At 41.2% G+C, this 140,074-nt stretch overlaps 6 protein-coding genes across 8 annotated transcripts; 3 read left to right on the top strand and 3 right to left on the bottom strand.

Moving 5' to 3' along the window:
- Positions 1-4,730: 4,730 nt before the first annotated feature.
- LOC144714330 (metallopeptidase M24 family protein) lies at positions 4,731-9,281 on the bottom strand. Of its 2 annotated transcripts, none has more exons than XM_078589053.1 (10): positions 9,148-9,281; positions 8,952-9,068; positions 8,771-8,855; positions 8,538-8,687; positions 8,296-8,449; positions 7,539-7,754; positions 7,319-7,455; positions 6,782-6,873; positions 5,331-5,513; positions 4,731-5,087 (listed from the first exon to the last, which is right to left on the bottom strand). In XM_078589053.1, the coding sequence occupies exons 2-10, from the start codon at positions 9,043-9,045 to the stop codon at positions 5,020-5,022; spliced, it is 1,179 nt and encodes a 392-aa protein (XP_078445179.1). In that variant the 5' UTR covers positions 9,046-9,068; positions 9,148-9,281; the 3' UTR covers positions 4,731-5,019. The 2 variants fall into 2 exon arrangements, with proteins under 2 accessions (XP_078445179.1, XP_078445178.1); XM_078589052.1 differs by having other exon boundaries at positions 8,952-9,063.
- A 24,286-nt stretch (positions 9,282-33,567) lies between these two features.
- Positions 33,568-36,093, top strand: LOC144714418 (protein EMB-1-like). The gene is made up of 2 exons (XM_078589154.1): positions 33,568-33,750; positions 35,734-36,093. Exons 1-2 carry the CDS (start codon positions 33,636-33,638, stop codon positions 35,889-35,891), a joined length of 273 nt encoding a protein of 90 aa, XP_078445280.1. The 5' UTR covers positions 33,568-33,635; the 3' UTR covers positions 35,892-36,093.
- Positions 36,094-37,404: 1,311 nt separating this feature from the next.
- LOC144714180 (AMP deaminase-like) lies at positions 37,405-47,927 on the top strand. The gene is made up of 19 exons (XM_078588875.1): positions 37,405-37,944; positions 38,513-38,682; positions 43,220-43,400; positions 43,505-43,683; positions 44,083-44,134; positions 44,207-44,334; positions 44,580-44,759; positions 44,848-44,915; positions 44,995-45,137; positions 45,245-45,306; positions 45,568-45,681; positions 45,783-45,923; positions 46,013-46,165; positions 46,522-46,575; positions 46,652-46,762; positions 46,862-47,035; positions 47,111-47,191; positions 47,273-47,371; positions 47,428-47,927. The coding sequence occupies exons 1-19, from the start codon at positions 37,473-37,475 to the stop codon at positions 47,494-47,496; spliced, it is 2,631 nt and encodes an 876-aa protein (XP_078445001.1). The 5' UTR covers positions 37,405-37,472; the 3' UTR covers positions 47,497-47,927.
- On the bottom strand, positions 47,232-50,950 carry PMR5 (Pmr5/Cas1p GDSL/SGNH-like acyl-esterase family protein (DUF828)). Its single transcript, XM_078588876.1, has 5 exons — positions 50,539-50,950; positions 48,862-49,036; positions 48,265-48,443; positions 47,947-48,105; positions 47,232-47,870 (listed from the first exon to the last, which is right to left on the bottom strand). Exons 1-5 carry the CDS (start codon positions 50,856-50,858, stop codon positions 47,549-47,551), a joined length of 1,155 nt encoding a protein of 384 aa, XP_078445002.1. The 5' UTR covers positions 50,859-50,950; the 3' UTR covers positions 47,232-47,548.
- Positions 50,951-56,053: 5,103 nt separating this feature from the next.
- LOC144714138 (ARM repeat superfamily protein) lies at positions 56,054-112,769 on the bottom strand. 2 transcript variants are annotated; one of them, XM_078588828.1, is made up of 25 exons: positions 112,498-112,769; positions 112,244-112,353; positions 112,027-112,099; positions 110,350-110,411; positions 109,751-109,892; positions 107,775-107,969; positions 107,623-107,689; positions 87,222-87,621; positions 86,310-86,457; positions 86,071-86,231; positions 84,200-84,299; positions 69,704-69,778; positions 69,467-69,601; positions 66,000-66,092; positions 64,232-64,414; positions 64,053-64,157; positions 63,213-63,371; positions 62,276-62,320; positions 61,942-62,163; positions 57,615-57,721; positions 57,040-57,096; positions 56,856-56,937; positions 56,579-56,761; positions 56,376-56,479; positions 56,054-56,281 (listed from the first exon to the last, which is right to left on the bottom strand). In XM_078588828.1, exons 1-23 carry the CDS (start codon positions 112,636-112,638, stop codon positions 56,597-56,599), a joined length of 3,027 nt encoding a protein of 1,008 aa, XP_078444954.1. In that variant the 5' UTR covers positions 112,639-112,769; the 3' UTR covers positions 56,054-56,281; positions 56,376-56,479; positions 56,579-56,596. The 2 variants fall into 2 exon arrangements, with proteins under 2 accessions (XP_078444954.1, XP_078444953.1); XM_078588827.1 differs by having other exon boundaries at positions 56,382-56,479.
- An 18,890-nt stretch (positions 112,770-131,659) lies between these two features.
- Positions 131,660-135,547, top strand: ATERDJ3A (DNAJ heat shock N-terminal domain-containing protein). The gene is made up of 7 exons (XM_078589128.1): positions 131,660-131,800; positions 132,697-132,752; positions 132,869-132,942; positions 133,104-133,627; positions 133,715-134,056; positions 134,144-134,503; positions 134,933-135,547. The coding sequence occupies exons 1-7, from the start codon at positions 131,720-131,722 to the stop codon at positions 135,224-135,226; spliced, it is 1,731 nt and encodes a 576-aa protein (XP_078445254.1). The 5' UTR covers positions 131,660-131,719; the 3' UTR covers positions 135,227-135,547.
- Positions 135,548-140,074: the final 4,527 nt, after the last annotated feature.

Here is a 140,074-nt window from a genome sequence, read left to right as displayed (position 1 = left end):
TGAAGAGTTTATTTTTATTGGTTTAATTATTTGTGGGCTTATTGTATATGTGTCTCAAGTTCTAAAATGAGCCAACTAAAGGTGATATTGATTAGTGTGATGTAGGGTGGAAATAGAGCTGATCACAATTTAGAAGTGGGCGAGAAACAACTTTGTGGGCTGGCCAGAAAGGATCGAATGAGTTAGAAAACTAGGCTTCCAAGAGTGGAATAAATTAAGTTGAATCCCCCCAGTCTGATTCAACCTGGCTTTCATGATCAAGAGGGTGTGTGCTGCATAGTAGGTATGTAGCTCATTTTATTCTAATTGGATGACCATATTATTTCAAATTATGAGAAAACTGGTGTACCATGTAATGATTGCTTTTATTCATTAGAAAACTCATATCCATTCCTTTCTTCTGAATGTAGTTTTACTTTAGTTAATGCTTTGATAAAGGATAAAATTACTCTTAAATAGGGATGCACCACTATAAAAGAGTTAGAGGGGGGTTGAGATGCAAAGTTCTCTATTAGATTTTATCTTCAGTAACAAAATTATTTTTTGGTTCTTATCTTGCTTAACATCAAATTAATTTTTCAGTTCATTCTTCTTCCCACTTTCCTCTGGATCATTTCTCAAAAAACACATCAAAACGATTTTCTGAAGCCAGAAGTATAATTGAAAGATCTTGGACATAGAATTGCAGAAGAATTTAACCTTTCATTTTTTAGTTAAAAATTATTAAAATATCATTTAATCTAATAGATAATTATAAAGAGGACATTAAAATCATCAGTATAAGATAACACTATATCCTGATGTTAGGCCCCTAACTAGGTGGCATTCCTTCCTAGAGACCTGCACACTTATTGGGAGGGCATGTTCGCTTGTGGACTCACGATATTTAATGAATGAGTTCTATTTAGTGTGATTCTGCACCGCACTAAGGGTGGTGACACTCAACCCTAATCTTTCATGCCATTGCCCTCGTGGTGGTAACACACTACGGATGGTGTGCATGCCCATCACCGCTCTGCGCAGCGGATTAGGGTGACCCGCGCACGCTGTGGCGTGCAGGCTGTCGAGAGCGCTCGTGCGTGGGCGCCGCTCATGATCGGTAGTTCTCCCGCTCGTAAACTCGCCCCTTTGGAACCTTCGTTAAGCTTCGTCAGAAGCGACTAGTCGCTTCCAACTCTTGTACTTTATTTATGGTCTAGTCTTTCTTCGTTTCTTCATTCGCTGTTCATTGACTTCGTAACGTGACCTCAGAACCTTGCCGTCAACGCACGCTACTAGGAGGTTCTGAAAGAAAGTCAGCAACCTACCTTGCTTGCATTCTTATCTTTACTTCGTTTCTTTCAGAACGTGTTTATTTCTTGAATCACGTTCTTTCTTTTTCATCTTTGACTTCTTATCCACGCTCCTAAGCGCCATGGAACCTGAAGCCACGCGCGTGCACAGGACACGCAGGTTGGGTGGCAGTGCCATGGTATGGCGGGGGAAGCTACGCAGGGAGCTGCGCGGCTGCGTGCGGGCATCGTGCGCATTGCGTGTGCGGGGTGCGGGGTGGGAGATAACTCGCCAAGAGACTAAGACATTGGCGCACAATGAGCCCCGAGAGGGCTGGGGTGCGTGGTGCTCCCACAGGTAGTGTTGGGCATGTGTGATCGCCTAGGATAGAGTGGAGTGTGATCGCCAGGCCCACAAGTGCGTGAAGCCCAGCCCGGGCGCATTCGTGTAGCGGCAAAGGTGGCGGGCGAGCGCCCGCAGAGTGACGGGCCTCAAGGCATAGATGCGAAACTACCCAGGCGTGCAGCGCCTCGTCTCATTTCTTCAGTCTCAATCCTCGTCTCCCCCCTTGTAATGCTCGACAACTACGATGTAATCTCTTGATAATATTAATACACTGGCCATATTCCCCAACGGGGCTGCTCAGCGTTCAGCTCCAACCACTGAGGCCAGTTGTGTGTAAGATTCGAGCATTGTTCCTAGCCCAGGATTCGACCGTGTGACACCTAAGTGTGGAGCACCCATGAAATCTTTTACTCGAGCTCTCACCCCTTCTTCAAAAGATGCTTATTTCTATTATCAATTAATTTGATTTTGGCTCATAAAATGCAATAATTCCTTTAAATTTATTTATTACAGCTTTACCAAGTTCTTTCAATTGTATCGGTATCTTTGTGAATGATATGGAGCATTTATCACTAAGATGTCAATGAAGGCCATAAATAATATAGTATGTTTTATTATATCCAGTTAGCCAACTGGTTATTTCTATGACATGCACAGAATAAATTGTACTTTGATGGAGAAAATTAAAATTTTCCAATTATTGGGGAACAATTTCATTCTCTATGTCATTAAAAATTTACATTTCACAAGTCTTGCAAATCAATAATTAATCAATGATATGGGAGAACCTTTTAAAGTAGGTACTGACAAAATATTATGATATCTATGATTAAATATTACGTGGGACTTTCCATTTACAAGTTAAAAACCTGGGAAATATAATATCTACACATTTACAAATGATCTGAGGAGGTGATTTTTTTGCATCAGTAATAATGTCACTTCCACAAAAAATGACCTCATACCTTTTTAATTGATTTCAAATATTCTAATATTACAATTTTACACTAAGAAGAGATATTAGAATGAATTTATTTCACTATATTTTCAATACATATAAATGGATGATGTTTTGGTTATGAAGGTGAATAGAACAAATAGAGTATGGATCCCTCCTCGATGCCTAGATATTTTAAGTTTTCAAAGGAGAGAGGGAGATTGAAATGAGCCATCATCAGGTACCCCTCTTACTGATGGACCTTAATTAAAATACTTCGATTGTTAGGAGACAAATCTTAAATAGCATTTTAACCTGATAATTGAACATTAATACGTAATAAGATTTGGAAAATCCTGTCATGATAAAGAATGTCCATGTAACTATGAACATTTATATTTCTATTTTCAACTGAACTTTGAGATTTCTATCTCAAGTAAAATTAATATACGAGAATAATCGTATATCAAGTAACATTAACCTAAGAACCTCAAGTCACAGCTCTTTGACTTCCATTATCAACCATCCCATCAACACGAATATTTTCATGAACTACAAATTGTGATTGGCAATGTTGGAAGTGAATCTGATCCACCTGTTTTGGTCTATTGAACCCACCATAGATATACATCTTTTTAACCAATGATCTATGCACAATATCTCTAATGATTAGGGAGTGCCATAAAATACCATATTGCAAAAAAAAAGAGAAGTATATTGACTAATCAAATGATTTGAATTGTGATTAAATCATTCAAGTCCACTCGATCTGATCAGAAAGGTCTTCATCTGACTAAGGCCCAAAAGATCAAAATACTAATTCAATGATCAATTGGCTGATCCAACGGGATAAATAGATTTAATATGTTCGACATGCCCATGAAAATTTTAGAGCAATCACCTCTTTCATGATTAGTCTCCAAATAACAGATTGATTAGTCATGGTCATTCTAACAAATCAATCACTGTCAATCCAGTTGACATCACAATCCTCATTGACCAGGGACATTGTCTGGCTATAGCCGCGGCAAAATCCAATGTTGTTATTTCAAAGGATGTCATATGGTAGAGCAATTCTACAGTATGGTAAGTTTGATCAATCAAAATTTTAAACTGATGTATCAGATATTCTCATTCCTTGATGAAAAATAAATAAACCGCCATTTGCCACCTTTCTAAATGTCAGATAGAAAAGTTCAACTGTTGAATGGGTATCTTTCTCTTTTTCTCTTCTCTCTCTAATTGCCTACTTCAGGCTCACTCCCACGCACTTCATGTAATTAAGTCTAAAAAAATTTATGATAGTTGATCCTCCAATTCTATTTTTCTTTATCTGAATTCTTACATTTTTATTGGGTTGCACTAAGCTGCATGTGAAATAACCATAGGTTAAAACTAATTAAGTTATGACGATCACTTGGAAACAAAATCAGTTTCTGCCCCAAGGATAATTTCAGCTAAATTATAGAGCTCAGCTTCATAATGGATCTATGATGAGGAAGCACAGCATACATTATCTCTCCATCGTCTAAATGTCTAATCCCAAGGAAGTCAGCAGTCAATTAGATATTTTCACTCATAATTGTCCGATGTTTTACTTTATTAAACAACATGCCCAACTGTTGGCCTTAATTAGACGAAACTTCAGTTTTAAAAGTAAGTTAATGATCAAATAGAAGCCAATGAAAGACAGGTCTACAGTTTGATGACACAGCTGCTAAAGATTATTCCTTTTGTTTAAGAAAATTCTCAACCTAGCCCAGAATTAAAATGTACATCCGGCAAAGTTCATGATTTTAAATAACACCCGAATATAAAATCATCACACCCTTAAACATTTCCGTTAATTCAAATTAAGGAACGCCAACAGAAAATTTCATTAAATAAGCAGAATGAAGAATCAAAACAGAGAAAAGCCTAGTTGACTCAATGAAGTTTAACAAACTGGTGAATTCTCGTTTGGGCTGTTAACTCAGATCTTGGTCCAAACTAGCATTTATCATTAAAAGCCCAGATCTAACCAAGATATCAACTGCGTAGATTGTAATTATTTTAGTGGACAAAGATTCACCGACGACACAATTTAGAACTAATAAGCAAAGAGGGCAGAAAACAATTCTGATTTTCCTGATGCGAAGAAAAGTTCAACAGAGCAAACAGAGAGGGCAAAAAACCATGGCGTCGAAACACAAATAAAAATAAAGAAACCTCTCAAGTAGGTCAGCCGTCTCAAATAAACGGGTTTCGACTCAAGGTAAAAACTGGTACATGAGCTAATATAAGAGCAGAAAGTACCACGTAAAGAAGAAACCCTTTTAAAAACGACCTACGACGTACCTACGACACCGCCTCTTTCAAAGGAGATGACTTCAAACGCTGTTGAATCCACAAGCAGGGCCCCTCTCTCCTTGTAATCAACCCTTTTTGGCTGTGGATTACTGAATTTGCAGCTTGTTTTTGCATTATCATTCATGGGCAGGCGCGGCATCTGTATCCATAGCCTCGGTTTCTTCTTTGGCATCACCCTTCTTGCCTGTGAGTTTTAAACAGAAATATTCAATAATCATGCCTAACACTCTCAGGCCAGTGGACAGACGACGGAGACCGGTTCGGAACCGGCTGGCTTTGGATGGAACTGACGGCAAAGAGATTAAAAATTAGACTAATTGGGTGTCGTTGAATGACGGATCGAATACCCACAAGCCTTACTAAAAAAGGAAAGGCATATTTATCTTCTATAATTTTAGGGTGATTTTTTGGATTGTGAAGTGCTCACCCTTCTTCTTCTTGCCGCCGCCTTTCTTCTTTGACTTAGTGCCGAGGGCAAGCCATGACTTAATCTCAGGGTCTTCGTCAACAGATTTGTTGGGTTTGAGCTGTTGCAGGGAGTGGGAGGTGATCCTGTCTGATCCGTTTGGCATTAACAGAACGGTGAACTTGACGTGGGCGACCAGATCCCCTGCACCAATGAGGAAATTATTCATCAACGTCTATTCACAATACGGAACAGAGTTAGAAGAGATAATAAGAATTTATTTTTTAGTGATTGAAATTGAAATCGGCTAGATTTTGTGATTTTCATAGGCATGATGCACTTATGAGTAGTGTTCGCCCGTCCCGATACCAGTACCGGATGCCGGTATCGGGACGGATACTGTATCGGATACTGGAAAGGGAATTTCCGGTATCAGTTTTTTTTTATTTCCGGATACCAGATATCAGTATCGGATATCGGTTGCTACAGTGTCAATATCGGATATCGATATCCGTTTCAATATCATCATCCGCCTCCGTCTCAGGGGGAGTATGACGACATCGGATATCGGGTGTGGATATCGGATTTCGATATCCACATCGAAAGGATACTTCAAAACAATAATAACTGATTAATTTTCAGAGAGTAGAATGGATTACCGTGGGCAAGATAGTTATAGGAGAACTTCCTGATTGATTACACATCTCGTTTAATATATACAGCCAAATATTTTCAATTTCTTCCATATGGGATAACAGGATACGGGTTTGGGTTAAAATCCGTATCCCTTTATCCCATATGGAAGAAAATAGAACTTTTTATTTCTATTTATTGGACAATGTGATATTATTGTAAATAATGAATAAATATAAGGGCCTTTAATTATAGCGAGTATAGAATAAAATATTATTTAACCATTTAATGTATAGTCAGACTCATTTAATATATACAAAGAAAATTTTCTAATTTCTTCCATGTGGGATAACGGGATTCTGAGTTTACATTAAACTTCAAATCCTGTTATCCCATATGGAAGAAAATAAAACTTTGGCACTCTATATATTAATTGAAATTGACAATACATTAAAACCATTAGACGCTGATGTACATAAGTCTTAGAATGTGATAAAAAAGCTTATTTTTTACTGTCCATACCAGATATCAATATCCGGATACTGGTTCTGATATCCAGATATCGAAATCCGATATCCTGATATCCGATGGCCGTTTCGTCCTCACCCCCCCCCGATATCCAGTATCGATATCCGTCTACACCTAAAGGAAAGATATCGACCGATATCCGATATCCGATGTCAGACACCATCCCGGTTTTCTTCCGGATATCGGATATCGGTTGTCCGAAATCGGATATCTGACGGATATTGGTTGGGCGAACCCTACTTACGAGTGATTCAGTATACTGAATGCAAATAGGAGTGAAATTCATTGAGTTTGAAAATATTAAACATTACCTGGTTTTTCGTGTAGAACGGGGTAAGGCTGTAAGAGATCGTGGTTCATACACTCGACCAATCCAAGTCTAGCTCGCTTCTCTTCAAGAGCCCTGATGGGAGAAGAAAATTTAAAAGTGTTAACCCCAAATCCTTAAACTTAAAATCCCTCAACCCTCTGCCAGAAAACCGTAACCCCAAAACTCCACACCATAAACCCATAACCAGAAAATACAAAAACCTAAACTCACAATTGGAAAACACAAACACCGCAACGCTAATCTTTAAATCATAAATCTTAAAATCCTCAACAGTAAAACCTAAACCTCGACATCCAACAGAATCCATAACCAGAAAACCCCAAAACTCCACACCATAAACCCATAACCAGAAAATCCTAAAACCTAAAACCTAACTCACAATTGGAAAACACAAACACCGCAACCCTAATCGTTAAATCATAAATCTTAAAATCCTCAACAGTAAACCCTAAACCTCAACATTCAACAGAATCCAGAACAGAAGTTGGGAGAGAGAAAAGTTGGGAGAAAGAGATACCTCGCACTGAAGGGCATAATGGGGAATTTCTGACTAATTTCACTGAAGATAAACCTCGAGGATTTCATCTTCAGATGGTAATTTTTGTCCACAGCCCTCTTGTAAATGGTCGTCTGCCTTTCATCCAGCATCTTGGGCTACATTTATAAGAAATAAAATCAGTTTCCGACGGATAAAGAGTAAAGCTTAACTTTAACATGTTCAAATACGAAATAACTACCTTGCCTTCACCGGTGCTAGTGACAATATCGATTGAATAGACCTCATTTTCTTCAAATTCAGCATCATCCACTCTCACATCCGGGCTGGCAACGCTCAAGACGACTTTGTTTCCGTCAATCACAAACTGTTTAAGCTGGTGGCTAAGCACACCTTCCAGAATCTTGCAATCATACGCTGCCGCAACTTTCTGGATGGCATCCGTTACATCCTTGTTCTGAAACAGAAGGAGAACCCTTTGTCGTGAAATAGAAAGAAAGTTACTAGCAAGACACAATCGGTTTTACTCTTTAACAAGGAGGTAATACGAAAGGGATGTCATTTCATCTTCCGTGGATTCTCGCAAACGAAAGGAGGTAAGACGACTTTGTAGAGGATTTCTTGTTCCATTCCTCCCAAAGTATATCACAACTTAAGACTTAATTTCAAACCTAATTTTTTCAATTCTTCACAAGATGACTAAAGAAAAGTAGAAATACTTGTGTTTCTCAACTAAAACGGGAATTCTGGAAGTCTGGACGAAGAAATTGACGCATCATACGTCAATGTAAGGGGCCACGAAACAAGTCTCAATCCTCTCATCATATCCTAATTACGGCAAGAAAAACTATCTCTCAATTTTCGTAGAAAAAACAGTGCTATAACGTAAATAAATGTTAAAATAGTCTTCCCATGATAATTTCTCATTTTTTTCCTTAGGAGGCAATTCTGCAAATCGAATAAAAACTGTTTCGTATCATGGAGGCTCAGGATTATACCTTTTTACCCGGTCTAACAAGCCTTAAAGCGACTTCAGCAGCAGTATTTGCGGCAGCAATCACATCGGCGGCTCTACCGGTTACTGGTCCCTCTTGTACAACGTGGGTATGAGCTACCACAGCAATAAAGCCGTCGATATGACAACCCAGATCACTACATAGAGATGGAAAATTTATAACCCTCCAGCAGATAAAGAAAAAACAAGCAAATCGGATTTCTGAACTAGAAACAGAAGACTAACATCTTCACGACGTCGTTTTCTTCCAGCACACTTTCATCACTGGCCAAAGGGGAAAAATGGCAGACAGTGTTGTTGACAGACACACAGGTCGGAAACGCAATACCCCTCTCAATCTTCTTCTTCACGTTCTTGTACATGTTCCCAGCTTGCCTACAGTTCAGCAAAGGAGAATCCCACTCAAGAAGCAGAGAAACCAGAAAAATCGAAGTCCCAAATGAATTAGAAAAGCTTACTCTCTGATGAAGGAATCGCCTTTTTCACATAAGTCGACAATTCTGACCTTTGGCTTGCATTCCGAAACAACAAGTTGAAGAGCCCCTACATTGAGATGAACAAAAATACATACACTACAATTATTCAAGCAAAAAAATGAAATCTTCAAGGAAAATACTGAAAATGGAACAAAATATTTACTGTTAACAATCTCCGCAGCGCTCTTGTACTTGGTGACGACGTCGGGAGAGGAAAGGTCCAGCTCCTTCTCCTCCTGGAGCTCGTCGTCCGACATCTTGCAATCCGTAAAACCCTATACTACGACAAAATATTGAAAAAATAACCAAAAAAATCGCAAATAATTAGAAATCCAGCGCATCAAAGAGAAGATGCTCACCTCCTCGAGCTCGAGGTCGCGAGCCTTCAAATCTTTGGGCTGAGCAGCAACTGAGAAAGACGGCTGCAGCAGCGAGATGGAAGGCTACAAAGAACGCAGCAAGAACTTATTAGGGCACCTCACCGATCTGAGGAATATTTATTCCGGGCTTTATATAGCTAGTGAAGAGACAAGTCCTTACAATGATAAATTATATGAAAATATAGCGGTTCCAAGTTACACCTATAAGAAAAATGACCAAGAAATATGAAGAAATATATACATAATGGATAGTAGAAAACCCTAATGATTTTGATTTCAACCTTTAAAATCAAAGTACAAAATGGGATAGAAAGTAGTCTTAGAATCATTTGTTAAATTTATGGTGTGATAGAGTTTCATCTTCCCGAAGAATTTAACATATGTTTAATTCCGATGGCATACTTGGTGATGCCACTGGTTAGATATGTCTACGATGATTTCTACTAGTAAATGATAAGCTACAAAAATGATTTTTTTATTGGATGTGTCATAGCAGATTATCCTTTTATTACAAAATTTCAAATTTTCTATTTTCAATACCCCTATTTACTATAGCTATAACTATAGCTATATATTTTATTTTCCTACTTTTTCCATAGTGCAGTATAACTCCAATAAGTGGAGGTCTTTTTCTACCAATTGGTGCAGTCCCTTCGCCCCCATGGGGATGGTCCTCAGGGTTCATTACTACCCCTCATAAAATTAACATATTTCAAAAAAGACAAAATTGTAGGCTAATTCAGGTCACATTTAGAAGTATATAAAAATAGAGATTAAGTAACAAGAAAGAAAATATAATTTTAATTATCTCCTATAGGAATTGGAATAAAGAATAACAAGCAGCCAGATTTCAGAAGATGAGTACCTAAAAGGTGTCAGAGAAAACTCAATGAATTTTGAGGATTCCAATTGGAATTTTTTCAAACCTACCCTACTTGAGTTAGGAGGACAAATGAAAGAAGTTTTTTGTATTTTTGTAAAAGATAAGACGATTTAAATCGTAGTCTAGTTCATTTCATTTTTTAATGTTTATATTATTTGGATAATTGTGTTTATTTTTATATTATAGGTAAAAACCAATTGGTTTTCTACACCTTAGCCTACAATTGGTCATGGCTTAATTGCTAATGGGTAACATGAGACTTCTGTGGGAGTAAGGTGAACCCTCCTTAGAACCTTACATGAGGCTATGGCTGGGCCATTGATCTTGGTTTCCTATACGGACACTTACTATTGTTGTTCCTCTGGGGATCGCCTTTGAGAGAAATTCCCTCCGAAAGCTTGGGGTGTACACACATGACACCCAACAATTTTATCTCCTGTCTCTTTCTTTCTTTGGATATTTATGCAGTATGGACTCCCTTATGATGATCAAGTGACACCAATGGATCGCCATATCAACTCGCGATGCTATTGTTGCCCAGACTCCCCACATATTCAAAACATGGAACACCTCTATTTCATAATGATGCCGCCAATTTATTGCACATTGGCATATAGTACTCCCTACCACTAGAGTTGATCGTACCAACATAAACTTGCATCAGTACTGATACTATGGGCATTAATTTTACCATCTTGGACTAATTTTGGTTATCATATTAATTCAATATATAAACAAGATTTTTCTATAACCATGAATATTATACAAACATTACACAGTAAAAGAGGTAACCAGAATCATCAAAATTTGCATCACCACTGTAATATAAGCTTTTATTTCTAATTTTTAAATATTTAAAAAAGAATAATTATTAAAATATATTTCAATTGAACATCATCGGAATATAGTGAATGGAGTACACATGTAACAATTTATAAAATCTCGCTTGTACAGTTAATAGAAATTAAAATCCATATTAGAAAAAGTAATGTCAAAACTTATGACAATAATATTTTGCCATGATCTATTTTTAAAATAAATAGAATAAATATTTCATCATATAAAATAAACCAAATATCAGAAGAAAATAATATTATCAAACTTAATCAAATGTATTTTTAAAACATTGATTCAAATTTTTAATTGAGATAATTTCCATAATTTATGCATCCATTTTTTTAACACATCATTCTCACTAAATTTTATGATATTCTTGATTGAAATTAATTAACATCAATAATTCCACATGAAATTTTAAAAAAGATGTTGATGAAACTTAATTGTAATAATCCATAAATTATATGACTCATCATTAGTGGGTATGCATATATTCAACACCACAAGATAAAATAAACATAGATGTGTGATGAACCTAGATTATAATTTTTTTGCTAAATTCTATGTAACTGTAAGTCATGTGAATTTTGAAAAGTCATCTATATCATTTATCATCGTGAGAGTATTTTAATAGTTTTATCTAGATGTCCAATGAAGAAACTCAATCAACTGAGTTTCATTCACCAAGATGATTGTTTTTTATCTAAATTGAGTATAAAATTAATTTATATCTGTCAATGCATACATTAAAACAAAATTAATTTTGTGAATATAACATAATTGTTTTTATATTAATAGGATTGTTGATAAAAAAATAACCAAGTTACTTTGTATTTGTTCATTTTAATTGAATTACAGTTTTTTAAATAAGCATTCCTGTAAAAATACAATACAAAATTATTTTAATGAAATTTAGAAATAAGAATTGATATTCTAATCATTTTATTTCATCTTGAACTTTTGTTTTAGAAAATTTGGAACTTTTGGCATGATGTTACAACAGGGAACTAAAATGATAGTTGTAATTATATTTAAAATGAGATGATCATGTGGTTCCACTATCATATGCAAGTATCGTGGGACAAAACACGTGCCCCATATGAGAGCATTTGATGGTTATAATTGTATGGGAGCGCTAATGGATTCTTACTCGAAGTTTGCAATATTATGATCTAAAAGAAACAATTTAATATTTTTCTTATTTTGCAGTATAAATGAAATGGTTCTTGAGTTTTAACAAATTCTCAAAATAATATGGTCAGCAAGTACAAGTCAAATGATGTGTCAACTTTCCATGTTGGGAAGCGAGTCATATTTCAGTAGATTTTCTATATAATTTTATAATATATATATCATGTAAATACATTAAGTTAATATGCATTATCTTAATTACATATTCAAGTTATAAATATCCAAGTCAAAAGTATCTAATATGTTTCATACATTTAGTAGAAAAGGTATAAATTATCTAGGGTATTTAAATTTTTATGTTGGTATGGGCTATTCCCTACTCAAATCGGGAAGGTTATCATCCTTTCCTTTGTTTTCATTAACTTTTATACTCAAACAAACTTATTTCATTTTTAGTAATACTTGGAAATTACAAGGGTTGCACCCAGACATAGCTAGTAAATTTTTTTTAACTATACATACAAAGCAATAACACAGAAGCCAAATCATGCAATTTCGAAATAAAATATATAAAAATAAGATGCTTCTATCATAGTTATTGTAACTACTTTAGTTCGCGCGCTAATGATCCAGTAAATAAATTATCTGATATTCATCTCCAAATCTGAGTCTCAAGGGGTACATTTTCAACTTGTCTTTAACAATTTTACAAGTTAAAATATTTTATTTTTATAAAGTTTATATAAAAAACGATGGATAAAATAAATATTGAAAAAAATTGGATGTAGAATTTTTTAAAGAAATTAGACAATCAACTATCAGAAGGGAATTACTTTATCTCTCTGCCTAAAGTCTAGTTACTATTGAAATGTACTCATTTGTTGGCAACAATGTGACCCAAAGGATTTAACAATGTGATTTTATATTCCCTGAGGGGTTACATTCATAGTCGCTTTAAAGATATCTTATTATGTAACATTTATTAATTTTGTTATGTATCCTTGATGATAGAAATTTATGTGAGAATTTGTTATTATCATGTTTAATTGGTTTAGAAAATATTAACGGGGAAAAGCCGTGGACATTGATTTGTAGTTTAGATCAGAAATAAATGACCCTCAAGTATTTATGATCACATGGAGTATTGAAAAAAAGTTACATGTGGATGATTTAAACTCAATATTCAACAATAATTTAAATCACTAGTCACTACTTTGAATGATTGTGAATATTTTGATGATTTTAAAATGAATTTCGTATTCAGGACGTTAGATCTACTGGTGACATAGTATATTCAAGTTCGGTAATCATTAAACCTATTCATTTCATGTCTAAGATAATTTATTTCCAAATTATAGTTTTCAGATTTATCTTTTACGTGCTTGAGGTAATCATTTCACTCATTTCCTTATTCACGAGTTGTCCTTAGCTTTGACACTATTAAAGAAGATAGGCTAAGATTTTCCATATTCGTATTTTATAAAATCCGCAGTTGAAGTATGAGTGGGTAAATCATTAATTGAAAAACCCAGAAATAAATTTAGGTTTCCTTTTTTCTTCTGTTTCTTCTAAGTTGGGTGGAATAAAACCTACATATAATGGATTTCACGTCTTCTTTATACATTCCCTTGCTTATAAGTCGAGTGAGTGATACACTTGATGTATCCACCGTGAATACATTTATGCTTGAGTGACACACTCACTGAGACAAAATTTTGGACAAATTATTTACCTAATTTATTAAAAAATTTAGAGTTAATTTGGGTCAAGAAAGTAGGCAATATTATTGGTAAGTTTTGATTGTAGATTTCTGTTTGCAGTGATTAAGAATTACAACATTCAATTCACTGTGCTTGTTATTTAATTTCCTCATTTAATATTTTTATTTATAAGAGTTTCAATTTATGAAGATAATGTCAATAAGCCATATAAATACACACAAACTTATATTCCAAATAGGCCTCAACCTTAAGCCCAACTATAGCATTGACTATGTTTCTATCACTTCTCAGTTTTGATTGAATTAATCTCTAGAAAAGATCCACTCCGATGTAAAATCAAAATCCATAAAATGTGTTTCCAAAAATTTAACTCTAATAGTCATTCCTGAGAAGAGGACATGAATTGGCATGTAAATGATCCCAAATGAAAAAGAAACGATGTTGAATTCTCAAACTATAATATTCACATTTTTCAATGACATAATTAGGAAATCAAACGTCTATTTTTTGTCATAAAATTTTGACAATGAACATGTTAAATACATTACTTCTTCTTAAGGCTTTACATATTAGTAGTGTGTAAATTCTTATGGTAATATCATCAAATTTACGTTTCTTTGCATTGACTAATTATACATATTATTTATAAATCTTAAAATGATGAAATCTATTTTTGGAGCGATACTCTGCTTTTTTTTATTTTATGACACCATATTTGTATAGAAAGTGTTTTGATAAGTTGAAATATATTTTACTAGAATTTTCTGACATTAGTAATGTGCCATTTTTTGGTGTTATTTATTGGAATAATTGAATAACTTTTGGTGTTATTTTCTTCCCTGCGACATGTCATCATTCAATTTGATCTAATGCTGACCAATATCATATTTTGAAAATTCCATTATGGCATGAAAAATTGTGATTCCATATTGGCCAATCATTGGCTGAATTTATTTTACTTATTTTAATATGCAGGGTGATGTGGACCAATTTAAAAAAAGACTGGATTAAAATTACAATAAATCCAATTACTAAAGAACGAGATGGAGTGACATGTGCTCGTGCTCAAAACTCACTTGATTTAATATGCATTCAATTTTCCAAAAAATAAAAAATGAGGCACACTTACATGCCATGACACTATTGGCCAAACAAGGGAAATCACATGGCATGGCATGCTGTGACATATTGCTACATCGAAGATTTAACTTTGTGTTGTTTTGTCTTATTCTGTGTGGGGACACAAGCCATTTTTTGAACTGTAGATAAGTCACAGTCAATCATTACTATTAATATTTGGATAATTTAATGAAGCAGAACCTTGGAAATGATGTGACGGTGGGGGCCATGAGGAGAGAAAATATTTTAATCAGACGAACAACCAAGAAGGCCAATCAAACTAAAATTTTTTGGGGCAAATTTGTCTTTCTTCCATCACCCTCGTATTTATAAGGTGAGGTGACGATTATTATAAACATATAATAAAGTTGCCTCCTACATTGGTAGGCCTTTTCAAAGAAGTGAGTCTAGATATATGTCAAGTGATTCTTGTCACCTTAGGTGATTGAGATGAAGCAATATAAAAGTGGATAAGCTGGCTTGCATCTGCAAATCTCTATGATTCTGGCAGAATGTAAGAATCTTTGGTGAGTCTTTGCGCCTTACATTGTTTCATGTTCACCATTGTTAGTGGGTTAGATCCATAGCATCCTCTCATCACATCTCATCACATTACATTACATCATCATTGTAGCCTCTAGAGCCTATCGTTATCACTCTATTTCATAATTTCATGGTCAGCATACTTTCATAAATATTTTCATCCATTTCTACACATACATTGAGTAGTTTATGTCTATTCACCTTGTCATCCCACCATAATTCTTCACTTCATCGTTTGTTTCTCTCTCTCTCCACTAGCTCCTACCTGATATCCCTTATATTAATCATCTGAATCATATTAAATATTAGCTAATAGATTCTTACCTCATCCTTTCACTAATCTCACTACCTCAAATAGTATATGTACCCCCTCTCATCTCTTGAATCACCATTTGAAGGATATTGAATTCATAATCATCATTCCCTTTTGAGGTGATCCCTACTTAGCATTAATTAGCCATATTTCTATTGAGTAAAAGATTATTATACATTTTATCAATTAAAATCAAAGCCAAAATGTCATAAATTAAAACCGTACTCTTTAGTAAATTTGATTTTATTGTACATTTAAAACATCAATCAAAATAATCATCCTAGCCCTCACTGATATTGATATTACATGTTTGCAGTACCCCGACATCATCTTTTTTGTAAATGTAAATGGCCCTCATTGATGTTGATGGTTGTGTAATCATTCACATTTACCAAACCCTCACAATAGTTTTTTTAATTTTATATTATATTATTTTTAACCAACTGCGCCAATAAATTTTACATACGTGCATATGACGTATCTGAAAGTTTTGGATATTTTCTTTTTCCCATGACTATTCAAGAATTGTCTATAAAATTGTGTAATATTCCCAAATTGTTTCTTAAAATTAAGTTCGATAAGTCATGCCTTAAAATTAATTTTTGCATTATTGAATACTTATTTCACGAGGTATATTGATTTATTTAATTTTATCAAAAAATATTCATTTAATTTTTTTATTTTGTCTTTTACACATCAGGTAATATAAAAGAATTTCAATTATAGTATTACAAAATAAATTTGACTTTGACTATTATATCTCTGCGACATGGCATTCTTCCACTCCATATAAATCTATAAAAGAGGATCACTATTTTTTGGAATAACTGTGTATGTATATATACATTGTTATTACTTATATATATTCGAGTATTCTAAGGCTCTTCTCCATTTTAGTTGCCAAAAAGGGTCATTGAAATTCACATGTGATTCATATTTATATTCAGGAATAACTTATACCTCTCCTTTTTCCTTAAACGATTATTTTAGCAGGCTTATTGATAGAAATTAATTTTTTATTTATGTATGTTTCTTATTATTTAATTCTAAATCGAATTTTTTACATCATAATAAATAAATGCAATTATAGATACAAACAGGTCTCCGTGACTCATTTATATCGCTGGCCTTTCTTTCATTTATTTAGAATAGTAAGAAAATATAATGACTAAAAGGATATGCATCTGATAGGTTGTCTAAGATAGAATTTTATCAGTAAGATTGAAATATAAATATGGGCATAAGAGAAAGAGATGTTCCTCCAAAAAAAATCAAAATAATATGAAGACATAAATCAAGTCATATTGATTAGACTACAAAAAATCTATGCATAGTTAGAAAAAGTTGTATCAGTTAATAATTATATTACGTCATAATTAAAACTTTAGAAATGAAATTTGAGTAATTTCTATTATTTTTTTCCTTTCTTATTCTTCAGTTTGGGTTGAAGAGAAAAGAGCTGAGTCAGTCCAAAATCTAAATCAAAGGAGGTATATGACCCAAGGTAAAGATGTCGGAGTTCAAGTAATTTTAAAATGCAACATGTGCGGTAGAAATGAGAATGGTTTCACTAAGGAAGTTCCGGGTGTATTTAGATATGGTATGTAAAATAATTGATATAATACACCCGATCAACTAGAATTTATAAAAACATTGTCTTTATTGTAACAATCACACAATTCATGTGGAAGTGGAGAAATAGATAGATAGAATAGATCATGTTATCTTTTTCATTCAATTCAAGACACATTCAAGAAGCCATTTATTATATATACTATAGCATAACATATTAACATAGAGTAGAACATTAAAAATAAGATATATATATCTATAGAAAAACAAATAATATAACATATATAAATATATCACGGAAACCTATTTCAATTGTATATAAAAAGTAATTATGAGGAAATAGGATTTTAAAGATAAGGACTAAACTATGGATTAAGCCAAGCAACTATTTCTTAAACTAAGCAATCTTTTTTGTAGGCATTTGGTCCCCAATTGAATTGGGCGATTGAATTGATTATAAACACATGAGTTTACTGATAACTTGCAAATTAAGATGATTAATTGATGAAATTTACATTATATTTATGTGTTTTAATGACCATATTTGCATGTTATCATATAAAATGAAGGTAAATGACTTACACTTTGATTTTACTATGATTTCTAATTTTTATCATTTTTTTTTACATGGAATTTAACCTCATTTCGGTGAATAAATATTTTTTACAGGGCCTTAAATACTTGGCTAAAGTTGTTAACGGCATTCCTAATTTCTCTGGAATTTTTTCATATTTTTATATAATTTTCTGACCAATATTTAGTGAAGAAATGAATTTTTGTATTTAAATAATATATATATGCTATTTATTTGGTATTTTTATAATAATTATAATATATATATATAAATCAAGAGGCATCCACGTCATTCGCCCAAAATTCGGGCAAATACGTGGGTGCATTATATATATATATTAAAAAGAAGAGCATTATTAGCTCATTATGGTATTGTAATCGCTATGCCATAATGAGGAAATTATTACGTGAAAAGAAAAAAAATCGGCATCGTCAGCAAAAATTCATGTATTGATTTTTTTTTATAAATACCGCGTCAGTCAGCCGCGCGCATTTACCGACACAAGTGTTTTTTCTTTGCACGCGAATCAGTTAGCTACGTGCATTTAATGCACGCGCTAACCGACACATGTGATTAAAAATGATGCGACGTCGATTAGCCGTGTGCATTAAATGCATTCGGGATCGACGATAAATAATCAAATATTGCGGCTTATTTTGTCCTTTTCTGTTTTCTTTTAGAAAAAAATAAGAGAAGGGCGACATGGCATCATCCTGGCCGTTTAAAAAGAACGAATATTCTCCAACGATTGCGGCCGACAGACGCGGACAAATACGTGTCAGAACGTGGTCTGAGAAGGGGGAAAATGAGGAAAATTTCCGCAATAAATTAGAAAGCGCCATTTCCAAGCATCTTGGAGGAGAGATAAATTATCCAACGGTGGAGATTAAGCGCCAATAAAATGACGATATCTAGAGATCTAGATGTTTGATTGGGCTGAAATTTTGAGGGTAGGTTCATCTTTTCTCCCTCTACAATACAAACGGTTGGAGCTTTAAATAGACATCTGGAAAAGGGCGAAATTCACTTTTTGAAGCTCTCTCCAAGGATTTGGCCACGAAGGACACAAGCGTTGCTTTGGAAGTCGACAGTTCTTGATTCTGCACTCAAATTTGTAAGTTTCTGATTTGTATTTCAAACTTCTTTTTGAACGATTATAAAAACGCCAAGGCATGGGCGAAATGTACATGCCCTAGAAGTGGTTTTGAATGAAATTTGCACTGCATTTTGATTCTGATTCAAGATCTGGTTTTTAATCTTTAATTCTACATCAATTTTCAACATTTCTGCATTATTAGATTTTTAATTTACGGTCAGATTTCACCTTTTCCCCAATTTCTTCACTTTCTCTCTCTAGGTTCATTTGTCTAGTTTCTCTCTCTATATTTCATTTTTTATTGTTTTGATATTTATTTTAATATATAAAAAACCTAAAAACAAAATTTGATTCAAAAATTCATTCATCTTGAAGTCCAATTTAAAAATCCCTTTCTTGATTATTAAATTCCCAATTTAATTCATAAAAATTGTCTTAAAATTTTATAATAATTGGGAAATAAATAATCCGAATTAATATGATCTTATAATTCAAATAATTCTATCTTGAGATTTTTGACCAAAATAATTAAAATCAAATTTAAGTTTTTTACTTGATTTTGATTAATTAAAAACATTATTAAGCATAATTAAGGTTTATTAATTGCAAAATTAATTCATCTTTGAATTAATTCATTAAAATTGGATAAAAATTCTTTTTTTCTGCCTCCTTGTTGTTAGACCCCTTTCTTGTTCTATATTCTATACTTAGTGATTAAGGGTATTTATAAATGTTATTGTATAAGTCTAAACGTTAAATCAATGACATTTTACACTCATTTTTAGGCTTATCATTCACTTATTCCATTTATTAGCGAACAAGGAAAAATATTATCTATATGAGTGAATAGATCAACCTCTAAACAACAATGACTTATTAGTATTTCTATAAAATTTAATATTTTATCTTTGTTACATTTTTTTTAATAATGAGAAACAATTAAAGATAACCAAGTCAATCCCTAGAGCTACTGGTCCTAGGACCGGAAATCAATAGACATGATATACTCTTCAATTGGCCAAAAAAATTTCAATATTGTTTCAACATTGGAGTTTTTGAAAAATACTATAATTAGAATCTATATTTAATTATTGTGTTGTAATAAAAAGGGAGAAGTCGAAGAATAAGTCATATCTTTTTTTTACTATTGTAGCATGTTCATTCATTTACTCTACTTATCTTAATTTTTTAAGTCTGTGTTGTGGGAGTTTATCCTCCGGGGATATTTTTTCAACCATTCCTATATATGATTTAAAAATCTACTTTATTTAATGATTTTTTCCGAAAGGATGGAAAGACAATTCTTATTCATAGTAGCTATTTGTGGAAATATTTTTTGGTTAAGAATCAATTTCCTCTTGTACAGATTATGTATCAGTCAACCATAACTGGAGGAAACCTCGTTATCCAGAGTTACCACATTTGTTCGAGTGATTCACAAATGACAAAAATCTCTATTTTGTCTACATCTATCTCTATAGGAAGAAACTAAACCTCTCATTTTCTATTGATAAATAGTGTGAGTAAGTCTTGAATAAGCCCCTCGAAAGCTTGATACAAATAAACAATTTTTTGGGCATCTATGAGCTATATATCCTTGTTTAATTCTATTCATTTAATAAAGTTAAACCTTTATGAACAACTAATTGACTTCTGTTCATTCCTCATTTTCCCCTCCTGTTCTATTAACAACAAAACAAATTATTGTGATACATAAAATCTAAATTCGAATGGATTTTATTAGTATAACTTTCCCAAACACAATTTATTAGTTCTTCCAGTGGGGTCTTTTGGTTGTGTGTGTAAAGAATAAATTTGAATGGTAAAAAAATGTAAAAGCGATCATAATTTTTTAGAAGAAAAAATTGGATTCCATCGTTTGTATTGTCACTTCTTAAACGATGAGGGCTTTTCTATACATCAGGGCATTTTCTTCCATCCCATTTGATCATATTTTTGATAACTTGTACACTTTGCACTTTTGGCTCTACCCAAAAAATTATATAAGAATAGGTCATTTCACAATGAGAGCTATACATACTGTGGTGACATTTAATTATGAAATTTGGTTATCTAGGTGACCATGTTAGTCTATTCTTTGAAGAATATGAGGATAATACTTCGATTTTCACCTCAACTTAAGGTGATTGGATTTTGACCAACAGAAACCAAAAAAATTATACACAATTATTAGAGGGATATAAGAATGCTTTTATTTTCATTTTAAATAGTAAGCATTATTGTTTCATTTTTTTCCATCCTCTTTATTCTCTCTTTTTATTCATTCTGGTCCTTGATAGTGGAACAATTGTTCCGTTTGTTTGAGCTCATGATCTATATGAGTCACACATACACCTTAATACATGTTACTTGATGCGGAGGGCATCCTTGAAGAGTGGGAGATTTCATTATAATTCATATTGGATGTGTTGCATTTCTGATAAGTTGTTTCATATTTGGTTTCTTGTTTCATATATTCATATGATCGGATAATAATGGCCGATTTGGATAGATCCTAACCTAATAATTCTTAATTATTGCCTTAAATTGAATAAATATTTTAATTGGATTAAAATAGCGAATATTAATTTACAGAAATTTAAAATTATGCTTTGTTTGTTGTTTGAATATAATCTACTATTGACTAGAAATCCCCTCTATTTACGACTGCTACAAGATGAATGAGACCATAAGCATGGGATTTTGTTGCTTACATAAAAACATCCCTTCCCATATCATTAGATACAACCGATACAGTGTTATTGGTACTTAGTACATTATTCCTTGGAAAGGTTTCACGAAGTTTCAGTATTTTGTCTGCTTCCAGGATGAATTCTCTTGCTATTGCCTCATAAAGAACTAGCAAGTTGGCGAATCATAACCCTAATTCTTTACTATCCATTATGAATGAATGACTTCTACGTATTAAATGATTGGTTCAAGCTAAGAAAAAAAAAAGATTTAAATAAACATACAAACATCTTTTGTACATTGCATATGGCTCTCCAATGGAATTGACTTTTCTCTCATGTAGACAAAAGGACAATACAAAGTGACTAGGTAAAAAAACAACTGATCCAACACATATCAGATCGCTGAATTATCCATTTACGACCCTTTTTTCATTGAGGTTAAATAAAACTATGATGGTTATGTTGATTTATATCTTTCTTACTTATCTCATCTTTAATTAAGGAATAAAAATGTTTTTTTACTGGATCCTAGGGTAAGTAAAAAGATCTTATTTTAAAAAACATAAATATCATAGAGGCCCTTCTGATGTGTAAGAAAAATCATTTGTGATGCTGAAGCATAACTCCACTCAAAAATAAAACATAAATTATCTCCAATTTGAAATTACCTCTGTTTCATACTCCTATAGAAAAACAAATGTTTTGTTCATATCAAACTTAAAATGATGTGCTATTTTTACTCGTTATCAAATAGCTCATTGGCCCCAAGCGTGAGGCATACTTTTGTTTCTCAAATCAAACAAATAAAAAACTCATTGGCGCTACGTATCAGGGAATGCTAGAAATTTGATAATTTTCTTCTAACTAGAATGAAAGATTCCATTGAGGTGGCTAATCCCTTGCATAGTATATGTGTTGGGTTCTAAAGGCCTTGATCTGGATGAATAGAAGGATTTCATGCAGCGGAAGACTTAAAACGGAATCGCACCAACATCAATAAAACATGAAAACAAAAACATATGATTGAACCTCATCCGCAATTTCTTAGATCCTCGAGCGAGACGAGTCGAGCTACTCATGTGTGCAGCCTCTAGACATATCCACGTGATCCTCACCACGTCGAATCTCCTCCTTCACCTTGGTGAGCTTCATTCAACCTCCATCATCATCGTTGTGCCATCCTGATCACACCGCAAAATGGATAGGAGCCAAGGGGAGAAGACCATTTTAAATATATGATAACAACACCATTTTAAGCTATTTAAATGCATAAAATTGAGCTAATAGCATGAAAAAAAGACCAAATTTAAGGTGTTATCACTTATTGAGACCATTTATCTGGTGGTATGCAGTTTTAAAGTTTTTTAAATATGGTATCATTTAAAATAGCTGAAGTGACTCTAGCATTTTTTAATGTAGTAACTTGCGTTTGAAATGTAATTATGGAACTTAAAGAAAGCATAGTATTTGATGGAAGGATATCAAAATACATGCCATAATTAGCCATCAAACAATACAGAATGAACCCAATGATTGAATAAGTAACAAACTGTTAATCAACATCATATTTTCCACTAGCACGGGATGTAGATATTTTTTCAAAAGATATGTGTGTATGAACTGATAAATAACTTGGCTTATGTTTGACACATGATATTCTCTCTCTTTGAAATCTGTTAGAAATTAAGATCTAATAAAAATATTGACAACCACAGCTGGATGAAAAGTCACCAATACATAAGAATACTTTAATCCAGGAAATATTTAGAAGGTTTGTATTTTTTAATGAATACCAAGATATTGTTATGACAATATTAATATGTTGGAAATATTAATTTATTTTACATTTTATTTTGTGATACATTTTATTCTCTTGGTGAGTTTTATAGGAAATATCTAAATATTAGATAGAACAGTTGGATTGGTTTGAAAGAGAGTGACACAAGTTTAAGGAAGATGACATAAATTGGTTTTCAGTAAGTTACTATATATTTTATCAGATTGAGGGAATAAAACTTTCAGGATTTGGATAATGAATTACTGAAATTGTATTTGAGGAAATATTATCTTCAATTGAGATATTTTCATACATTTCAATAGAAATTGAGTATTACTCAAAATTTAATGACAATGATATTGTGATTGATGTAGCTGTCATATTAACATTGACATGTTGAAATTTTTGATACTGTTATCTGGAATTATTTGAAATGTTTTGGAATGTATTCTACACAAAAATCTTGAAAAAATTGTTCCTGAAAAGTGAAATATTTGTGTTGAAGTGAATCTACTAGGAAGGAAATTAATAATTTAGGATTTAATGATAACATAATCTGGGATGTGGTTTCTCCTGTGGTGAATAACAAATCACTTTTGATTTCCACTTATGATGCACTATCAGCCTTCATAATGCTCAAGTCTTTGGTGATCTAGACTGTCATTGGGGCATTGATATAGATTATGGCTCTTGAAAATATATGATACCTAATGGATATTATGTGGCTGTCAAGCTAATGATACTGCCATGTTTATTTAAGTTCATTGAAAAAAAGATTTGTGTTCATTATTATTCCGTGTGATGTTTATAATGAAGTCCATGAATACGTGCAATGACTTCGTGAATTATGATGAGATCATAATACAGTGATGACTAGTCTTTAAACATGTATTCAAAATATTCCTATTCGATGGATATTCGAGATAGACATCGAATTATCCTAATAGAATAGCACTAGCTGATCCTACTTAGATAATAAGTAACTATTAGTGTGGCCATTAGTGTAGCGACACTAAGGACAGATAGTGGATGCTCTTTCGAGAAAGAGTTCACTGAATTGATTCCGTATGAATCCCTGAATGGTACTATACTTAAACGTCAATCAGGTTGATTCAAGTCACGGTTGTATAAGTGATCCACTGACCTGAGACACCAAGGGCATCTCATGCGTAGATGATTACGTTTTGACTATGACTTACAAGCCTCTAATCATGGGATTCAAATAAGTTATAGATCAGATGTAGTAAGAAGCTTACGGAGATGATTGAGTGGTCAAGATGGGATCATCCACCCTCGGTGTAAGAAGAGATTGACTCAAGGAAGACGATGCAGAAAAATCCCTGGCTAGGGTTGTGAGAATATTGGAGAAGGCATTCTCCAGTGGTCCCCGTTACGCATCAGTACTAATCGAATGACATATTAGGGTTTGACGATAAATCATACACTTAGTCATTCAAGAGTCTCGCACGGATGATGGATTATACATATAAGGTTACCGATGACGGTAAATGTTCCATGAGAGAGTTCGAGACTACTCGGTATCTTCTAGAGCATGAGGTGTAGCTTGGCACCCCATGAGTTGGAAACTTAACCTATCGATTGGGTTAAATCGATCCTTATTTAATTAATCTATATGTTGATATAGTTAATTAATAAGGTTGACCAATAAATGTTATTGGGCCACTAAAGTTATTAACTAGAATGTTACATGGGCCTAGAGGGTCACACACACAAGGTAATAAGGGCATTGGTGGATATATTTTACTTTGTTGAGTTTTTGAGAAAAACCTTGAGTGAAATATAAAGAGGGAAAGGGGTCTCATTTTAAGCACCCATGAAAGCCTGATTTGAGAGCCTCTCCGTTTATTCATTCTCTACATTAACCAAGGAGAGACTCTCCAAGAAGAGTTAAAGAGGAAGAGGTGGAGATCCAAGTGCCGAGTGATCGTGTGGATACTTCTAGAGGCTGGATGCGTGAAAAGCTTTGGAACGCTCTCATAGTGAGCATGTCAAGGGTGGAATAAGCTCCCCATTAAGGTACATTCAATGTTATTTTTAAAGATCGATTGTGAACCAATCGACACGATTTTCGCATCCATGGAATGTGTTTTCCACGGTCGAACCAAGGCACAGAACCCAACAATACCTACGACAGGATTAGAGAATAACCCGAAGGTCTATAAAAATGTCAGATATATTTCTTCCTTTCTTAGATATAATCATCAAAATTTGAGAAATAGACATACATCCTATAATGTTAATTTTTTTTTGAAAAAATAGTTCACTGCCTTATTATGCTTTTTTGCTATTATAAACCAAAATGATAAGGTCCTGACAAATATTATTTCAACTTGAATAATGTTAATGTCTTGTTGGATGATAGTACTTATAGGGATACAACAAGAGTGAGAATATGGGTAGAGGAAAAACCTATTAAATGATTGGTTAATAAATATACCCTTCATAAGATATTGTTTAATTCCATATCTCCTAACCATTTACTTATAGAATTAAACATATCAATTTTATACCTGTTGAAGGAGTAGATAATAAGATGCTTAGACCTTGCACTACTATTACCATCTAAATATTATTAGAATACTTTTTGCATCATTTTATATTCTAAAAATATGTCCAAATATTTGACTAAGGCATTATTCAATGAAAATTTATATGTGGTGCAATGTCTTATATCTTCAAGTATAGAGGAATTATTTTGGATATTTATAAGAAACAGTGCCTTCTATGGATTAATAAGATTTCCCAGAGCTAGGAGTATATGTCACTAAATAATTTGACAAGAGTACCAAAACTTAATTTTTGATAGTAACCTTTTAAGTAGTTGGATATAAAAGTATCAGTAATATTTTTTACCTTAAAAGATTGAGTATAATTTCTTGATTTGTTGAAACAATAACTTGAATTGAGTGAGAACATAAATAATTTCATTATTATCATTGATATTACATGCTTATATGCATTTAAAACATTTTTTAAAAGAGTATTATGATTTTTATTGATGTTGGAGTATTTTTTGGAACTTTTCAAAATCAGATTCACACAGATATTAATGTTCAACGTCAAAACGCGTTTTCTGGATTTATCCAAAGGCTTTACATGATTTGAATTGGTTTTCCCCTATTTATTTCATTCTAGCATGAGGCACAATCTGATTCATTTGGATCTCAGCCAATGATTGGATGACCCAATCATTATGTAATGTTAATTTCTGAAGCCATAATTCACCAGTCATGGATTAACTTTCTATCTCTTTGAAATTTTCTACTAAAAAAGTGTCATGATAAAAATACAAATCGAAATGAAAATATATTCAATGTGACTTGTGGGACATGTGTTGATTGAGGGAAATATTGTGCTTAATGTCACAGCAAATGTGCCATTAAAGTACTTCCACACCAATGCACATGATGATATTGGATTTTCTAATACTGAATTGGGAGGTGTCAAACACAAATAACGAGTTAAACATTTTGGAGACTCTGAAGATCCAATTTTGACATGCATCAGTTCAGGACTATTGACAATGGAAATTGAGGCAAGCTAATTGGCAAATCCAAGAATTTTATTGACATGATTTTGATCCACGTAGAGGAGAGAGAATAATCAGCGGCCAGAATTGATCCAAGTTGAAGGTATGATCTTTGAAGATCCTGAGATAATTTTGGTCTGAAATTTTTAGAGTTAGATTATCTTCATCTCCTCTACCCATCCATATGGATATCCCAAAAATGTATAAAACATCATAAATTTTCTCCTGTTCTGGTAGGCATTGTCAACAAAAGTGAGTTTAAGATCCATCAAGTTTCATAGTGAAAATATTCACTGAAGTTAGAAGTCAAAAGAGAAGTGGAGGTTCTAATTTTTCACCAAAGAATAACTTTGATTATGGTGTAATATAATGATTTTGGGTGTCGCAATTGCATTTACATTGCCATCTTTTCCTCCACACATCCATTTAGTTAGGTCCAACAATCTCACCCATCTAAACCCATTTTATTTAACTTATCCAAATCTAATTCCCCTCATGACAATATCTATCATCCATCCAACATGGCATAACCCACATACTTTATATACCTTAATACACTTACTATATAAAGATATCCTTATTTATTCATTTATTCTTCATCTCACCTCTCCATCATTCCTACACTCTATTCCTCATATCTCTCATAATATGTCTCTACTTGTATCTAATTACTAGCCAAAAAAATATCCCTTCGAATCCCCTAATCACCATTTAAATGCAAATTAATTCCCTTGTCTCTGTTCCATGGGAAGAGGACCCTTGATCATCACAATCTAAGCACATTTTTAATATTCAGTGTGATTTATAAATTTATTAATTAATTAGATTATGAAAAACACTTGAGCACCCTAAAACTGAGTTCATAAATGAATCTCATGGGAGATATAATTATTTTTATTTTATTTGAAATCCACTGAAATAACTATCTGACTATTAAACATCAAGACAATAAAGATGCTCAAATTGAAAGATTACCAATATATTGGCCCTTTAACGAGTATTAACATAAAATTAATGTCACAAACAATAAAAAGTGGATTAACAATCAGATCAATGTTATGACTGGATGATTACTATTAAAAAAAATAATTATATCCAATATGTTTTGATAGTAAGTCAATTTTACTCATTTGAAGTTCATTGGTTGACACATTAAAATATAAAAATACAGTGGAAAGTGATAACATATTTCCTAACTACTGAATTTGAAATCATTTAGGATTATTAAATAATTTCATACATCATGGATTTTTAATCATTAATAACATTGTGTTTCATGAATGTGTATTTTCAATGACCAATTCCATAATTTATAATATTTATATCTTTTGTGTTCTTAAATAATTCATATTCCTATGAATATAGATACCAACTATTAGTAAAAGATATCTTAGCATTTTTTTATGATCAAAGGATTTAGAAAATTTAGGAAAAAATGGACCTGTCTTAATTGATCTTAGTAGTATAAGAAACATGGGCTAGAACTATTGTGACAAATATAGGACTTTAGGCTTGGTTAATTAGGTCAATGTCGCAAATATATTTTAATGTTCGATAAAGCATCTAATGGGTTAAAATTCTTATGCCATGATTTATCTAGGTTACCATCTACACATCAAGATGTTGATTTGCTAACCTAATATGAATGGTAAAATAGAGAAAGGACACGTCGCTTAAGATTAAGGATCATCATTATTTGAATACACATATATGTAATATGCCTCGACTGTATTAAATTTATTTCAATAAATCTAAGACATCTAAACGTATCTATTGACATATCACACTGAGAGGGTATTTGATTATTTTCACAGAGCTCAATGGAGTCAACCACAAGACAATTCCTCTCAAATTTTCAACTAGGTTTAACATCACACACAAGATGGTCAAGTGAGCCAGCTTACCCCATCGGAGATGTCATTGGAGCTGTCATCATCGCCATCAATGGCCTGCCGGTTCACTTCCCGTCCGACTGGCACGCCAAGGCCACGATGGAAACATCCGGGTTTAACACCCCGGGGGAAATAAAAGCACGACCGCACCATCGACGGATTGGAATTTCTCGCGGGCTCGTGCTCGTTTATTTCCCCATTTTATCATGCTTGTGTTTTTGTTTTCATCGTGTCGGTTCATCATGTTTTGTTATGTTCCTCGTGCGTCATGTGGCTTTCTTTATGTTTCTTAGTGTATTATCTTTTTTGTAAAGGGAACCCATGTATGAGGGCCCCTTAATGGACCCCATAATGGACCCTCTTGTAAGGGCCCATCATGGCCCTATATAAGGCCATGATGGGCACCAAACCATTTCAGATCTGAATTTTCATTTGGCAGTTACCAGCGTCCAGGTCTCACCAAGAAGAAGAAGAAAAGGAGGGAGGAGGAGGAAGGAAGAGAGGAGGAGGGAGAAGAAAAGAAGGAAGGAGTTGGAAGGAGAAGGAAGGAGTTGCATCCCTTGGCATTTGCCCATCTGTCCGTCGAAGCCGCCACTCTCCTGATTGATGATGCTAGGTCATCCAAAAATTTATCCGCGGGATGAGGACAATCGACTCTCGATGGTGCTATGCACAACGGGCCCACCCCTCGGGCATCCGAGAGGTCTTCCCCGATGACCACCATTGTTTGTGTATGAGGTTCCAACGCGTCCGATCAACCTTCATAGTTGTCTCCCACGATGACCAACACTACGACAGGCTTGCCACGTCGCAATGCTGTCTAACGTCTGCACAGCCAGACCGACTACGCTAATAGCAGCTGGTGTCAATGACGTCAACGCATCGTCTTTGGACGTGCCTCCAGCGTCATCAAAGACATCCCGCATCATGACTCGTCGTCAACACCAACTGCAGAACTGCCCTGATGGCGACTACGTCAATGTATTGACATCAGACGCACCTCCACTTACGCACGAGATGTCCCGCGTCATGACACGTCGTCAATGCAAACTACAGAACTACCCTTTGACATGACAAGTCAACACGTCGCCTAGGTCGACTTGATGGTTATTTTTATTCTTATTTCCTCTTTCCCCAAGGCCTATACATAGGCCAATGTTGCAAGAAGTACTCGGTGAATTTTATTTCAAGAATATAAGTTTTCTTCTTGAGAGATTTTCCCTACCCATCTTCCCTTCTGAACCGCCGCCGCCTCCGCTGCCGCTGCCGCTGCCGCTGCCGCTGCCGCTGCCGCTGCCGCTGCCTCCGCCGCCAATGGAAGAACCTAGGTTCGTCGCTCTTTGATTGTCTGTGCCGCCTGCGCCCGCCCACGGGTATGGTCTTCCGTCAATGCCGCTGGTCGCCCGCACACGCAGGCTGCCCACCCGCACAGGCCGCTGCCGCGCAAGCCGACCGTCTTTACAGGCCGCCGGCCGTGGCGCAGATCGCCCCCCACCCACACTCCCGCCACGCAGACCGCCCACTCGTGCGCAGGCTGCCCGCCCTCGCAGGCTGCCACCCGCACATGTGGTCTGCCCGCACAGGCCGCCGCCCACACGCCGCCCGCCCGCCCACGCAGGCCGCCTGCCAGCACAGACCACCGCCGCACAGGCCGCCCGCCCGCACGCAGGCCGTCGCCCGCGTAGGTGGTCTGCCTGCACAAGCCGCCCACCCGCATGCAGGCCGTCGTCTTCGCAGGCCGCCCGCTCGCACAGGCCACCAGCCACGCGCACGCCATCCTTACGGCTGCTCGCACCCAACCTCACGTCCGCCCACTCCTGCATTCACACCGCTCACCCGCGCCCTCGCGCTCCTCTCAGTGTCCAACTTCGTGCTCGTCATCGATGCTTCGAGAATTCCCCGCAACCTCATCACGCACTATATAATGCTGAGGTACTCCTACACTCTTTGATGTCCAGTGTTCATCATCCAGTATTCTTCGAGTGTTCATCCACCGCCGTCGGATTAGTTTTTGAATTTTGAATCTTCAAGCGTTTAGACTGAGTAGGCCTTTGAATCTTCTAGCGATCGTCCGTTCGACTTTATTGACTTTGGTGCTTTGCATCACTGATGTGGTTGGAAGACAATACCCTCGCCCTTGATGAGGAAAGGGGCTGCACAATCATTATTTTCATCGGATTTAGATCTTCGAATTCGATCGTGTGATTTGTGGTCTGTTTTATCCTACTCCTACACTAGATTGTCCTAAATCCAGTTGCACCTCGTCACCCTGCATCTGTTCCCCACTCATCCTACATCAGTAGCCGCGTGGTCCGCGCAGTCGATTCGTCAGCCACATGGACGATCCGCGCGACCGTTAAGCCGAGCGCCTAGCCATGCAGCTAGACCAACCACGTTAACTGCGACCGCGCGGTCTGTGCAACCAATCCATCAACCACGTGGCCGAGCTGTGCGGCCGTGCAGCCAAGCATTCAGCCACATAGTCGGGCCTGCCAGTGCCACCATCAGCCGCGTGGTCCACGTTGCCGAGTAGTCAACCATTCGACCGAACTGCACAACCTTGTAGCTGAGCGCCCAGTTGCGCCAGCAAACTGCGTAATCGTGCCGGCCAAGGGCCGCCCGACCATGCAGCAAAGTCCTGCTAGCCGTGCCCGCCTCAGATCTCGCCGGCCACACCGTTGCATTGCCCCGCGGCATTGCTATAGGCCACGCCGCTGTGTCGGCGTCTGCCTCATTACCTTTTCCCCTCGCCTCCGATCTCCGACCTACCACTCCAGCACTGTACTCCCGCCTATTGTCGAGCTACACTGTGCCCACTTCTCAGCACGCCTCCACCGACTCACCCACACCGACCCCTATTGCATCAACGAAAACACTGACGACGAATGACATTGCCGCCGAGGTACATCGTTCCCCTCTGCTCATCAGTTATATTATGTCTTCCAGTATATTCTCGGCTGCACTCCCCCCGCTCGGGTTAGAATTAGGTGAGAGAAATATTTATTGAGAAAAACTACGAGTTGAGTGTCTTTCCCAGGTATGGGTCGAGCCCGTTCGTTACGTGTGAGTGCCAACATAATTATTCCGTTCGATTTCGTAGTCGATGTCGTTGCTTCAACGAGGGTCAGAAGGTCACTGTCCCCATCACTTGTCGCCCATCCCGGAGCTCGGAGCTCAGCGAATTCCCACGAGTCGAGCCTACACGTACATTCACCTAGGTCACATCATCACGTAGTTACATATCTCCTTAGGGAATTACCTGTTGACGAGGTCCTTGACGACGTCCGACATCATTTTGGTATCAGAACATCGTCTCGGTAACCATCGGACGATGTCTTTGATGATGTCCGACATCATTTTGGTATCAGAGCATCGTCTCGGTAATCTGGGGACGACGTCTCTGATGATGTCCATCATCACAAGATGTTGAATTCTACAATATCAAAGAACAAGGTTGATTACAATGATAATGCATATCCTTAGAAGAATCAAGAATGGCAAGGGTTCCCAATTTAAGTGGGAACTACTTAAGGACTTGGTCAGAATCTTACATACATTCCAAGGGGTAACACAACATGTCATGCAGTAAAAAAAAATTACCATAACAGGAGACATCATCTTGGTGAGAAGATTGACAAAATACAAAAACTGCATGTTGTTGCTATTGAATGTGCGTACCATTTTCTAAGGGGTAAGAAAGTTTACATCTGCACAAATGTTATCAATTAAGGATGCATGTTGTAGTATAAAGGTGAAACTCAAGAAGTACACATACCTCATCTTGGAGAACAGGGTGATAACCATTGATGCTCTTTTGGACTCCTTCATGGGGGAGATCTCTTAATACGAGCATAAAAAGTGATGCTATAGCTTTTCTCTAAGGGCTGCTCCACATTCTTGTAAATGACTAAGCTGATTATGATGAAGAGACATTGGCCGACAATACCCATGATTCACCTAGTCAACTGCTTGAGGAAGGCAGATAGAGGTTTTTACCTTTATTTTCTCTATTTTTACTCTCTCTTTATAATGGAACTAAGGGGAAACAATGGGACAGATGCATGGAATTCTAATAAAATTCAGGCTATGTCTCCAGCCAAAAGGAGTTGGAAGCATGCTTTGCTGCCACATAAATCCCCATCTCTTGCACCTATAGCATGATATCTTCGGCAAGACGTGCAATTGTCACATTCAAATGGTTGCAAATCAATGCATGCCGCATCAAAATTTTGGTCATTGTGAAGTGTTGGATCTATGATGTGAAATTATGTCTACAAGGCATCAATGATGGGGAAGAGGAATCAGATGATGAACATTGACAGCAGTAACACATCCTACCTATGGACTAATTATTTACACATTAATATTTTATTCATTTATCTAAATTCTGAGCAGGTTCAATATACGATCACTTGTGAAAAATTAGGATTGATGGAACATGAAACGGCAAATGTTATATCTTTTTGTAAAAAAAATAGCCCGGGCCGGCCCAAAATCAGAGCCGCCTCGCTGCTCGCCGCCACGTGTAGCCCTCTCCAACGAGCAGGCACATCGTGTCATCAACCCCGCCACGTGTCATTCCTCCACAGTCGCCGCTCATTCTCCAGCCGACACGTGTCGCCGCCGCTTCAAACCGCCGCCTCTCATCGCCTATGAATACCCATCAACGGCCGAGCACTTTAAACTCACCAACGTGAACTGTACTACTAAGCGTAGAACTGTAATACTTTCAGTTCCAAGTGAAAGAGAAGAAGGAGAAGAAGAAGATGTCTTCCGAGCAGGAGAGGTCGCAGCTCGACGCCCGAGCTAAGCAGGGCGAAACTGTAGTGCCCGGCGGCACCGGCGGCAAGAGCTTGGAAGCTCAGGAGCACCTCGCTGAAGGTTCTTTATCCCTTCTCTGTTCTTGCCTTCTTATTCATCATCATCATCTCCCTTATCATCATCATCATCATCATCATCACAAGTTCTTCTTCATCTTATTCTTAAATGGTCGTGGCAAATTCTTCTTCATCATCTTATTCTTGTTCTTAAATGGTCATGGCGAATTCTTCTTCTTCGTCTTATTCTTTTTCTTCAATGTCATCATCGTCATGGCAAATTCTTCTTCTTCTTCATCTTATTCTTATTCTTCAATATCGTCATGGCAAAGTCTTCTTCTTCGTCTTATTCTTATTCTTCAATGTCATCATCGTCATGGAAAATTCTTCTTCTTCATCTTAGTCTTATTCTTAAATGTCATCATCGTCATGGCAAATTCTTCTTCTTCTTCGTCTTATTCTTGTTCTTCAATGTCATCATCGTCATGACGAATTATTTGTCACCATCTTATTCTTATTCTTAGATGTTACCATCATCATGACGAATTGTTCTTCATTATCTTATTTTTCATCTACATCATCATCATCATCATCATCTTCATGGCTGATTCTTCTTCATCATCTTATTCTTATTGCTCTACGTCGTCATCATCATGGAAAATTCTTCATGACCATTTTATTGTTATTCTTCAACGCCATTATCATGATGAAAAGTACTTAATGGTCATCTTATTCTTTAACGTCGTCATCATCATGACGAATTCTTCATGGTCATCTAATTCTTATTCCAAAACGTCGCCATCATCATGGCAAATTCTTCTTCATCATCCTATTCTTATTCCAAAACGTCGTCATCATCATGGCAAATTCTTCTTCATTAGGTTATTATTATTCTAAAACGTCGTCATCATCATGGCACATTCTTCTTCATCATGTTATTCTTATTCTTAAACGTCGTCGTGGCAAATTCTTCTTCATCATGTTATTCTTATTCTTAAACGTCGTCATGGCAAATTCTTCTTCATCATGTTATTCTTATTCTTAAACGTCGTCATGGCAAATTCTTCTTCATCATGTTATTCTTATTCTTAAATGTCGTCATGGCAAATTCTTCTTTATCATCTTAATTTCTCATCTGCATCATCATCATCATCTTCATGTCGGATTCTTCGTCATCACCTTAAATTTTCATTTATATCATCACCATCTTCATGGCAGATTCTTCTCCACCATCTTATTCTTCATCTACATCATCATCATCTTCATGACAGATTCTTATCCACCATCTTATTCTTCATCTACATCATCATCATCATCTTCATGACAAATTCTTATCCACCATCTTATTCTTCATCTACATCATCATCATCGTCATGAAAAAATCTTCTTCATCGTCTTATTCTTATTCTCCTACATCCTCATCATTGTCATCACTAGTTCTTGTTCTTCATCTTATTCTTAAACGTTACCGTCATCATGACAAATTCTTCTTCTTCATCTTATTCTTATTCTTATTCTTCAACGTCGTACTCATCATGAGAAACTCTTCATGGTCATCATCATGACAAATTCTTATTCTTCAACGTCGTAATCATCATGAGAAACTCTTCATGGTCATCATCATGACAAATTCTTATTCTTCAACGTCGTAATCATCATGAGAAACTCTTCATGGTCATCATCATGAGAAACTCTTCATGGTCATCATCATGACAAATTCTTATTCTTCAACGTCGTAATCATCATGGGAAACTCTTCATGGTCATCATCATGACAAATTCTTATTCGTCCCCGTCATCATCGTTAAGAAAAAAAATGTTCTTTTTTCTAAAGATCTTCCTCTTCCTCTTACTAACTATCCTTTTGCTCTTCTTCCTCTTTCCTTTGTCCATCATCATCATCTACATCAATAACATATTCACCTTCTTATTCACCATCAAGAATATCATCATCATCAACATAAACCCCATTATCATCGTCTTCTCCTGGTTCCTGTTTGACGTCATCGTCACCGTCATCGTCATCATCATCGCCCGTTGACGTTCAGGGAGGTCTCGCGGAGGACAGACGAGGAGGGAGCAGCTGGGAACGGAGGGGTACCAGGAGATGGGCCGGAAGGGCGGGCTCAGCACCACTGAGCAAACCGGCGGCGAGCGCGCCGAGCAAGAGGGCGTCAACATCGACGAGTCCAAGTACCGCACCTAAGCCGTCATCGTCATCATCGTCATCGTCGTCATAGTCGTCACAGCTTACATAGAGTAACTGCGTTTCTACCTATCTAGCTTTTACCATGTAAAATAGACTTAATGGTAACATGTTTTCCTAAAGTTTCTTTTATTTACCTGTGACTCTGTTTAAAAGTGTGTAAATTATACTTTAGCCCACCCGGCTATCTAAAATGGGAATAATAGTGACTTGTTTTCCAGAGTTAATTTTATGTACATATTTTCACCCACAACAATTAGTTCAGGCTTATCTAAAATGGACATTATAAAATTAGAATATTTTCACCCTCAACAATTAGTTCAGGCTTATCTAAAATGGACATTATAAAATTAGAATATTTTCACCCTCAACAATTAGTTCAGCAATTAGTTCAGGCTTATCTAAAATGGACATTATAAAATTAGAATATTTTCACCCACAACAATTAGTTCAGGCTTATCTAAAATGGACATTATAAAATTAGAATATTTTCACCCACAACAATTAGTTCAGTCTTATCTAAAATGGACATTATAAAATTAAAATATTTTCACCCACAACAATTAGTTCAGTTTTATCTAATGTGGACATCATAGTGACATTTTTTCCCAGAGTTCGTTGTATTTACTTGTGCCTCTGGTCAAAATGGGCATCATAGTGACATTTTTTCCCAGAGTTTATTTTATTTATCTGATGACTCCGGTTAAAAGTGGACTAGTGGGGTCTTTGTGTAAATTGCACACACGCCAATTAGTGGAGGCTCTGTAGGAGTGGGGGTCTATGTGTAAATTGGAATATATGGGTTCAGTTATTTATTCATTTTTTTGCAAGTTTCTTTTTGGGATGAGTGGGTCCATATATAAATGGGAATATTTGCGCATTAAGGCATGCCAGCTCTTGCTCCGTGTCATCAACAAACACTTCATAATTAGAATATTTGAATATTCTGTTTGTAAATTAGAATATTTACACCCACTCAAAAATAGTCATGTCTCACTTAGTCCCATCATCAAAATCCACTTAATATCTATTTCCCAAAAATTCCTTTCTGCGGTAAAATCCATATCTGTTTTCAGAAAGTTTCAGTGTAGGGAAAAGTGTGACAGGATGAGTAGGATCCGTGTATAAATGAGAATATTTAATATTATTAATTAAGGGGCCCATGCTGACTCACATTTCTCGAAAACGAGTGGATAAGTGGGGTCCATCTCCGGCCTCCGTCCCCGTCACCAGCCCACGACGGCTCCCATCCCGTCATTAAAAACAAAACTTTACTTAAATTAATCTGTGCTTCTAGCAAGTGGAATTGGTATATAAATTCGAATATTTACGCTCGGTCCGCTCTGAACCCATAGTGGGGTTGACACGTGGCGAGCACTCACACGATCTCAATGGATATGCACTAGAGAGCCTATCTTTCCTAGACAAATAATTCAAAATTTTCGCACGTGCGAACTTAGAGTTTAGCGCATGTGAAAACTTGAAACAGTATAAATAGGAATGAACATAGATAGGGTGAGGGCGGGAGGGGGGGGGGTGTAGAAGGCGCTACTGACCTCGGAGCTCTGCTGAAGCTCGGCCATGGCGGGAGGAGAGGGGCTGATGGAGGCCTACGTCGCTCACCTCGCCATGGCGGCGCTGGTCGGAGCTTCCATCGTCGCCATGTCGGCGTACTTCGTGCATCGGAAGACACTCGCCCAAGTTCTTGAATTTGCGAGGGCGGAGCGTGATCGGACTGTAGATGGGGAGAATTTCAGATCCGAGGGGGAAGAGAAGATTTGTGGAGACGGAGATGATCTTCTTCGGAGAAGTTATCGCAAGAGGAACGATCAGAAGAGGTATTCTCGCCTTCGGGCGCCTGGGCTGTACCAGCGGGGATCGGCCTCTCTGCCTGATGTGAGAGCTGTGATTTGTGATGATGAGGATGGGTTTGATCAGGTGGGGGGGACTGGTAATGGTCAGTCTTCGGTGTTTGGTGGGTCCGATTTGGCGGTGGATAGACTCGGGTTGACTGTTCCTTCACATTCCCCCAGACTGCATATTCTTACTGGAGGTATCGAAGAATATGTTTTTAGTTCGCAATTGGTGAAAATTTCTTCTTTTGAGACGTTCTCGGATCATTTTTCAGAGTCTAAGCTCTTTGATAGGATCGTTGATTTGACCCTTAATCTGATGTTCATAGTTACTTTTCTTTCGAACCCGAAACATTATAAGGAAATTAGATCCAGGAAACACCAAAGAATTTCTTAGTCATCTGTTTTTGGTCCCCAAATAAAATTGGGAAGCAAATGAGCGTACATGTCTGGTCTAGGACGTTTGATGACGGATTGCTGTTTTGTTTATTTGTGTTTTTATTAAATCTTCTTTTTCGAGTAATGGTGTCTGTAGTTATTATACGAATCTAGAAGGGGATAGGACGCCCATATAATGGTATATTTTTCTTTAGACATGAAATGGTACTCTATTTCTTCCATGAACAAATCTTGGATGAATAAATTGGTATCATGCATCAATGCCACGTGTGGATCACAGCAAACTGATGCTCCATGTAATATTAGATCATGCCAAGAACTGTATTTTTCTTTGTTTTTTTTTCTCATCTTCTTGTTCGGTTGCTTCAGGAAACAGTGCAGCTTCAATGAAGAGACCTGGTTCAGCCCTCAAGTTGGCTCTTCCCACATCCAATGGTTCATATACCAAGACGAGGGTAGAAGTTGATGATTTTGAGGAAGAAAACTTGCCGACTGGTTCTAACGTTGGCACTGCTTATCTGCATGCAAATGGAACTGCGGTATCCCTGATTTTTTTCATCGTCCCTATCCTCATTGATTTTCGATTAGTTACATGGTTGATTTTTGATACAAACCTTCTGCACTGCAAAGGGTGTTCTGGGGAGACAATGAACTTTGACAGAATTTTTTTGTATGCTAAAAGGGGTTAGTTTTTCACACGCTGTTTTAAAAGACCTGTTATATAACTTAAGCTAGCGTAACATTGGTCCGAAACTTTAGTTTTGCATCCTCTTCATCCCGAAAATGAGGTGGTTCTTTCCAATGACAACGTATTTATTTCTTACAATTTCGTAAGGAGGTCCTTATAGAGTAATTGGAGTTCCTCTCGGATTCCATAATTTGTTGCAAGTCATTCAAAGAGTGTGCAGTTTATGCTGTGAGTTATTCCTGTGTCTCTAATATTCAAGATGCTCGGATGTGTCAAGCTGAAAATGCGGTTGAGAGACAGATAGGGAAGAAAAAAGGTCTCAGTCTTCTCTCTATCAGTTAATAAAGGAGACTAGTTTAGGGTCCATTAAACTTCAAGGGGGTTTTCTTTGCCGCTTGCCGCCAAAAGTTGAAGTAGTTCTCCCAGCCTTGGACCTTGGAAAAACTTTTCTGTGCAGAGGAAGAAGAAACTATGGTCTCAGGGGAGATTTAATTCCTCATCCTTGGGAAAATTCATCATGAATTTACCCACACCTGACGAAAGACTGATGAAATACTTTGGTAGCTCAAAACATAACTACGGCAGAGGATTATTTTCAAACGGCAAGGAACTAGAGAAAATATGAAAAGGATTCCTCATGTTCTGCTATCTAAGAACCTTGTGGGTGAAAGAGTAGTCTTTATAATCCTTGGAAATGTCAACTGGAACGCAAGAAACGCTGTTGTCAATAAAAATTCCATTTCATTGATTCGTTGGTCTTTGGCTGTGTTTTGGTACAACCTTGAGGGATGTATCCGATTTACTCATTGACCTCGCTTGAAATGCAAGATTTATTGGTTGGTTACCTCTTTGTTGGGTGACCGCCTTAAATATCTTTTCAGGAAAAAAAAAGAAATGCAAGATTGATCCGAGCAGGTGTTCACCCAAATTGATAAAGAGGAGATGGAATATCATGGGCAAGATTGGTAGATAGAGTAATGGCTGTTGTCGATCCATAGAGAGCGAGAGAGAGAAACGATCTGATCACTGCTGTGATGGAATGACTTGGGAGAGGCAGATACGGAGGGGAAACCATTATCTTCAACACAGCTTGTTCGTTCCCTTCCAGCGAGGGAGGGTGCAAATATTTGAAAAGGTCGCGTTCTGTTGGATAAAATTGAGATATTGCTCTCAGGGCTATGAAATGGTCAAAGTACCCCTTGTATGGATTTAACATCGTATCCATAGGCTTCTCATAGACTAACTTTTTCTGAAAGTTTTCAATGTGACGCTAGAATCGAGGGATTGACCAAATGACAGGACTGCGTATACACATGGAGGAGCTTGACAAGAGGGGTGATGAAATCGAAACTAGACAGATTTTTATGCTCAATCAAGATGGCAGAAATGCTCCCAAATGCAGATGCGAGATCCAAGCCGAGACCCTTATCAGACCACACGCCAATCATGTGGCAACGAATGAGATGCAAAGGAGATCTATATACTTCACGGTAGATAAATCATGGTTCCGCTAAGACAGGTTCGAAGAAGAGGTAAGCCAAACATACAATGCACAAGTCAGAATTGAGTCTGACATTGAGACACTGGCCATGAGACTGGAAGGGCTGAAAAAGCATCTGATGGGGTACCAGAAAAGAATCTGGGATGACAGAAAGAGGATGAGAAATGAGTCATTAGCTGAAATAAAGCAACTGGATGGGGTGGAGGACAGCAGAATCCTAAATTAAGATGAGGTACAGGGACGAAGATGGAGAGGAGTGGTGGAAGAGGAGGATATGAAAATGGAGATGGATTGGAGACGACGCCCAAGACAATTATGGCTACACAAGATTTTTTCCATCTGGTTTTCTTTCAAAAAAAGATTTTTCCATCTGGCAGCAAATGGAAGGAGACAGACAAACCAAATCTTGAGAATAAAGGTACAACACTGGGAATACATCGGTGCACGAGCAGTTGGACAGGTCGTGGCTGATCATTTCCTATCTTTCTCCAGGAGGGGGAACGGTGCTGTTGGAAATGGTGCAGTAGAGGGAAAAGGATGGTGAGTACGGAACATCAAGAGGAACTAATTGGCCCTTTTTCAGAAGAGGAAGTCAAAAAAGCTATTAAGGGACTAAAGTGTGAGGGGCACTGAGCCCAGATGGCTTTCCGGTATTCTTCTACAGTGAGTGCTGGGAAATGATGGGAGCAGATGTGATTGCCACGCTTGATGGATTTCGTCACGGAAGAAGGAATATGGCGAAGATTAACAGATCACATCTTTTTCTGCTGCTGAAATGCCAGGGAGCTGACAAAATTGAAGATTTCAGACCTATCTCACTGTCCAATTCTATATATCTGATTGTCTCACTGTCCACTCTCTAGTATTGGAGAGCTTGTTGGACCCGCTCAATCAGGTTTCATTCCGGGAAGATTATTGGCGGGGGAGATATTAGCATCATAGAAAAGGAATGGCACTAAAGCTTTCATGTGGAAGGTCAACTTCGCCAAGGCATATGATTCACTAGATAGGGATTTTTTGTGGGTCTCTATTAAATGGAAAGGTTTTCCTAGAGAGTGAATCACTTGGGTAAAAAGATGCATCACCTCACTCCTTTATGGTGTTAATAAACTAACGCCCAGAAGGAGGTTGAATCCAGCCACAAAGAGGGGTTAGACAAGGATGTCCACTTGCACCATTACTGTTCGTCCTGGCAATGGACGCACTTGCGGTCTGTACTGACACGGCATGCTCAAAGGGATTTCTGCGGGGGTACCAAATGTCAGATTATAGCAATGGGATACCCCTACTGCAATATGCTGACGATATCACTTTCTTCATTGAATGGTCGACAAGGGAAGCATAAAAATGTCTATCATACTTGATCTATTTGCAGATTTCTTGGGACTTAAAATCAACCGAAATAAGTCAGCCTTTTTGAGCAATGTTCCCAGAAGAGGAGATACTGTGCACAGAAATACTAAGCATACCGACTGGGAGGCTTCCAATGCTTTACTGTCCCCAATGGTTGGAAAGAATCATGAATCTACGGGACAACGTAGTCATCAGATTGCTGTGAGACAGCTATGGCAGGAGTCTCAATTGGGAGGAGAAGACAAAAGTGCTCCAGGGGAGTTACCATTCTGGAAAGGGCTTAGACAGATCTTCCCAATGGTGCAAAGATTCTTCTCGCCCCGGCTAGACGACAGGTCGACATTCAAGTTTTTGCTGGATGCATGGTCATCAAGAGGCATCCTGAGGAAGGCAGTTCCCCGATTCTATGCACTCACATGGAATCTAAGCACCCTGGTCCGAGACTGTTGGGATGGAATGTGGAACCCGAACATGGTGCCCTATCAGACCAGCGGGTGTCTGAACTCATGGACATGCAACTGCCCTACTCTAGTTAAAACCAATTGATAGAAAACGAGTCAGATGGGCATGGACATATGGCCCCTTCTCGGTCCACAAGGCCTACGCGAGCTCTGGGAGGGGCGAGAGGAAGACAGGTCATTATTTCGGGCATGCAGATTCATATGGCAACAAGAGGTCCCGTTGAAGGTGAGTATTTTTGCATGGCTGCTATCACGAATACGACTAATGACAAGATTTCGCAAGAGGCTATATCCATATACATCCTCTCAATGCATGCTATGATCAAATGGGGAAGAAGATTGCAACATCTCTTTTTTGAGCGCTCATTTGCGCGCATGATTTGGGGCAGCCAGGCAATATCAAAGGTGAAGGTGAAATCTGAAGAGGCTTTCTGGGACTTAGTCCAGAACTGCAGAGGCAGAGGATATGAAGAATGTGACCGAGCTTTGGCAGTGTTGTGGCCCATCTGCTTACACAGAAACAAGGTGCAGTTCAGGGGAAGGATGGCTTCTACGGATGGATCTATATACTAAGTGGAGGGATCTAAGGCGGCATGGCTCCCGCGGGTGACAGGCGGAGAGGGGAGATTTGGAATAAGGATCAGAATGATGGTGAAGGGACTGAAATGGTTCTGATGGGAGATTCACCGATTCGTCGGGTGTTCATCCCTTTTATATTTTAAAAAACTTTTTCTAAGTATTTTAACCATGATATAATGTGGGGCAGTTATTATGTCGCTAAATAGGTTGAGCTGGCTTAAAACTTGGTTTGCATTCCCTTTGGTTTTGATTCTTACAGGTTCTTGATGGTTATAGAATTACTTTTATTTTTTCAACAAGCAAGAGTTTCGTCATTAGACCACTTAATAAAATAGCAGCCTTGTTAGAAGGTTTAGGTGTATAATTGACACTGTGCTAAATTAGACTAAAAGGCCTCCATGTTTAATTTTTTAATGCTGTTTCATTTTTTAATCAAGAGGTTTGTTGCTTGGTTGAGTTATTTAATGAATGACAGTTGCTGTTATTCATTTCAGGAATTAGACGATCATATTAATTCTGATGGAATAAAAAAACCATCACCTGCTGCTAATATGATCCGTTCCCACAGTGTTTCTGGGGACTTACACGGTGTTCCACGGGACCCAGTGGCGGCTGATATCTTTAGGAATCAGCCAGAGGAGGAGAACTTTATAACTCTTAAGATTACTCCGACTGGTCAGAACGTCATACGACTTTTTTACTAAGAAAATAACTTCATAAGACTTGAGAATATAAATTTTCTGATGAATATCTTTGATTGCCTCTTACGCGTTTTCCAGAAATACCGACCGCTGATGAAGCTGAGGTTTACATGACCCTCCAAGAATGTCTCAAGTTGAGAGAAAATTACCTGTTTAGGGAGGACAGGGCTCCCTGGGTTAAAGAAATCATTTCAGACCCTTGCACGCCACGGCCTAATCCAAACCCGTTCATGTATACTTTGGAAGAAAAAACTGACGTGGGTACATTCGAATTCATGCTTGTGTTTACCTAGAGCTTGGCATGTCCTTATGACGTTGATGTGTGAATGATGCTGGTTGATGGTTTGCTGACGGCATCATGGTAATGTGCGTATCAATGTTGTCATTACTGTCAACTCTCAATTTATCTTGAAGGGTTTGATTTCTTAAACTAGGATTCTCCAAAGTTGACGAACAGCGTCATCTGCCGTAGATACCCTGTTGTTGTGAATGTCAACTGGTAACCTCGTCAACGTCATAATCAACTACCTCAACATTGGTCAACATCTATGTTGTCGTCGAAATCAATGACGGTTGATTAACCTTGACATGAACGAGGGCCAAACCCTTTACGCAATGCAATCTCTGATACATCAAATTACTGATTTTCTTTTCAGCATCATTTTCAAATGGAAGATGGGATGGTCCACGTTTACGCAGACAAAAATTGTGAGGAACAATTGAGCAAATAAAAAAAAAACTTCCGCTGGCTTTGGATTCACCCTTTCACTTCTATTGCAGCTACAGAAAAGCTTTTCCCCGTTGCCGATGCCACTACCTTTTTCACTGATTTGCATCGCATCCTTAGGGTGATTGCTGCTGGCAATGCCCGAACTGTATGCCATCGGCGGCTGGTTCTTCTTGAGCAGGTAATGTTAAGAAGAGAGAATGTTAGAAGAGGAGATAGGAAGATAAAAATATAGAAATGGTCACAGACTTGGAGTTATTGACTTCTCTCCCTTTGGGATGGCTGCAAGTATTTAAAGGGAATAACATTAGCGCCGAAATGATAATTTAATCCTAACGGGGGTTGGGATCATGCCATAATCATCATTTTGTGTATCTTGTTGTTCAACGTTTTAGATCGTTTTTCTAATCATTCTTTGTTTTGCAGAAATTCAACATGCACCTGATGCTTAATGCAGACGCCGAATTTCTGGCCCAGAAAAGTGCTCCTCATCGTGATTTCTACAACGTCAGGAAGGTTGACACACATGTTCATCATTCTGCTTGCATGAATCAGAAGCATCTCTTAAGATTTATAAAATCAAAGCTGAGGAAGGAGCCTGACGAGGTAATCATCTTTTAACTGTTCCGATCTCCATGATATTATTCCGGCCAGATATAAACCAACTTTATAATTCATATTTGAAATTATGCAGGTTGTTATATTTCGAGATGGAACATATATGACCCTCAAAGAAGTTTTTGAAAGCCTGGATTTGACTGGGTAAAAATATTGACTTTCCTCTTTGATTCTCAAGGACTACTTTCCCGTGATTTTCTCATTTTTATTTCCCTCAAAACAGATATGACCTGAACGTTGACTTGCTAGATGTCCACGCGGATAAAAGCACATTTCATCGTTTTGACAAGTTCAATCTCAAGTATAACCCCTGTGGTCAAAGTAGGCTGAGGGAAATTTTTCTTAAGCAGGAAAACCTGATCCAGGGTAATACTTGAGTGTCATCTTTCATCATTTTTTCCTTTTTTTATTTTTTAATATTTATTAATCTATCTTATTATTGGAGATTAATATTATTACTTGTCTTTCATCAGGACGCTTTCTTGCTCAGCTGACAAAAGAGGTGTTCTCTGATCTTGCTGCGAGTAAATATCAGGTCATACTTTTCGTCCACTATACCATTAACATTGTCACTTACGATGGACCATTCATTATTGTTTCCGATATGGTCATTTGGCGCATAGAAACAAAATTTGGATAGTCATTTGAATTATATTATTTGAACGATACTGTGATCAAACATGTAGATCTCTTCCAGAAACGCACAACTCAGGGCATCTTGGTTGTATATGCTCGAGGGATTAATGTGCCATTTATTTTTCTCCTCCTTTGAACTTACTTGGAATTATATTTGCAGATGGCCGAGTACAGAATTTCCATTTACGGTAGAAAGCAGAGTGAGTGGGACCACCTGGCAAGCTGGATTGTCAACAACGAATTATACAGTGAGAATGTCGTATGGTTGATACAGGTCTTGTTTTTCTGGTCCTCTTGATTATACTTCATCTGTATTTTTTGGAGAAAATGTTACATCTGTATAAAGCAATTATCTTACTTTCTGTATATTTCCAGTTTCCTAGGCTCTACAATATTTACAGGGAGATGGGGATTGTAACATCTTTCCAGAATATTCTAGACAACATCTTTCTCCCACTTTTTGAGGTTACTGTTGACCCAGACTCGCATCCTCAGCTGCATGTTTTCCTAAAGCAGGTGAACTCAGCCTTCATTCTCCTTTATTTAGAATTAGGCTTTCTGGGAATAAATCTTGATTTTCACGATTTTAAAAATTCAATTTTCAGGTCGTGGGGTTTGACTTGGTGGACGACGAAAGCAAGCCGGAAAGACGGCCCACAAAACACATGCCCACGCCTGCTCAGTGGACCAACGTTTTTAACCCTGCCTTCTCTTACTATTTGTACTACTGCTACGCCAACTTATATACCCTTAACAAGGTATCAGATACACTCCCCAACTCCCTTAGATGTATTATGTCATTTTACATACTGGGGGGTATTTTGATACTTTGACCTTCCTGAATGTTTCCTTTTTGAATATTGATAGTCAAGCAGTTAATCAAAATTAAGTATTCCTTTGCCTCTCCCTCGTCTCCCTGCAATTGCAGCATTTTCTATGATCCCTCCTGATTGATCATCTCCAGCCCTTCTCCCTTTATCGTAGATTATTCTTTCCAATGGTATCAGAGCGAAGTTCAAACTTTTTATTTGGTCAACTGTTCTACTACAAGTTAGATTATGTATTCTATCTGTTAATTGTATTATATATTTTCTTTTTTTTTTGACGTGGTCAGCTCCGCGAGTCGAAGGGTATGACAACGATTAAGCTTCGGCCACATTCTGGAGAGGTAATCCTTTTTTCACCATTTTGATATTTAGTTATCTCTCGAACATTTCAGGAAATCATCTTTCTCCTCCATACAGGCTGGCGATATCGACCATCTTGCTGCCACATTCCTTACTTCCCATAACATTGCTCACGGTATCAATTTAAGAAAATCTCCGGTACTGCAGTATCTTTACTATCTTGCCCAGGTATTCAAAGAGTTATTTTTCTAGAACAATTTCTACTGAGATAAATAAGTTTATGGGAGTACCTTGGATCTTCTGCCCTAACTTTGCCTTCTTTTATAGATCGGCCTGGCGATGTCCCCCTTAAGCAATAACTCCCTGTTCTTAGACTACCATCGGAACCCCTTTCAACTGTTCTTCCAGCGAGGTCTCAACGTCTCTCTCTCTACCGACGACCCTCTGCAGATCCACTTGACTAAAGAACCACTCGTGGAGGAATACAGTATTGCAGCCTCTGTAATGGCCATCTCTCTCTCTACATCCATACATCCACATCCATCTCTCTCTCATAATCTATCCTCGTATTGGCAGGTTTGGAAACTGAGTTCATGCGATCTATGTGAGATAGCGAGAAACTCAGTCTACCAATCCGGTTTCTCACATGCCCACAAGGTCAACATCCACACTCTACCCTTCAATGTTATTAACCATCTTTACCGACTGAGCCTGACTTAATCCTCTCACAATGAGCAGTCCCACTGGCTGGGAAAAATGTATTACAAGCGGGGCCCCACCGGCAACAATGTCCACAAATCAAATGTTCCCTATATTAGGGTAGAATTCCGTGAAATGGTAAGTCAACGTTGACTTTTCCTTCTCTCTCTGTTGACTAATCGGTTTTTGCCCAGATATGGAGAGAGGAGATGCAGCTGGTCCACCTGGGCAAGGTCTCCATTGCGGAGGAGATTGACGCGTGAGCCGATCCCAACCGGACCGGACCGGACCGACCCAGTCCAGTCTCGTCGACCTTCAGAAGTAGAGGGCCGTGTAAAGGAGGAGATTCCACGTGTCGGGCAGGCCGGGCAGGCACCAGTGGCTGCAGTCAGACTGGGTTGGGTCAGCTCGTTGTGCCGGGCTCAGGTCCCCGCTGTAGACCGAGGGATGACCGTCCTTCCGCATCGCCGACAGAGCCGTTACGTCCAGCAGATAAGGTGGGCCCCGCATCGTCCCCAGGACATTGTCGATGACTCTCATCTGTGCCGGGTACACCCCGTGGTAGTCGGCCCACCCGCTTACTGGAGTCCTCTCGCCGTAACAGTTCTTTGAAATCGGGTCATTCCACTCCGCTGGGCTGCCACCAAGCACAAGTCAGCCATTGACACTGATTAATAAAATTTTATTGCCTTAATTTAGAGGGAGAAAGATACTTGTCATGGGATGGAGAGGTGGACTGGAAGAAAACACGAGTTTTGGACCGATCTATGTTCTCGTCGACCCATTTGGCCCAGGTGACGAGAGCCCGCCTCATGGCGTCCAGTCTATCAGCATCTGTATGATAATTACCATCGTACTCGATATAGTCCCACCTTGACACAATTAAAGAGATGATAAATTAATATGTATATAATTCCAATGGATCATAGAACTCTTAGTCTTCATGTTTGAAAATGTAAATGTAAATTTCTATTAAAGCATTATGAACAAAGCAAAATGAATTCTACATGAAGAGTTTTGAGGATACTCACCCCTGGAGAGATCCTGTGTGGGTCCACCAATGGCCAGTGTTAAAGGAGATGATGTCAGCAGTGCGCCACGCGGCGGCGCCCCCGGCTACAGCGTCTAAGCGAAGGATCCTTTTGCCCTCAGCCAAGGCCACGTTGACAAGAAACGGTGCCCGGTAGAACGAGACCACGACGCCGTATTCCTGAGGAGATAGGAGTCAGTAAAGGAAAGGACTTGGAGAGATCTGAGCCATTGATTAGTACTAAGGTGCACCGACAGGGATGGGATGGTGTGTATGTCCCCCGATGAAAAAACCGTCCCGACAAAAGCCTCGGACATCGGACGGGACGGAAATTTGTCCACCTGACCAAAGAACCGCCCGTAACTGTCCGTGGGTGTGGAGGATGACGAATGTACTAAAATTCCATTTTATGATTTTTTTCTCGAATTTAAGAACTTTTATGGTTTTGCGGTCCCCGATGTCAGATGGGTCCGGATACCGGGGTAGCGCCGCTTTTGTGACGGGACAGTTCCCTGATGAGACAGTTCTAGACAATGGAGACAAAATTGGGACGTGGGACGAGACGAAAACCGACCAGAACTTATTTTGGGAGGCTCACCAGGAAAGAGGCAGAAGAGAGGGGGTCACCGCGGCTGAGTTGGGCCATGGAGTGCGGCCCAGTAGCGGCCCACAAGAGGCAGAGGAGGGATTCCCATTGGTCACGGCCCATTGAGTCGCCCACGAACATAATTGTCTTCCCCCTCGACCTCTCTAGAAAATCCCTCCCGTCGAATCTGCGCCGTCCACATCACACATCCTTTAGTATGATGATGATGATGATGATGATGATGACAATGATAATGAGAGATGGATTAAGAGTAAGAGGAAGAAAGGGAGATTGGTGGATAGGTTTATTGGTAAAATGAGAGAAGGAAAATATGGGTTTGTTGGATTTCAGCTGCAGACTGAAGTGTAGTGGATCAGATATATGATAGAGAGAAAAGTAAGAAGTGGGAGAGAGAGAAGTAACAGAGAGAGAAGTGAGAGAGAGATAGAGAAGTAAGAGAGAATTGAGAGAACGAGAGAGAAGTACGGGAGAATTGAGAGAGATATAGAGGAGAGGGAGAGAGAAGTAAGGGAGAATTGAGAGAGATATAGAGGAGAGGGAGAGAGAAGTAAGAGAGCATTGAGAGAGATATAGAGGAGAGGGAGAAAGAAGTAAGAGAGAATTGAGAGAGATATAGAGGAGAGGGAGAGAGAGAAGTAAGAGAGGGAGAGAAACATAGAAGAGAGGGACAGAGAGAAGTAAGAGAGAGAGAAGTGAGAGAGATAGCAGAGAGGGAGAGAGAGAAGTAAGAGAGGGACAGAGAGAAGTGAGAGAGAGATATCAGAGGGGGAGAGAGAGAAGTGTGTGTCAGTGTGTGTGAGAGAGAGAAAAGTAAGAGAGTGAGAGAGAGATATCAGAGAGGGAGAGAGAGAAGTGTGTGTCAGTGTGTGTGAGAGAGAGAAAAGTAAGAGAGTGAGAGAGAGATATCAGAGAGGGAGAGAGAGAAGTGTGTGTCAGTGTGTGTGAGAGAGAGAAAAGTAAGAGAGTGAGAGAGAGAAGAGGGAGAGAGAGAAGTGTGTGTGTGTGAGAAAGGAGAGAAAACTAAGAGAGTGAGAGAGAAAGAGAAGAGAGAGAGAGAGAGAGAGAGAAAGAGAGAGAGAAAGCGAGAGAGAGAGAGTGAGAGAGAAAGAGAGAATTGAGAGAGAGAAAGAGAGAGAGAAAGCGAGAGAGAGAGAGTGAGAGAGAAAGAGAGAATTGAGAGAGAGAGTGAGAGAGAAAGAGAGAATTGAGAGAGAGAAAGAGAGAGAGAAAGCGGGAGAGAGAGAGAGTGAGAGAGAAAGAGAGAGAGAAAGCGAGAGAGAGACAGTGAGAGAGAAAGAGAGAATTGAGAGAGAGAAAGAGAGAGAGAAAGCGAGAGAGAGAGAGAGAGAGTGAGAGAGAAAGAGAGTATTGAGAGAGAGAAAGAGAGAGATAAAGCGAGAGAGAGAGAGTGAGAATTGAGAGAGAGAGAGAGAGAGCGAAGAGAGAGAGAGAGAGCTAAGAGGGAGAGAGAGAGAGAGAGAGAGAGAGAGCGAAGAGAGAGAGAGAGAGAGAGAGCGGGGAGAGAGAGAGAGAGAGAGAGGGAAGAGAGAGAGAGAGAGAGAGAGAGAGAGAGAGAGAGAGAGAGAGAGAGAGAGAGAGAGAGAGAGAGAGAGAGAGAGAGAGAGAGAGAGAGAGAGAGAGAGAGAGAGAGAGAGAGCTAAGAGAGACCTGGGAAGGTTGCAGGAGAGGGGCTGCCATCGGAAGCGCTGGTAATCAGAGTCAGGGCGGCCGTAGAGCTGGCAGTTGAACTGGGGGTCGACGGCGGGGCAAGACGAGGCTTGGTACAAAGGGTACGACTCGTCCCTCACCCAGCTCCCCGCAAATATATCGCACCCCGACCCGTTCCCAGGCCGCCCCCCTCCATCGCCATGGCCGCCATGGCCACTGCTCAGACGACTTCTCTTGCTCATTATCAGCGCCCTCCCCGCCATGGACGAGGCCAAGACCAGCACCAGAAAGAACAGCCGACCCCCCTCGCCCATTGCCATGAAAGAGAGAGAGAGAGCGTTAGAGAGAGAGTTAGAGAGAGATTTAGAGAGAGAGAGGAGCAGAGGAGACCTAACACTTGAGAGAGATGGCTGCCTGCCCAAGTGCCCATCAGCCCTCACTCTCATTTTAAACTGTAAACTCCTCTCTCTCTCTCTCTCTCCCTCTCTCTCTCTCTCTCTTTGTCTAGTGTCTACCTAAGGGAATGTTCATCACATTGAACTGAAAACTTCTTCACATTGCTCAACTCTCTCTCTCTTCTCTTTGTCTAGTGTCTACCTAAGGAAATGTACATCACATTGAACTGAAAACTTCTTCCCATTGCTCAACTCTCTCTCTCTCTCTAATCCCTCTGGCTACTCTCCATAAGGGAATGTTCGTCACATTGAACTGAAAACTTCTTCCCATTGCTCAACTCTCTCTCTCTAATGTCTCTCTAATTTCTATCTAAGGGAATGTTCATCACATTACATTGAAAACTTCTTCTCCCAGCTCAACTCTCTCTCTCTCTAGAGTTTCTCTGTCTAGTCTCTACCTAAGAGAATGTTTGCCACATTAAACTGAAAACTTCTTCCCATTGCACAACTCTCTCTCTCTAGTTTCTCTGTCTAGCCTCTACCTAAGACAATGTTTGTCACATTAAACTGAAAACTTCTTCCCATTGCACAACTCTCTCTCTAGTTTCTCTGTTTAGTCTCTACCTATATCTCTCTAGCTAGATTTTTTTTCTGAAATTGGGAGAGAGAAAGATATAATATTTGTATTCTCAATTTGTTCATGTAAAAGGTAGTTTATGAGTTTTAGAAAATGAAAATTTGTAAAAGAATGTTTGTCACATTAAACTGAAAATTTCTTCCCATTTCTCAACTCTCTATCTACACTCTCTACCTATATCTCTCGATCTAGATACTTTTTTCCTACAAAGATTTACACTTAATATTGTTATACTCTTCATCTAAAATATATATATTCATGGGTGTCATAAAATGTAGTTCCCTGAATGAATGTTCATAACATTAAACATAACATTTCTTCCCATTGCTAGACTCTCTCTCTCTCTAGTCTCCACCCATATCTCTCGATCTAGATGTTTTTTGGTAATGCGTACAAAGAAAGATATAAACTTTGTTTTTGATGGATATGATGTGGCCATCAAGCTAATTACACCACCATGTTTTATTTACATTCACTGAAAGAAATATTTTTTCATTATTATTCTCGTGCAATGTTTATAATGAAGTCCATAAATACGTGCAACGACCTTGTGAATTATGATATTATAATACAGTGATCACTAATCTTCAAACACATATTCTAAATATTCCTATTTGTTGGATACTCGAAATTGAATTATCTGCAATATCAGATACGACTTACATGGTAAGCATGAATGATCTTGTGGTTGTTCGTGTGGAGACACTACGTACAGACAGTAGGAGATCTTTGGAGAAAGGGTTAACTGAATTGATCTAATATGAATCCCCAAATAGTATTATCCCAAAACGTCTATCAAGTTAATTCATGTTACAGTTGTATGACTACAGCTTATGATCCTCTAATCATGGGACTCAAATAAGTTTTAGCTTGGATACAAAATTGAATGGTCAAGACAGGATCACACGCGAGAAAGAAAAAAGAGAGACAGCGAGAGCCAAAGAACGAGAGAGAAAGAGAGTTACACGGAGGGTTAGAATGAGAGAGGAAGAGAGAGAGAAACCGGGAGAGAGACAAAGGGAGAGAGAGCCATAGGGAGAGATAAGAACGGTAGAAAGACAGAAAGAGAGAACAAGAGATAGAAAACAAACAAGATAGAGAAAGAGAGAAAACAAGCAAGAGAGAGAATGAGAGAGAGAAAACAAGCAAGAGAGAGAATGAGAGAGAGAAAACAAGCAAGAGAGAGAAAGAGAGAGAACTAGAGAGAGCCAGAGGGGAAAGAGAGAGAACAACCGAGAGAGAGCATGATAGAGAGAAGAAATGAAAGAGAGACTGAGAGAGAGCACAGGCGAGAGAACAAGTGAAAGAGAGCACGAGAACTAGAGAGAGAGACAGAACTGTCGAGAGAGAGAGACAATGAGAGAGGACAACTGAACAAGGGGGACACCTAGAGGGGGAGCAAGAGAGAACATACAAAACAGAGAGAAAACGAGAGAGACAGCCGGAGGGAGAGAAAGAGCAGAAGAGAGAGAAAAAAGAGAACGAGAAAGAGAGCTGGAGGGCAAGAGAGAGAAAGGGAGAGAGCGAGAAAGAGAGCTGGAGGGCAAGAGAGAGAAAGGGAGAGAACGAGAAAGAGAGCCCTAGAGAGAGGGAAATGCAGAGGATGAGAGCAATAGAGCAATAAAGAAGAAGCAAGTGTGAGAGAGAAAGGGAGGAACAAGAGCGAGAGTGCGAGAGATGGCATGAGAGAAACAGAGAGAAAAAACGAGAGAGAAAACAAGGGAGAGAATGAGAAAAAGAGAGCAGAAGAGAGACAGAAACAGAGGGAATGGGAGAGAGAGCTTGAGGGAGAGAGAGAACAAGCGAGAAAGAGAAGAGAGAGAGCACGAGGGTGAGAGAGAACAAGCAAGAAAGAGAGAGAAAGGGAAAGCACAAGAGAGAGAGAGTGAAAGAGAGAGAAAGGGAAAGCACAAGAGAGAGAGAGTGAAAGAGAGAGTGAGCCAGGGGGAGAGAGAGAACGCGAGAGAAAGAGAGGAAACAAGCAAGAAAGAGAGATTACGAGAGGGAGAGAATGAACGAGAGACGGAGGTGCCTGGCATGAGAGGTTATTTTTTTTCTCGAACTATTTGATTTTGTTCGGACAATTCGAATAAAATATAATCGATTTTGATTTTTCAATTCAAATTGATCTAAAAATCTAGATCAAACTTGATCTAAGACGTTGTTTGATTGAAAGATTTGAACTGTTCGGATCAAATATCATTTCTATCGACCGAAACATTCGATCAAAATTTAATCCATTTGAATTGACCATGTTCCATAAGATAGACTAAATATCTTCTAGAGGAGAATGTGTAGCTTGGCAACCCACGGGCTGGAAACTTAACCTACCAATTGAGTTAAATTGATATTTCTTTAATTAATATATGTTGATATATTTAAATTAATAAGGTTGGTTAATGAATGTCATTGGGACTTTCAAGTTATTAACTGGATTGATAGATAAGCTTTAAGGGTCACACACATAAGACCAAAAGGACGTCAGAAGATGAGGGTCACACACAAAAACTTTGTTAATAAGGTTTTCATGAAAACATCTTGATAATTATAAATGGGGGGGGGACCCATTTTAGATGCCTATGCCAACCAGATATGGGTGCCCCCCTCTCTTCTTTCTCTATTTTATCCACTATTCCACAAGAACTCCGTGATGGTGAGAAGATCCAAAAGGTTTTCAAGAAGAGTTGGTGAAGAAGGAGAGAAGATCCATCAATGTTCTTGTTGTGTGGATACTTCTAGAGACAGTACAAGTGGACGACTTTAAGAATCCTTCCCATGAAGCAAGTCAAGACAAGAAAAAGTTCCCCGAAAGGTACCTTATGTAATAAAGATCAGTTTTGAATTGATATTTAGCTTCCACTGCATGGAATTAGGTTTTCATGCACCAAACCATAGCCCCATAGTAGTATTCTCATCATGTTCATGTAAAATGGAGCCCCCTAAACGAAGCTTCATCAGATTAAAACCAAAAACTTCTTACCATACCTCAAGTCTCTCTCTCTAGTTTCTACCTGTATCTCCCCATCTCAATACTTTTTTTCTGGAGTGGAGAGGGAGAAAGATATAGACTTTCCATTCTCATTCATTTCATGTGAAAGGTAGTTTATGAGTATTACAATATGAAACTCCCTAAAAGGACATTCATTACATTAAACTGAAAACTTCTTCTCATTGCTCTACTCTCTCTCTCTACCTCCATGTAGTCTCCACCTTTATCTCTCTAGTTATATTCTTTTTTTCTACAGCGGTACACACTTTGTATTCTCATTCTGCTGATGTAGAAGGTAATTCATAAGTATTATAAAATGTAATTCCCTGAAAAAATGTTCATTACATTAAACTGAAATTTTTTTCCATACCTCTCTCTCTCTCTCTCTGTCTTCCTATCATTTACCTGTATCTCCCTATCCAGATATATTTTGCATACAATCGGGGTGAGAAAGATCACTTTGTATTCTCATTATGTTGATGTAAAAGGTAGTTCATGAGTATTATAATATGGAACTCACTGAAAGAATTTTCACCACATTAAGCTGAAAACTTCTTCCCATACCTCAAGTCTCTCTCTCTGTCCTTCTACTAGCTACATGTGTCTCTCTATCTATATAATTTTTGTGTGCAATGGAAAGAGAGAAAGATTTACATTTTGTATTCTCATGCTGTTGATGTAAAATGCAGTTCATGTGGTATTAAAAAAAATGGAACTCCTTGAAAGAATGCTCATCACATTAAACTGAAAAATTCTTCCCATACCTTTAGTGTCTACCTATATTTCTCTGTCTAGATACGTTTTTGTGTGGAATGGGGAGAGAAATATTTACACTTTGTATTCTCATTCTGTTGATGCCAAAGGTAGTTCATTAGAATCATAAAATGGAACTACCTGAAAAAAATGTTCATCATATTAAACTAAAAACTTCTTCCCATACCTCAAGTCTCTCTCTCTCTGTCCCTCTACTATCTACATGTATCTCTCTATCTAGATTTGTTTTGTGTGCAATGGGATATACAAAAATTTACACTTTGTATTCCCTTTGTTTCGATGTAAAATTGGAACTCCCTGAGAATGCTCATCACAGTAAACTAAGATCAAATACAGTTAAGAGGAATTGTTCAAAAAAAAATACAGTAAAGAGGAATTGATAAAAAAAATACAGTAAAGAGGAATTGTTCAAAAAAATAAAGTTTAGAGAAAAAAATACAGTTAAGAGGAATTGTTCAAAAAAATACAGTTAAGAGAAAAAATGCAGTTAAGAGGAATTGTTCAAAAAAAAAACAGTTAAGAGGAATTGTTCAAAAAAAAATACAGTTAAGAGGAATTGTTCAAAAAAAAAATACAGTTAAGATGAAGTAGTCTTAACTGATGAAGGTATATTTGAATTAAGAATATTTCCATTGGGTTACATTATCTCCAACTAAACAGCATATGTAGAATGTGTTGTCGTCGTAAAATAACTAGTAAATAATTTGCAAAAATTCAATATACATTAAAATAATTTTTAACATATCATATTGCTCCGTACACTCGAATAAAATCCATTACTTAGAATGAGGAGTAATGTGCTCATGCAATGAACTTATAAACATGGAATCAATTCACTCATCAGTTTATAAAATTTTCTCCAAATATTTCCATTTCACCTTCACTAATTCAATCCTGGAGGCAACTATTTAATCACCTTTTCTCCGAGCAAGCTTTAACCCGCAAAATCTGTAATCAATTTACAGAGAAGGAGAGAGTACCTGTAAGTTATTAAATATATGACGCGTTTGGGTGATAATACAGAGATGGGAGGGCACATAACTTGTACCTTGCACAACCTCTTGAATCCTGTGTACAACATTTTGCCCCAAAACACAGCTTCCAGTGATAAAAAATAAGAAGCCTGAAGCTGATATGAAATCAAACCTGCAACATCATAGAAATACAGTGAAATGAGCTCACATAAACAGAAAAGGCGAAGATCGGGCAAATCACAAGAAAAAACACGAGGGAAATAGCGCTTACGTGCAAAAAGGAGATGGCTTAAGCCAATTTGAGAGCTCTCTGAAGCTGGGCCAGTACGGTAGGATGAATCCTGTTGAGCGCCGCATTGAATGCCTCTTGCCCATGAAGAGACGCGCATGTCTGAATATTTTCCCTCAATGTGTTCTCCAAAGATAGCTGTTTTATCGGATCTGAGGCCCTAATCTGCTCAAATAATACAGCCACTTAGTAATTATAACATCAATAACTCGCACACAATAGTAAATGCTAAATAGAGAAAAAGAGAGATGTCCTCCACCTGTCTTCTTCTCAGTTCTTTGCATGGAATGTTGCTGTAATCGAAGCCTTCAATCAGCGGGCCCGATGAGCTGGTGGTATCACTGCACCGTCAAGGAAAATATAAATTTCTAAGATTTTTGTATTCAATTGTTCGTCATGTGGATTGATGTAGGCTTGACTTCATCACACAACGAAAAACTCACCTACAATCGTCTCCGCTTGTTTCATCAGATCCTCCTGACATGATGCTGGTGCAGATGCTATTATTGAATAGCAGACTTAGGTCATGTTCCAGAAAAGTTCTTGATGCAAATGGAAAGAGAGAGAGATGGAATGGAGAAAGCGAGCAAGCATGAGAGAGGGAGGGGGAGAAATACGTAGGTGGATAGAAAAAGAAAGATAGAGAGGCAGAGAGAGACAGACAAGGATAGAAAGAGAGCTACACTTGAAGGTGGATCATAAGTGGAAGTGACAGATGACGAGAGAGAGAGAGAACGACAATTGGATAGAGAGAGAGAGAGATGAAAAAGTTCTTGATGCAAACGGAAAGAGAGAGAGATGGAATGGAGAAAGCGAGCAAGCATGAGAGAGGGAGGGGGAGAAATACGTAGGTGGATAGAAAAAGAAAGATAGAGAGGCAGAGAGAGACAGACAAGGATAGAAAGAGAGCTACACTTGAAGGTGGATCATAAGTGGAAGTGACAGATGACGAGAGAGAGAGAGAACGACGATTGGATAGAGAGAGATAAGAGAGAGATATTGGTTAAGCAAACAATACCTGAGGGTCTCGTCAAGCTTATCCAGGACAGCCGGCAATGGGAGTGTCAAACTAATAGACAATGCCAGAGCATATGTCTTCCGCTGTGTAGTAGAAACGTTGTCGATCTGCATGGGACAAATACATCAGATCTGTTATTTCTGAGAAGACAAATCACCTATTGTTAGATTGAAAAATCTGACACATTGAAAAGGATAAGATAATATAGTCACTATTAGTTTTAGCCTGTCCATGATATTAAATGTTAGTGGATCATACATAATATGTAATTCTTTATCCCGGCGACAGTGGCGAAAAGATGATACCATTACGTGCTGGCAGAGCTGTGTCATGGAGCTTTTTGGCTTGCCGCTGTTCTCCAGAAACGATGAGGAATTAAAACTTACAGAAGCAGGGTTTCTTTGAGGGGACGAGATGGAATTTGGCTGGCAGATATTTCCTCTTTCTTATCAAATAAATAGAACTAAATATGAGGCCGGCCATGACATTCCATCTTTTTAAGAGAGAAGTTGGTACAAGAACCTCTCAGATGGAATCATCCAGAGGTCAAATGATACGGATATCTCAACTCTGATCATGCGTTCGTATGATGAAAACGCTGGATGACAAAATAGACTCTTGAACTCAAACGAAAAACCACTTCAATGACAGAGGAGTGTCCCAAACGAGAACAACAGAGAGAGAGAGTGCTGATAAGAGAGAACTGAGAATGAGGAATCCTGAGGGAGGAAAATACACTTGAAGAAGAAGTAGACAAGCCGGATCAGTCTTGCCTTGATGATGTCAGGAGGATCTCCTGACACCCACCCCTTGAACTCCCGCTCGAGCTCTCCAGTAGATGGGTCCCTTTTCTGTTACAGAAACCCTTTTATTTATAGTTCTATAGTTGACCTAGAACCCCCCCTTACATGTGGCCCGAGGTGTTGGATGTAGTTGATATTTTCTGTTTCTTCCTCTTTTCCACGTACGTGCGAGTTGCGTATCATCAAAACAGCAGCATCTCTTGTAAAAAAAGGACAGAGGATGTGTCTTTTGTGTCACCTATTGATTTGAATATAGCCAATATTCCCAACCACTTTCACAATTTTTTTTGGAAGAGCGAGGGAAGATCACCCGATATTGGAGATCAACCAAAAAATAATATAAATAAATATATGTCTGTGAAAATTACATGCCCGGCCAGCCTGGCCTCTTTTCCTCCTTTACTTCCTACTGAACCAAGAGGATTCACAATTCTCCACATCATGTAGCACTGAGTCAAGCGACACAATCTTTCCCTTAAATACCACCTCATTACAGTGCAGCCTTATCGTCTACAACACCGTGAGGACCCTTCCCCATAACGAACCACCTTTGCCTGCACTCCCCCTGAGTGAACTCCATCTCGCGTCTGACGTCACATCCACCCCAACCACTTCCCAACTCCTATAATAAACGAGCTACTAGAAGAAAAAAATGGTATGTTTTCTCCAAGTAGATTTGCACTTTGGCTATTATCAGATGACCATGCAGCCAAATGACATTGAGAAAGCATCGAAGATGCATCATGGCCACTTCGAGTTCAAGGTGACACTGTCTAGATAATCCACTGCCCCAGCTATGTTCATAGATCTTACGAACCCAAAATTTTGCACCTTTTCTGAGAAATTTGTTCTGGTACTCTCTGATGACTTTTTAATTTATAGCTGCCGCATGCAAGATCATTCAGGCCATCTGAAGATAGTCTTCCAAAAGTTAGCGGACAATGACCCCTGCCCCGATCTCAAGAAAAGCGTTTCCAGCCAACCTCACAAAGAGGATCTAGCATTTATGCTACATTTCAAATATTCTAGACTGATCACCCCCGTCCCGCACAACCCCTCCCACAAACTTCGTGGAAATCCAGTCCAACCAGTCTCCACATCCTGGCAAGGACATAGGCATGTGTTTCATCAACTGCATGATTTCTTCACAGCCAAGCCTGGGGATGGCACAGCATTCCAGTTTCGGCTAGACCCATGGTCCCCCCAGAGGCACATTGAAGATGAATTCCTGGGCCAATTTGCCCTTGCAAGGACCCCCTATGCTACGGTTAGAGAGTGCTGGGATGGCACATGGACCCCTTGCCTGGGCGACACCCTATCCGACCAAAGAATGAAATATTAAACGGGGTTACTACTAACCCTAATACACCAACGCCAGCTGGGAGGGACACAGGATGGGTGGGAGTGGATAGGTGCATCTTTCTCTGTACCAGATGTTTATGCGACGCTCAGATGCAGACATACAGGGGAGGAACTGCATATCCTCCATGCATGTCGCATCATATGGCAACAAAAGTTGCCCCTTAAGCTGAATTTTTCCTGTTGGCTGCTCCTCCAACAAAGACTGGTGAACAAGGTTGTTCGGAAGAGATGGCTCCTAGAAGCTTCGGCGCAGTGTGCTATGTGTGCAAAGGGTGATGAGGATTGCACTCACCTCTTTTTTGAATGCTCCTTTGCTAGAGCAATGTGGACCTGTATGTCAATCACGGGGGTGGATGTCTCATCAAAGTCCTTTTGGGACTCTATAAAGAGTAGAGCATTCAAGGGACTAGAAGAAGAGGGGGGGGTTGACCCTTCACTGTGCTATGGGCGATATGGCTGCACAGGACTGAAGTCATCTTCAATGAACAGGAAGCATCAACAGACGCTGTACAAACAGTTTCCCAATCTTTCTTTTAAAAAATCACATTTGATCTTGGAATCCTGAGTCAGTTCATGCACAATCCTAAGGATTAATTTACAAGCTAATAATATAGTACTGGCATACTTGAAAATTTCCAGGACGCGTTTTGTTGTTCAGATGAGATGGAGAAAAAATGTTTGATATATATCGATGCTGACTGTAGAGGGTCAAGGGTTGACTGGAGGTCAACCTCATGCTGTTGTTCGTATCTTGAAGGGTATCTGATCACTTGGAGGAGCAAGAAGCAAGGGATGATGGAAAGATCGAGTGTAGAGGCTTCATTTAGATCGGTGGCCAAACATACCACACCGGAAGCCCATCTTTCTCTATTATGACAGCAAGGCGACCATTGATATAGTATCACCCAGTCCAACATGACATGTCTAAACATGTTGAGTTAGAAAAGAAAATTATCTGGGAGAAGATTGACAAGGCCACTATTCAGCTGAAGTATGTTCAATCCTCAGAGAAAGTGCTGGAAGTATTCACTAAGGGGCTTCCAGGCATGTCAACCAGCACAGGACGATGGACAAGGTAGTCATGGGAACCATATATGTCCCAGCTTAAGAGGCGTAAAAACCAGCACCCTTATCTCTCAGTCTTATATGTTTTCCTTTATTTGTTTCATTATTTTACCATTATTTCCAGATTGTCAATCAGTAGACTGTTACCATTATGAAATCCGAATGTATTCCGATATTATCTTTTGGGTTCAAGTTGAACCTCACCATGTAACCCAGTGTATGTTGGGGTTCAACCTTTGAATGAAGAATTGATCTATTTTTCTTCTGTTCTCTGGCGGCAAGGTTTCTGAAAGGAGATCCAATGGAGCTAGAAGCATCACAAGAATATTTATGCACCAACTTTGGGGGGTGGGGTGTATGCCATTACCATAATATCTTTCGACCCTGCTCTTTATGTTTTTCTGAGTTTCTTTATCCTTCATCTTGTAATACTACCTTCTGGGACAGTTAACGGAAATCCTCATAATGGGCTTTCTCTGTAGAAATTGACGTTTGGGTCCAAGCTGAAACCAATGGGTTACTTTGTTTGAACTAAAAAGCTGTCAGAATTTACTTATAACTTCTTTTTTGAAAAGTTTACCTCCCTTGCATAGAGCAAGGCGTCCAGAGGTCGAAGGGGAGGAGATTTGTCAGTGGCTTCATTACCAATCCTCCTTTTGTAAATTCATAAGAATGGTTCAGCTATTACATTTTTAAGCAAGTTTAATAAAGGCGGAGTAATTAATGGGACAATGCTAAATTTACAATTTATTGGATTCATTTTATCTTATTAGATCCACATAAGGTTATTTGTGCACTATGAGAACACACAACCAATGATAAACCATTAGCTGAAAGTAAGAAACAAGTATATATCGACATAAATAGTCTTTGCTCATCCGACCTTTTAGGCAATAAAAAACAATAAAAAATGTAAATAAAAACAAATAAAAAAATAACATTCTAAGTTTCTAATGCTCTGAAAGCGACAATGCTGCCAGAAGATAAAACATGGAACAACAGGAATAGAAAAAAAAAATAACAAGTGGATAATTCTAGATGAAAAAATAAAATGTTCCCAAAAAATAACAGTTAAAAGAGAGAGAAGTGATTTCAACCTTATCCAGCCACTGGTCAATCAGACAGAGCAGGACATTCTGTTCAATGGAAAGCCCTGCCTGATGAAGTAGAAGGCTGAGGGAGGGATCAGAAGTCAGGTGAGCAAGAAAGCTGGAGTTCATCACAAGAAGCCTCGCTATGATAGCCCCACATGAGGCCTTAACTGATGCTGCAGACGGATTATGGTCATTTCCCCCCCTCAGGCATATGGCAATTAATTTCTACAAAATGGAAAGTGTAAGGTAAAGATTAGAATAATCTTGATGTAAGCCAATGATGACAAAAAAACATGGTGAAATTAAAAATGACGAATAATGGACATGCCCAAGCCACCTGAAGAGTTCCATGGATCTTGGGAGGTGCCTCTGCCGGGAAGCACTGAAAAAAGAAATAAAGTATTAGAAACAACATAATTGTAATTACAAATAAAATCCTCCTAAAAACCAAAATGCTGACATATGTAAAACAGTGGAGATATTCTTATTCACTAAATTGACAAAAACCTGGCATTCTATCAAATCAAATCATCACTGATACAAGAAAAAAAATGATGTATCTTTCAGAAATGGATGATGATTTATTAAAATTAAAATAACTAAGAAGATGTTTCCAGCCACGACTAAACAGTAAAGTAAAATCATTTTTCAAGGCTAGTATTTAAGAAGACAAGAATTTTAGCCTCTAAATTGTAAGGAATCTTCTTAAAAAAAATTTGTAGGGGAATCAGGTTGCGATGCCAAGCTTTTATGGTGTAGATTTATAGCTCTGCATTCAGCATAAATAAATAAAGAACTTGAATATAAGAAATAGGTACTCATTTCATGACTTAAAGAGAATCAATGATCATCTGAGCTGAGAATAAGCACTTGACTTTTTCACCTTAAGACTTCTTGGAGTCTAGCGTATTTATGAACATTTATAATGGTGTGTTTCATGAAGTATAATTCAATTTAATTTCTAAAACGAGGAAGATGTTTATGATGAAGTATCTAGCTTAGACCATCAATAATTTGTGGTGTAGCAAGCAGTCACTATAGCTTTAGAGTCTAGGCTCCAGACTTATACAGTCTAGTAAACCTAAAGCAATAATACATGAAAAATTGGTCAAATTTGGAGTATATTTTATATATGGAACCAAAATAAAAAAAAAGAATAAGCAGTCCATAAAAATACCCTTGAACTTTAAGTTTGACTCATCGAGCTTGGACATGATTTTAGAACGCTTATGGAAAGTATGAATTTAGAAACCCAAGGAATCCACATGAAGTACCTGGATCAGAAGATCAATGATAGGCAAAGTTGAGAGCAGGCCCTTGTCATTAACATTACCAACAATAACATCAAGAATTTTGGTCAAGCTTGATGAGTGTCTATTGAAGAACTCAGGTCCTCCCAATATTATGTAATCCTCGATAATAGTGATGACAACCTGCGCATTAAAATTCAAAAAACAAGTGAAAGCAAATTTTAATGACATTAAAGCAATTTTAATGACATTAAAGCAATTTTCAATAAAGATTCTTCTATTTGCAGGACAACAGAAAATCTTGTAATTAGTCACAAGAATAAAATGAGAGAGTGCAGCATATGAAGGGTGTGAAACGTGTGATTTATCTCAACCATCCTAATATTAGAATGATAGATAGCACAAGGAACCTGAGGGTTGATCTCATGTTTGTTTCAATCTTCCAGTAGAGGCCGGCCATTTTTTTCATGTTTTTTGGTCAGCCATAGAGTGATACACATAGGGGTCCGCTCTCTTTTTCTTGGTCCATTTTATCTTCGCAAAGATCTTTTGTCTGGTTTTTAGCATCAAAATTTTCACACTTTTAAATCATAGGGAATAAACAAGAACACCCTTCGATAAATGCATAGACAGTAAAGCTAGGGATTTCTCACTTTCAGAAATTTATAAGTTGGTCCCTTAAAAACTTGATTTCGCTGCAGCATAAATCTCCGATGAAGTATAAGTAGAGAGATGATGAACTCAAAACGGTGTACTTGGAGATGAAATACGATGAAATCGTACTCGACACATAAAAGTAACAATACAGGGAAATTTTTCAAAATCTGAGATAAGCTAAATGCAATTCTACATTAAGTATCTCACCTGTAAATGATCAAAGTTTCGCTCAATGATTCCCACTAGGTTGGGGAAGAGATCAAGAATTGGAGGAATCAACAGCGGAGCATAAGAGAGTGTGGCTTCCCATAGCTGTAAATGGAAGAATTAAGTCTAGAGGCCATATGAATACACATCATTAAGTGGAAAAAATAGTTGGTACTGACCAATATACCATCTTCTAAAAGATTGAGCTCATCCGGATTATTTATATCAATTGCCTTTTGAAGAATGGGTAGCAATATCCCATAACAAATTGGTGACTGAAAACCAAGAGAGCACACAAAATTTCGGAGAGCTGCTAGAAGCTGAATTTGGAGCAAGCTTTCACCAGTTGACTCCTCCCAAATCTACCAAATACAAAAATGAAATGGCCAAGCTCAGTAATGAAAATCACAAAAATGATATCATCAAGTGAATGGCAAAATTTACCAAATACAAAAACTCACAAAATCTGTCTTCAGAAGATAAAAATTTTGGATCACAAGAAAAACATAAATTGTATCGTAAAAATAATAAAACTATAAGTAACTCAATAAATGTAAACTATCATTTCTTCCCTTTAAAAACTGAATAAAAAATAATATGAAAGAAGATACAGATTTTATTAATTGAGTGGCAGTGTATTCATCGGATTTTTCTGCAGAGAATCAATCTCCAGAAAAAGATATGATTATGACTAAGTTCCTTCTGTTATCAACTGTTGGTTGAATCTTGTCTCTATTATCCCATAGGCTATTAAAAACCTTGTCGCCAGCTGAAGCCAAACAAGGTGAGGTAACAGGCACGGAAGCCCAATTAAATGATCTTTCATCTCCGTGCAATGGACCTAATCAAATTAAATATAAATTTGGAAAGACTGCTAAGAAACATCACTTGTCCTCATGTTCACAAAAGCCTACGTTTGCAGGGTGGTTTAGAACAGAACAAAAAAAATCTTCCCCATGCAACTTCAAGACATGCCCATTGGAAGGGAATCAAAGGAAAATTACAATCTGAAAATCTCCTGAGGAAGTCTGTAATTGGCTTCTTGGAAAGGCTGGGAGATACCATCATTCTGCTCGGGGCATTCTGATATGAGCCTTCATTTAGGTTTCTATCATGGAAGATGGTAGAGCAGGGGATGAACAAAGGAGGGAGGGATCAATTGTGGACCAGCTACCAAGGAATGCAGTGAGGGAATGACGACCATGGGGGAAAGTAAAGTTCGCACAGAAGGAAGGGACAGACCAAAAGACAAGGTAAGGATCAGATAAGAGGAAAAGCCGACTGAAGATTCGATGAGGCAATTACGGAAGGCAGGGAATTGCTGGACAGTTGACAGGGAGGAGAGAAAGGGACAGGACCCAAGGAGGGGTTGAGCAGCGATGTGGTCTTGCCTTGTCATTCTTAACTGCCCTCCTAAAGGAAGGCCTACACATATAAAGAGAAAGGGGAAACTACCTAGTAAGTTCCTTCTCAGGAACCTACCGGCAACTTGTAATGAAGGGAGAGGAGAGATTAGTAGTGGCCTTCAGAACCTGGCAGATGCAAACGGGAATGGAATCCCAATGACCTTCTAGGCCTCGCCATGGCTACAGGCCTGCCCAGCCCTGACAGATGCCCTCTCCTTGGCCCCCTAATCATCAGATAAATCCTCAAAAGTATCTTATCACTAAGTAACGAAATACCATAGATATCCCTGAGGGTTATAGGTTTGTAGCATACTCCTGGTTTTCTTTCCTTCTCAATCACTACAGCCAGACTAGTCTGGGCAAGTTTGATTTCCATGGTCTTCCTTAAAAATTTAAAATAGGCAGCACAAAGTTATGAAAGAAACAGATACTCAATTACCTTCATAACAACAGCACAATGGACAAAATAAATATGCAAGAACCCACAAGGTCATGTAATAATGAAAAAAAGCACAATATAAAAACACAGAAAACTACATACTTTCTGGAAGAAATCTCCCAAGTACTTTGCAAATGGTGTAATCTTCTCACCAGCATGCTCCATAGAAAGTGAAATCAAATTCAAAACTTGGACCTGACAATCAAATAAAAAGGACTTGACCATTAGAAATTATGAAGGAAGAATTGCAAGAAAAATAGCAACCACCGAGTCGTAAGATAAAGTAGGAGAAACCACCAAATACAAATTAATTAGATACATCTTATTCCTAGGTTATGAAAATATCGCTCCACTTTTTCTTGATAGAACCTTAGAAAGGGCCCTTTGGAAACAAAACTAGACAAGGATTCTAGATGGAGCCCCTGAGATGGCTAAAGGATGTTGAAAAAAAGGGGGGAACCAGATGAAACAGTGTTACTTGATATTGTTGAAAAAGTGTTACTTGATATCTCCATACAAGTCAAAACCTGTCTACACTTAGTTATCTGAAATATGGTTAGACCATTGAGAGAAGCCTGTTATCAGGTTACTAATACTTCACAGATCTAGTCAGCATATCTACCCATTAACTCATTCCTTCTTTTGTATTCACAAGCTTGTACCCTCATCAGCAAAAAAGTAAGGGAATTTATTTTCTCAATATCAACATCAAATCGGATGATATTTCTGCAAATTTCTCTCTTTTCTTGATCAATAATTTTCTTCACGGTATCAGAACCCAAAGCATCTCAGTGGAAGTCTTTCTCCTCCCCCAGCTTCAGGCATCTTTTTGACACCCCTTTGACTCTACGGAAGTCCAATCAACAATGCTTCTTCCTTAGAGATCTTGCAGTGCAGGAGATTTTTTTTACAATATCTTGGCAATTTGAATCTTTATCTTCCACCATCTCTTGGAAATTCTTGTCGAATGTTGCACCACCTTAGTCTTGATTGCCCTCTTCTGCAGCTTCCACTAGTGCTCAGCAAACATCTGCAGCACTGCAGTAGGCATTTGCATTCCAAGGAGACCTATTCTACATCTTACCACATTTCTGTGGCTTGCCTTCTTTTTAGGAGATGTCTCTGCTGGAGTTCTGGATGCCGTCTATAATATCTTCATAATTCTCTTACCAGACTGTTAATGAGGTTGTCCTGGCATTGACTTGTATATCCTGCTCCAGACTGATCTTTCACCTGGTTTGATATTGAAAACCACTTGATCGTGTGGTCAAATATGTGGAGTACTCATCTACCACCACCTCACTCAGATTATCTACTACCTTTGACCCTGCTAGCTCATCTTCCAGCCACTTAACTGCAATGATTCTTGATTGTTGGTACAATAGTCTTCCTTATTTACCACCTCAATATCTGTATACAGGGCAGAGTCTCCAAAAGTGGCGCCGATACATCCAGATTACTGTCAAGGATAAGAAAATGATACATCTACTTGAAAATAGGCTACCATCGACTGATCCTCTCTAGGATCAACAGATGGAGGAACAGAGTGTTTTATACCGCTGGCACCTGGATGACCTGAGCCGGACCATAGGGGAAGAATTTTTATTTGAATGTTTACACTTGTCCAAAGAGATCAATTCATTATGGATCACAGTTGTTCCTTGAACACCCCGTGGAAAAAGATAAATCATTGTATGCCAATGATCCTATCACCACTGATTGCAGCTGTTTCAAAATTCTGGATGTTTAAATTTCTTATGAGACTTAATCATGAGTTTGAATTTCTCTTCAGCCAACTCACACACAGGGAAGAGAGCCCATCTCTTAAAGAAGCCCTTGCAATTGTTGGGTGAAAAAGTCAACTGCAAATTTTTCACTAGGATACTATGAAGGCACTTCAACACTCTAGCATGACTAACCTACATCAAAAATGGATTAAATCTGCACATGACTTCTATGAAGCAAGCAATGGATACCAATGTGGCCAAACCTGATGGCTCTTTATTTTGCAACTACTGTAAATAACATGGCTGCATAAAGGAAACTCACAAAGATGAATTTGACTTCTTTCGCTCCTACTACTAAAGTCACTCCGCTCTTAAACTCACACCTTTCGAGAGCCGAAGTGACAAAGGGACATAGCAAAGGTTCTGAAATAAAGGTTATCTTTAAGACCAAACTTCAAACCCCTTCTCCGAACCATGTATTGTAAGCGATCCCAACCCGACCAAAACGAGAGCCCCCTTAGAGGAAAGTGCTGTTGGTGAGCCATAAGCTGCATGTTAAACTTTCTCATAAAAGCCACATGGCTGCAACCACTTCACCAGAAACTTGTCCTCCTGTAACTTCTGCAATGTCACTTCACTCCAGCGAGACTGACATTCACCAAAAAACTAGGTCTATGCCACACATGCCTCCTTTGTAACCAGAAATTATCGCAAACAAGGTGACGACATGAAGGGGATGTGTTTTAAGCTGAATGGTAAACCTTCTCATCAGAGCTACATGGCTGAAGCACCTTCATCAGAGACGTATCTTTCTGCACCATCATCTTCCCTGCTGCTCCTGCTCTGCCAACTCCTGTTGAAGCACTACTCAGGTGCAGTGTGAAGAGATCAAGGAAATGAGAAGTCTTCTTCAGCATACTCAGGTGGTTGGGTCCACTTCTCCTATCTGCTATGGTACACCCTCCTCCCTCTTTGTTTTACCTGCTTCCTCCACGTCTTTCATGATGAAGAGGTTGAACTCTGAAGCCACATCCCATATGATAGCTGACCTCATCTGTTTCATTTCTAATGATCCCTCTCAGAGTAATCATAACATTACAATCACGTCCTCAATGACTTTCTTACTATTGCAGGCATTGGCTGTCTCCTTCCCACCCTCACTGAGTCAAACTTGTCTTCCTTGAGTGTTAATTCAAGCACCAAGGCGATTATCTCATTTTTAGTGATGATCAATTGTTAAGGGTTAGGAACTCCATTCCGTCCCGTTAACATTCACCTGTTCCGTTCTATCTGTCGTATATTACTGTTGTAATATCTCGTCTAACAGACACAGTAAGGTAAGTTATATCTAGATGTAATGCCCTAAATGGGTTGACGGGATTTTTCCCTTTAGAAACAAAGAACGTGATTTCTTCTTCTCTTCTCTTGTCATCTCTCTCAGACTTGCTTACATCTGATCGTCTGGCGTCTAAGGTGAGCTCCAACGGCATCTCTATTGTTGGTTCTTCGTATTGCCTGAGTGAAGAAGACAAGTTTGAGATATTGTACCTCTACCTACATTCTATACATTCCCTACATCAATATCCTTATCTCAATAATGTCTTGAGGCAGCCAATTGGACTTGCTAAGAAGCGGGCGGTACATAGGAGAGGAACAGGCTGCAGGTCCCATTAAAAAGCACAGTGATATTCATGGCCACTACGACAAAGCCCCAAACCATTGAGATATTGAAAGAGGAAAAGATAGAGAAGGTAAAAAATAGAATGTTGATAATTGCTTCCACATTATGGAAAATATTGATGTTCATCCAGTAGACAGAGGAGAAACAAAAAAATTACTAACCTTTGAATCAAACTCTTGAACATCCTCCACCAACTTAAAACATGCACTCCAGCAAGTAGGGAGAAGATCATTAAGACCTCCTTCAGATGCATTAGAATCCCCGAGAAGAAAACATAGAGAACGGCATGATGCTAGCTGGATGAGAGGATACAATTGTTACTGCAGTGAAATATCCAATGTTTGCTGGAAGACTTAGTTTTAAATGAAATATTTAATATGTGAGGATGGTAGTCTTACTCTAACGGCAACATCAGGATCTTCAAGCAAACTAACTAGAGCGCAAGAAACCATTTTCCGAATATCCCCTTTGATCTGCAAGGAAAAAGATAAATCATTGGAAATGACCCATTATAGGGAATTAATAAAGATCCAATTCAAATAGTTACCAAGATTTAAAGTGCAGAATTTAAAGGCAGAGTTACAAAAAAGACAACAGACAACATAAGGAAAAATGATTGAAGAGATTGGGAACTGGGACCAATGCTCATAATGGTAGAAAAGACGGTGTCTCTTCATTTACTGGAAAAGATTATAAAAATAAGATTCGGATTGTGCTCGGCCAAAATATTTGGAATTATTAAAGACCGGGCATTCATACTGCTGTTTAATCTATAAGGCAAAACCCCTTCATACAACGATCACTAGTATGGACAGCAGACAACCTGAGAAATTTTTATGGCCTGAAACAACAAAATAATGCTAAAACTGCTCACAAGGTCATAACTATAAAAGGGATTAAAAACAAAGTTATAATTATAAATAGAAGCTAACTTCACCGGCACAGACAGAGAAGCTGTGGGCCGGTATGGGCAGGCAACACGTGAGAGATCATTGGATTCACGCATGCAAGGCCACGGAGGAAGATCACTGGATCCATGCATACATGCAGAGACCTTAGCGTGAGTGTGGCTTCAGTGACACGCGAGTGCACCTGCATGTCTGGGAAGAGGATGACAGTGAGGAGCCAAGGAGTCCAACCTATACCAAGGAGGTGAGGAGAGGGCCTGAAGAAGGGAGGCCACTCCAATCGCGACTAGATTGGAACAAAGAGCTCTTGGAGAGACGGCATGGTCGGTTGGAGAGACAAGATGGAGGCAATTGGGAGCCAAGGGGAGCCGAAGATGAACAGGAAGTGAGATCCAGTTGCACTAAAAAAGTACGGCCTGAAAACATAGTCACATAGGCAGCTTGCCAGTGAGGAGAACAACTGTTTCAGATGTTTGGCATGGGCCCCCACGCACAAGAGTGCAGAGAACTGGTAATCTGTCGCCGATGTAGAGGAGCAGATCACCGATATTTTAACTGCACACAAGGAGGTGAAGCCAATAGACTCTATGTGCTGATGGAGACACCAGATCGGACCCTAGGGCAGCAAGCGAGTTGGCCAGCTGCTAAAGGGTGGATCCATGCAGCAACATCCTACAAAACTGTTTTACGGGGGATGTGCTCGGGGGCCCTCCAGAGGTAGAGGAGGTCTGCAGTGGCCTATGGAAAAAAATTCATTATATTAGGGTCGGCCGAACAGTTGAGGCTGGATACCAATACTCTATTTCTCCAGGGGGTATCCATTCCCATATATGTCGCTGTCCGCAGCTAGACACAGAGCATCAATGATGTCACGGAGGTGCAATGGCGATGGGTTCTCCCCATGGACCAGACCAAAGGGAGAAAAAAGGTGGCAGTTGTGGTGGAGGCATATGGGGTCCCAATAGTGCATCGAAGAAGGTCGACGCAGAGATACAATGGCGTCGGGCTCTCCCCATGGATGGGACCAGAGGGAAAAAAAGGTGGGGGTCGTGATGGAGGCATACCGGACCCCAATAGTGCATCAGAGAAGGTTGACACAGGAAACCAACTATGGTCGCATCATTTGGCAGACTCAAGAGTATCATCTAGACGGATTTCGAGACGACTGGTTTCACGAGCATTGCGTAAAGATAGGTCCCAACAGCGACAATTCAGACGATGAACATATACCCAACCTGGATGAAAAATTACGGAGTCAAATTCTCAACCGTGAACATGTACCCAACCTGGAAGAAACTATCCAGATTGTACTTGATGAAGAAAGTCGCATCAAGTTAATTCCTGGCAGTGATAAAGCAGGGTTCTTGACAAAAACGAAGTAACAGAAGGGAGTACCATCAGGGCGTGAATGTGCAAGCGGAAAATATGATAAGAAGCCGGGGGAAGATGCTCCAAGTCGGAAGGGCCAAGGTGGCAAATATAAGTCTAACATGCAGTGCTCCTGTCGTAAGAGGAGAAATCACACAAGGGAGTATTGCTGGATTTTAAATCCACATCTCAGACCTGTTCAAGCTCTGATACCACGTCATGATGAGGACTCTCTCTTTCTCACAGTAGAGTTCCGTCGGGTTTTTGGAAAAAAGGGAAAATCATATTTTTCCATTGGCCCCCACAGTCTTATGGGGTTACAAAGTGGGCCCAAAAATAAATGGGCCATGTACACTTATAAGTAAAATGTACTTAAGAGAAATACAGGAGACAAAAAAGGACATAAAAGAAACAAAGCTCTTGAACGAAGCTCTCTTCTTGACACTGATCAGGGAGCAAACGGTTCGACTTGAACAAGTATCCAAGGGAATTTTGATCAGATCAAAAATCAAGGAGGAAAAGTTTATCGGAGCACTGTAGTGTGTCAACATTGTAGACGAAGAGGCCATACAAAAGATAATTGTCGAGATCTACATGGATGACCTCCAAGAACTCAGGCTCATGCAACGGCCACTCAAGAGGGTCAACAAGACCCAGCACTCCCCTGGTTGAGTCCAAAAGAGGAAATGATGAAGTCAATAGCCTGAGCAAAGAATTTGAAAAGTTGAGAGCTCTCTTGAGATCTACCTCCATGGCCAAGTCCACCGTCAGGCCAGTTAAGCAATCTCCTGAACACCTTTATTTAAATTGGATCTCCACTGTCCATATGACCCCATATCAAATGAAACTTTATCTTATACTCCACATGAAGGGAATAGGAAGGTCTTCCATGCTAGGGCCGATTTTTTTTTTTTTGAAACATTAAAAGGGACAATCACCCGACAAGTTGGTGACACTCCTAGTAGAGCCAAACAAGCCAATCTCGGTCTATCCACACATGCTCACACCCTCCTCTCTCCATCCACAACACGAGGAATCCGTTCGCTTTAAGTCCCTCCAACTCATGGATTGCCCCATCGGTAGAAGCTGTCCTTCCCCTGAGCAGCACCTTGTTCCTATGCAACCATATGGCCCAAAGTGCCACCAGTACCTACCCGTCTTCTTCCTTTCTTCTACACCTGAAACTCTGGATTGAACCCCAAAAAGCCTCTTCCGAATTCAGATTCACCATTGATACTTCTTGACTGACCCAAATTGTGCGAGCAAACTCGAAAAATAGGTGTTGACAATCTTCTTCCCCTCTTGAGCATAACACACATGCCGATGATGTTACTGGGTAGAGTCTTCTGTGAAAGGCCCGGGTCATTAGTCTTCTCTGTAATAGCCATTCAAAAGTCCGTAGGCTGTATCAGGGCATTCTGCCGCCATATGAACCTACACGTCAGGATAATTGTCGGGTCCTCATCTAGATCCCCTCAGATTCTCATGTATACATTTTGGATTGAAAAGGTTGAAACCTTGAGAGTACTCAAAAGTGATTTACATGTCCCTAGTCCTACGGCCCAGTTAATGTCTCCGCAGCGTCTGGTTCAAGACATCAACCATACACTGATTATGGACTGTACTGGTTGTTTTGCATATGACAAGACAAGGAACCTGAACATTTCACACTTTAAGGTGAGGATCGGCTTGATTTACGAGAAGGATAATGTGAAGGCGAAAACGATGGTGGATGCTCAGATGTCGAGGGAGAGCAACAGTAAGCAACTTGAAGAATTTAGACAATACATTTTCGTTTGGGACATCCAGCGTTTATGTTGATGGAACAAATGTTTCCTTCATTCAAAAAGAACCTTGATATTTCATATTTAATTTAGGAGCCATGTCAACGTGATAATCTGTCTCTTTCTTCACCACTTGGTGTAGCCTCTTCATCATTTGGAGCTAGAAAATTTTCCATCAGCTCCCCTCGGCTGGAGGCAGCTTGAAGCTATATTATTGGCTGTTTTCCTCAGAAGTTACATTCTTGATGACATAACATTTGTTCCCATTGTGTTCCTTTGAGAAACCTACCATGATACGCTTCAATGATCTTGGAGTTAATTTCTGAGTAATCACGAGATGTACATAAGCCAGAAACTAAAACATTCTCACTGGAATATCAATCTGCCAGCAGTTATAAGGTTCATATTTTTCCATCTCTTCTCTAACTATTTCCACTTAATGTTTTAGTTGGCCATTGATTGAATAGGTGAGTTTGGGTTCGTATAGCATCACCCCACAGATATAGGGGAAGCTTACTCTGTAACGATTATGCTCTTGTGACTATCTATTTTTTTGTTTGGCTGTCCCTACTGTAGAGGTGTATTGAGGTCCAATGTTTCATGGAGTACGATCTGGAAAAAAAATTCTCACCTATTCGTTGATGAAGTCATTTGTGTCATCAACGAATTTACCCATAGTACTGTGATGATGCCATCTTAAAGCAATTCATGATTATTGATGTTGAGTCCAATTTTCGGATCATGCAATAGACTCATGTCACCTTAGCGTAATCGTCAATGAAAGCCATAAACCACCATTTTCCACCACATATCGTCACTGGCAGACCCACACCCAGTAGATTTTGTAGCAGTCAAATTCTGCTACGGGGATAAGTCAGAGAAAGAAAATTGAACGAAACAAAAGATAAGAAAAGGTAAACAACAGGGAAAGGTCTCATCTATCAACAGCAGGAAACTTTATCCACGCATTTTAAGTAGACATAGGTTCCATGAAAGAGGAAGAATATCATTTATTTCAAGTAGCCAAGGCCGAGGTTTCTCCTGCTACCTTGCTTCTCACCATCCTATAACCCCTTTCTAAATCTATGACTGGAAGATCCATGAAATGATTAATACAGCATCTTCCTGTCATATGATTCCCAATCAGACCCCACAAATTCTCACCCTCTTAATGCAATTTTTTTTTTTGAAATAAAGATAGGGGAGATCACACAAAGTCGGTGACCTTCCCAGTGAGATAAAAATATAAACAATAAGTACATGAAGGGCCTAAAAGGCCGTCCAGGGCCTTGGCCTTGGGATTTTACACCATGCAACAGTAAAACCCGCAGCTGCTTGTATCACCGCATCCGTCGATGCTTCCCGTTCGTTGAAGATGACTTCATTCCTGTGCAGCCAAAGTGCCCATAGCACTGAGAAGGCCCGAACCTGTCCAGCTCGCCCCCTAGGTGCTCCATTTTGTAGTGACTCCCAAAACGCCACCTCGATGAGATATCCACCCCCTTGAGTGGCTCACAGGTCTGTAGAAGCCAAGAGAGGATTGATGGATTGAGAAGAAACTAAAATGTTCTTGTTAGGTCATTTGGTTCCATAGCGAGTGTACATATAGAGAGTAGGAGAACGAAGAGAGAGCAACACAGGGGTACAAAAGTAATTTGAAAAACTACATATTCAACAGTCCCCCTCAAACTGGCGAGTGGATATCATCCATGCCCAGTTTGCCGCATAATTCTTGGAAATGCGGAGCGGACAGGCCTTTGGTAAAGATATCAGCCAACTGCTGGGCGGAGGGAACATGTGATATATAAAATTGGCCGGACTCGAGCTTCTCCTTGATGAAGTGCCGATCCACTTTGACATGTTTGGTACGATCATGTTGTACCAGATCATGGGCAATGCTGATAGCCGACTTGTTATCACAGAACAGTTGAGTAGGTTGATCACACGACAGCTTCAACTCTGTGAGAAGATTGGTGATCCATAATGCCTCGCATATGCCTTGAGCCAGAGCACGAAACTCGGCTTCAGCACTAGAGCGAGAGACAACAGTTTGCTTCTTGCTTCGCCATGTGATAATATTCCCCCCAAGGAAGGTGCAGTAACCCGTGGTAGAGCGGCGGTCAACATGAGAGCCAGCATATTCTGCATCTGTATAGACATCTAACTGAAGGCCACCTCGACGCTTGAATTGGAGACCGAGACCAACGGTACCTTTGAGATAACGAAGTACACAGTTGACAGCATGCATATGACAGGCCTTTGGTGAATGCATAAATTGACTTAAGACGCCCACAGCATAAGTAATGTCAGGACGGGTGTGAGTGAGATAGAGGAGCTTCCCCACCAAGCGTTGATACCGTCCTTGATCAACAGCCTCCTCGTGGTCCCCTAGAGAGAGCCGATGGTTCGCCTCAATGGGAGTAGGAAGAGGTTGGGAGTCCGCCTTGCCAAGCTCTTGAAGAAGATCAATAATATATTTCCATTGGCAAAGGAAAATCCCAGTCGAAGAATAGGCGACTTCAATGCCGAGAAAGTACCGCAGTACACCTAGGTGTTTAATGTCAAACTCACCAGCGAGATAAGTCGCCAAGTGATCAGCGGCCTGTGAGTAATTTCCCGTAACAATAATGTCATCCACGTACACAAGAAGGATGGTGACTCACCCTGACGGGGAATGACGGTAGAAAAGTGTATGATCACCATTGCATTGAGAATAGCCAAATAAGGTCATAGAGTGCGTGAAACGGCCGAACCAAGCCCGAGGAGATTGCTTCAAGCCATAGAGAGCCTTCTTGAGACGACACACCAAGGGAGGTGTCGAAGGGGGAGCCACATAACCAGGAGGCAAAGTCATATATACTTCCTCATGGAGATCACCATGAAGAAAGGCATTCTTGACGTCGAACTGCTGAAGGGGCCAATTATGATGAGCCGCAAGGGCGAGAAGAAGACGAACGGTGTTCATCTTAGCCACGGGAGCAAATGTCTCCAAATAATCAACCCCGAATTGTTGAGTATAGCCCTTAGTTACAAGGCGTGCCTTGTACCTCTCAAGAGTGCCATCGGACTGATATTTGACGGTGTAGACCCATCGACATCCAATGAGGTGCTTGCCAGACGGTAAACACACCAGATCCCACGTCCTGTTCTTATCCAAAGCAGCTAATTCCTCGTCCATAGCACGTCGCCAGTCAGGAGAGGCTAATGCTTCAGCCACAATCTTAGGAATGGCGATGGAATCTAGACGGGTAAGAAGAGCACGGTAGGCCGGAGAGAGGCGAGAGGAAGAAAGATAATTGGCTAACGGGTATAAAGGAGTGGAGGTGCATTGGTGAGGGGCTTTGCGGAGAGCTATAGGAAGATCATCACCTGAGGGAGGAGGGACCAGATGAGGGATGGATGATGATGGAGGTGGCGGGGCAGGAGCAGGCAAGGGGAGGCGCGGACGACGGTGGTACGTGGTGCCATCAAATTTAGAGGGGGGAACCAAGGGAGGAGAAGAAGTTGAAGATGGTATAGGAAGTGGAGATAAGGAGAAAGGTGGAAGGGGTACAAGGAAATCCAGGGAGTCAGCACAGGAAGGCGAAGTAGAAGGAGAGGAAGACGAAGAAGAAACATAAAAAGGAGTGGATTCGTCAAATGTTACATCTTTGCTGACAATGAAGTGGTTGGTAGAAGGATGATAGCACTTATACCCTTTTTGATGAGATGAGTAACCCACAAAGACACATTTGAGCCCCTTAGCGTCAAGCTTGTCCCGAGTGGGATGACGATTAGGGACGTAGCAGGTGCACCCAAAGATCCAGGGAAGGAGGTTAGTTTTCAAGGAAACCATGGGGTAGGCATGATGGAGGGCATCAATAGGGGAAACATGAGAGAGGACACGAGAGGGGAGACGGTTGATGAGATGGACGGCAGTGAGAGAGGCCTCCCCCTAGAAAAATTTAGGCATGTCCATGTGGAGAAGAAGGGAACGAGTGGTGTCAAATATATGTCGAAAATTTTGTTCCGCAAGCCCATTTTGTTGAGGAGTGTATGGGCAAGAAGTTTCATGAACGATGCCATTGGAGGTGAAGAAGTTGGAGAGGGTGGAGTTAACGTAATCACGGGCATTATCGGAGCGGAAGCGTTGGAAGGAGGTAGCAAATTGAGTTTGGATTAAAGCGTGGAAAGAGATGAGAGTTTGGGAAAGGGCGGATTTATTTTTGAGAAGGTATGCCCATGTAACGCCAGTAAAATCATCCACAAAAATCACCAAATAGCGAGCACCCGAAACACTCAGAACGGGAGCAGGCCCCCATAGATCACTGTGAATGAGAGTGAAAGGAGACGTCGAACATGAAGACGGATCTGAGGAAGGATATGTGGTGTAAGTGTGTTTAGCTAACCGACATGGTTCACAAACAAATCCATCCACAGGACGTCCATGAAATAAACGAGGAAACAAAAATTTCAAGGTAGAAAAAGAAGGGTGGCCCAAGCGACGGTGAAGAAGCCAAAGAGTATCCGACGCCGCCATGGAGAGAGCTATGCTGAGAGTAGGGACCGAAGGTTGACGGGGCGAGAAGCCGTTGACCGCCAAGAAATTTAATGGCGGCAAGAATCACGACCGCCGAGAAATTTGACTGCAGCGAGAATCACGACCGCCAAGGGAGAATCCAGAGAGAATCCGCCTTGCAAAGGGAACTTGAAGCCAGAAAGACCGCCAAGAGGAAGAAGAACCCTCTCGGCCGTGGATTCCGAGCTTCTCCTCGACTTCGACTCTCGGCCATGGATTCCGCGAGGATTCTCGTGGACTTTGGTCACGGGATTCCACAAGAAGCCACGAAGAAGAAGACAACCAAAGGGAGCTTGAAGCCGGAAACTTGACGGTGAAACCCGTAGAAGTTCAATGGCGAATCCCGTGGCCAAATCCCGATGGCGAGAATCTTGAAGAACAATGTAGAAACCCAGAGAATCCTATGGCGGGGGTTGACGAGCTTGACAACCTTGCTCTGATACCATGTAGAAGCCAAGAGAGGATCGATGGATTGAGAAGAAACTAAAATGTTCTTGTTAGGTCATTTGGTTCCATAACGAGTGTACATATAGAGAGTAGGAGAAGGAAGAGAGAGCAACACAGGGGTACAAAAGTAATTTAAAAAACTACATATTCAACAACTTTTGTAGTGACTCCCAAAGAGAGAGCAACAACTTTTGTTAGGTCAGGGGTACAAAACTACATTTACGCCACCTCCGATGAGATATCCACCCCCTTGAGTGGCTCACAGGTCCATACTGTTCGGGCAAAGGAACAATCAAATGAGCGCAATCCTCATCACCGTTCGTACACATAGCACACAATGCCGAAGCTTCTAGGAGCCATCTCCTCAAAAAACCTTCGTCACTATTCTTCGTCAGAGGAGCAGCCAACAGAATATTTTCACATTCAGGGGAAACTTTTGTCTCCATATGGTGCGACACGCGTAAAGTATCCTCGGTTCCTCCCCTTCCTGTCTGCGGCTTAGCTTCGCATAAGCATCTCGAACAGAAAAGGACGCGTCTATCCACTTCCACCCATCCTGTGTCCCTCCTCGCGGGTGTAGGTGGATTATTGTTTGCTGCAACCTTGTATAGTCTTCCAGTCTTTGGTCGGATAAGGTGTCGCCTAGGCATAGGGTCCATGTGCCATCCCAACACTCGCTCATTGTGGCATGGGGGTCCTTGCAAGGGCATACAAGCGTGGGAATTCTGTCTTCAATGTGCCCAAGGGGATCCATGCGTCTAGCCAAAACCAGAATGACGTGACATCTCCTAGCTTGGTTTCGAAGAAATCACGGACTTGAGGAAACACATACCTCAACCCTTGCCAGAATAAAGAGGCTGCTCGGACTGGATATCCGCGAACTTCCCAGTTCAAACTCGAGCCATACATGTCTTTCAAAACTAGTGTAACCATCGATGTATCCTGTCCCACAAGTCTGTACACCCACTTGGCCAGTAATGCTAGGTTGAGATCTTGTAATTTAAGAACTCCTAGCCCCCCCAAACTAACTGGTCTGCATACAATTTCCCACGATACGAGGGATATCCCCCTCCCTTCCTCCGATCCAGAACCTTTCCATAGAAATCTTCTCATCATACTTTCTAGCCGCAACTTGGTCCCCACTATTAGTTTCAACACTGAGAGGTAGAAAATAGGTATCGCTGACAGCACGTGGCGTAGAAGCACCAATCGTCCCCCCTCGATATCACTCTGCTTTGCCATCCCTCCAACTTCCGCTCTATCATCTCCACTACTGGATGCCAGTCTATAGCTTTGATCCGACCCCCTGTCAATGGAAGACCCAGATATTTCATGGGAAGTGTACCACTTGGTGTCCCCAAGGCTCTAGAATAGAGAGCTTCCTCCTCTTGCAATAATACGAACCCGACAAAGGCTGATTTGGCACAGTTAATTTGTAGTCCCGAACAGTCTGCGAAAAGATTAAGTAGGATGGACAGATTTTTGGCCTCCTCCTCAGCCCCCTCTATGAAAAAGGTGGTATCGTCCCCATATTGTAGAAGAGGAATAACTGCCGGGAAACTTGGGGTCCGAAAACCGTTTAGCAGACCATTGGAGCAAGCCTCCGTTGTGCTTATGGAAAGGGCATCCACGGCCAAGACAAAAAGTAGCGGGGCTAGAGGGCATCCTTGTCTAACCCCTCGTTGCGGTTGAATCCAACCTCTTTTGGGGCGTCCATTGACCAGCACCGCGAAAGAGTGGGATGTAATACATCTTTTCATCCATCCTACCCATTCCTTTGGAAAACCACGACGCCTTAGAGAGGCCCAAAAGAATTCCCAGTCAAGGCAGTCGTATGCCTTTGCAAAATTAACTTTCCACATGAACCCTCTAACTTTCAATCTTTTCCATGCGGTCAAGATTTCTGATGCAACAACTGCACCATCAATCAGTTGTCTCCGAGGAATAAAGGAAGATTGAAAAGGACCTACCAAGTCGCCTATCACTTCCCTGAGCTGAATAGCCAAGACCTTGGCTATGATAAGATATATGGAATTGGATAGCACTATAGGTCGAAAATCTCCCACTCTAGTAGCTCCTTGACATTTTGGGAGAAAAAAATACGAACGGTTGATTTTTTCCAACCCAAAGTTTCCTTGTCGAAATTCTTCCACCGTAGCCATTACCTCTGCCTTGATTGTCTCCCAAAAGACATTATAAAGAAGACTGGGAGGCCATCAGGCCCTGGGGCTCCTTCCCCATTTAGTCCCTTGAATGCAGCAAGGACTTCTGTTTCTGAGAAAGCACGCACCAGGTGTCTAGCCCCTCGTCTTGAGAAGCTCCTAAAGTGATCTGTCAGTGCTCTGCCAACAGCTCGGGCACCGACGTACTCTTGGCTTCCTGCTTGCACCCTCAATATCTGATTTGTTTGCCTCCTCTCATTTGCTACAAGATGAAAGTATCTTGTGTTGGCATCTCCCTCCTTCAGCCACAGTTGTCTCAACCTGTATCTCCAATCCATCTCCACTTTCTTATCCTCATCGGCAATTATCTCTCTATGTTTGTGGCGCTCTCTTGATTCCGCTTGTGCTAAAACTCTAACATCTTCTGGGTCATCCAAAACCCTGATTTTGGCCAGAGCTTTGACTCGTCTTCTATTTCGCCTCTCTTATATGTTTTCTCAATTCCAAGAGATGGTTGCATAGGGCTCCAATTTTGTTGGACAGATTTGTTGCGGCAGATCCTTGTTGTAGAACATCAGTCCACCATCTTGTTATCTCCTCCTTGAAGCCCTCCTCTAGAAGCCAAGACCTGTCCATTTTGAAATATGTGGATCGCGAGGTTCTCTCTTGTGAATGCCAAATTATCGGAATGTGGTCTGACATCGGTTGAGGAAGCGATCTCACATCTGCCAGCAGGAATTTTCAAGGAGTTCCACCAAGCATAGAAATCAATCCAGCCGCGAGAGAGTGGTAGGGCCCGCCGAGCTCCTCCATGTGTATGTGCAATCCCCGGCCCCATTTCCTTTAGTGATGCATCTGCGATAAGAGCCCAGAATTCTTCAGACCCAGGGTCACGTCCTCCCACTCCATTAGGCCTGTCTTCTGCCTCCAACGTCACATTAAAATCACCCCAAACAGTAGTGGTAATCCTTGATATTTTGACACCACCTCTGCCAACTGTCCCCAGAGGGATATCCTATGAACCGTGTTCATCGGCCCATAGACAGATATGACCACCATCTGAAAACTATCACTTCTCCTCTTCAATTGCACTGCTGCCGTGAATAGTCCCGTCCAACTGTCTTCTTTAGAAAACACTGTCTCATTCCAGGCCACCATCAGTCCTCCGGATCTTCCTACCGCATTCACAGGCACGTATCCAGTGAGGAAATCTCCACCTGCAATTCTCCAATCCCGCGCCTCACACTGTTCCAACATAGTCTCCTGCAAGCACACCACATTTGCTCCCCATTCACGTAGGTATCTCCCCACTATTCCTCTTCTCCGCTCGTCTCATAGCCCTCGCACATTCCATGATATGCATTTCATGGAAGTACCGGATCAACCCCTTCCTTGCTCTACTCCCGCCAGTATCCCGATCCATCAGCTACTTTTTGAATCCGAGAGTCGGAATTCCTGACTTCTTCACCCCGCCATCCGATTACCACATCATCCACTGTCATACGATCATCTATCTCAATGTTTGTCTCCTATATGGGTTTCTTGCCTTTTTTATCATAGCTTTCGCATCTAGAAGCTGCCTCCACTTCCTGCCCCACCGCTGCTCCCTTCATACTCATCTTATTCTGCTCCTTCGTGTTTTCCTCCATAGTGGGCTGATCCTCACAGGTTCCCCATTGCTCCAATAATTGACTTGCCTTGCCTGATTCCGCAAACCGAAGGCAACCTCCTTTTCCCACTACCAACCATACCTTTGTGCCTGTCTCATCCCGAACAAACCACCGTTTTCTTCTATAACCGATGAGTTAGCGAAAGATATCCCCCTTCATGATCGGCCGTCCCATGTGCAATCTTCTTGGTGCTCCGAGTTTGGTTCCTTCCATCATTCTTGTTCCCTGACATTCCGTCCCACCCGCATGATGCTAGCCCTCCAAAATGACCTTCTCATCTTGTACCTTTCGTCTAGTCTTCAGCTTGGCGGTTGGTGCACTATTCTGCAGATCTATGTTGTCTGCTGGTGGGGTTTGTGTCGTAGCAAAATCCGGAGCGGTCGTGGCCTCCTCTAGGTCCTCTCTGATTATGCCCATTGTCCTGTTGGATTCTTCGTTTACTTTATCTGCCATTGATGAAGCCTCCAACAGTTGTAGGATGTCGTTAGACTTCACTAATACTTCGCCTTGCCCTCGCTGCATCTCGGTTGGTAAGATTGTGTCACTCGGGCATTGCCTTGCCTCCGTCCCTCGCACCTCTGGTGGCGGGGCCATTGGGGGTGGCACACTGACACCCGCACCCTGCATGTACCTTCTGGTTGTCTAAGCATAAGCCAAAGTGGAGGTGAGAGACCAGTATCCATGTCAACTTCTAGTATTGCAACATTCGGGTCTCCATAGTCCAGACCCGATAATATAATATGATGTAGTTGACCAAACGGTCTAACCAAGGTCTCTGGTACATTATGAACTCGATACCCCATTAGCATCCCACGAAGCTCCAAGATGGTCTTCTGAGTCTCATTGTAGAGTCCCATCTCGGGGAAGCACTCGACGCCATCTTATCAATCCGTTTCCAGCGGCTGGTTGTGTCCATCCGCACACCGACACGTATGCCGCCATAGACACCCCCCGCAAGAAGAGATCTCCTGAGTCCAATCTCCATAGTTCTGCCTCTCCCAAGTGCAGGACTTTACTCCACAGCTTGCTTTTGACCTCTTCATAATCTCCGGGTCCTTTTACCACTTTGCCTAGAAGACATTCTTGGAAAGACTGTTTGTGGGCGTTCGCCCTCCCCCCTAGTGCAGTCCCTTCCAATGGGGTCTTTTCGCCTCTCCTTTGCGCTTTGACTCTTGAGATCTCCTTCCATGAATTAGTGCGACCCGCCATCGGGCATGAGGACTGGCGATGCCCTAGTCCTTTGCAGTTCCTGCATGTCAGTGCATCTCTGCAATCTCGGGGCATAGTGACCTCTTGTGAGGCAGCGAAAGCAGCGTAATTCCCACTCTGTTTTTGTCTTCTCGAGGCGCTCGGTTGGTCATTTGTGCTATTCCCCTCGGGTGGACCTGGGAATGGCCATAAGGAAACTTCTCAAATAGCCTAGTACTGGAGTTCCTCCCTCCGATATAGCCTCGAAGCACCGACTGTTTGTCAGACTCTCGGTTCGTTGGTCTTGCATAGTAAACCATCTCTGTGACTTCTTGTCCTCTTCTTCGACCAGCGTTGACATTGGAGATCCCTCGTCTGTCTGTTCGTTGCCGGTGATCTTGGTTTGGCCATGGGGCAAGGAAGGAATTCCCCTCTGTACTATATTCCTTATTTGTCTGTGTTGGTCCTCGTCTCTCGCCAATCGCTGGAAATTTAGTCCCCTCGAATTGATGGACTTTACGTAGGGGCGGTAGCGTGCTTCCTCCCATTCGATGACTCCTCCAGTGATCACCAGTTAGGGCCATATTCATTGTTGATGTCTTTTACAGGTCAGAAAGGGGATTCTGGTAGGAGCAACAGGGGGATCTTTGGCCGGGAGTCCCTCTTAATGCAATTTTCCATACATCCGAATTTTTATCATCATTATAGATGAAAGTGACTGCCACCAATAAAAGAATGAAAACACAAACGACCAAGAATGAAAGGCAATTATTGTGTGGAAAAAGAAGATACAATAGAAGAAATCTGACCTCAGAGACCCATTGTCCAAGAACTAATGCGATTTTTCGGTGGATAATACGCATATTTGGATGCGAGTTGGAAAGTTCAACAGAGAGTGTGCCGTTAAACCTATAGTGACAAAAAACTTAAGACCAAATTCTATACGCTGCTCTACAAAGATACATTCCAACCAATAGAAACAAAGCAAGAAAATTGAAAATCAAATAAATAATGAAGACATCGGAGTCATATTTAATGTATAAGGGCTCCTCAACAGAGAGTGTGACATTAATCAAATGTATGCTTGTGAGTATGTTTGTATTGCATTTTTGCAATGCAGGAAATGAAGCATATTTCCTTTGGGCTAATATTGTCAACCAGGAACAGAACGGTTAGCTCTTCTCGGTTTTAATAGCCATTATTAAATTTAAATAGATAAACTATGATCTTCAGCAACTACATCACCTAGTTCAGGTTAAATTTACACTACGATGGAGAATTTACATGTAGAAATTATGAAGTCGCTTCTCAAACAGTATAATCAGACTGTCTAATGAAAATAAAGAATAGACCCAGCTAAAATCATTGAACCTAGCTTCTACATTGGATCAAGTAACCACCTTTTTCTTCCTTCAACATGTAACAAAGCTTCATGTCACCAAACAAAGTAGCTTGCTTTCTCAGCATCTTTCTGAAAAATGTAGACCTCTTGGTATCCATTAACTAGCTTTGTCAGCATCTTTCTAAAAAATGAGAGAACGGGAATCATTCTACACTAAAATATGAGCCTTATTCCTGTCATGCCTTACACATGTGAGGAAATAATGTGCAGCTCGCTGAAGATCTTTACAATGCATAGATGGTCTGCGAAGCTGCAACTCCAAAGCAATATCAGAAAAAGATAGATAGGTTAGCCCCCCTACCAAGCATCAAAAGACATCCTAATCCATGTTGTCACTAGCTTGGTAGCTCCCAAAACTTCATAGGCAGAATGGTTCATTCCAGAGAACTCAAGCTGTGACGGAAATATGGTTCCTTTGAGCTAGAAACTTCAGTCAAGATTGAGACTTTAGGGGGAGGAAGGTTTCAAGAGACGGGGTCGTCCAAGAGGTCCAAGGCCTCATAGCCACATGGTTCCCTCAATATGTGTATGGAGAGGGGGGATGTTGATCATGTATGAACAGGACTTTAGGGCTACACATGTACTTCTCTGGTGGTTACTGTTTTGTCGGGTGACCACCATAAAATTTTTCAAAAAAAATTATTTTGTTCATTCATGGACAGGGAGGAACTGCCTGATGCTGACAGTAAAGGTTCCTTTTCCTTGAAGGCCATCCAGTCAAAAACTGTATAAATGACAAACGTCTTCTAGCTCCCAACCTTTAAATGCTGAAAGCTCAACCCTAGCTATGTTCTGATCTTTCTAAGGATTGAGATGATGACACACACCAAGGAATGAGTTTCAGCTACAGTCAGAAGGAACAAAGCTCGTTCCATTAAGTTTAAGGATCCAAATCAAAATGCATAAGGGTACAGATGTAAAAGAAGAGAGTCATGGTGTAAACGTAAATAGAGTTGAACAATTTTTTTTGAAGAAAAAAAAATGTATTTGAGAGCAGTATTACAAAGTTAAACTCACCTTGCGATGATCTAGACTAAGAAGCGAACACAGATGTATACAGAATGATTCTAGTGATCAATGTTCTAATCCCGTACATCATAAAGAAAAAATGAATGATATCTTACTATCAGAGCACTAGCCTCCAGAGAAATACAAGGGAGAATCAGAATTCAAATAGATAAATCCAAATTAGTAGTAATAATCCAGAAAATCATTTGCTTTCCATGAAAATGCTTTGACCGCTTGAAATAATCACCCACTGTGAGTAAAACATAATACCAGTCACTGAAGCTGAAATAACTTGAAAGCTCATAATACACATGCCCAGCCGCAGTGTACGCGGCATCCTTTAAGAGCATTCGATGGGTGACCTCTGTTTCAGCAGGAGGGCAGCTTCCCATGGCCTCTTGAAGGAGAGAGACAACCACTGGGGCAAGCACCTACAATTGGTTTGAGAGGAAATCAGCCATAATAAATTACCTTTTCAGAAAATAGATCTAATGAAGAGAATTACATACATGTCTGTAATTTTCAAAAAGGGTGATGTACAGTGCTTCAGCACATGGCCTAATTTTCTCAGTCCATTGAACCATATCCTGCTCATGGTGAAATGACTCAGGACTCTGATGCCACGCATCTAAATCAGTTGCAGTAAGAATGACATATCTGCAGAGTGTGTAGACCTCAGGGTTCGAATTCAAATAAAAAAAATGCTATAACTCAATGAATGGAACCACATTCAAAACAAGACTGAATAGTGAAACCATATTACTAGCCATAGAGAAATGCGCATAAAGGTGAGTTAAAATATTTTCAGAAAACAGAGAAGTGTTATATTGAATATCTCAACAAGATATACCGGATTTATATGATGAACTGGGAAAAGCCAATCAAAGCACATGAGACAAACATCGCTGGGATTTATATAAAATTTTTGGGGTTAGGCGAAGAACATGAATCAGAAAAGGACTTCTACTGAGTTAGATACAAAAAATATCAGCACAACAAATCCACACAAACCAGGACAAGATTGGCAAAAATGAATGATCGTTAGGGTTTTTTTGGAAAGAATGGTCAGTAGAGTGGTTTTTTTTTGGAAAACAAGTTAGAGCGGTACACTTGATAAATGTCAAATACTGAGCTCGTCACTGGTCCGCATGCCTCTTTTTCATCTTTGTTTAAGATTTTGACCAAAAAGACATCTTTTAGATGAACCAGACTGCTTAAAGTGCCAGTATTTTTTAATAACTGTTTTAAAAGTGGGCCTGGCCCATTTTAGTATGTACCAAAGTGGGACTATAAAACATAAAGGCCCACTCATACATGTGGGCCACTTCTCTGCAGGATGCTACAGAGTAAAACAACCATGAAGGAAAGAACAGTAAAAGCTAAATTACTGCAGGAAAACCTTGAAAAAAAAAGAGATCTACCTTCTTATAAGAACATTGCATAGCTGCACAACCCTTTCATTGGGTAAAACTTTTGATAGTGTGTCAGCAACTGAAAGAGATACGTTCTTCTTCCTCTGCTCCCATTTTGAAATATTTTCATCCATAACACGACCAGTGAGGACTTCTTTGTAATCTTTGCATTCAAGAATCGACTTCACCATGACCATGCATTGAATCAGATATTGCTCAACCTGCAATACTTCTGACTCGGGGCTACTAATATTGTTCTCACACAAGTGAAGCACGGGTGGGAGAACAAGCCCATGCGCAAAAGAATAAGGATGTCTGTCTTGTATTTTCACAAGAACCTTCATTAGCTTTGTGCAAGCTTGTTTCACAAATTCAAAAAGCTGAGAATTTCCCTCCTTAAGAGAAGAGCCTGCATTTTAAAGAGAATGTCATGGAAATGCCACAGACCAGTAGATAACACAACATCTGAAAATTTAGAATCATTGAACAGCTATTAGCGATTATGGAAACTAAAAAGGCCAAATGGAAACAAGAATATCATATTTTCTGGTGACCTTTAAAGATGGCCTTTTCAAAAAGAACTGGCATGGTTTGGACTCACACCCCTTATGTACGCCCATGCGTCCCTGCTCTGGTATTTCGAATATGATTTTAAATTTCGGCAGTAGCATGGAAGCCGCACTTTTTTATGAAATATAACAGGTGTGAACACCCGATGAATTGATGAACCCCCATCCGGACCTTACAATCATATTCAAATCTTCCCCTCCCAGCCAGTCGCACGCCAGAACCATGTCGCCTTTAAACCCTTCACGTCATGTATGGCTTCATCTGTAAATGCCATTCTTCCCCTGAACAGCACCTCGTTTCGATCCAATCAGATGGCCCACACACTGCCAATGCTTGCCCACATTCATTTCCTCAGCCTCTGGATATCTAGACTGAGTCCCAGAAAATATCTTCAGATGTCACCTTCAACCTTGATAATACCTGGCTGGCCCAAATCTTGTGAGCAAATGAGCACTCAAAGAAAAGATGATTGCAGTCCTTTTCCCATTAGCGCATAGTAGGCATTGTGACGATGTGTCCGGATATAGCCTTTTGCGAAAAACTCTTGTCATTCGTCTACTTAGTGCTAGCAGCCAGCCAAAGATCCTCACCCTTCAGCGGAACTCTTTGTCATTATATGAATCTGCATGCTCAGATTAGCAACCTATCTTCCTCTCGCCCCTCCTGGATCCTTGTGTAAGCCTCCTAGACTGAGAAGGGGCCATTTGTCCATACCCAACCATCTTGCTCACCGTCATTTGGTCTTAACTGGATTAGGGAGGATTGTAGCATGTCCATGAGTTCAGACACCCGTTGGTCATATAAGGCCCTCTGTATGATTGGTGTCCACGCTCCATCCCAAAAGTTCCGAACATGGGCATTTTGATTATGGGCGAGTGCATACAGACGAGGGAACGTCTCACTCAAGATGCCTTGCGCCGACCATGCATCCCTCCAATATTGAAACATCGTCCCGTCTCCTAACTTGGCAAAAAAGAATCTTTGTACTCGTGGGAAGATCTGTCTAAGCCCTTGCCAGAATGGGGATGCCCCATAACGCAAATATGTTTTTCTTTCCCAATTCAGTCCCCTGCCATAGATGTCTTGCAGTAATTTGATGACAAGATCATCCCATGGATTCATAGTTCTCTCAGCCGATTTAAATAATTATGTCATGTTCATACTCTGCATGTGCAAGACCCACAAACCTCCCGATTTGGTGGGACGGTATACCTTGTCCCAAACCACCATCGCAAGTCTCTTGCTTTGTTCCAGCCAAGATCCTCTCCATAGAAAGTGTCTCATCATGCCTTCTAATCTCTTCCCGACTCCCGCTAGCGTCTTGAATACTGAGATATAGAATATCAGAATGGATGAGAGCACCAATCGCAGCAACACCAATGAACCCCCTCTCAATAACACCTTTGCTTGCCACCCCTCTAGTCGTTTTTCCACCTTCTCAATGACCGGTTGCCAATCTGCTCTTGTCATCCTCCCCTTTGTTAGTGGTAGGCCCAAATACCTCATTGGGAGTTTCCCAATCAGTGTTCTCACCATCTCTGTGCATTGTGTCTCCTTTTCTAGAGAAAGGCCTTTGCACAAAAAGGCTGATTTACTCCTGTTAATTTGTAGTCCCAAGAAATCTGTGAATGGATCACTTATGATAAATGGATTTTTTGCTTCCCTCACTAAACCTTCGATGAAGAAGGTGGTGTTGTCATCAGCATACTAGAGCAGTGGAATCTCATTTTGGTGGTTGGCCAGTCGATTGGTACAGACTGCGAGTGCAACCACTGCTAGAACTAATAATAATGGTGCCAGTAGGCATCCTTGCCGCACCACTCGTTGTGGTTGAATTTGACCTCTTGGTTGTTTGTTTATTAGCACCGTGCAGGAGTGTGTTATGATGTATCTCTTCACCCAGCTGATCACTTCCTTAGGGAAACCCCTTCTTTTCATAGAGGCCCACAGAAAATCCCAGTCTAATGTATCGTAAGCCTTGGCAAAATAGACCTTCAACATGAACCCTATGGAACCATTCCTCATCCATGCTGTTAATATTTCTCCCGCTGTTAGTGCGATGTCAACAATTGAAGTGAAAGCTGACTGAGCAGGTCCAACAGGCTTTCCTATCCTGGCCCTCAACCTATTTGCCAACACCTTTGCAATAATGAGATAGACTGAGTTTGACAATGAAATGGTTCTCCAATCTTCAATTCTATTCACCCCTTGACATTTGGCAGGGGGAACAAATATGACCTATTGATGTTTTCCATATTCCCTTGTCCTTGTCTAAATTCTTCAAGTATGGCCATCACATCAAATCCAACCAAATTCCAACACTTGCTGTAAAAGAATACCAGGATGTCATCTGGACTCGGAGCTCCCTCCCCATTCAACCCCTTGATTGCAGCCAGGACCTCATCTCTCTGACAACGGACGAATCAATTCTGCTAGATGTTCAAGGCTCTCCATCTTTGCCCCCTACTGCACCACTTCCACCAGTTTCATTCAATGTGTTCTCGATGTCCCACCTTTATTCTCAATATTTGATTTGTACATCTTCTGCCATTTGTCGCCAGGTGGAAGAATCTCATATTTGTCTCGCCTGCTCGTTGCCATAATTGTCTTGAGCGATGTCTCCAGTACATCTCTAATTTCTTGTCTTCCTCTGCCACCACCCACGGCCATCCTCTGCGTTCTTGAGCTCTGATGTGTTCCAACTTATCCAGTTGCTTTACTCTGGTAGAGCTTCATTCCTCTTCTTCCTCCTGATTTCCCAAACCCGTTTTCGATACCCCATCAAATGTTGCCAGGGAAGCCACCATTCTGGCAAAGGGCTTAGATGGACCTTTCCAACAGTACAGAGATTCTTCTCTGTCAGGCTAGGGGACAGATCGATATTCCGCTATTGGCTGGATGCATGATCATCAAAAGGCATCCTGTGAGAGATGTTCCCCCACCTTTACTCACTCACACGAAATCAAAACACACAAGTTGGGGATTTTTCGGATGGATCATGGAACCTGATCATACATGGTGCTTTATCAGACTAATTGGTGACAGAACTCTTGGACAGGCAACAGTCCTGAGTAAACTTGAGGCCAAAAGGAGGGGGGAACGGATGGGTATGGAGTAATGGCCCCAAGTCTGTCCGGAAGGCCTACACGTGGATCGGGCAGGGTCAAGAGGAAGATGCTGTGCTATTGCGGGCATTCAGATTCATATGGCGACAAAAACTCCCGCTGAAGGTGAGGATTTTTGGTTGGCTGTTGGCACGGAAAAAGTTAGATGCAAGAGTTTTCCACAAAAAAGTACACCCAAATACATCGGCACTTTGTCTGCTATGCTCAAGCTGGGAAGAAGACTGCAATCACCTCTTCTTTGAGTGCTTGTTTGCGCGCACAATCCGGGCCACTCAGGAGCTATCAATGGTAAAGGTGACCTCTGTTAGATCATAAGGCCCAAATAACCCATGTATTACCGGGCCCATGTTTTATAAATGGGCCCGAGCAGAGAGGAATATGACCGTTGAGTCCAACGGTCATATACCTCCAACGGTCGATTGGCAGTCTCCAAAAAGGGGGGAACATTGTGTAGTATTGGTTGTTGTGAAAAATACTATACATATATTTCTTCTTTCCACAAAATTTACCCTCTTGATAGTGAAGAAATCTCATGGTATCAGAGCAGCGATCAAAGGTACACCAAAGATGACAAGTTTCTTCTTCGAAATAGTTTCTATTTTTCTTCTCGATTCGGCGACGAGCTCCTCTAGCATTTGTTGGTGGCATCGTCCTGCAACAACTCCTGATTCGGCGACGATTTCGGCGCCCTTCGGCGACGATCTCGGCGGCAACTGTTTACAAATTCGGCGGAGTCTTCCAGCGACGATTTCTGCGACGACTCTTGCTTCGGCGACGATTTCGGCATTTTTCGGCGACGATTTCGGCGCCCTTTGGCGACGATTTCGGCGCCCTTCGGCGACGATCTCAGCGGCATCTGCTTGCAGATTCGGGGACGTCATCTTGCAGTATTCAGCGACGATTTCTGCTTTGGCGACGTTTCTCGACATTCGACCAGAAATTGGCGATTTTTGACGATATCGGTGATTCCAGACATTGGGATTTCGCGATATCTTGATTTCGCGAGCAGTCACAATTTACTTCCGGAGTTTTTTTTCTTGATTCGCAATCCACGCGTCTCAGAAAAAACTCTACGCTTGGGGCAAGCTACGACTGGTGCAGAAGAAGAGAGGAGTTGGCCTTTGTTTGGGTTCTTTCCTCTTTGAATCTGCACACGGCGACAGTATCTGATCAAAAGGTGTGTTCAATCTCCGGGGAAGCTCTTCTCCAGTGAAGACTTGCTCCGTCAAATTATCAGCTCCTGGTTAAGGAGTATTCTGTCTCTTGGTGCCCCGTCTACTTATCTTCAGATGGGAAAGTCCAGGATGGCTGAGAGGGATTCCGAGATCACCCCCTCAGCTATTGTCAAAACGGCTGAAACACCTGCTCAGCCAAGGTTATTTCTACCAGACCTGGATATCAAATATAATGGAATCAATGGGCAGAAGTGGATAACATTGGTCCAGAGATCCCTTAAGGCTATCTATCTGGGGAATCACCTAACAGAAGATGCTCCTTCGGAAGACACTCCCAAACTTGAAAAAGTAATTTGGGAATCTGAAGAAGCTTTTATCACCAATTGGATGATCAAAAATATGGAACCAGATCAGGCAGACGACTATCTACTTATTGATTGTGTACGAGACTTATGGCAAGAAATTCAGAAATCATGTGCGGAAACCCACAGCGATTACCGTGTCTATGACCTTCGAGAACAAGAGAAAGCATTGAAACAGGGAAATCTATCAATTTCTTCCTACTCTGCAAAATTAAAGGCCATATGGAGGGAGCTGGACCTTCTCTGGCCTACCGGCGACAAAAACTCACCATCTTATCTCAGAGAAACCAAGTTCAGAACCCTCACCTTTTTGATGGGATTGAATTCGGAATATGAGAATCTTAGAAGTCAGTTGCTACACAGAGAGAGGTTCCCCACCTTAGCAGAGGCTATCTCTGAATTGCAAGGGGCAGAGCGGCGGAAGAAGCTTAACTCTAAGGATGGAGAGGTGTCTACTCCTGTCTCAGTGGCCCACTTGGCCAAGAAAGGGGAACCAAGGCACAATATAAATAATGCAGCCACATCTTCTACTCAGCACCAGAAGTCCACTCCGCAGGAAAGTAATTCCTCAGAACTTACTTGTGGCTATTGCAGGAAACCAGGCCACCTAAAAAGGGACTGCAGAAAGTTAGCCTGGAAGGAAGAGCAGATCAGGAAAGGGACGTGGAATCCAGGGCAGCATAAGAAAGCCTATGTAGCAAGTGAAGGAGAGGAATTATCTGCTGCAAAGAAAGGGGAAGACGGAGGTGAAATTCAGAAACTTATTCAGTCAGAAGTGAACAAGATTCTTCAGAAGTTTGGCTCTACTTCACTCAGACAGTCAGGTAAGAAATTTAGTTTCACTACAGTTACTAATAATACACCTACTACTGTCTCTTGCATATTGGATTCTGGGGCGACAGACCATATGTCACCCCACAAAATGCTATTTAAAAATTATGAACTAGAAACTAATAATCTCAGAGTTTTTACTGCTAATGGTGGAATATTAGAAGTGGCAGGAAGAGGATCAATTGAAATCAAAGGGAAATTACTAAAAGATGTTTTGCATGTACCTGAATTGAAAGCAAATTTATTGTCCTTAATTCAGTTAGTAAATGATACTGATGGCGATTTATCTTAGACTCAGATTCTTGTTTCCTATGTCTTAAGGAAACCGGACGGAAGATTTCATCTGTTAAGAGGAGGGAGGTCTTCTCCTGCTAGATGGATTGGAGGAGGAAGAAAAGCAGAAAGCCACTTATACTGCCCAGAGTGAAGAACGGATCAATCTTCTGCATAGGAGACTAGGACACCCTCATTCCACATTTTGAAACATTCCCATCCCAATTTGTTTAAAGGGATTATTTTTGATAATTTGCATTGTGAAAGTTGTCAATTTGCGAAACACAAACGATCTTCTTTTCCAGTTTCAGATCACAGAACTCAATCGGCATTTGATTGTATCCATAGTGATGTGTGGGGACATTGCTCCACATTGGGACTATCCCATCACAAATGGTTTATCTTATTTGTAGATGATTTCTCTAGGTATACATGGGTGTATCTACTGAAATCTAAGACTGAAGTTCCATCTGTTATCATCAAATTTTGTGAGATGATTAATACACAATTTGGAAAGAAAGTACGAATATTTAGATCAGATAATGCAACAGAATTTTTTTGTGGAAAAGTAACTGATTACATGGAAGAAGAGGGGATAGTTCACCAATCCTCATGTGTGAATACCCCTCAGCAAAACGGACTTGCTGAAAGAAAAATTGGCCATATAATGTCTTCAGCCAGGGCTCTTTTATTTCAAGGGAATTGTCCCAAGAACTATTGGGCTGAAGCAGTCGCAACAGCTACTCATCTTATAAATAGGACAGCCTCAAAAACATTAAATTATCATGCTCCTATTGATCTTTTATCTGCTGAATTTCCACGTTTATCTTTAAGAACTAACCTCCCAGCCAAGGTGTTTGGCTGTGTTGTATATGTTCAAGTTCATCATGCAGGAAAGTTAGACCCTCGAGCCCTAAGATGTGTGTTTCTGGGATATTCTTCAACACAGAAAGGTTATAAGTGCTATCATCCAAGCTCCAGGAAGATCTTCATTACTGCAGACGTGAAGTTCGATGAAATCCGAATGTTTCATGCTCCTGTAGAACGATCAGAAGAGTATTTAGAATCTTCAGAGCAAGAACAGGATAGTATGCAGCAAAGCCTCTCGGCATCAGAAACCTATGATAAGGACATGGCTATAAGTACTCCTCCAAGTCCTCCTGAGGAGGAGGAGGAGCCTCATAGACCATGCGACGATTCAAGTACAACAATCATGCCGGCAGGAGGAGAAGACTCAGGAAACGATGGTGGGTCCATTGCCATAAGCAAGGGAATTCGTAACTGCACGAAGACTAAACGCTATCCAGTTAACAATTATCTATCTTACTCCCGGCTCTCTCCAGAGTATAATCAGGTGGTTCAAGCCCTAATGACAGTATCTATTCCGAAGAATGTGACAGAAGCAATGTCATCCGCAGAATGGAAGACAGCTATGGAAGAAGAAATGACAGCACTAAAGAGAAACGGTACTTGGGAGATGGGCCCACTCCCACCCGGAAAGAAAGTAGTGGGAAGTTGATGGGTATTCACTGTAAAATATCACTCAGATGGGTCAGTGGCCAGGCACAAAGCTCGCTTGGTGGCACGAGGATATACACAGTCCTACGGCATCGACTACAACGAAACATTTGCTCCAGTTGCAAAGCTAAACACAGTTCGGGTTTTAATAGCGCTCGCCGCACTATCTAATTGGAAGCTCTATCAATATGATGTGAAAAATGCCTTCTTACATGGAGTATTGAAAGAAGAAGTGTTTATGGCAACTCCCCCTGGATATTGTTTGAGTCAAAATTCAGGGGACGTATGTCACCTCAAGAAGTCCTTATATGGCCTGAAACAATCGCCAAGAGCGTGGTTTGGAAGGTTTTCAACAGTAATGTTAGCAGTGGGGTTCTTCCAAAGTGAGGGAGATCACACATTGTTTATAAAGCATGGCAAGGATGGGAAGATTGCAATTTTAATTGTGTATGTGGACGACATCATCATCACTGGAGATGACCACACTGAAATTCAGAATCTGGAGAAACACCTTTCACTTTCCTTTGACATAAAGGCACTAGGTTTAATGACGTATTTCCTGGGAATTGAAGTGGCCTATTCTCGGGCAGGGATTGTACTTTCTCAGCACAAGTATATCCTTGATTTGTTAAAGGAAACCGGGAAGTTGGATTGTCGACCAGCAGCTACACCAGTGGATAATAATGTTAAGTTAAAAGCTGAACAGAATGAAAAAGACACACCAGTAAACAAGACTTCATTTCAACGTCTCATTGGTAAGCTACTTTATCTCAACCACACACTGCCGGATATTGCTTTCGCAGTCAACTCTCTCAGTCAATTCATGAATGATCCTCGGGAATCACATCAACATGCAGCAGATCGCATCCTAGCTTACCTGAAAGGGTCAATTGGACTTGGTCTACTTTTTAACAGAGGAAGTGAGCCGAGTGTGGTCCTCTACACGGATTCTGACTACGCAGGATCATTTGAAGACAGCCGGTCTACATCTGGTTACTGCAGTTTCATAGGAAGGAATCTTGTCACATGGCGTAGTAAGAAGCAGAAGGAGGTCTCTTTATCAAGCGCAGAAGCTGAACTCCGAGCACTGAAGAAGGGAGTATGTGAAGGGATGTGGCTTAAGGGTGTCTTGCAGGATTTGAAGGTTTTTTCAGACAAAGGAATGACTCTGTACTCTGATAGCAAATCAGCAATTGCTATGGCAAAAAACCCAGTTCAACACGAAAGGACGAAGCATGCAAGGGTGGCACGACATTATATTAAACAAAGTATTGATGAGGGCTTCATTATACCCCATTACATTCCTTCTCTGGAGCAGGTTGCGGATATCTTCACCAAGGGGATCCCTGGCCCGCATTTCCAAGTCTTATTGTCCAAGTTGGGCATGATCAACATCTATACCCAACTTGAGGGGGGGTGTTAGATCATAAGGCCCAAATGACCCATGTATTACCGGGCCCATGTTTTATAAATGGGCCCGAGCAGAGAGGAATATGACCGTTGAGTCCAACGGTCATATACCTCCAACGGTCGATTGGTAGTCTCCAAAAAGGGGGGAACATTGTGTAGTATTGGTTGTTGTGAAAAATAATATACATATATTTCTTCTTTCCACAAAATTTACCCTCTTGATAGTGAAGAAATCTCAACCTCTGATGAGGCGTTTTGGAGCTCAGTTCAGAGGTGCAGGGGCAGAGTAAATGAAGAAGGTGGTCAGGCAATGGTGGTGTTATCGGCAATCTGGCTACACAGAAATGAGGTGTTGTTCTGGGGATGAACGGCCTCCACAGATGGAGTATGCATTAAGTGGAGGGGCTCAAGGCGGTGTGGTTTCCACGGATGGCGAGCGAAGTGGGAAGGGGTGATTTGGTTGGATTCTCTGAGAAGGGACTACTAAGTCCAGGTGGGAAGGTCATCAATTCATCATATGACCATCCCTTTTATTGTTCAAAAGAAAAAAGTTCTGCTAAGATTCTTTTTTTTTTTTGAACAATAAAGAAGACCACCCAGAGCCAGTAGCCTACTGGCTATCATTAACGATAAAAATTATGTACAAACGATGTACAATCATACTCAAAAAAGGCTATCCTCTCCCTCCACCCCGAAACGACTTCAGCGCCTCCACATCATGAACGGCATTCTCTACTGAAGCCAGCCTCTTGTTAAACACCACCTCATTTCGATATACCCATATCGTCCAGAGCACCGCGAGCAAGCGTCCAATCAAGTCAGCTTCCGTGTCCTCCGTCAGAAACTGAAGCCCAAAAGGCCTCGTCTGAGAAGGTATCCACCCCCGGCAATTGCTGCAATGCCCAAACGCCCTGTGCAAATTGACAGGTGAAGAAGAGGTGGGAGCAATTTTCCTCTCCCCTGTCACACATAGGGCAGCCAGTGGGAGCCGCAGGCGACCATTTCCGTCGGTAGACTCGTGTGACAAGCCTTCGACGCCTCAACAACCAGCTGAAGAGTCGCACTTTAAAGGGGACTTTTCGCGTCATCAACATATGGCAGGCCTTGTCATCTCGTCGTCCCGAGCTGCTCCTCGGATTTTCAAATATGCATCTTCCACCGAGAAGGACGACCCCCGCCATATCCAACCGTCTTGGGAATCAGCTATCGGTCTGAAGGGTAATAGTGACTCTTGCAGCTCCATCAGCTCCCTAAACTGCGGCTCTGATAAAGCTTCTGTCAACATAGGGACCCAAGCTTCGTCCCAACATTCCTTGACCGTGGCCTCTGGATTCCGTGCTAACGCAAATAGCCTTGGGAACCTCAAATGCATCGGCCGTGGTTGGACCAATTGTCAATCCAAAACAGAAATATTGCCCCATCTCCCAATCTGGGCTCAAAAAACTGGAGAATGCGAGGTATGGCTTGAAGCAGGCCGCTCTAAGAAAGGGGACTCTCCTCTGACTCTAGCCCACCGTCTCTCCCAGTCTATCTCGGAGCCATATCTGTTCTCAGGATGTTGAAAACCAGCCCCTCCGCTGAAGTCGCAACCTTTTCCACCCACTTGGTCAATAGTGCCAAATTCATTGACTCCAGATGTAGGATCCCCAGCCCTCCGTGCTTTCCAGGTCTGCATAGAATCTCCCACGCTACTAGCGGCACCCTCTTTCGGTCTTCCTCTCCACTGCCTCCCCAAAAAAACCTCCTCATCGCCCCCCTCTAGACGCTTCACCACTCCCGCTGATATTTTAAATACCCATAAGTAAAATATCGGAATCGCAGAAAGCACCGATCGTAGAAGCACCAGTCGACCCCCTTTCGAAAGTACTTTGTTCTGCCATCCTTCCAGCCTCCATTCTACTTTCTCCACCACCAAATGCCAATCAGCTGCTAGAATACGTCGCCCTATTAATGGGAGACCCAAGTAACACATCGAGAGCGATCCGCGAGGTGTGCCTAAAGCTTCGGCACATTGTGTCTCTTCCTCTGAAGTAAGCCCAAAGCCTACGAACGCGGACTTAGCTCGGTTTTGTTGCAGTCCTAAGAAGTCTGCAAACAGATCTAGTAATACTGATAGAGTGCGAGCTTCTGCCATCGAGCCTTCAATGAAAAATGTGGTTCATACTGCAAAAGCGGAATGCCCTCGGGGAAGCTTGCTGTTTGGAATCCTTTGAAAAGGCCCTGCTCGCAGACCTTGACTGTGCATGTGGCCAGGGTGTCCACCGCAAGTACAAACAACAGCGGTGCGAGCGGGCAACCTTGTCGGACTCCCCTTTGTGGCCGGATCCATCCCCCCTCAGCTTGACCATTGACCAATAACGAGAATGAGTGAGACGTAACACACCGTTTCACCCATGTCACCCATTCATCGGGGAACCCATGTTTGCGCATAACAGACCATAGGAATCTCTAGTCAAGCGATTCATATGCTTTAGCAAAATCAACTTTCCATATGAAACCCTTATTCTTCTTCGCCTTCCATGTGGTTACGATCTCCCCTGCCACCACCGCACTGTCCACCAGTTGTCTACCAGGGATGAAAGCTGATTGGAAGGGTCCGATCAGGTCTTCAATTACCACCCTTAGCCTTTTCGCCAACACCTTAGCGATGATAAGATATATGGAATTCGAGAGTGCAATGGGCCTAAAATCCCCTACGTTGATGGCCCTAGAGCGCTTGGGCAGCAGAAATAAATATGATCGGTTTAGTCTCTCCAAGCCATAATTACCACGCCGGAATTCTTCCAATGTACTCATCACCTCTGATCCGACGACCTCCCAAAATTCACTGAAGAAGAATACTGGGAATCCATCGGGGCCCGGTGCACCCTCTTCATTCAAGTCCTTGATTGCCTTCCTTACTTCTTCTATCAGGAATGGCTTCACCAGCTCATCTTGTTGGACTTGTGTTAACTTGGATGCACTTCTACCGCTCCATCTCCAATGGTTCCGAGCCCCTCTTCAGGTCACTTCTCTGAAATGATTTGCCAGCGCTTCTCCAACCATCTGTGTCCCAACAAATTCTTGCGCCCCCACTTTCACTCGAAGTATTTGATTCGAGCGTCGTCTTCCATTTGCCGCTAAGTGGAAAATACGAGTATTGGCGTCCCCATCCTTAAGCCATAGTTGGCGAGAATGTTAGTGATAGACTATCCCTCATGGGCTAATGGGCCCTATTCTATAAGCCCATTAGCCCTATTATCCTCTATCCCTCTTAGGGTACATATACCCTTACATGTACTCTGTTCAAGTTATGTCATTATCTTCTTCTCTTCCCCAACATGGTATCAGAGCTCCAGAGCTCCTTCCCTAGGGTTTGACATCGCCCACCTATAGCCGCCGCGCACGCACAACAGCCGCAGCCCGCAGCCGCCGCGCACGCACAGCAGCCGCAGCCCTCAGCCGCCGCGCACGCGCAGCAGCCGCAGCCCGCAGCAGCCGCGCACGCACAGCAGCCGCAGCCTGCAGCCGCCGCGCACGCACAGCAGCCACAACCGCAGCACTGCCGTAGCAGCGCCGTAGCAGCACCATGCCGTTCACCGAGATCGACTTCCTGGAGAAGCCACTGTCCTACAAGGTGGCTCATCCGCTTCCGTCGGTCCCGGAGACGACACTCTTACGGGGCCCGAATCTACTCCCGTGGATGCGCTTCGTCAAGACCACCTTGAAGGCGCGCCAGCTCTTCAAGCATTGCACTGAAGACCCCCTTACCATCGACCACCCACATCATGCAGCGTGGGACGTTGAGGACCAGTTCATCCTCGGCTGGATGTATGCGTACACCCTGGCTCCAGATTTCCGCGACCGTCTTCCGCATCAGAAAACGGTGAAAGGTTTCTGGGATCAGGTGCGCTCTTTCTGTGGCCGGGAAAGCAACTGGTGGCGTCTTTATTCCATTGCAAGTCAGGCCAGCAATCTCCGTCAGGGGTCATTGACGATCTCTGAATATGCACTTGCCCACAAGAAGATGTGGGATGAAGTGGATTACTACCTACCGCCCGACGATCCGACGTCCAAGACGTTCCAGAATGTGCTTCTTCTGCGGATCATGGGCTTCCTCAATGGCCTGAACCGCGAGCATGATGACGTACGTCGTTGTGCCTTGCACCGCAAGGAAGGTCCTCCTGCCCTTGAGGAGTTGGTGAAGGAGCTTCAAGAAGAGGAAAGCCACTTCCTCCTCCATGGGACTCCCTCCTCCAGCCCCCCGGGTGAGTCGACCGCACTACTTTCTGCCCTCCCTTCAGGCGGCAAGGCACCGTCGATCCTCCCTACGCCCACCTCCGCCGCTCCTCCAACTGGGACGACGATTTGCTCGTATTGCGGCAAACTGGGCCACGGGAAGAACAAGTGCAAGAAGCGCCTGAATGACTGGCGAAAGAAGAAAGAGGCTGCAGAAGGCAAGGACATGGTGGCCCATTCTGATTCCTCCTCGGCCAGCCCCTCCGCAGTGACCATGGACCAGCTTCAGGCAGATTTGGCCCGCCTCCGTGACCAGATGGCTGCCCTGCAGAATCCGTCCACGGCCTACTTCGGTGGCTTTGGTGCGTCTTCCACTCCTTCATCTTCAGATGCGTGGTACTGTGGCCATACGGCCTTCCACTCACCTGTCGTCTCCGATACGACTTGGGTCCTTGATTCGGGGGCTACCGAACACATGACCCCGAGCAATGCCCGATTTGTATCATATGAGCGGCATCGTGGTGGCCGCACTGTCCTCACGGCCGGGGGTGGACGTCTTCGTGTGGCCGGAATCGGGGCAGTCTATGTGGACGGCTTTGGTGTGGTCCACAACGTTCTCCATGTCCCTCACCTGCAGGCCGTGCTTATGTCTCCGCAGCGCTTAGTTAATGCTATCTCCTGCTCCTTCCACCTACAACCTGACGGCATATTTCTGTCTGACAAGGAGGGCCGGACTACACCGATTAGGCGGGAGAACGGACTGCTGATGCTGGACGATGGAGGCCGCTCCCAGTGCTTCATGGTGCACTGGACTCTTCTCTCGGTGGCTGAGCAGCGTCGGGGACGCCTTCTGATGGAGCATCAGCGACTTGGACACCCACCTTTCTCCACTTTACAGCGTCTTTTTCCCTCGCTGTGTTCGGGCGTAGACCTTAAGACTATGCTTTGTGAACCTTGTCAGTTAGCCAAGCACCGCAGATCCTCCTTTACTTCATCCTCGTCTCACACATCGACCCCGCTGTTCCGAGTCCACAGTGATGTTTGGGGGCCGGCACCGCAGATCAGTCTGAAAGGGCACCGCTACTTTCTACTCTTTGTGGACGAAGCTACCCGCTATATGTGGGTCTACCTCCTGACTGCGAAGTCGGAGGTTGCGCAGAATGTTCGACACTTTTGCGCCATGGTACAGACACAGTTTGGTCGAGGCATCCAGCGTTTTCGTTCCGACAATGCTCGGGACTTCTTCAACGCCGACCTCGCCTCCTTCTTTGCCGACCGGGGCATCCTCCACGAGTCCTCTTGTGTGGCCACGCCCGAGCAGAATGGCATGGCTGAACGTCGCATCGGCTATGTTACCTCGACGGCGCGGACATTGCTGTTGGACTCCAAGGCGCCGGGCGTTATTGGGAGAGGCGGTTTTGACGAGTACTCACCTCGTTAACCGTATCCCCACCCCACTCCTGGAGTTCTCCAGCCCTTGGACCGATGACGTGGCATTCCCGAATGCTTCTTTGCGGACGGACTCTTGCCTCGTATCTTCGGCTGCACCACCTACGCCCATGATACTTCTCCCACACGCACGAAGTTTGATGCACGCGCACTCCGGTGTGTGTTTGTGGGTTACTCTTCCCTCCAAAAAGGGTACCTGTGCTATCATCCGCCTTCTCGGCGGTTCTTCATCTCGGCAAACGTCACCTTTGCCGAGCATGAACCCTATTTTGGGGACTACTCTACCTCATCACGCCTTCCGCTGGATGAGGCTCCCTCGGCCCCCCCCTTGGGGCCCAGTCCAATCGTGGAGTCCACCACTCCCACTCCACCCTCACTTCCGGATCTTTCTCCCCTTGATTCCTCTTCCTCACTTCCTCCTGCGGGGTCCTTGGACGTGTCCTCTACCTCTTCTTCGTTACCTGCCCTTCCCCTTTCGGCAGCTCTCCCTCTCCCATTGGTCTCCGTTCCTCCTTCCGGCCCCCCATCCTTGTCAAACCCCGGTGCGTCACCCTCCTCCTCTCTCCGTGACCAACCCTCGTCACCCCCCCCTCTCGGTCTACCCTTGCCCTCCGGTGAGTCTCCTCCGACTCTCGGTGTGTCGTCTACTGCTCCTCCCGGGGAGTCCCCCATTGCTTCCGCTCCTCCTGTCGATGGTATCGATCAGTTGGGGTGGCCTATTGCTCTACGGAAAGGGGTCCGTCAGTGCACTAAGGCCCCCCTCTACCCTCTCTCTCATTACCTCTCCTTTGACCGGCTGAGTCCTCCCTACCGGTTGTTCCTCACCCGCATCGAGTCGGATCTCGTTCCTCGACACTTAGCCGAAGCTATCGCTTCTCCCCATTAGAAAGCGGCGATGGACGAGGAGATGCAGTCTCTCCTCAAGAACCACACGTGGGACGTCGTTCCGCTACCTCCGGGCAAGAGGGTAGTGGACTGCAAGTGGATTCATGCCAAGAAGCATCATGCGGACGGTACTCTCGAACGCCTCAAGTCTCGGCTTGTGGCTCGAGGGTTCACTCAGTCCTATGGCGTGGACTACTTCGAGACGTTCTCTCCCGTGGCGAAGATGGAGATTGTCTGGCTTCTTCTAGCGCTTGCAGCGCACTTCCATTGGGCCATCCGCCAGTTCGACATCAAGAACGCCTTCTTGCACGGCGACTTGACGGAGGAGGTGTACATGCAGCAACCCCCGAGCTACTCAATCGGCCCCCCCAGTCACGTGTGCCGACTGCGGAAGTCCCTCTATGGACTCAAGCAGTCCCCGCGCATGTGGTTTGGGAGGTTCTCCTATGTTCTGAAGACCGAAGGGTACACTCAGAGCAATGGAGATGCCTCTCTCTTCTTCCGTCACCGCCCGACCGGTGTCTCCATCCTTGTCGTGTACGTTGACGACATCCTTATCACGGGATCTGATGCTGCCGAAGCTGTCCGCCTCAGCACTGCCTTGGCTAAGGAGTTTGAGATCAAGGCCCTCGGCCTTCTTCGCTACTTCCTTGGCCTTGAGGTAGCCTACTCCCCCCGTGGGATCTTCGTCTCGCAGCAGAAATACGCCGTCGACTTACTGGCACTGACAGGGATGACCGATTGTGCGCCGGTGAGTACTCCCATTGATCCCAACGTGAAGTTGGGCAAAGGGGAGGATTCGCCACTGACGAATTCCCACCGGTATCAGTAGCTGGTGGGGAAGCTCCTCTACTTGACGCACACTCGGCCCGACATCGCCTTCGCCGTCAACCTGCTCAGTCAGTCTATGCACTCCCCACGGGAGATTCACCATCAGGCCGCCCACCGGGTCCTTGCGTACCTGAAGGGCTGCCCCGGAAAGGGCCTGCTCTTCCCTCGCAGCAATGACCGGACAGTGAAAGTCTACACTGATGCTGACTTTGCCGGCTCCGTTGTGGATCATCGGTCTACCACGGGCTACTGCACGTTTGTTTTTGGCAGTCTCGTCAGCTGGAAAAGTAGCAAGCAGGACAAAGTCTCCCGCTCTAGCGCCGAAGCTGAGTACCGCGCACTCGCCGATGGGGCCTCTAAGGGCCAGTGGATTTACGGCATCCTTCACGATCTTCGCGTGGAGTTTGCTGGCCCGATTCACTTCTTCTGCGACAACAAGTCGACGATCGCGTTGGCCAAGAACCCTAGACAACAGGGCCGCATCAAGCACATGGAGCGCAACCGCTACTTCTTCAAGGAGCGAGTTGACGAAGGGATCTTTGACTTGGACTTTGTTGCATCCGCCGACCAGGCAGCGGACGTCCTTACCAAGGGACTCTCCCGTCCTCTTCTTCAACGTGCCGTCTCCAAGCTCGGTATGGAAGATATCCATACTTCGCTTGCGGGGGGGTGTTAGTGATAGACTATCCCTCATAGGCTAATGGGCCCTATTCTATAAGCCCATTAGCCCTATTATCCTCTCTCCCTCTTAGGGTACATATACCCTTACATGTACTCTATTCAAGTTATGTCATTATTTTCTTCTTCTCTTCCCCAACAGAGAACGCTGCCTCCAGTCCAGCTCTAGCTTCTTGTCTTCGTCTTCAACTATCCCTCTGCAGTTTTTTCTCTCCGTGCGCTCCGTATCAGTTAAGCCCCGTGTATCTTCGAGGGCATCTATCTGCTGAACTCGTGTAAGGGCTTCATCTCTACGACAGTGACGTTCTTCTCGGATCTTTTTTTTGAATTCGGATAGATGAAGGCGCAAGCCTGCCAGTTTGGAGGCCAATTGCACCGTGGCTGTGCCTTCGCTGGGTTGAGATGACCACCATGACATCACGTCTTCTCTAAAACCTTTCTCCCGCCACCACGGTTTATCCATCTTGAAGTATGTGGGTCTCTTTTGGCCAACATTATTCTGCCATAAAATTGGGGTGTGATCCGACAACGGTCTAGGGAGTGCACGCACATCGGCCAACGGGTACTCCTCCAATAGTTCCACTGAGCAGAGAAACCTGTCCAACCAGGAGAGAGTATTAGGCCCCCTCGTACTTCTCCATGTGTAGACACAATTCATCGGCCCCATTTCTTGCATGCCCGCTCCTAATATAAAGGACCAAAACTCCTCCGAACCCAGATCTTGCCCTCCCGTCCCGTTCGGTTTATCGCCCGACTCCAATGTCACGTTGAAATCCCCTCCAATAAGCATGGCAGTCCCTTGGAAGAGCGAGGCCACTGCTTCCAGCTCCTCCCATAGCATGTACCGGCGTGCCGCAAGCACTGGGATGTAGACTGATGCCACCACACAGTGGCGGTTGTCGCACCTTCTCTTGATTTTAACTGCAGCCACATACTGCCCTGTCGAAGACCCCTCCTTAGCTTAGGTCACCGTGTTCCATACCACCAATAAGCCCCCTGATCTGCCGATTGCATTGACTGCCACGAAACCCTCCAAGAACCCTCACCCCACCAAGTTCCACTCCTTGGCATCACACCTCTCCAGCATTATCTCCTGTAGGCATACCACATCAGCTCCCCATTGTCGCAAATACCCTCCCACCACACCACGTCTCCCCTCATCTCGGAGACTATGTACATTCCAGGATACGCACCTCATAATTGTGATGGTGATTGCCCCTCCAATGGTTGCTCTGGTAGGAGCTCCACTTTCTCTGCCAGTTCACGTATCGTCAACTTCATGTCTGACTTCCTCTCTATCACGGTTTCTACTCCTTGGCTTGGGGCTGCGGCAGTCTGTGTCCCCTCACCCACCAACGGACACGGAACTGTCTTCCTTGACGGTCCTTCCGTTCTCAGCCGCATCTGACCATTTTTCCCTGATACTAGCCATGTCGCCTTACCCTGCTCATCCGTCAAGGCTAACTTCCCCCGACGACATACAATGCCTTTAAACCGCCGGAGATCTTCTTTGGTGATACGACGTGTCCTTTGGGGTGCCCTTAATCTCCTCCCCCGTTGTCCTTGCCCCTCTGTGGCAGGGTCACCCTGTTGAGGTATTAGGATGGCCTGCGCATCCAATTCCTTTAACCTTTGTGGAGGGTCTGACCCGCCACTCTTTGTTGCTCGAGCATCCGCAGTCAATTGCGTCGGAGAAGCCGATGTCACAGATTCTCCCTGGGCTTGGTTGACTGGTGCCAGCATGTCATCTTTGGGCTGCAATGTGGTGTATGGACGCGTGGGAGTACTCCCCATCACCTCTCCGTGCCGCGCCCCATGCCCCCTAGTTCCGAAAGGTGCCGGCGGGAATGGTCTGGCTCAGATATCTGCTCTGAAATTTCCATCACAGCCATGGATTTGGATTGACCCTGGTATCGGATCTCCCTCCACCATTTCGACTTCCATCAAAACCACTCTAGGGTCCCCCGACTCCAACCCCGTCGAGATGATATGTGTAAGCCGTCCGAAAGACTCGACCATCCTCTCCAATGTCGATCTTCTGCGATGTACCAACGGGACACCATGCGCCTCCACCACTACCCCTCGTTTCCTCCTCCTTTCTGCCCCGTCCATGGGGAGGACACGGCGCCATCTCACCTCCGTAGTGTCTCCGATCCTCTGCCTCCAGCCACAGACCGCCACATAATTCTTCAACGATACCCCCCGGAGGAATAGGGTATTGTTATCCAACTGTTGCACCTCTGCTAGCTCCGTCAGCAGGAAGTTCCTCTGTAGGTCCCTGTTGACCCCCTCCAAATCGGGAGAGGCTCCATAAATGTCTCCCACCAAGTACCTATGCAGGATGCTAGCATAGTCCTGCTTTTTAGCACGTGCCTGGTCCCCTCGATAGTCGTTATTCGGAAGCGGCTGCTCTGCCCGAACATGTGCTCCAGCCTCCTCTTTCGCCCTTTGAGGACAGTTTACTCTGCGATGGCCTGCCCCACTACATCTGCGGCAAATCACAGGCTCCCTGCACTCACGTGTGTGATGTCCCTGTGCTAAGCACCTGAAACATCTGTTGGCCTCGTGGAACGATTGTGATCGGGGTATCATGGTCGTAGTATGTGTCTTCTTCACACGACGGGGCCACACAGTCACCCACCCTTCCTCATCCTCCATCTTACTGCCTTCGTTGTCAGCCCAGTCTCCTTGAGATCGGTGAGTGTGGTGCAGTGGCCAGCGAAACGACCTTCCACCGTGGTCATTGCCTGGGTGCCTGTGTGCTAGACGATCATCCCGACGCTCTTCGTCTCCTCGTGGTCATAGGATGATACAAGTTTCTGTCACATTCAGTTGAACACATCAATTTGTCCGGTTCAATGAACTGATCAATTCCATATAGTAATCTTAGCCAGTTTGAGCAGTCTGTGAGATTTCTTAAAACTTGATAGGTACAGAAGGATACCAATGAAATTTACTTGAATTTGAAAAAGATTAATGAAATTTACTAGAATTTGAAAAAAATGAATATAACATATAACATGCCAGAGAAGTGAAGCCACAACTTCAGGAAGACAATAACAAGAAGATGAGCAATCGGACTTACAAAACGGTAGAATCGACTGCACTGCACTTAAAATTACCGGGCAAACTTCGATGACAACAGCAACATCCTATGAAAAGGACTCTCTTAAACAAAAAGATAATAAAATAAAGACAGTCCATATAAAATGACGGAAAGATTTCAGTAATATTTACCTCGGGAACTGTGGTGTCACTTGGATGTCCACTAATTACCAGCTGTCGCAAAATTTTTGAACAAAGAAGCCATCTTTGGCATATTAGAATTAGGTCCTCTTGGTTTAAATGCATGTGGCCGCTAAGATGTTGGAGTATTTTTGGGACATCTGTCTTCCAGAGGTTCCAAATATATCCAAATAAGTGCGATGCTATCTGGCAAAAGATTTTGAAAAATCAAATACTTGTAATTTAAGTTGAAACATAAAAAGAACTGGGAGAATGCCATCCAACAGAACAATAGAAAAATATACATACAACGAAATGCAATTGAAGAACAAAATGAAAATCGATTGAGAATAATTTATAAATAATGATCCCCATACAACAAAATGCAACGTTTGCTTTGTGAACCAGAAACAAAGAGGTACCCTTGTGAATAGCCCTACAGACACCATATTAGCTTTGCATGGTATATTTTATAAGAAACTTTGCACGAGATAATTAGAGCAGATATAACATGAATATAAGCTCCTCAAATAGACTGGACTCCTACAGACTGATACGATTCCCAACCCTCCTTCAGGACAAGTATTATGAAGTGGAAGCTCCTTGTCTTCCCTCTCCTCGACATTTAAGTCACATCTCTCCCTCTAGGATCCTCTTTCCTCGTGATCCTCTCTACTTCACTATATCTCCAAGTGGATGTTCCCTGATCGATCCCTGCCTCCTCTGTTCGACCCCTCTGACAATTCCTGTTCAACCCTCCCCCCTGGGAGCCCTATTCACTTTTCTCCCAATCCTCTCCATTCCTGGACATGGTAAAGTCCCTGAATAGAAGTATTTTCATTATCATTCTGATACGGGTCTTCCTCGGACTTACCTGGAGAAGAGGAAGAAGAAAAGAAGACTAACCACTGCCACCTCGGACAACATGTGAGGCCATTTATAGGCGGAGGTCCCCACCTTCAAATAAGGAGGAAATAAGTCCTTTGGGCACTTCTTGAAGTCTGTTGGCGTCAACATCGAGCTGAGCGGGAGATTCTCCTCCTCAGACAGAGGCGAGAGCGATCCGCCTCATCTATCACTACTCTTTTCCCCTTTCCACTCAATTCTCTATCTGTCTCTCTCTGATTGGAGCTCCATTGTATGTGGATCAATTCTCTCCTTGATTTCCGAGTATTGCAAATCCGGTACTTATGACATTTCTTGATATCGAAATTCGTACACCAATTTAAGTCCACGCATATCGATGTTTTCCGAACAGGAATATATCACATTCATTGGGGGGTTACACAAAAAACAATAAGACCCACTTGGAATGCATCACAGGCGCAATGAATCAATTCGCAGAAACTTGATGTGTATAAAAAATGTCGGTCTTGCACTCAGTAACCCTTGGCGGCTGTTAGGGTTAACCCAAGAAGAGAAAGAAAACCTTCTATTCTCTAGGACGCCCACACATCTCTATTTGAGATGTTAATATGGGTTTTAACAATATTGCCCCTTTTATGAGAGGCCATCTAGAAGACATACATAAGGGCAAAAAGGTAAATGTGCATATAACAAGAAAATATATATGTGTGCGCTAACAAAAAAGGAGCCAAATTTTAAGAGATTTTAGCTTCTTCACCGCAGGCCGTCTGCTGAGTGTCTTGGTCACTTTCATCACATGATCATGATGACATTATCACTCCAGAAACTAACTCTCTCTTCTTCTTCACACATGGGGAGAGATTGGAAACTAAGATAGTCCACAAAACCCTTCACGAGTAAAATATATATGTATAATATCAACATTCAAGTAACAGTTGGATTATAAATCAAATTTTCCAGAAAAGGAATTATGAATAACACAATTTTTCACTGGTCCTATGCAACATTTTATGATGGAAGCAAATTGCGTCAATTAAATTACACTAAGGTGCAGTTGCAAAACCAATGGAGGAAAATACGCTAAAGGACTGGTATGCAGAGTAGACAAAAGGCAGCACTACCTCACGGAAATTCCTCTGATCTGAACTAAGGCGTTTTGAGGACAATTCTTTCAGTATCTGAAACAAGACCATAAGTAGTCTTTGAGAAGCAAGAATATCTGAAGCTTCGAGCTGCTGGGCTAAAGTGGGAAAAAGCTCCGGCCTGAATATTCATCGTTTAATTCAAAGTTATGGCTCAGAAAACAGAAACTAATCATTTAAAATGAAAAAAAACATAAAAATGGCTTAACAAAATTATAATGCAAGACTTTCTAGTGGTATACTAAGGATGATTAAACCAACAGAATAAACCTTATGAATTCATAAGCATTTTACCACAAGGTAAGAGAGAAGAGAGACATAAAATCGAGGTCTTGGGAAGGAACTGCCAGTTTTGCTCAATGAAATGAGATATTCTCTCATTTTCCGCAATACAAAATGGGTCTCTCCATTTGAAATGATATTTTAGAATAAACCAACATGTGTCATGCGTAGACAGGGTAAAAATCACACAGCAAGAGAGTTCTCCACAACTGGTCATCGTTTTGGCTCCACATTATTTCTGGAGTCCAAAAAGTGTTTTTTAATATCAGTAAAATAAAAGGAGAGGAAAAGAGTACCAATCTTTTGGGTAATCTATGCGTGCGATTCTGGAGACAAGAACCGCCAGCAACTGTGCTATCTGCCAGCCAACGACCAAATCATAAATGAGAAAATGGATAAATAGGAGCAGAAAAACCTTGAGCTTTGCATGAATAATGAAGCCTGGATGACGAAATCAGAAGCAATTAACAAAAGAAAGCTAAGGACAGTAAGTAATGATGAAATTCAGTAAAATGTAATGATGAAGCATTTAACTGCAGATTGGCAACCGGTTATTGACAAAATGGAACATCGGCTAGAGGGATGGCAGGCAAAGGTGTTATTGAGAGGAGGCCGATTGGTGCTGCTGAGGTCAGTATTATCATCCATTCCAATTATCTACCTCTCAGTTTTCAGGATGCCTACGGGAATGGGGAAGAGAATAGAAGTCATGATGAGACTCTTCTTATGGAAAGAATCGGAACCGGAACAAAGCAGAGGAGTTGCGATGGTAGCATGGGATAAAGTATGCCGGCCCATCAAAGCTGGAGGTCTGGGGGTCCTACATTTGCAGAGTATGAACATGGCACTATTAATCAAATGGGTGGAGAAAATTATGAATCCACAAGGGGATCTTGTCATAGAAATACTCCAGGACATCTATGGAAGGAGACTGAATTGGGACAAAAAGACAGAGGCATACAATGGCGAATCGCCTTTTTGGCAAGGGCTCAGAAAGATCTTCCCAAGAGTACAAGGTTTTTTTTTCTGTCAAGTTAGGCGATGGAGCAATTTTTCAATATTGGAAAGATGCATGGTCACCACGGGGCAGCTTCAGCGTGATTTTCCCTCGATTGTATGCACTTTCACACGATCATAATGCCCAGGTTCGAGATTGTTGGGATGGAACGTGGAACCCGATCATCCAGGGGGCTTTATCTGACCAGCGTGTTCTTGAATTCATGGATATGCAACAGTCCCTCATCCAACTACGACCAAAAGAAGGAGAAGGAGACAGCTGGACATGGACAAATGGCTCCTTCTCGGTCCAGAAGGCTTATGAGAAGATTCGAGAGGGGCAAGAGGAAGACAAGTCAGTAATCAGAGCGTGCAGATTCATATGGAGACAGAAAGTCCCACTGAAGGTGAGGTTTTTTGGATTGCTTCTGGCAAGGAGAAGATTAATGACAAGAGTCTTCCACAGAAGATTAGATCTAGATACATCGTCACAATGCACGCTATGCTTGAATGGCGAGGAAGACTGCAACCATCTCTTCTTTGAGTATTCCTTACCCGCACGGTCTGGGCTAGCCAGATATTTTCAAGGATAAAGGTGTCATCAGAAAGGGCGTTCTGGGAATCGGTACAGAATTATAAAGACAGAGGAAAGGGGGAAGGTGGTCGAGCCTTAACGGTTCTATGGGCCATCTGGTTGCACAAAAACGAGGAGCTGTTCTGGGGGAGAACGGCCTCTACAGATGGAGTTATACAAGAAGTGGAAGGTTTTAAGGCCACATGGCTCCAGAGAGCGACAAGAGACTTTGATTGGTCAGAATGTAAAGGATGGGACCCTGAGGTCCTGATGGGAGGTTCACCGACAATTTGGGTGTTCATCCCTTTTATATTTCACCGACAATTTGGGTGTTCACCGACAATATTTCGACTATACTTGTCCCCTACAACAAAATTACATACGATAAGAACATTAAGGTTACCTGAAAGTTCTCTTCGCGCAGGTGCAGCAGCAATTTTTGTCTAAGATGACTCTTCTCGTCATTGCCAATCACTCTGAATCAAAAAGCGAATAGACCAGAGATAGTGAAGTAATTAACATCAGCAAGAAAAAAGATTAACGGCTTCTTCGGAAATAATCTGACGCAAAAAAATGCTTCAAACGCCAAAAAACAGATTAATTCGAGAACTATACAGTACATCGAATCGCGTCGTTGCCTCCAATATCGATTGATGCTGTTCTTAAAGTAAACAGAAGCCAACAGGCGGACATCCACCTGAGGCGCCAAGTCTTTCGCACAGATAATCTCCTGCATTAAGCGCGCGAATAAAATTCCGATCGATCAAACGAGCCAAGAACAACAAATAAACAACCACAACATGAAAAAAAAACGAATCAACGCATGGAATGTCGCGAAACGGACATTGAAAGAGAGAGGAGAAGGAAAACTCACGAGGAGACAGGAGCAAAAGCCAGGGCGACTTTCGCACTGTGATAGGGTTGATTCAGCGGGCTTTCTGACGGATTCATCGGCGTTCAAAGAGCTGACGAGCAGGGAGTAGACTGTTTGAAGGTCCGACGCGGAGAGGGCCATGGCGGGCTTCGATCCGATCGGCGGGGAGATGAGAGGTTGAGGCGGTTAGCCTTTATATAGGGGGAAGCTTGGCAAGGGGGGGGGGGAGAGGTGGCCTATGCATCGACCAACGCCGGCGGTGGGTTGCAAGGCTGACGGGGGCAGAGGTGCGTCTGTTTTATGGAAGGCTCTGTCTCTGTCTGTCTCTCTCTCTTCTCTTTCTCTCTCTCTTTCTCTTCTCTTTCTCTCTCTCTCCTCTTTCTCTCTCTCTCTTCTCTCTCTCCTCTTTCTCTCTCTCTCCTCTTTCTCTTTCTCTCTCTCTTCTCTTTCTCTCTCTCTTCTCTTTCTCTCTCTCTTCTCTCTCTTCTCTTTGTCTCTCTCTCTCTCTCTTCTCTCTCTCCTCTTTCTCTCTTCTCTCTCTCCTCTTTCTCTCTTCTCTCTCCACTTTCTCTTTCTCTCTCCTCTTTCTCTTTCTCTCTCCACTTTCTCTTTCTCTCTCCTCTTTCTCTTTCTCTCTCTTCTTTCTCTTTCTCTCTCTTCTCCTTCTCTCTCTTCTCTCTCCTCTTTCTCTTTCTCTCTCTTCTCTCTCCTCTTTCTCTTTCTCTCTCTTCTCTCTCTCCTCTTTCTCTTTCTCTCTCTTCTCCTTCTCTCTCTCTCTTCTCTCTCCTCTTTCTCTTTCTCTTTCTCTCTCTCTTCTCTTTCTCTCTCCACTTTCTCTTTCTCTCTCTCTTCTCTTTCTCTTACCTCTTTCCCTTTCTCTTACCTCTCTTTATCTCTCTGTTACCTCTTTGAGACTTTGTTGTCCGGTTCCTTTTGGGCAAATTTGTGGGAATTTTCTCTGTTTGGTTTTCTGAACAGAACAATATCAAATTCAAACAGATCACCGCACAGACCCGTGTGCGGTTCTATTGTTCTCTTTGTGTGAATTTTGTTCAAATTTTGTTCGAATGTGTGAATTTTGTATGTTTTTGTGAAAAAAAGAACACAACAAAGAACAAGGCCCTATGCGGTTTTCTTTCTCTTACCTCTTTCCCTTTCTCTCACCTCTCTTTATCTCTCTCTTGCCTCTCCTGGACATGGTTGTTCAGTTCCTTTTTGGGCGAATTTGTGAGAGTTCTCTTTCTGTTTGGTTTTCTGAACAGAATAATATCAAATTCGAACAGATCATTGTACAGACCCGTGTGTGGTTCTATTGTTCGCTTTGTGTGGATTTTGTTCTAATTTTGTTTGAATGTGCAAATTTTGTTCGCTTTTGTACAAAAAAAAATAGAACAAAGAACAAAGCCCTGTGCGGTTCTTTTGTGCGAATTCTTTGCTCGTTTCAAATGAATATAACAGAACAACCATGTCTACCTCTTTATCTCTCTCTTACCTCTCTCATTCTCTTACTTCTTTCTCTCTCTTTCTCTTACCTCTCTTTATCTCTCTCTTTCTCTTCTCTTTATCTTTCTCTCACCTCTCTCTTTCCATTACCTCTCTCTTTCTCTTACCTCTCTTTATCTCTCTCTTACCTCTCTCTCTTTCTCTTCTCTTTATCTTTCTCTTACCTCTCTTTATCTTTCTCTCACCTCTCTCTCTTTCTCCTCACCTCTCTCTCTTTCTCTCACCTCTCTCTTTCTCTTACCTCTCTTTATCTCTCTCTTACCTCTCTCTCTCTTTCTCTTACCTCTCTCTATCTTTCTCTTACCTCTCTCTCTCTTACTTCTCTATCTCTCGTTCTCTCTCTCAAGTTAAATCACGGCAAGCTTCTAGTCTTAAATTATTGGGTGCCTATATATATGGCAACTTTCATTTGAGACGCCTCTTTGTTCCCCCTTAATGAATCACTTATGCAGAATTTCCTAATCCGACTTACTGTCTTACTCCTTTCTCCATTTCCCTGACTTCTCTCTCTCGGGTTAAATTATGGGAAGCTTCTAGCTTCTAAATATTGGGTTCTTAAGTAATTACTAAGCTTCATTTGAAACACTTGTTGCCACTTGATGAATGACTTCGACATAGAGTTTCCTATTCGTAATTATCATGGATTGAAATTGACTAAAAATGGGATTTTGAACATTTTGGGCCGGCTTGCTCGAGGGATGGCAGATTGTCATCTGTTCTATCCAAATCAGAGTTCCATCATCATCCAGAACCCATGGACAGATGAATGGATGGAATCTGTTCTGTCATAAGTCATCAGTCATCCGTCCGAGTTGACTCATGACAGGTGATGGAGATGAGTTAGGGATGATGGAGGATGACAATGATGATAAGATAACAAAAAGAGGATAAATTTCAAAAAAAAAAGGTTAGGTTAATTATGATGAAAATGTTATATTTAATATGTTATTTAGTACATAGAAATATTAAACATATGTAGACTACCATTAATATGTCTTATAAAGATGACAACTGTCATCATGATGACAACGTATGAAGAGCAAAGTTTTGTCTGTGACTAGCATCATTGATGAAAGTGTCATCGATGCAAAAGACGACTGTTTGTTTTGCTGATGACAATCATCGTTAACAAAAGTGTCCTCAAAGAGGATGTTGACTATCATTGATGACGACTTTGATTGTTATCATGGACAGATATGACAATTCTCATGAGTAAGGGCAACAATTGTCATGGACAGTGAACTTTTGTCTGTTTCCATTTACAATGATAGCAATTGTTGGTAATGGCAATTGTTGGCAATGGCAATTTTTTCCCAATGACAATGATGATGACGATTTTTACGACACCGGCAAACAAGATGGAAGTATCCTTGCCAAGGACGATGTATGGTGTGGACAAGTATGATAATTGTCCTTCACAATGTGCAGTGTTGTTGATAATGAACTTTTTTCCACGACAACGATGAGTACGATTTATGTGATGATGATAGTTAACATCAACAAAAGCATTGTCAACATGGATGATGAATATCACTAACAAGGACAGGGATTTTTGTTGACGAGGATGATGATTGTTCTCAATGAGGAGAAGGCTGTCATTGCCGAGGATGACCATTATGACCATCATTACTGGTGAGGACAATGGCTATCGTCAATGAGGACAACAATTATCAATGTTGTCTACATGGGTTGTTGACAAGGCAGATGATTCTTGACAATGAGTAAGATGGTCAACATTGATGCAGGTGATATATTTCATCCATGATGATTTTTTTCCCGATAATGTTGATGACTAGTATTTCTATGACAACAGTAGTAAATATCAACAGACATGTCATCAATGCAAATGACAACTGTCCTTGATTCCCTCCCTCTTCTTCTCTCTCTCTGCCTATTTCCTCCATTCCATCATCTCTATTGTATCGGTGGTTCCATTTTTTTCCAAATGTGAATGATGAAACAAGGGGGATGGCAGAATGGTGACAATGATGATTATGGATAGATGGCATTCAGGATGAAATCAAATGCCATGGACACGTGGACATTTGCTCCCATCCCTTTGATGAACTCAAATTTGGGGTAATACCTTTTCTTTGTTATATAAGTTAATCAATATCATTTTATAATCCTAGAATCAGAAAATAATTTGACTAGTTAGTGATGAGAGAGGGTCATCTCTACAGGGAAATATTATCAGAAATTTAACGTCTTTTATGCGATGATTAGGGTAAGAGAAAGTCGTTTTATAGATTATGAAAATATGAGATGAGAAGGATGAAACTTAAATATGGATATATGAAATAATTATACATGGATATAAATGAAGGGAAAAGTTGGGTGTGATGATGGCAGATAAATTAGATATGGCCGCATAGTGTTTTATGGATGTTATGGATGAGATGGATGTGTATGGATGCACATGATAAATAGATGTAGATGATTGTGGATGATATTTGATAACATCAAATTAAGGTATTAATTTGACGTTGATATTTGAGTTAATAAATAATAATTTATAAACCCTTACTCATAAAGTAATTTGACGAGTTAGTGACGAGCACGGGTCATCTCCACAGGGAACGGATATTATGGTTTAAATATTGTTTAAATGATGATTCAAGAGGGATGAGAGGAGATGTGTAAAAATTGGGGGTTTTAATGTGATGAATTAAAGATGTTGAAAGGGTGATAGTTATATTTATTAGGCATGATATGAATAATAATATGATGAATAAGTAAGAAGACGTGTATAGATCAAATGGAAATGAGAAAGTTAGATAGATGAAGATGTGAAGTGATGATGGATGTAGAAGATGATTAAGAAGATAGGAGGATGAGATGGGTGAGTGGATGTGGACGGATGATGGTGAAACACAATGGCCAAATAATAAATGATAATGACCTAACTGATGGATAAGATGTAAGAATGGATACGCGATTGTGAGATGGAGAGGATAATGTAGATCTAACTAAAGGGATGTGAATGACAGAAACCTATGTAAGTCAGTAGACTAACCTTTGTTCCCAATGTTCTACCAGGATCAAGGTGCTTTTCTGATGCAGATCAGCCTATCAACTTCTCTTTTGATCTTTCCCAATTGCTCAAAACACCAAGGACACTTCAATGGACCTTCAAACCCTCACTCTCTCATTCAGCCTCTCTAGGAGGAAGTGAGTGCAAAAATAGTTTTAACAAAAATCTAAGGCTCTATTTTAATATACGCATATAGATGGAAAACGGTTTGAAAAACTAATTTCTGCTCAAAATTTCAGCCCAAAACTCATCTGGATCGTCAGATATCGCGATTTGAATTTGGATCATTCTTATCACTTCAGATTTCTGTCTCCTCTAATTCTTTCTCCTCCTATTTTGGAAAAGTCAAAAGCCATTAAATAATTTCAAAATATAGATATAAATGCATAAAAATGTAAATTATCTATTTCATATATAGAAAAATATATAGATATAAAATATATGCATATATATATATATATATTTGAATTTGAAAAATGACATCTCTTCAAATATAATTCCAAAAATTCAGCAAATATTATATTCCGACGAAAAATTATGTTTTCAGATTTTGATGCCATAAAAATCATTAAAAATACTTTGAAAATAAAAAATTATTCTAAAAATAAATTTGATAATTTTAGGCTTTTTACCACACATATATAATCAATTTAATTCAAATAAACATGTAAATATAGTCATATTAACCTACTAAAATATTTTTGTTCTCAATTTTTTAATAAGGAAACAAAATAATCTCAAGATTACTCACACTATATCATTATATTCTGCCAGGATAGAGGAGACTTGCTATAGGGGTAGAGCTCCTCAAATTCTATCTCACTTTCTTTCTTTCTCTGATTTTCTTTCTCCTCGGATCTTCTCTCTCTGAATTGCCAGTGTGGCAAAAAATTTTCAAAAAATATGGAACATATCCTAAATATATATTTTGTCTTAAAAAATATATTGAGACTAGATGTCAGAAGATTCTAATATATATATATATATCAACTTAAAAAAATTAGTTTCTACTTGAATACTATGCTAGGAAAATCTATAAAAATTAAATATCATTATAAATATGGATGTAATCATTTTATGCTTGATAACATGCATATATAATCATTTTAGTGCAAATAAATATAGATAAAACTAATGATATTAATATATTAATAAGTGGGTTATCAACCGTCCTTCCAAAGTGGCATCCGTCATCCATTCAACAATTCTACCTTATAGGAAGAGGATATGGACTTCGGGATTTCAGGTGAATTGATTGATTTCCATTGAAAGATTAGATTCCAGATAAGATGAAAAGTGGCAACATTTTTTTTTTGGTTCTCAATGGGTCACCAACAATTAGTGCATCAGAAGGTTATTAGGCCTCACTTTGAGCTCACCACAAAATGTGCCCGAGATAGCGCATGGGCATTCTCAAATCCACATCTTGGCTATGTTTGGAATTGCTTTTGGGGCCCAGCATAGCTGACCCAATAAATTATTTTTCATCATGTTTTAGTCTCTGGGTCTCCAATAATCCCTGAAAATAACATAACCTCGCAAAAAATTTATAAAAGCTTTTGTTTTAATGGGAAAGGTCACACATAATCAAATCAACCAATTAAAACCATCAAATGAATATATTAATTAATTATTTTATGTAAAAATTATGAAAATATTAAAAACAAAATAGGAAAACTGTATATTATCGCAATTAATTAATACAGGGTATTATTTCACTGTAATCTAATATAAATGTACAAAATATGTGATTAAAATTAAAGAGTATGTTGTATATCCATTTAAATTAATGTATGAGCTATGCTTCATCAAGGGGTGTGGGTAAATATTCTAGGGGCTTGAGAAAGAAAATTAATTCCATAGAATTCATGATAAAAATATGTGTTCAGATTACAATTGTTGCATACTAGGCATAGTTCCACGTCCATGAATGGGAGGGTGATACTGCATGAATGGGAAGGCCAATAGCTTTGTTGACTACTCTAGGATGCTGGAGGCCTTTTTATAGCTTTTGGAGTCCCTTTACATATTGGGATCTGAAAATTTTACGAATGGAGGATTCATATTAAGTAAAATATCATAAAATAAGCAATTTTAAGTTAAGCATGTTTCGCACTCCTCATATATTGCGTGGTGGTCCACTAAGTGGCCACATCCTACATTATTTTGGAAGACAATATGCACTAGGGGGTGACACAAAAGTAATACTGCAACCTTCGGGTGGTGACGTCATAGTCATGATATCATTTTTTCTGATATGTGGCTTTATGCTTCAGTTTCCAATTATTATCCATCGTGCAGCACAATGTGGCATGCCGGATAAGATATGAAATTAAATTGAACAAAATCCAAATTCAAAGAATGTCTTTTTTATAAACGGCTGAATCTATGGGCTACCTTTGATTCAAAAACATGTTCAATGTTCATTGAAGTAAGAAGGACCTAAAATGATCGACCCAACCATTAATAACTAATTAATTGAGAATTACAGGAACACTAACACATTTCCTTGTCTTCATTTCATGATTTTTAATTATATATGTGTATAAAATTTTCCTAATAAATATTTGAAAGAATTAATCAAACAAAATAAGGGTAAAATGGAAGGTATATGTCAGAAAAAGTATGAAAAAATGTGAAATACATGTCTGGCTATAGTCATGACAATTCACAATTCAGAATCTATATATATACACATAATATAAGTATTCCCCTTTATATAATAGTTGTGATATTTAAGAAAATATTATTAAAATTGGAAAAATAAATAAATCAATATAAAACATGTGTCTATCTTATTCTTATACACATTATTTAAACATATAAGTGTATGTGTGGTGATGTAGTTTCTCACCTCTAATCTTTTTTGCATGTGATGAGTGTAATCGTAGTATAGAACCTCATTCATATGATGCCAACTTTGAGCTTCCCAGATTTATTTTATGACAAGCTTCAAATTTCATATTTGGGATGCTAGCAAGACCTTGCTCATAAAGAAAAATGTATCTTCCACGGCTGAGGAAAACGAATTTTTTTCCACCCATTAGTTGTCTCTAGTTTTGTGAGGAAGATCATACAATGCATAATAAATGAAATTAGTTTGGATCCGTATGCTAGGACTTGGCAGTTAGGCTCCATTGTTTCAGCTGATGTTGGATGATGAAGTGAATCTAGGGTTGTCTTAATATATCTCCAAGTTTTTTTGAGTTGCCAATGTAGATAGGAAGTTTCTTGGAATATACATGGCAATGTGGCTTGGTGTAAATTTTTGTACCATGATAGACGTATTTTTAAATATCGTTTTGTTAAAAGAAAATTGAGATGCTTAATAACTGATGAAAAATACATTAGGGTTAGAAATGTCATTTATGGATTTTTTTTTCTGCAATAATATTAATGAGCAAGGCCAAATCCACATCAAGAAACTATTCAACAAGTGATCTATGTTTTTAGCTTTAATTTCTATTTATTTTAGGGTTTAAACCTTATGTAATGAAATAAAACTAAAAAATATCTCAAATAATCTAGGAAGCAGAGATATTAATTATTGTATAATTTATATAAAGTTATAAAAATATTCTTGGCATTTTTTTTTGGAATTTTTTGTGAGAAATACTAATTAATTATATTTGTTAATTTGAGATATAAACAAATATCTCCGTTTCGGTTTCTTTGTGTGCCGAATGATAGTAGTGCTATTGGTAGAGTGCAATAGATGAATGAAATATCTCCGCTGGATATCACAGAGATGCTGGTGGATACACGCCGGCAAGTGGCGAAGGGGGGGGGCAAGAGATGGAGATTTAGCACCATTCATGACATTTGAGAGGAGGCAGTTATGTGCTGATGAGCGACCAACTGTCACGGAGATGTATCAGATGGTGAAAAGCTAGGCTATGAGTGATGATAACCTAGGAAAAAGGATAAAAAAGTGAGTAGAAAAAAGATCAAGATAACACTTACCTCGTTGTCACATGCCTAATGGGCAGAGTGTTGTTGTTTCTTCAAATGTCTTGTTCTGAATGTAACCCCTTCAGTCCTTTGAAATTGCAAACAAGAATTTGAATGAGCTCATTACTCTGCTAACTATAGCTAGGAAAAAACCAAGTATGTTTTTTTCAGATGGACGCGAGGGTCCATTTATAGATAAGATCGAGAAGGCAAAGAGGGAAATACCAACAAAATTTCAGCTCCAAAACCTTTCTGGATAATCAGATATGATTATTTTAAGTTGGTGCAATCTGAGCGCTCCAATTTCTCTATCCTTTTGACTTCTCTCTCCTCTATTTTTTCTTTCCACTATTTCATGACACATAGCCAGTGTGGCACGGAAATATTAGGAAAAAATAAAAATGTCAAAATACTCATTAAAAATATTTAAATCAATTTAAACTATATTTTCTAACGAATAAAATCATTTATTTTATAAATTTGATGTCATAAATTTCCATTAAACAACCAGAAAATCTGGAAAATCAGAATATAATTTTTAAAACCAGAATATCAATTTAAACATATTAAAATAAATCTAAAAATATATACTGAATTATATAGATATTACCAATTAATTTAATGAGATAAAATTTCGTAACATATCAAAATTATGAAAAATTAGAACTTCATTTTAAAAGATAATAAACCCATAAACATTTTAAAATAATGCATTCTGTGATTTATAAAAAAATTTTATTCACGGAATTAATGTCACAGAACTATGTTAAAATACCGTGGAATAAATAAAGAACATACTTTATTTTAAGCTTGAAATAAATCATTTTAATAATTAATAACATGCATTTACAGTGAAAAAATACTCAGATAAAATACATTGAATAACAACTAAAAATCATATATTATTTGTGATTATGAGTTGCATGTCCCATCAATAAATGAAATTATGCATAAATGGTGTGTCATCTATAAGCCCCCCAAAAAAGATTCAGCCTAATCAGCCCTCTAGTCCTCTTCATTTTCTTCTTCCTCATGCTTAGTGTCATGATTGACGCCTTTTTTGACTCATTCCCAACACTTTATCGTCTTTAGTATCTCAATGTTCTCTACAGTCAATCAAGATTACCTTAGTTGATGATGTCACCACCATCGGAGAAGAGTATCAATATGTCCACATTTAGGGGTTTTTGACTTTGTTTTAATTTAAACTTAAGTACTGATATTTTGTATCTATTGTTTCTCTCTATACTATGTAAATATCATTGGTTAAGTTAGGGGTTTATCCACATGGAATTACTAACTCAATTCCAAACCTTTTAAAAGTTCAAAAATGAAGTAGATAAACTCACAAGTTCAACAAATAATTATGGATGTTATTGAATTTTTATTCGAATACAAGGTAGTAAGAATGATTAAAAGTATTTATATAGTTCATCCAAAGTTCTTTTATTTTATAAAGGAGAAATATATTATTTGGATTTTAATTTTTTATAGAATTATATTCAATGAAAAATAATATATTTACATATTGTTTCTAGAGTTTATCAATATGATTCTTTATATGTTTTTATTTAATTTTAATGTTAAAAAATAAATAAAATTAATAAGCTATAAGTTCAAATATGGGTCTTGGGTCAAAATATATTTTATATAATTTTGTCACATTGAGACGACACTATTGAACTGAAACTAGGTCACATGTCTGATACCTCACACGATAGTATCCAAGTGTCTCATTTTTGCTTTGACCATAATAATGGCTTCATTTGCTATTGGCACCTTTGATTAACAATAGGTCTATGTGTGTATCGAGGTGTTGTATTATTTCTATAAATGTCTTGACATCTTGCATTACTTCTGGGTAACCATATATTATAATGAATCAGGCAAAGATGTTAATTACACCATTTCTTCTACTGTATTCTATGTCGCAACCTGTATAATATTGTTTTGTATCATCTTCCATGTCACATAAATCTACTACTGACTAATGACATTGAATATGTAGTGATTTTATGTGCTTATGATTTATATTACTACTTATATCATGAATAAGCACAAAAATTGTCACTTATTCATGTTGAAAATGAAAATAACACCCAGGTTTGTAACTGGTTGTAACTAATGGGTTTTAAAGATTTATGAACTAACCCGATTTGATTCTCTTGAATCATGCGGATCATTTTTCAGATGATTTCCTTGGAGCTTCAGTTTTGAAAGGAGTTAGATAATAGTAATAGTAATCATATATCAACGGAGGAGAAGAGATGGACCTATAGCACAATGAAGCATACTATGATACAGGCCCAATCCAGATCTCAAAAGGAGCTTAAGCCTTGTCAAAGGAGAGGCCTATTTTTATAGAAAAATTCAGGAGGGTGGTTGTTGTTTCTTTCCTATAAAGGGGGGACACAAAATTGACTGGCCTGATAGCCTAATCCTGGCCACACATTCTAAGTTTCTAATTGAGAATCTGGATTCCTTATTTATACCCCTTTTCTCCCACATTATAATTATCCTTGATTTCTGACCCAAACTCAATTTTGGCAGCCTTGAATGCAGAAGTGTTTCTTGGATCCACTATGTTTGAATGTCAGGTTGAGTAAATAAGGGAATCAAATCATCAGATTTGGAGGAAACTGAAGAAGAATGCATCCTTGGCCCGAAAGGGAGTGACCCTCTCAGAAGTTCCTATGATGTAACACGAGGGATGTCGGGATCGAATGACTCTTGTTACACCACAAAGTGAGCAAGGCAATCAAGTCATGCAACAAACATGAATAGTGCGGGCTAAATGCAAATGATGAGAAGTATAAAACTTGGCATCGACGGACACCAACAACCACTAATTCATCATAATCTATTCAGTTACAGTATAATCGATACATTACGATGAATATACATTGTATAAATGAACATTAAATGATATACATAATGATTGACTGGCTTACTGGCCACACATATTTCCGTAATTTATCACCTGGGCCATCTCACAAACCATAACTATAATACCATGCATTTGGAATCCTTTCATAAAGTCAAACTGACCAAGGGAGATCAATATCAAAAGCAACATGTATAACCTTTATCAATGAATTTAGATATAGATTTACATCGTTGTGTATTTCAGTTTAAAAAAAATTATAAAGAAATACCCATGAAATATTTATTTCTAGTGGATGAGTATGGGTTATCTCCATAGGGAATGAATCGTAGGGATCTAAATATCTCTAGATAGTGATTTGGATAGGATGAGAAGGGTGCACGTATTGTGAGAAGTAATGACGTGGTGGAAATGATGAGGTGAGAGGAGAAGTGATATGTATTGAATGAAGATGTGACCGTTGATGGGAGGGTAGTCACGGTGACATGAATAGAGTGATGGCGATGAGGGAGTAAAATGGGTTAAGACATAAGAAGAAGATGATGGATGTAGAAGATGAGTGAGAAATGAGATGGAGGAAGACAAACAAAGAGGGAAAGGGCAAGAGAGATAAAGAGACAGAAAGAGAGATAGAGAGATAAAGAGACACAAAGAGAGAGAGAGAGAGAGCAAGAGAGATAAAGAAAAGGACAGACAAAGAGAGAGGGCAAGAGATATAAAGAGACAGAAAGATAGAGAAACATAGAGAGAGATAATGAGACAGAAAGAGAGAGAAACATAGAGAGATAAAGAGAAAGAAAGGCAAAGAGAGAGCGGGCAAGAGAGATAAAGAGGCAGAAAGAGAGAGAGAGAGATTTAAAGAGACATAGAGAGAGAGATAAAGAGAAAGACATACAAAGAGAGAGAGGCCAAGAGAGATAAAGAGAAAGAATGAGAGCGAGAGGCATAAAGAGAGATGAAGAGAAAGAAAGACAAAGAGAGAGAGGGAAAGAGAGATGAAGAGGCATAAAGAGAGAGAGAGGGCAAGAGAGATAAAGAGACAAAAAGAGAGCGGGCAAGAGAGATAAAGAGGCAGAAAGATAGAGAGGGCAAGAGAGATAAAGAGACACAGAGAGAGAGAGCAAGAGAGATAAAGAGAAAGACAGACAAAGAGCGAGAGCATGATATATATAGAAAGACATACAAAGAGAGAGGGCAAGAGAGATATATAGAAAGACAGACAAAGAGAGAAGGTAAGAGAGATAAAGAGACATAAAGAGAGAAAGGGAGAGAGAGAAAAATAGAGAAAAAGAGAGATAAAGAGATAGAAAGAGAGAGAAAGCAAGAGAGATAAAGAGAAAGACAGACAAAGATAGAGGGAGAGAGAGAGAAAAAGAGAGATAAAAAGATAGAAAGAGAGAGAGAAAGAGAGATAAAGAGAAAGACAGACAAAGATAGAGGGAGAGAGAGAGAAAAGAGAGATAAAAAGATAGAAAGAGAGAGAGAAAGAGAGATAAAGAGAAAGACAGACAAAGAGAGAGAGAGGGCAAGAGAGATAAAGAGATAGAAACAGAGAGGAAGAAAGAGAGATAAAGAGAAAGACAAACAAAGAGAGAGAGGGCAAGACAGATAAAGAGATAGAAATAGAGAGGGAGAAAGAGAGATAAAGAAAAAGACAGACAAAGAGAGAGAGGGCAAGACAGATAAAGAGATAGAAATAGAGAAAGATCAAGATAGAAAAAGATAAAGACAGACAAAGAGAGAGAGGGCAAGACAGATAATGAGATAGAAATAGAGAAAGATCAAGATAGAAAAAGATAAAGACAGACAAAGAGAGAGAGGGCAAGACAGATAATGAGATAGAAATAGAGAAAGATCAAGATAGAAAAAGATAAAGACAGACAAAGAGAGAGAGGGCAAGACAGATAATGAGATAGAAATAGAGAAAGATCAAGATAGAAAAAGATAAAGACAGACAAAGAGAGAGAGGGCAAGAGAGAAAAAGAGACAAACAGACAAGTAGAGAGAGGGCAAGAGAGCAAAAGAGACAGATAGACAAAGAGAGCGAGAGAGAGAGAGAGGGCAAGAGAGAAAAAGAGAAAGATAGACAAAGAGAGAGAGAGAGGGCAAGAGAGAAAAAGAGAAAGACATATATAGCGAGAGAGAGGGCAAGAGAGAAAAAGAGAAAGACATACATAGAGAGAGAGAGCGCAAGAGAGAAAAAGAGAAAGACAAACAAGTAGAGAGAGGGCAAGAGAGAAAAAGAGAAAGATAGACAGAGAGAGAGAGGGCAAGAGAGAAAAAGAGAAAGACATATATAGCGAGAGAGAGGGCAAGAGAGAAAAAGAGAAAAATAGAAAGACATACATAGAGAGAGAGAGCGCAAGAGAGAAAAAGAGAAAGACAGAAAAAGAGAGAGGGGGCATGAGATACAAAGAGAGAGGGAGCAAGAGAGACGAAGAGAAAGACATACATGGAGAGAGAGAGGGAAATATAAATAAGGAGACAAAGAGAGAGAGAGAGAGCAAGAGAGATAAAGAGAAAGACATAAAGAGAGAGAGAGAGTGTGATGCAAAATGACAGGCTGGGATGAAAAAACTGTTCCAATGTCAATTGGGTGTGTGAAATGTGAGTTGACGCCTTTGCTAATGCAACTTTAAAATTAACAAGTAGACACTCAGTAAATCACTGTAAGCGGAACCTGGGAATGCCACTAGGCTCCTGATGGCCTGGACATCAGGTTGAAGGCCAACAGAGTGAGTATGGCTACTACCGCTAGTGCGCACGCCCTTGACGAGTCCAACCAAGGAGGTATCGATAGAGACCCTATCTCACGGAGCACTAGTCCCATCTACACTACCCTAACCCCAGCGGTGGAGACACGTTTGGGAGTTACTAATAGAAGTAAAGAACAAGCAATGGGGTACAGAGAGCATGCTTAAGGACCGATGCTCAATTGGTCGTGACAATGGTAGTGGGTGTTCGGCTGCAACAGACGAGGCGACGATGGAGGCACGCCAAGCTGATGGCATCAGCAGTATCGACACGGGTCTGACGTGGGTGGTGCATGGAGGATGCACAGGCGGCATCACTAGTTGTGGCACAGAGGCAGCGCATGGGCGGAGGATGCGTGCGGCTAGAGGCGGTGCGCAGGCAGAGGCATTGCTCATGAAGATGCGACACACAAGAGAAGGCATAGCATGGGGTGTAGGATGTGTGTAGGAAGAAGCAGTGCGTGGGCGGAGACCCAATGGCCCAGGTTGGCGTGCAAATAGCTCACGCGGGCGATGCGTGGAGCAGTAGCGATAGTGACACTCGACAAAGATAACACACGACATTGTGGCGGTGGTGGCACACAATAGGGACGACTGAGTGTAGTGGCACACATGGATGTCGTGGCATACCCTAAGTCGTTCGAAAGTCTCATGCGGATGATGGATTATAGATATACGTTAAACGATGACGGTAAAGGTTCCATGAGAGAGTTTGAGACTACTTGGTATATTCTAGAGCACCAGTTGTAGCTTGGCTCCCCACGGCCTGGAAACTTAACTTATCGATTGGGTTAAATTGATCCTTATTTAATTAATCTATATGTTGATATAGTTAATTTATAAGGTTGATCAATAAATGTTATTAGGCCACTAAAGTTATTAACTAGAATGATACAAGGGCCTAAAGGATCATACGCACAAGGTCATAAAGGCATTGGTGGATATATTTTACTTTTTAGAATTTTTGAGAAAAACCTTGAGTGAAATATAAAGAGGGAATGAGATATCTTTTTAAGCACCCATGCAAGCCTGATTTGAGAGCTCTCCCTTTCTCCACTCTCTTCTCCACTCATCCAAGGAGAGTGTCTTTATGTGAGAATATCTTTTATATTTTCAAGAAGAGTTGAAGAAGAACACGTGGAGATCCAACCGTCGAGTAATCGCTTGGATACTTCTAGAGGCTAGACGCGTGAACGACTTCAGAACGATCTCGAAGCGACAAGGTCAAGGGTGGAACGACTTCCCCAAAAGGTACAATTAATGTTTCATTTTAAGGATCGATTGTGAATTGATCGACATGCTTGTGCATCCATGGAAAGGTGTTTTTTGTGGACGAATCAAGGCACCGAACCCAACATCAATGGCGTCAGCGGTTGGGTGTGACGTTGGCGCGTGACAACAACTTCGGCGTTGGGGGCACAAGTGGTGATGATGTCAGCACACGGGTGCGGGTGGTAGTGGGTGACAACGCACATAAAGGTAGTGTTGGGTTCTAGAGGCCTTGACTTGGATGAACAAATCAAAATGATGCACAACGAAAGACTTTTGCGAATCGAACGGCATCAACAAAAATCATTGAAACGAAGTACCTTTGCACGAATCTCATTCGTGATTTCTTCAATCTCAGAGCGAGACGAGTTGAGCTGCTCAAGTGTGCAGCCTCTAAACGTATCCACGCGGTCCTCGACACGTGGGATCTCCTCCTTCTTGTTGACGGGCCCCATTTTATCTCCGTCGGTGTCGTTACGTCGTCCCGATCACATCAGAGATGGAGAGGGGGTGTGGGGAGAGTGGAGAAGAAGGGGAAAGGCCCCTGAAGAATTCTGGCCTGGGTGAATTTCGTTCAGGGCTTTCTCCTATTTATTCTGGCCTAGATGCATTCGGAAATCATGGGAGAACTCTTCTCCAATATTTCACTGCCTTGGCCAAGGACTTCGTTGCATCGTCTTCTTTGAGCTGTCACCTCTTATACCGAGGGTGGACGATCCCATCTTGACCACTCAATCGCCTGCGTGTACTTCTTGATGCACCCAAACTAAGACTGTTTATAATCCCATGATTAGAGACTCGTTGGCCATAGCCAAAGTACAACCGTCCGTCCACAAGACGTCTTTGGTGTCTCAGGTCTAAGGACCACTTACACAACCGTGACGTGAATAAAACTGATTGACAGTTTGATATAATACCATTCAGGGAATCGTACGGATCACTTTAGTGAACTATTTCCTTAGTGTCGCCACACTAATGGCTACGGGACCGGCTATAGTCATCATATGAGTGAGGCTAGATAGTGCTATTCTATCTGGATACTTCGATGTCCTTCTCGCATATCCTTCGAATAGGAATGTTTAGAATACATGCTTAAAGACCAGTGACCTCTGTATTACGATCTCATCATAATTCACCAAGTCTGATCATGTATTCATGGACTTCATTATACGCATCACACGTGCACTATAATGTATATGTTCTATTAATGAACATGGAACGAGATGTAGAATGTGTGATTGGCTTGCTGGCCACATATATTTCCATCAGGTAGGGCGACAATGTGGGCTCGCACCATGGCGCACATTTGCGACAGCGGCGCCAACTCGCGGTAGGGTGACATGGCACAACACGCGGCGGCGCACGTCAAGGTGGGGCAATGGCGCAGGCACTGAGCAGCGATGGGCCCACGGCAGGCACGGGCGAGCATCGATGATAGGCATACGGTGGATGACAGGGACGTGGAAGTGGTGGTGGCGACAGCGGAGGGTCAGAGTTTCCAAGATTTTCAAAATCTCGGTGGCATTTTCGTGAACATGGAATTACGAAACTAACAATAAATATGAAATAAAAACAGAGTTTTTTTCCTCTTTTCTTTTCACGAGTGGGTACCCTTCCCCCCTTTACATAAATATGGGCCATCCCCCTAGGAAATCAAGTGAAAGGCCCACATAAAAGGGTCCTAAGGGCCCTCCTTAGCAGCGGAAGGCCCACACATATACCCCAACACGTCAGCCCAACTACACAAACACATGGCCCCAATACAATTGCCTGACACACAAACGAAAAGAGGTCATAAACACACGATAAGGATTACCATCAACGTATGGGGGCCTGTTTAGGCTGAATACTTGAAGGTCAGGACTCTCCTTCAGCCCATGCTCCACGAGCTAGCAAGGACCTATCTTCAGTGCTAGATGGTCCCCATCATAGAGCAAGTGACATATGAGAAAGAGAGATAAAGAGATAGAGAGCAAGCGTGATAAAGAGACATAAAGAGAGAGAGTGATAAAGAGACAGAAGAGAGAGAGAGAGAGCAAGAGAGATAAAGAGATAGAGAGCAAGAGTGATAAAGAGACATAGAGAGAGAGCAAGAGAGATAAAGAGATAGAGAGCAAGAGTGATAAAGAGACATAGAGAGAGAGCAAGAGAGATAAAGAGATAGAAAGAGTGTGTGTGAGAGAGATAAAGAGATAGAGAGCAAGAGTGATAAAGAGACATAGAGAGAGAGCAAGAGAGATAAAGAGATAGAGAGCAAGAGTGATAAAGAGACATAGAGAGAGAGCAAGAGAGATAAAGAGATAGAAAGAGTGTGTGTGAGAGAGATAAAGAGATAGAGAGAGAGAGAGCAAGAGAGATAAAGAGAAAAAAAGAGAGCGTGTGAGAGAGAGCAAGAGAGATAAAAAGAAAGAAAGGGAGTGAGAGAGAGAGCAAGAGAGATAAAGAGAGAGAAAGCGAGAAATCAAACAAGAGATAGAGCAAGAGAAGATAACGAGGCATGAAGAGAGAGAGAGAGAGCAAGATAGATAAAGAGACATAAAGAGAGAGAACAAGAGAGATAAAGAGACATAAAAAAGAGAGAATAAGAGAGATAAGGAGTCATAAAGAGAGAGAACAAGAGAGATAAAGAGACATAAAGATAGAGAGAGAGAGAGAAAGAGAGGGAGAGAAAGAGAGAGACAAAACGAGAGAGCAGGAGAGAGAGAGAGATAGAGACAGAAAGTGAGATATCAAAAGAGAGAACAAGTGAGGGTGAGAGGATTAGAGAGAGAGCAACAGAGAGGATTAGAGAGAGAGAAAATGAGAGGACTAGAGAGAGAGAGAAAATGAGAGGATTAGAGACAGAGAGCAACAGAGAGGATGAGAGAGAGAGAACAAAAGGGAGGACTAGAGAGAGAGATAGCAATCCAGAGGGAGAGGATTGGAGAGAGATAGCACGTGGGAGGGAGAGGATTGGAGAGAGATAGCATGTGAGAGGGAGAGGATTGGAGAGAGAGCAAGTGAGAGGGAGAGAGAGAGAGAGAGAGAGAGATAGAGACAGAGATAGATAGAGGGAGAGAGAGAGAGAGAAAGAGAGAGGGAGAGAGAGAGAGATAGAGAGAGAGAGAGAGAGAGAGAGAGAGAGAGAGAGACAGAGAGAGAGAGAGAGAGAGAGGGAGAGAGAGAGAGAGAGAGAGAGAGAGAGAGAGAGAGAGAGAGAGAGAGAGAGAGAGAGAGAGAGAGAGAGAGAGAGAGAGAGAGAGAGAGAGGGAGAGAGAGAGAGGGAGAGAGAGAGAGAGAGAGAGAGAGAGAGAGAGAGAGAGAGAGAGAGAGAGAGAGAGAGAGAGAGAGAGAGAGAGAGAGAGAGAGAGAGAGAGAGAGAGAGAGAGAGAGAGAGAGAGAGAGAGAGAGAGAGAGAGAGAGAGATGACTACGAAGGGTCATGCTCTGATGCACGAGAAAGAACCTTGTTGTCTCTCTCCCGTGACCTTCCATTAAATCTCTTTTTCCTCCTTTTTCATTTATTCCCCGGACCCAAGCCTAACCCATTTCGGATCCACTCACCGCAGCCCAGGCCACCAAAATACCAGCTCTAACCGACCCGACCCGACCCGACCAACCCGACCCGACCAACCCGACCCGACCAACCCGACCGACCCGACCCGACAACTTGATCTAGACCCGGTTCTTGCCGAAGCTAATGCTCGATTTCTATTGGTCGGCTTTGCTGGAGGCAGTTCAAGTCGCCACGTGTACTAGAAGCTTCTGGATTCCAACCTTAAATAGTTCTTCTACAATCTTTCCCGCGAGAAATTCCTACGCGTCGAAGCGAGAGAGTACTGCTCGGGCTATGGCGCGACCGGTAATCTTGATCATCTCTCTCGCTCTGATCTACGCTTCGGCGGATTGCAAGTCCCGCGATCTTTACAAGGTATAGCCCCGATTCACGCTCTTTTTCTGCATAATTGAAGGAATCTTTGTGTTATCTCGTCGACCATGAAACAATTCGCAATTCAGTTAGGTCAACCGCTTACTGATCTCTCGGCTAGCATTTTTTTTCTGTTTAATATCGCGTTGAGTGATTTTTTTTGTTTGTGTTTGTCGGAATTGCGCTGGTAAGGATCGTTTTTGCTGGATCCGTGATGACTAGACTCTCTTCTATCCATTGTTCGTCAATCTTGGGAATTTGGCCATTGATCTGATGAAACTCGATAGAATTTGCGGAAGGCGGTGAAGATTTTCGGAAGGCTGTGCAATTAACACGATTGCTGCCACTTGTTCTCTCGTCGTGGGCGAAGCCTCAGTGCCGAGATACTTGCTTAGGGATTAGAGCGACCTCGACGCGGATTTGGCTGGCAGGAGAATGCTCGACCGCTATTCTTTGCTTGTTTTATGTACTGATGCTGTGCTCTGAAGAAATTCAAGCGTATTGAAAGCGTCGTTTTAAAAGCTAAAAACGCAAACTAACGAGGATTAGTCGTGTTCCTTTGGTAAAATTTCATTATAACAACCATAATACTGTCTCCATCATTGAAAAAAAATTCCTCAGATTCAAATTGTTTAGAGTTGAATCTTTGTTATTCTCCATAAGTCGTTATGTTTTCATCTCATCCTACTCTTACGAGTTCAAGAAAAGGTAAAAAAGGGTAATTTCTCAGGTCCCTTCTATCTATTCTTATGCGTGTGGGAAGATGGCTTTTACAGTATTCAGCACGAGTACCGTCGATGTATTCTAATGAACAACCTATTAAAGAGTTTGCTTTTTGTCGATGAATTTTCATTTTTTTTTTTTCCCATATGTTTATTTCTCATACCTTTAACTGACAGGTTCTCGGTGTTGATAAAAATGCTAATCAACGTGATATTCAAAAAGCCTTCCACAGGTTAGATTTTCTAAAATTCCTTGACTCCAACAAATTTATTTATTCTTTTTCGGATAGTGCCATGCCAGTGAAATCATATGTTGAATACTTTTCTTGTTTCTCCTCTCAATGCCCAGGCTCTCCCTTCAATATCACCCCGACAAAAACAAGAACAAAGGTGCCCAGGAGAAATTTGCGGAGATAAACAATGGTACGAACAGTCGTCTTTATTATGAATCAATTTACTCGTTTTGATCATGTATTTGAATCCTTTTCAACAAGAAATGAATGTCAACTGAGAGCGAGGCAAAAAAATTGTATGTTTAGATTTTTTTGATACCGGAGTATAAATCTTGAACATTCATGGTGCAGCTTATGATATTCTATCTGACGAAGAGAAAAGGAAAAATTATGACCTCTATGGGGATGAGAAAGGAGCACCTGGCTTTGAAGGTGGGAACTTCGGTGGTGGAAACTATGGGGGCCAAGGTGGATACTCTTACTTTACCAGTGGCGGCTCTAACGGAGGTGGATTTTCCTTCAATCAAGAGGGCTGGCAAGGGGGATCCCATCAAAATCCCCACTCTTTCTCGTTCTCGTTTGGCGGTAATCCTTCCAGAAGCGGCAGTCCATTCGACTTTGGCTTCAACGATCTATTTTCAAACTTTTTTGGAGGGCAAACGAAAGGCAGATCACAATTTGGGGGTTTCACAACTTCATCCAGTGATGATTCCCGTGAAAGTCTACCTGATGTTGACTCGTTGACCTTTAAGAAAGAGATAGTTGACCAAGGTTTGACTTGGCTTCTGATGTTCTACTCGCCGACCGTCAAGGGGTATCACACGTCTGAATCTCTCATTCACGATGTCTCCCTTTCACTGCAAGGAGCTCTAAAGGTTGAGTATCTCAGATTTTGCTGTCTCTTAAAGGTTGAGTTATCTTCTTAAACTTGTTATTTTAATCTTCTTTCCTGATTTTTCTAGGCTGGGAAAGTGAATTGCCAGAAGGAGGCTGCCCTTTGCGGTGATCACGGAGCACGGCCTTCACGAAAGGCCAGAATATTTGTCTATTCTTTCAAAAATGCCGAAAAGGGTGAATTGATAGAGTACGGAGGCGAGTTAAATGCCAAAAGCTTGAAGACTTTCTGCCACGAGAATTTGCCAGGGTTCTCCACGCGGCATAGTAGGGATAGCGTTGACTTGTTTCCTACTTTGAAGGAAAAGCTGCCACAGGTGCTTCTGCTTTCTACCAAGACAGAGACTCCCATCATTTGGCGCGTCCTGAGTGGGCTTTACCAAAAAAGATTCAAATTTCACGATGCGCAGGTTAATCAACGGTCAACTTTCTGAATACTCTTAAGTGTCATGATTCCATTGTTTGACGAATTAAACAACTTAACACCCGTGTTGCAGGTGCTTGATATCACCGATGAGAGGGTGAAGAGATTTAAGGTCAACGCTCTTCCGGCGATCATAGGGAGGCTGTCGAATGGGGAAGAGCATGTGCTGAAATCAGGGATACATATAAAGGATCTAAGTAGTGGAATAAACAACATGAAAACATTGATTGATAAGTTTGAGAGGACGAGTAAGAAGGCGTCCTCTGATTCGGGGAAGGATTCATCGCAATCTGAAGCGCGACAAGAAGACGGTTTACCCATCCTAACAATCCTTAATTTCGAGACGATATGTAGCGAACGCACACCCCTTTGTCTAATCGGGGCATTCAAATCTACCAAGGCGAAGAAAAAGATGGAATCAATTCTATCCCAGGTGAGTTCTCTCTCTCTTTCTCTCAACCTGCTTTGCATTTGCTCTCTATTCTTATTTAATGTGTGCAACACTACTGTGATCATACCCACCGGAAAACATAGTCTTATACACCCTCTCTCACTTTTAATTAATCTCAGGCAGCAGTTTATAGCCCAGAATTTCCGTGTGTTTACCCAGCTTCTCTTTCCATCTCTCTTCTCTAATTTGAACGTTTCTCCTTTAGCAAGTCAAATTTTCACTTCCGTTCGAGGAAAATTTATTATATTTTATTTTTGAAAAAACAAAGGGAAGATCACCCAAAACTGACTTGCTATCATCATCATCATCATCATCATCATCTCTTTCTCTTTTAATTAATCTCAGATTAACTTACAGATCGTTATTTTATGGATTAATTAAACCTAGATTAATTCCTTTTGGTTCCTCCAGATATCACAAAAGACTATGACGAGAAGACAGAGTCAACCTCTCTCTCCTCGAGACTCGATCTCTTACAGCCTCTTGGACGCGAGCAAGCATAAAAAATTCATCGAATCTTTCGAAGACTCTGCTCATAAGAACTCGGACTTGATTCTCTTGGCCTACAAGCCCCGCAAGGGCAAGTTTGCTCTTCTTGGGACGAGTGAATTGACGTTAGAAGACGCAGAGAGTTTTGTCGGGTCAGCTCTGAATGGAGACTTGAAATTCTCGGAGATCAGACGGACGCCCACGTTCGAACAGTAAACTCTGGTACTCCTCTTTCGGGCTTTTCTTCGACTGTTATTCGTTATTGCTGACTGTAGGCTTGGGAAAGTGTCTTGTTCAGGCGGCTGGTAGGCATCTCCCCTACTCTGTACATTTAATTGAGAAAGTAAGGATGTACTCATGAGCTGTGTGTGCATCCGTAAAGTTATACCTGTTATTATTCTGATGTCTGCTTCAAAGAGTAGAGAGAGAGTCATGGAATCTTCATTTTGGATGATAAATCTAGTTTCACTATGTCAAAAACTTGTATATCTCTGCTAACTGTTATCTTTATGGAATGGAATTTTATTTTTTTACCCATAGGAACTGCTTTATCTTCACATTCATCTTTGTTGCCATCAACCCTGATTTCTGCACCAAGAGTGGTGCTGCTACTTCTCTGTATGTGTTTCTTTGTATTACTACTTCACTGTGGCGACTTGGAGTTAGGATTGTTTGATGGTTGACGGACCATCAGAGTCCGTCATCTGTCATTGTCCGGGTATATGGACAGGTGAAATATAAACTTATGAGCTCCAAAATTAAAAGTCTTACCACAACAATAGTGACTACAACTGTTGTTGAGAACTATGAATGTTGTTGATGACAAATCTGACTGTTGCTAAGGATGACTATGGCTAATTGATGATGATGATGACTATCTTCGTTGTGGATGGCGACTGTTGTTGACGAAAATGGATATTGTCATTGATGAGGCCAATGATTGTTACTCGCAAGGACGAGAATGGTCCTTGTTGGAGGCCACAACCACAACACTGTTTTCAACATGGATGATAACCACAATAACTGTCAGTTGAGGGTATGATGACCTGGACGGCCATGACATGGACGGTGATTGTTATTTATGGTGATGATGGCCATCATCAATGGGGACAATGACCACCATGATTGTTATCGACATGGGCCATGCTGACAGTTGTTGTCATAGATTACGGGGATGACGACAACCGTTGTCAACAGGGATGGTGACCGTTGTCGACAGAGACATCGACTGTCATCAGGGATGGTATCTGTTGTCAATGGGGATGTGGACCATGATGATTATTTCCAATGAGAGCAATGACCACAATATCCACAACCTTTCCGGACCAGTCAGGACGATTTCACTATTTCTTCTAAATGTGTAGAAGGTTATAGCCGCAGTCTGGATGAAGATACAGTCAGATTCCAAATTCAACCGACTAAACCAATCTTGCCAATATAAATATTAATGAAAATTGATGCATCTTTTTAGAGGTACAGTGAAATTACATTAATTCAATACACCATTGTCAATATGTACGACGTGAAACTAAATCCCAGTTTTTAAATAAGAAAAGATTGCAAGGAGACATTACTTAGGCTAATTTACATTGAGGGACGATGTCAAATCTGTATATTTTTATATAAAATACATAGTTATCAGTTTGGTCATAAGTAGCCACTTTGCTTCAAGGTCATTATCAATCTCATCAATATTGAGATTGGCAATATTATCAAGATCAATATCATTACTCTCATCAATAATGATTTAATCAATAAGATGACCTTTAGGCTTGTCATGCATGTACTTGTTTCGAATATACCATGACAGCAGTCGTCAACATGGACGATGGATAACATGGAAAGGAATGACAGAGACAACAATCATTGTGTGGGCTGATTGAAAGATAGTAAGTTTTGAGATCTGTCAAGTGTTTTCTTGGTATCCTGGGTGTGTGGGGAAAATCATTGGAGAAGAGGGAGAGCTCAGCAGCACTTGTAAATCACTATGATTCAGGCGGAACATAAGGATGTAAGGTATGGGTCTTCGCCTTATGTTGTTTCTTTTCTCACAAAAATAGTTAACTTAATTAGTGTTCTTCATCATATTTTTACTCACATCTTACTTCTTTATATCCTCTTATCTCATCCCTCTATCCTCCCCCATCATACCATTCTAAATTCAACCTCTACCATCATTCATACCATTGACCATCATCGTGTCCTACACATTCACTTAATACTTTCTTTAAGTTAAATTAACATATAACTTACATCTTTTTACTCAATATCACCAGCTCACATACTCTACTTTCGTCTTCATCTCTTTTCGTTGATCATCACTATCATAAGATGTTAATTCCTTAATCATGGTTCTCAGTGGAAACAATCCGTACTCATCATTAACTAAATATTCTTAAGCATGGTTAAATATATTTTATATCATAATCTCAATTACCATTGACGAATTAAAACCCCTAAAATCGAGATTATCATTTTACACTACCTTGGCTGCGATTGATGGATTGGTAGACTCATGTATTCTAGATTATGGTTGCTCTTACCATTTCTGTCATCACGCTAACTGTTAGTGATAGACTATCCCTCATGAGCTAATGGGTCCTATTCTATAAGCCCATTAGCCCTATTATCCTCTCTCCCTCTTAGGGTACATATACCCTTACATGTACTCTGCTCGAGTTATGTCATTATCTTCTCCTTCTCTTCCCCAACATGGTATCAGAGCACTAGAGCTCCTTCCCTAGGGTTTGACATCGCCCACCTACAGCCGCCGCGCACGCACAGCAGCCGCAGCCCGCAGCCGCCACGCACGCATAGCAGCCGCAGCCCGCAGCCGCCGCACGCAGCCGCCGCACGCAGGCCAAGACGCGCAGCCGCAGCCGCAGCCGCCACAAGACGCACGCAGCCGCGAGCGCCGCAGCGCCGCAGACGCACGCAGCCGCAGCGCAGCGCGCACCGCGCCGCACAGCAGCCGCAGCTCGGCCGCGCGACGCGCCGCAGCGGCAGCGCAGCACTACCGTAGCAGCGCCCGTAACAGCACCATGTCGCCACCGAGACCGACTTCTGGAGAAGCCATCGTCCTACAAGGTGGCTCATCCGCTCGCTGGTCCCGGGCGACACTCTTACGGGCCCGAATCTACTCCCGTGGATGGGCTTCGCCGAGACCACTTTGAAGGCGCGCCACTCTTCAAGCATTGCATCAAGACCCTTACCATCGACCACCCACATCATGCAGCGTGGGACGTTGAGGACCAGTTCATCCTCGGCTGGATGTATGCGTACACCACGGCTCCAGATTTCGCGACCGCCTTCCGCATCGAAAACGGTGAAAGGTTTCTGGGATCAGTGCGCTCTTTCGTGGCCGGAAAGCGATCGTGGCGTCTTTATTCCATTGCAAGTCAGGCCAGCAATCTCCGTCGGGGTCATTGACGATCTCTGAATATGCACTTGCCCACAAGAAGATGTGGGATGAAGTGGATTACTACCTACCGCCCGACGATCCGGCGCCCAAGACGTTCAGAATGTGCTTCTTCTGCGGATCATGGGCTTCCTCAATGGCCTGAACGCGAGCATGATGACGACGTCGCCGTGCCTTGCACCGCAAGGAAGGTCCTCCTGCCCTTGAGGAGTTGGTGAAGGAGCTTCAAGAAGAGGAAAGCCACTTCCTCCTCCATGGGACTCCCTCCTCCAGCCCCCCGGGTGAGTCGACCGCACTACTTTCTGCCCTCCCTTCAGGCGGCAAGGCACCGTCGATCCTCCCTACGCCCACCTCCGCCGCTCCTCCAACTGGGACGACGATTTGCTCGTATTGCGCAAACTGGGCCACGGAAGAACAAGTGCAAGAAGCGCTCAATGATGGCGAAAAGAAGAAAGAGGCTGCAGAAGGCAAGGACATGGTGGCCCATTCTGATTCCTCCTCGGCCAGCCCCTCCGCAGTGACCATGGACCAGCTTCAGGCAGATTTGGCCCGCCTCCGTGACCAGATGGCTGCCCTGCAGAATCCGTCCACGGCCTACTTCGGTGGCTTTGGTGCGTCTTCCACTCCTTCATCTTCAGATGCGTGGTACTGTGGCCATACGGCCTTCCACTCACCTGTCGTCTCCGATACGACTTGGGTCCTTGATTCGGGGGCTACCGAACACATGACCCCGAGCAATGCCCGATTTGTATCATATGAGCGGCATCGTGGTGGCCGCACTGTCCTCACGGCCGGGGGTGGACGTCTCCGTGTGGCCGGAATCGGGGCAGTCTATGTGGACGGCTTTGGTGTGGTCCACAACGTTCTCCATGTCCCTCACCTGCAGGCCGTGCTTATGTCTCCGCAGCGCTTAGTTAATGCTATCTCCTGCTCCTTCCACCTACAACCTGACGGCATATTTCTGTCTGACAAGGAGGGCCGGACTACACCGATTAGGCGGGAGAACGGACTGCTGATAATGGACGATGGAGGCCGCTCCCAGTGCTTCATGGTGCACTGGACTCTTCTCTCGGTGGCTGAGCAGCGTCGGGGACGCCTTCTGATGGAGCATCAGCGACTTGGACACCCACCTTTCTCCACTTTACAGCGTCTTTTTCCCTCGCTGTGTTCGGGCGTAGACCTTAAGACTATGCTTTGTGAACCTTGTCAGTTAGCCAAGCATCGCAAATCCTCCTTTGCTTCATCCTCGTCTCACACATCGACCCCGCTGTTCCGAGTCCACAGTGATGTTTGGGGGCCGGCCCCGCAGATCAGTTTGAAAGGGCACCGCTACTTTCTACTCTTTGTGGACAAAGCTACCCGCTATACGTGGGTCTACCTCCTGACTGCGAAGTCGGAGGCTGCGCAGAATGTTCGACACTTTAGCGCCATGGCACAGACACAGTTTGGTCGAAACATCCAGCGTTTTCGTTCCGAAAATGCCCGGGACTTCTTCAACGCCGACCTCGCCTCCTTCTTTGCCGACCGGGGCATCCTCCACGAGTCCTCTTGTGTGGCCACGCCCGAGCAGAATGGCATGGCTGAACGTCGCATCGGCTATGTTACCTCGACAGCGCGGACATTGCTGTTGGACTCCAAGGCGCCGG

This window comes from Wolffia australiana, chromosome 17 (assembly GCF_029677425.1).
Source record: "Wolffia australiana isolate 7733 chromosome 17, ASM2967742v1".
Classification (NCBI taxonomy): Eukaryota; Viridiplantae; Streptophyta; class Magnoliopsida; order Alismatales; family Araceae; genus Wolffia; species Wolffia australiana.
Note: the sequence above shows the minus strand (reverse complement) of the source record. Positions and strands in the feature narration are given on the sequence as shown.

Coding starts and splice junctions, on each gene's coding strand:
- LOC144714418 (XM_078589154.1), top strand. CDS start 33,636: ATGTCTTCCGAGCAGGAGAGGTCGCAGCTCGACGCCCGAGCTAAGCAG. Junction 33,751..35,733: donor TCAGGAGCACCTCGCTGAAG/GTTCTTTATCCC, acceptor GTTGACGTTCAG/GGAGGTCTCGCGGAGGACAG.
- LOC144714138 (XM_078588828.1), bottom strand. CDS start 112,638: ATGGCCCTCTCCGCGTCGGACCTTCAAACAGTCTACTCCCTGCTCGTC. Junction 112,100..112,243: donor AGGCAACGACGCGATTCGAT/GTACTGTATAGT, acceptor TTTTTGATTCAG/AGTGATTGGCAATGACGAGA. Junction 64,415..65,999: donor TGGGAGATTTCTTCCAGAAA/GTATGTAGTTTT, acceptor TGTATTTGGTAG/ATTTGGGAGGAGTCAACTGG.
- LOC144714330 (XM_078589053.1), bottom strand. CDS start 9,045: ATGTCGGACGACGAGCTCCAGGAGGAGAAGGAGCTGGACCTTTCCTCT. Junction 7,456..7,538: donor CTAGCACCGGTGAAGGCAAG/GTAGTTATTTCG, acceptor TTATAAATGTAG/CCCAAGATGCTGGATGAAAG. Junction 6,874..7,318: donor ATTATGCCCTTCAGTGCGAG/GTATCTCTTTCT, acceptor TTCTCCCATCAG/GGCTCTTGAAGAGAAGCGAG.
- LOC144714180 (XM_078588875.1), top strand. CDS start 37,473: ATGGCGGGAGGAGAGGGGCTGATGGAGGCCTACGTCGCTCACCTCGCC. Junction 44,135..44,206: donor CGTTTACGCAGACAAAAATT/GTGAGGAACAAT, acceptor CTTCTATTGCAG/CTACAGAAAAGCTTTTCCCC. Junction 47,192..47,272: donor GTTTCTCACATGCCCACAAG/GTCAACATCCAC, acceptor CACAATGAGCAG/TCCCACTGGCTGGGAAAAAT.
- PMR5 (XM_078588876.1), bottom strand. CDS start 50,858: ATGGCAATGGGCGAGGGGGGTCGGCTGTTCTTTCTGGTGCTGGTCTTG. Junction 48,106..48,264: donor CACACAGGATCTCTCCAGGG/GTGAGTATCCTC, acceptor AATTGTGTCAAG/GTGGGACTATATCGAGTACG. Junction 47,871..47,946: donor ACCTCTCCATCCCATGACAA/GTATCTTTCTCC, acceptor GCTTGGTGGCAG/CCCAGCGGAGTGGAATGACC.
- ATERDJ3A (XM_078589128.1), top strand. CDS start 131,720: ATGGCGCGACCGGTAATCTTGATCATCTCTCTCGCTCTGATCTACGCT. Junction 132,943..133,103: donor ATTTGCGGAGATAAACAATG/GTACGAACAGTC, acceptor TTCATGGTGCAG/CTTATGATATTCTATCTGAC. Junction 133,628..133,714: donor CACTGCAAGGAGCTCTAAAG/GTTGAGTATCTC, acceptor TGATTTTTCTAG/GCTGGGAAAGTGAATTGCCA.